The sequence below is a fragment of the Bos indicus genome, chromosome 19 (genome assembly GCF_029378745.1).
Source record: "Bos indicus isolate NIAB-ARS_2022 breed Sahiwal x Tharparkar chromosome 19, NIAB-ARS_B.indTharparkar_mat_pri_1.0, whole genome shotgun sequence".
NCBI classification, from domain to species: domain Eukaryota; kingdom Metazoa; phylum Chordata; class Mammalia; order Artiodactyla; family Bovidae; genus Bos; species Bos indicus.
Window position 1 is genome coordinate 16,694,620 of NC_091778.1, and position 142,449 is coordinate 16,837,068.

General features: G+C 52.3%; 1 protein-coding gene across 1 annotated transcript; it reads right to left on the reverse strand.

The window, feature by feature from the left end:
* Nucleotides 1–33,834: 33,834 nt before the first annotated feature.
* TMEM132E (transmembrane protein 132E) lies at nt 33,835–95,469 on the reverse strand. Its single transcript, XM_070772687.1, has 9 exons — nt 93,870–95,469; nt 47,512–48,442; nt 45,041–45,187; nt 44,593–44,785; nt 43,768–43,911; nt 40,115–40,320; nt 37,981–38,266; nt 36,927–37,118; nt 33,835–35,990 (listed from the first exon to the last, which is right to left on the reverse strand). The coding sequence occupies exons 1-9, from the start codon at nt 93,934–93,936 to the stop codon at nt 34,935–34,937; spliced, it is 3,222 nt and encodes a 1,073-aa protein (XP_070628788.1). The 5' UTR covers nt 93,937–95,469; the 3' UTR covers nt 33,835–34,934.
* Between the last annotated feature and the right edge of the window lie 46,980 nt (nt 95,470–142,449).

Sequence of the window (142,449 nt, forward strand, 5' to 3'; positions counted from 1 at the left end):
ATGGACACTTGACCTAATGCTGAGCCAATCAGAGCCCTGCTCTTGGGAATTTGAACCTAGAGACCTAATCAGATGGATGGTGGTGAGCAGGTGAACAGACAGGAAGCTCATCCCAGGAGCGGGAATTGGTGCCAGCTCAGGGAATGTGAGTAGGCAGAAGAAGCGGGAGTGCTTGAGGAGCAGAAGGGAGCAGAGAGAAGCCTGGGTCCCCCCATGAGCTGTCCTGTGTGTTTCCCTTGCTTGGTTTAGTCACTAAGTTGTGTCTGACTCTTTCGCAACCACATGGACTGTAGCCCGCCAGGCTCCTCTGTCCATGAGATTTTTCAGGCAAGAATACTGGAGTGGCTAGCCATTTCCTTCTCCAGGGGATCTTCCCAACCCAGGGATTGAAGCCACATCTCCTGTGTCTTCTGCATTAGCAGGTGGATTCTTTTTTTTTTTTTTTTTTTTTTTGTTTGTATATTTTTATTATTTTTTTTTTTTATTCTTCCAATTTTATTTTATTTTTAAACTTTACATAATTGTATTAGTTTTGCCAAATATCAAAATGAATCCGCCACAGGTATACATGTGTTCCCCATCCCGAACCCTCCTCCCTCCTCCCTCCCCATACCATCCCTCTGGGCCGTCCCAGTGCACCAGCCCCAAGCATCCAGCATCATGCATCGAACCTGGACTGGCAATTCGTTTCCTACATGATATTTTACATGTTTCACTGCCATTCTCCCACATCTTCCCACCCTCTCCCTCTCCCACAGAGTCCATAAGACTGTTCTATACATCAGTGTCTCTTTTGCTGTCTCGTACACCGGGTTATTGTTACCATCTTTCTAAATTCCATATATATGCGTTAGTATACTGTATTTATGTTTTTCCTTCTGGCTTACTTCACTCTGTATAATAGGCTCCAGTTTCATCCACCTCATTAGAACTGATTCAAATGTATTCTTTTTAATGGCTGAGTAATACTCCATTGTGTATATGTACCACAGCTTTCTTATCCATTCATCTGCTGATGGACATCTAGGTTGCTTCCACGTCTTGGCTATTACAAACAGTGCTGCGATGAACATTGGGGTACACGTGTCTCTTTCCCTTCTGGTTTCCTCAGTGTGTATGCCCAGCAGTGGGATTGCTGGATCATAAGGCAGTTCTATTTCCAGTTTTTTAAGGAATCTCCACACTGTTCTCCATAGTGGCTGTACTAGTTTGCATTCCCACCAACAGTGTAAGAGGGTTCCCTTTTCTCCACACCCTCTCCAGCATTTATTATTTGTAGACTTTTGGATCGCAGCCATTCTGACTGGTGTGAAATGGTACCTCATAGTGGTTTTGATTTGCATTTCTCTGATAATGAGTGATGTTGAGCATCTTTTCATGTGTATTCTTTACCATGTGTTCCCCTTAACCTCCCTTGAATGAGAATGGATGGCTTTATGTTCCTGGCCACCAATGATCCCTGTGTGGCTGTAGGATGGGGTGTGTGTGCTGGGAGGTGCTAGATGTTAGAAATGAAACTCAGGAGTTTGGGGCCCCATTGGGCAGGGCTTTGAATGCTTGGCTGAGAGACCACAGACTGTGTGTACGTGTGTATGTGACTGAGGTTTCTGAGCAGCCTTGGGAGCCCCAGTGTAGTAGAAGAGAAGTCCCCAAAGCTTAGACCCTGAGTGTCCCCAGAGAGAGAGCTTCAAGGGCCAGGGGACAGCTCAGAGAGGCTTGCTTGGGTGCTCCCTATAGGGCTTGGGCCAAGATCACGAGCATGAAGGGGTCTGATTCCCTAGTATCCCCTCCCTCCAGTATGGTCAGTCTCAGGTAGCTGGCCCCTCAACCTCACAGCCAGTGATCACCTACCACCCATGGGTCCATACCTGCCCTGTCCAGCCCGAGAAAATAAGACCCTTCTCCACCTCCAGCGTGGTGGCCTCAGAGGAGCCCAGGGTTTGGATTCCGACAGATCTGGGTTCCAGTTACAGCTCACGATTCCAGTGGTGTGACTTTGAGCAAATCCCTTAACCTCTCTGAGCCCCGGCTTCCTCACATGTAAATCATGTGCAGTGTTCTTCCTCCTAGAGTGATCATGAGGACTAAACCATACAGTGAATGTAAGAGGTCAGCATACGCCTGGCACCTGCACATATTCAGACAACTTCCTTTCCTCCTCCTTCTTCCTCGTTCAACGGGGTAAGTCTGGCAAGTGGACACAGCTCTTACTGGTGTGCTCTGAGTTCCGAGAAGGCAAAATGCTGGTTCTCATTCATTCTCCCGCCCCTGATGATGAGAGTGATCCTGGCACTTCAGAGACAGTTAAAACGTGCTCATTGAGTAAATGAACTCATGGAAAAATAGTTCCTAGAGACCCAGCACCTGGAAGCCAGAGGCTGCCGCTTCCTCCCCCACCCCTTCCCTCTCCCCACCATGAGCACCTAGTCTGCAGAGCGGGCCCTCTGCCCACGTCCTGTCGATCCTAACCTCACAGGGTCCCCTGGGGCTACACACACACAGCTTCCAGCTACTTCCCATCCTCTGCCCAGTGCCTCTCCCACTGGAGGCGGGGGACCACTTCCCCCGTCCCCACCCCAGGCCTCTGGCTAAAGCCTCCTGCCTTGCCGGTGCGGGGTCCTCCCCCGCTCCCCACTGAGTGTGTGGGTGTTTGCTTCCTATCTTATAACTTGACACCAGTCTTGCTGTCTGACACCCTATCCTTTCCTCTTTCACCCCCCTCAACCCTCTCTCCTCAATGATAACCACTATTCAGAGCATTGTTGTTGTTTAATTGCCTACTTGTGTCCAACTCTTTGTGACCCCATGGACTGTAGCCCGCCAGGCTCCTCTATTCATGGGATTTTCCAGGCAAAAGTGCTGGAGTGGGTTGCCATTTCCTACTCCAGGGGATCTTCCTGACCCAGGGATAGAACCCGGGTCTCCTGTGTTGGCAGGCATGTTCTTTACCACTGAGCCACAAGGGAAGCCCATTCAGAGTATACCGATATCTTTTCAGACATTTTCCTACACCGAGTTCAAAATCCTTCAGTAGCAACTCGTTAACATAGCATTCCAATGCCACACCATAGCTGCAAAGCCTTTTCTGATCTGGCCCCTGCTTTCCTCTCTGCCCAACACAGAGAGGAAAATTGCAATTGCTCCCAAAGGCTTTCTGTCTGTTCCAACACAGCAAGCTCATTCCCACCTCAGAGCCTTTGCCTAAGCTATTCTATTTTTGCCTGAAACAGTCTCACCCTGATTATCACACGACTAGCTCATCACTTAGGTTTCAACAAAAATGCCACCTTCTTGGAGAGGTCTTCCCTGGCCATGACATTTCTTGTTGCTCCCCATTTTATTCCCCAACATGTATTATTATTTGGAATTACCAGTTGCTGATTTATTCGTCTGTGACCCATGGCTCCTTCTGAAATGTAACTTCCAGGAGAGCAGGGTCTTATCTGTTTCCCCATCCTGTATCCCTAGTAACCAGATGAGATCAGGCACATATAACTCTCTGTAAACACCTGTTGAAAGAATGGATCTTTCTACGTGCATTTGTGTAGCGTTCACTCAACTGAAATGGGATCACGCTGTAGAGATTTTTCAACTTGCCTTTTTCACTGAGCCCTAGGGTGGTCGCTCAGTCGTGTCCGACTCTTTGCGACCTCATGAACCGCAGCACCCCAGGCCTCCCTGTCCATCACCAGCTCCCGGAGTCCACCCAAATCCAGGTCCATCGATGGCTACCTTCAGCGGTCACTATTGGCTCCCCTGCCTGTCAGTCACCATTCGGAGAGTTTCTAGCGGGCCCGCCCATGGAAAGGGGAGGGCCTACCTTTAGCTTCTCGCAGAGCTGGCTTTCCTTCCGCCCTCCGCATGCCCTGTGGCCCCACGCAGGTTCCCTGGGAGCCTCTGTTGTCTCAGCCATGATCTTAGGGCTCCCATCTTCCAGCTGCTGAGAGTGAGTGACGGTGTGTATTCAAGGCCAAGCCCAGCGGCTTGGATTCGTGCTCCACAGAAGGGGTTTAACCGGATCTGCAAGCCCGCCGCCCCCGACCCCGCACCAACACCTCCCACCACCTGCGAACGCTCAGGGTGGCCCCAACCTGCAGCTTAGAGCTGCACCCTCTGGCCTCCTTGCTCTGTCCCCTCTAGGATAACAGGCAGGAAGGGGACTTCAGAGGCCCGGTGGGAGAGGAGGACTGCCTCAGAGAAGGCCAGACGGGCCCTGAGCAGTCAGCCTGGCCCACTCTCCAGCACCTGCCCTGTCTTCTGGGAAATATAAGAACGAAAATAAGCCTTGCTGTCATCAAGCAATTAGGCAGAAATCAAATAATCCCAAGGACAGAAAAGCCAATTAATAAAGGAGCAACAAAAACTAACAGAACCACAGGGGCTGCAGGGAAATACTGAGAAAACACAAACAGGGCCAGGAGGCTGGAGGCTGTCAGGAGAGGGCTGGGCTCTAGAATGTGATGTCTAACCTCAGAGGAGGCCTTGCAGGGCCCTGAAGTAGCTCACACGTGGAGGATGCTCTCGTCTGATGGGGGAGATGCAGGCACCCCCAAGAGAGCTCCTGGATCCACCAGGAGACATGGCCTCTGCCCTGTTAGGGATTTCGGTTTATTAAGCTACTGCTGTGTTTCAGCCCTTGTGCTATGTATTCTTACAGACCATTAATTCCTGAAAGGTTATTATTCTCAACTTCACCATCTCAATTAATGTAAAACCCAAAGAGTCCTCCCCCATAGCCCACCAGGCCCCCACTGTGACCCCATTACCTCCCCACAAAAAAGTGAAAAATGAAAGTGTTAGTCACTCAGTCATGTCCAACTCTGTGCAACCCCATGGACTGTAGCCCACCAGGCTCCTCTGTCCATGGGATTTTCCAGGAAGAATACTGGAGTGGGTTGCCATTTCCTTCTCCGGGGATCTTCCCGACTGAGGGATGGAACCCAGGTCTCCTGCATCGCAGGCAGGTTCTTTACCCCTGAGCCACCAGGGAAGCCCTTTGTCTCTCCAAGGTCCTCACAACTGGCTTCCTTTCACCACCTTGGTCTCCTTGCCGCTCCTCAAACTCTCCGGGCACACTCCTGCCTTAGGGCCTTTGCCTCTGTTCACATGCCTGGAATGTCCTTCTTGATATTCATTCACAGGCCCTGATCCATCCACTCACTTTTTCCAGCTCAACTGTGACTTCTTCAGAGAGGCTTTTCTCGACTATGCTTCCTAAAATAGCTTCCCATCCTACCCTTCAGTCCTTATACCCTTACCCTGCTGGTCTACCTTTATAACAATTATTCCTACCACCTGACATTTAATATATTGATTTGGTTCTTTTCCATCTCCCTCTCACTAAGACATAGTTCCTTGAGAGGAAGTCCTTGCTCAGCATACCTAGGTATTCCACCATCCTTGTTGAGTGAATGAGACAGCTGAAGCACAGAGAGGTTAAGTCACTTATCTAAGGTCACACCAGCACTGCGGGGCAGAACACTTTGTGAGCTGAGACCTCTGTACTCTCCAGCCCACACTCTTTTGCCCTCAGTATGCTGCTTCCCTGGCTTCCATGGCTGTTGGCATAATGGTGTAGGCAGACAATGGCCTCTCAGAGACGTCCACATCCTTATCCCCAGGACCTGTGGATGTGTTAATTTACATAGCAAAGGAAATTAGGGTTGCAGATGGAATGAAGTTTGTTAATCAGCTGACCTTAAGGTAAGAAGAATGTTTTGCATTATCCTTGTGGACCCCAAATAATCACAAGGGTCCTTAAATATGGAGAAAGGAAGCTGAAGAGGCAAAGAGGATATGATGGTAAAAACGAGGTTGGAACGATGGATGGTGAAGACTCGCCCTCGAGATGGAGGGGTCACAAGCCAAGGAATGCGGGCAGCCTCTAGATACTGGAAAAGGCGAGGAAACAGATGTTCCTCTAGAGCCTCCAGAAGGAGCACAGCTCAGCTGACACCTTGGTCTTAGCCAAGTGATATGCTTCTGGCCTCTAGAACCGTAGAATAACAAATGTGTTTAAGCCACCAAGCTTGTGATGCTGTGTTATAGCAGCAATAGGGAAACAGTCATGGCAACTCCCTCCAGTATTCTTGCCTGGAGAATCCCACAGACAGGGGAGCCTGGTAGGTTGTGGCCCATAGATAGCCTCACAAAGAGTCGGATATGACTGAAGTGACTTAGCATGCAAGCGGGGAAGGAATACGTATGATGACCTCAGGCTGGGAGCCCAGCCACAGGACTGAGACAGAAGGGGTGGTTGAACCTGGGGACGGCCCAGTACACAGACCGTCAGTAAACCCGAGACCCTTTGGGGTTTGGGAAGGCAGCTGGGGGAAGGCATTGCCTGTGGACTGGGGAGGTGCCCAGCAGGAAGACATGGCCAGCCTACATTCCTGGTGATGCTCCCCCTGCCAGGACTAGGGCCTGTTGGCTATGAATGCAGGCTGGGTGGAGAGAGCTTTCCAGAGCCCTGGGAAGCCATGCCCCCGATCCACAGTCCTTGTGTCATGGCAGGGCTCTCAGCCCTCGTCCCATCCCCTCCATGCCTGCCTCTGGCTCACAAGTAAGCCCACACAGGCCCCCATGGGTGCTGAGCTGTAGTGGACCTTTGACCCTGGCCTGCGTGAGGCCTGGGGGAGGGACATTGTCTGGGAGATGGCCTGGGCTGGGAAGAGAAGCCAGGCAGGCAGGCAGGTGGGGGGCAGAAAGGACAAACCCCTGGAAAGGTTGCTGCAAAGGTCACGCCCGAGTCTTGGACTTAATGCCTTGTTCACAGACATTAAACCTTGCCAGTTTGCCACTCAGAGGTTGCCAGGATGGAAAAGAGGACTTGATAGGAAGGCGCTGGATGGGAGGCAGAAGACAGAATTATGTGCTGATCCCTCTAAAAGGTAAGGTGGCTGTGGAAGGCCTCAGGTCCCAGACGCAGTTGGACAGACCTCAGCCTGGGCTGAGGACATGGGCTGGGCATCCTGGGGCAACAAAGCCTGAGTCCTCTCTCTTGGCTTCTGTCACCGCATCTCTTAAATGGGGACAGTAATTCAGTGTACACGTGCTTAGTCACTCAGTTGTGTCTGACTCTTTGCAACCCCATGGACTGTAGCCATTAGGCCCCTCTGTCCATGAGATTTTTTTCAGGCGAGAATATTGGAGTGGGTTGCCATTTCCTATTCCGGGGTATCTTCCCAACCCAGGGATCGTACCTGCATCTCCTGTGTCTCCTGCATTGCCAGTGAATTTTTACCTGCTGAGCCAGGGAATCTGCAATTCAGGAAGCTAAGGATGCCGGAAACCCGAGCTTTGTTTCAAAACTCATTTTGTGGAGACTTTGACCAGAAATGGAGGGCTTCCCTGGTGGCTCGGATAATTTAAGAATCTGCCTGCAATGTGGGAGACCTGGGTTTGATCCCTGGGTTGGAAAGATCCCCTGGAGAAGGAAATGGCAACCCACTCCAGTATTCTTGCCTGGAGAATTCCATGAGCAGAGGAGCCTGGCGGGCTGCAGTCCATGGGGTCACAAAGAGTCAGACATGACTCAGTGACTAACGCTTTGACCAGAAATGAGGCTGTAACCATACTGTTTACTCATGTTGCTTCCTGTCAATAGTCACGTGATTCTCTGCAGATACATACATGAGTGTCTTTGACTGTGGCGTGCATCCTTGGGGCCAGCATGAAAGAAACAGAATAGGTGATGAAAGATTTTTTAAAAATCTGGTTCCAAGAGTTTTGGGAAGTAGATTTGTACCTGTTTGTGGGGCTGACTTGAAGCACCCCCCATGGCTCCTTGGCCTCACTAAATACCCAGGTGGCCCTTGTAAGGAGGCAGTAGTATTCTCATTTTACACATTGGAAAACAGAGGCTCAGAAAGGTTAAGTAACTGTCTCAGGGAGCCAAACGGCAGAGCTGCAGTCACACAAAATTTACAATCTTAGACACGACGTAAGGCACTAAATTGAGATGTCTGTTAACCCAGAATGAGTTCTAGCCAGTGACTTGTGCCCTGCCCACCCTCCTTGGCTGTGGCTGCTGCTGGACACAGGACTCAGGGAAAGGCTGGCTGGAGTCCTGGGCTATTCTTCTGTGTTCAGTTTGACACAGGTGGAATTTGGGAAAGCTACCACATCCCTGGGAGACCGGGGCCTTGTGCCGAGAGCTGTTAAGTACCAGCACGTGGAAATGATCTGCCATCCAGTAGCTCCTCCTCCCACAGCCGTTCTCATCAAGGCCTCTGGACATCAGAAAGGCAGGCTCTTGCTTCATCACAACTGGTGGGAGGGTTCCGGCTCCTGCTTTGCTGTTTGGAGCCTGTGTGACCTCTGATTTCCTCGAGCCAGGGAACTGTGGGGTCCGAGAGGGATGAATGAAGGTGACTCAGCATCAGTGGACCATATTGGGCCGTGTGGGGGCCTGCCCAGTGAAGCCAGGGTCCCCGCTCTCTGGCATAGCTAGGCCACTCTGTGTAGCATGAGTGGGCACTTGAAGGCGGTGGGCAGTTCAAAGAACCAAAGCATTACACACACAGATCACCACTGAGGAGCAAGGGGAGACACAGGAGCCTTGTGCTTAGCGACACCCAGAGTGTCCCCAGCAGTGCCCCTGAGTCCAGCCCAGAGGTTGAATGGAGCCCAGAAGGGACTGCAAATAAGCTGAGTGCTGCAATCAGGATCTAAGAGCATCTCGGTTGTTTGTAGCAAAGACTAGAATCTGACAAGATGAAGTTTTACAGGGACAAAGAGGACATCCTGCTTTGAGGCTATGCCAGCAGGATAACGAAGATCTGGGGGCTTTAGCAAATAAGTCAGCTGATACGTAGCAGCAATGGGTTGGTAGGGGAGGTATGGATACCCAAGCAGCTAACTTCTGGGATTTTGTCATACAAAACAGGAGCCAAAGTAAGTGGAAGGCGGTTCTTCTTTGGGCAAGTCTGGTTCCAAGTGAAGATTTAGGAGGGATATTGACAAAGTGGGCCAGTCCAGAGATGGGCACACAAGGGGCCTTGAAACTTATTTAAAAGGAGGGCCTGGGGCTGATACTAGACATTGAAATCCAGGGATAGGAAACTCCCTGAGAGGTCAGGGAGTTTTCAGACAGCTGGGAAGACTCAGATCTAAAGGCTGGAGGGCATGGAAAAGCCTGAGACACTCAGACTAGTGACAAAGAAGAACTTTCTAAACCCATCAGAATACAGTGCCAAGGTTCACCTCCCTCGGGCTTCTATTAAGAATAGGATACTCTCTTTCCTCCACCTCCTTGATACAACCACTATGGAGGACTGTATGGAGGCTCCTTTAAAAACTAAAACTAGAGTTACCAAGGGAAAAAAACTGAAGGTTGCTCAGTTGTCTGACTCTTTGCAATCCCATACACTGTAGCCTGCCGGGCTCCTCTGTCCATGGAATTCTCCAGGTAGGAATACTGGAGTGAGTAGCCATTCCCTTCTCCAGAAGATCTTCCCAACCCAGGGATCAAACCCAAGTCTTCCACATTGCAGGCAGATTCTTTACTGTCTGATCCACCAGGGAAGAGCTACCATGTAACTCAACAACTCCACTGCTAGGCATATACCTGGAGAAAAACAGAATTTGAAAGGATACATGCACCCTGATGTTCATTGCAGCACCATTTACAATAGCCAGGACATGGAAATAACCTAAGTGTCCAACAACAGATACATGGATAAAGATGTGGTACACATACATATGGTGGAATATTACTCAGCCATAAAAAGGAATAGCATTGTGCCATTTGCAGAGATGTGACTGGACCTAGAGACCATCATACAGACTGAAGTCAGTCAGAAAGAGAAAAATAAATATTGTATAATATGGCTTAGAGATGGAATCTAGAAAAATGGTACAGATGAATTTATTTGCAAAGCAGAAAGAGACTGACAGATGTAGGGAACAAACTTAGGGTTACCAAGGGGGGAAGGAGGGTAGAATAAACTGGGAGACTGGGATTGACATAAATACACAAATCTGTGTATAAAGTAGTAACTCATGAGAGCATAATGTATGGCACAGGGAACTCTACCCAGTCCTCTGGTGGCCTAAATGGGAGGGAAATCTAAGTATGACTGATTCACTTTGCCACACAGCAGAAACTAACACAACATTGTAAAGCAATTATATTCTAAAAAAAACTATTAATAAAATTATGAATACAGTTTAATAATAATAAAAAGAATCAGATGCCCTCTCTGTGCAGGTGGCTGACACAGTGCAGGGCAGAGATCGAGGTGTGGCCCTACAAGCCCCAGGGTGTGGCTATGGGGAGTTGGATGGAGGGCCAGGAACCCGGGCCAGACAGGCGGCCTCTGCTGGCTCCCAGGCCGGCAGGGGAGGAGGTGGGCAGGGGGCTAGCAGGCATACTCTCCCTTTTAATTACCCCTCTGCCTAATTGGTCTTTCAGCCTCCCCTCCCGCTGCTAGGAAAAGGTCTTTGTTGGCTGTCTGCATGTTTACCAAGCAAATGGTTTTTAAAAGCTTTCATAGACACAGAGAACCCATTTAGGAGGCTTGGTGGATAAAATTATTTATAGAGATTAGTGGTTATCGTTCTCATGCCTTTAGGAAATCAGGAGCCATGTGGGTGGTGGGGCTGGCGGGGCCAGGATGCTTCTGCGGCTGCCCTTTCTCCTGCTGGCCCCGCTCCCGGTCCTGACAGTCCTCCTGCTTCTCTCTGTCCGCTCTCTGCTGCTGTCTCTTCTGCATCTTGTCCGTTTTCCTTTTCCAGTTTCCCTTTCGCTCACTCTGTCTTTCCCCTCCTCCCTTCCCTTCTTCCTCTCTCTTGCTGTAGATGATAGGCTCCCTATTTTCTCACTGCCTGTCTTCCTCCAGGTCTATATTTGGATTTGTAGGTGTATCTCTGTGTGTGTGTTCTCTGTCTTGGTGAATCTCTTTAGCTCGCTCTCTCTTTCTTTCTCTGCTTCTTTGTAAGTCTCCATCTCTCTCTCTCTCCTCCATCTCTCTTTCTCTCTGTTATTTATCTCCCTCATCTCTCTGGTCTCTGTCTCTATCTTTCCCCCTCTTCTCTCCAGCTGGATCCTGTGAGCTTTGTCTGGATAACCACATCAGGCCCCAGGCGTTGGTGGGCAGCTCTTCTCTAAGGGCCTTTCATATGTGTCTCCTGCCCCAGTGCAAGGGCATCTCAGTGGGTGGTGGGGTGGGTGTTCCTGAGAGTCCTGGACCCTTTGCCTCCACTGGGGTGGGTTCCCTTAAGGGTCATTTCGTGTGGGGCCTTCAGGGTGGGACCCTCTGCTTCTCCTGCAGAGACAAAGCCTAGAGTGAAAGAACCTGCTGCCCAAGGTCACCTGGGAGTGGAGGGGAGCAGAGAGAGGCGAGACTGGGAGGCAGTGCCCCCCTCAGGCTGAGACCATGAGGCAGAGTGTAGATCCTAAGTGGGGGTGCAAGGGGGCTCCCAAGGGTCAAGGGTTCCAGAGGGAAGTAGGACTGTCATCTCCTGGGAAAATCTGACTCTACTCTCCTTTTCATCCCTCCATCCACCCACCCATCCATCCATCCATCACTCCCTCCCTCCATCTCCAGGCTTGCAGTCGATCCTCAGAAGCTCTTTACTGAGCCTCTGTGGGGGCTTTCAGATCACCTGCTTTCCAGGAAACCAGCTTTCGGATTCCAGCAGAGCGGTGCCCGCAGCGGCGGGTGGGGGCGGGGTGGGAGGTCATTCCGAGCAGCGGGTGGAGGGGTCTCTGCCCCTACGCTCCCTGGAGGGGGTGCCTGGAGCACTAAACCTTGGTGCCAGGAGCAGTTTGCTTGCCTACAGGGCCCCCTAACTACACTGAGGTGGGCATAGCAAACTGGGCCCTGGACTCCTGGGATTTTGATGGCCAGGCCTTTGCAGCAGCATAATCCTTCTGCCCCATCTGCTTATTAAATGACCCTGGCCTTTTTCTTTCCTGGGGAATTGGGGGGAATTCAAATTGGGGTGGGTGGGGGTCCTCGGTTCCTGTTTTCTGGCTCTGTACTTGAACTTACATTTGGAGACATTTTGAATCTCCTTATCATCCAGATTTCAATTTGCCAGTTTATAGGATGGAATGAACAATGCTGACCTCACTTGACCTTTCCTGGGGGGATTAATAATTAATAAAGACAATGCTAGCCGCCAGCATTTATTCAGAGCTTACTGTGCTCTGGGCCCTGGGCTGAGATTTCTCAGCATGGTTCTAGTTCATGCTCACGGCCTCACGGGGTGAGGTCCTGTCCTCTGTGTGGGAAAATGAACAGGTGAAGCCCCCGCACAAGGCCCTCAGAGACTAACAGGTGTGTGATGCGCTGCCCGCTTCTCTTTTCACTGACCCACACCGGGGGCCCCAAAGAGCCAGAGGTTTGCCAGGGGCTTTGGTGGGAAAAGGTGCTGATCTCCTCCCTGGAGAAGGAAGCGCCGATGTAAGGACGTCTTCCCTGGGGTTGGGGAGAGTGGCCGCTGAGGCAGGTCAGCTGCCCAGGAGTCCAGAAGCCCCCACATCCCCTCGAGGATCTGGGGGACCACGCTTGCTCGGGGTGGAAACAGAGGGCCTGTCTGGGCCCATCTGAAGGCGGGGCCGGTTGGGAGGTGAGTGGCAGCAGGGCTGAGGCCTAAGGAAGGTGAAAGAGACCAGATGGGGGCCCTCTTGGTGGTTTCCACTCTTAGAGCTCCTGGCACGCAGCAGGTGCTCATTTAATGCTGCCTGAGGAGCCCAGCGAAAGATCCCGAGTGCCCGTTTTCCAGAGCCCTCCTCTCTGAGACCCACGGACTGGGCAAGACTGGGAAGACGGCCCCTTTCTGCTCAGAATGTGGGACTGGGGCTTCCCTTTAGGAGGAAGCACTGACGTCTTTCCACGCTTCTGTTAGCAAAAACATACTGGACCAACTGTCCAGAAGAATCACTAGGACCCCTCTGGCCTCGCTCCCCACCTGTCATGCCTGATGACAAGGGAACAGCTAGCCAGGAGCAGCAGTCCTGGGGCCAGTGAGACCTCTGGGGTCACACTCTTGTCACTTGGGGGCACCCTGCCCCTAACCCCCACCATCCCAGGGTCCAGATGCCAAGCTGGCCGCTGGAGTATTAAAGGATCATTTATTTTGAAAAAGTACCATCATGACTCTCATACCAAAATAAAATGAACATGTGTCAAAGATTGTATTTAACTCATTAATTAGTGAGGGGCCCCATGAGATGATACAACCTGTTCGAAGGAGAATTCAAAGTACCTCACGTATAGAGTCAAAGAAGGCATCCTGAAATGAATTTACAAATAGATGCAAAACCTGGCAAATCTAGTCTGTAGCCACGGAACAACAAGCAATGGCATTTGGCTGAAAACAATTTGCATTTCTATGGGCAAGAATTATTTGCATTATTATCAGTTGGGATGTGAATGACAGCAGGGCAAGGGTCGAAGGAAAAAGCTCAGAAAAGGGGCCCTGCGTTTGCATGTTTGCATGGACAGCCTCCGGCTGGTCTGGCTTGTCCAGACAGGGCATCACCTGCAGGGGCTGTGCGCTGCACGCCTGTGCCCAATCCGGAAGTGGGCTGAATCAAGCTAAGGATCTGAGACCTGTGTTTACCTGCCGGTGAGCAGTTCGTGACCTGAGCACTGTACGTGGACTTGTAAATGAGCTCTGCATCATGGACAAAGCACACAAGAGCTGGCAGGGCAGTGAATGGAAGGCCAGATGCAGGAGGAGATGGAGAGAGGGGGAGCCCTGGGTGACAGGAGGTTAGGAGTTTCCATAGCTGGTGGGGTGGGACAGGGAGGGGAGGAAGGGGTTCGCAGGGACTGAGGGAGATGCGGAGGGAAAAGGAGAAAAGAGGGGAGAAACAGAGAGGTAGCTTGCCATGGGAGCAAAAGTCCTAGCCTGGAAACCTGGGGCTGGGGTCCCACACTCAGCTCCGGCTGCCTGGCCTTCGGGGTGGGGCCCACTGGGGACTCAGCTTCTCACTGGTTGGAGGTGGGGGTGACTCAAGAGAACCTGCATGGCCCCATTAATTCTGATTGCTCTTGGGTCTGGTATACTCAAGAGCTTGATGTTCCCCAGACCTGTCAACTCTTGAGAGTTCCTTGGACTGCAAGGAGATCCAACCAGTCTATCCTAAAGGAAATCAGTCCTGGGTGTTCATTGGAAGGACTGATGCTGAAGCTGAAACTCTGATACTGTGGCCACCTGATGTGAAGAACTGACTCATTGGAAATGACCCTGATGCTGGGAAAGATTGAAGGCAGGAGGAGAAGGGGATGACAGAGGATGAGATGGCTGGATGGCATCACTGAGTCAATGGACATGAGTTTGAGTAGGCTCTGGGATTTGGTGATGGACAGAGAGGCGTGGCGTGCTACAGTCCATGGGGTCCCAAAGAGTCGGACACGACTGAGCGACTGAACTGAACTGAGACCTGTCGTGCACCTCTGTGCCTTTGTGCATGCTGTTCCCTTGCTTGGAATGCCCTTCCTTCCTTGGCTGCCTGGCAAAGTCCTGTTCATCTATCAAGGCCAATCTTGTTGGAACATCATCTCTTTTTAGCGTTCAAGATGCTCCTAGGCATAAGGAATGGCTCCTCTTCATTCAGCTGCATTATAATGTAGTAGATGGAGAGCAAGGTACTTAAAGTCAGGCAGGCTGAGTCTAAACTCTGGTTCTGCCACCTCTTTGCAGAGCAAAGATAGTCTCTCTGAGCCTCAGTATTCAGATCTCTAAATTAGCAATAGGGGACTTCCCTGGGGGTCCAGTGGTTAGGACTCTGTGCTTCCAATGCAGGTGGCATGGGTTCGATCCCAGGTCAGCGAACTAACATCCCACATGCAGCATGCTGTGGCCAAAAAAAAATTTAATGGCAATGGGACCATTTCATTTAAGTAATGGCACCCACCTCACAGTGCTGTGATATTTCCAGGCGATAATGCTTGTAAATCCCTCAGCCCTTCCCTGGAACCTGGATATGCTCAATAAATGTTAGCTGTTACTGTGACCTATGAGATTACAGGTTATAATATAACAACTAGCTGAGGTGCCCTGGCCTGAGCCCCAAGAGTAAAGTCCCTGTCCATCCCATCATCAGGCTCCTTCTGGGCCTCAAACTCGACTTCCCTGGTGACTCAGATGAGGAAGAATCCGCCTGCAATGCAGGCGACCTGAGTTCTGTCCCTGGGTTGGGAAGATCCCCTGGAGGAGGAAATGGCAACCCACTCCAGTATTCTTGCCTGGAGAATCCCATGGACGGAGAAGCCTGGAGGGCTACAGTCCATGGGGTTGCAAAGAATCAGACACGACTGAGTGACTAACACACACACACACACATGCACACGCACATGAGACAGCATATCAGCTTCCATCACTGGGGTCAGTTTTGTCCAGAAGCCCCACTGAGAAGGGCCGCGTCTCACTTCCTTGTGTGTCGGCCTTGCTTGGTGCAGTGCCTGGACCTCAGCGGGCCGGCTGCGAATCCCCATTGGATGTAATGACTTTGGAAACAGGATGACAGCAGTGGAAGGACAGGGAAGGACTGACAGAAGCAGAGAGACATAGCCAGGCCAGGTGTGGCGGTCTGAGCTGCCAAGCAGAGCTGCCAGGGATGGCGATAATTGGCTTGGGAGGGAGGGAAGGACCGACCAGCTAAGGCTGGCTGCTGAGAGGAGGGGCGGGCATCTGCTTGGGAGCTTATCTCTCAGGACAAGGAGCCCCTGGCCTTCCTCCAGGACACAGGAACTTGCCCTGGAGATCTCTGAGGATGGCTGGAGATGGTGAGGGTATGTGAAATTCAAGCCTCAGCTTCCTCTAAGGGCAAAAATGGAAACTTTGCCTTCCTTCCAGGCAGCTGCTGCTAGGAGATGCTCTTCCCCTTTTAGGGAAGATGGAGATGTGGGCTGGGAGGGGAGGAAGTCCTACACTCATCTTGTCCAAGCGCTGCCTCATAGAGCTGAGGCACAGAGCAGGACCACCGCACAGCGGGTGGACCCACATGTGAGTGTATCCTCTCTCGCGGTCTCATTTCACAATCACAGAGCTGTGGGAGGCAGGGCGGCCAGAGCTTATTCTTCCCATTTTATACATGGGAAAGTGGACACAGAGAAGGGATGCTCAAGCCCAGGTCAAAGAATGGAATCAGTGTTGGGGCAGTGAGTTCAGGATCTGGACTCCCATCCAGCCTTCTCCATCTGGGGTGGGGGCTGTCCCTGGACATGGGCTGGGGCTGTGTTCCAGGTCAGTCTGTAGTCAAGCCTGAGAGCCCAGATGCAGCCTGGTGATGGGATGGACAGGGGCTCAGGCCTGGACACCTCAGCTCGTGGTGGCTGGCTTGGCAAGGCCCTGGGCTCCCAGGTTGCTCTGGAAACTGAGGGGCCAGAGGCTGCCAGGCTTGTTGGTGGCATGGCTGCCACACTTTGGGAATGGGGTCAAGCTGGGACTTGGGAAGTGGTGATGGGCGGTGCTCCAGCAGCCCTTGGATCCCTTGGATCCCAGCTGCTCTGGGTTGGTCCTGCCACCACACAGGGTCCACCCTGGCGGCCTGGATGCTCCCAAGAGGAGCCGCCTTTTCCCTACCCTTAGCCACACGCAGATGGGAACTGAGCCACTGAGTTCCTCTGTGGGCCAGGGAACTCAGGACTCCTGAGCCTCCAGCTCCTCTCTCTGCCCTTCACTCCCTGCTTTAGCTACCTGTCTGCTCTTTCTGGCTGGTTGCAGAGACTACAAGGCTAGGTGAGAGTGGTCAACTCCAGTTTTATGAGGATCCTGGACCTCTAAGCAAAGGTGGGAGGCACGGCGGGGGGTGGTGGTGTGTAGGGACTGACATTTACTCAATCTATCTGTGCCATAATTAATCATCACAGAACTCTACAAAGTAACTATCATTGTTCCCATTGTACTGACCAGGAAACTGAGGCTCAGACACAATCATCCATCCAGCTCATGTCTTAGAGCTTCTAAGAGGTGGAACCAGGTCTCAAACAAAGCTCTCAAGCACACCACTCTTTCTCCATCCCCCTACACCCCAGTGGTAGGAAGCACAGAGGCAGAGACAAATGACTCCCCAAAACATGATATATGCAATGACAGAAATTCAGGGAAGGTGCGCTGGGAACTCAAGGGAAGAGGCCGAAAATTCAGATGGGAGACACCAAGGAAGATTTCACAAAGGGGAGGCGTTGGAGCTGAGCTTTGGTGAATGAGTCCAGGCTTCTGTATTTGGAAGAAAGAGCCAGAAGAGCTTCTCTGGGGGAACGGGCGGCAGGAACAAAGGCTTGAGTGCCTGTCTAGAAAGTTTGGGCTGGATTCTGTAGGTTTTATCCCTTGCAGATGTGATTATTTGATTATCTTCTATCAATTACCAGTAAGTCCCTTGAGGGCAGAGGGGACATCTTTTATTCACATTTTCTCCATCATCCACCTGAACCTCAGCACACTGTGGGCATACAACAGGTACTCGAGAAGTATTTGTCAGTCAAATGAGCAGGGCTGGTTTTAGCTCACCGTCTCAGGACCCTTTGATTTGCCCGCTCTTCATGGGTCTCCTGCACACCTTGGACTTCTCACCTTTGCACTCGACTCCTGTGTAAGGGATTTCTCCACTGGCCTTCAGACAGCTGCAGCATCCTCTCCGAGGAAGCCCTGGAGGCTGAGTCCCACCAGCCAGACCAGGCTCCTGAACTACGGAAGGTGGACGCCCCACTCCCCAGCAGCTCTGACCTCTGCGTCCCCTCCCTCCTCAGCCAGCACATGCCTACCATCGGCAGAGCCCAGGGCGAGTGCAAATAATGCCCACATGCCACGTCTGAACACCGAAATGTCATTGATTCAGCAATCAGACAGGCAAATAAAGTGTATTTTCTCCCCCTCCCTTGGCAAACATACCCTCATAATGACAAAACTGAAAAGAATATACAGAACTATAGTGGCAAATCTTGAAGAGTTTTTTATTACCATGAATGTATGTCCCGGTGTCCTTTGAAGGGATGTCCTGATGTTGGGATGAGGAATACAATGAAGATATATAAAAGAAGCCAGACACCAAAGTGATAATGCATGATTCTGATGATGTGACATTCAAGAACAGGCCAAATGAATCTATGATGATAGAAATCAGAAAAATCAGTTTTCTTGAGGATTGAAAGGAGTATGAATGACCTGTGTGGGCTGATGAAGTTGTTTTATATCTAGATCAAAGGGTTGGGAATATGCGTGTTTACATGGATCCAAACTCATCCAACTGCATTCTTAAATGAGGGCATTTCACTGTATGTAAATTGCACCTCAAATGCTACCATAAAAGACTTGATAACATCAGAATCATGAGAAAGTTAGAATAGATTAGTGTCAAAATCATGTAAAAAACAAGATGTGAGTAATGCTTAAATGATCACATATTTACTCCGTAAAATTTATCTTTCTTGCCATTATGTCAGCAAAATCACTGATATTGTTGTTATAATCAGGATTTCATATAGTTTGTGTTCTCTTGACAGTAATGATCTCAAGCAGTCTTATTGGATAGAAATATGTGAGCCACAAATGTGAGTCACGTATAGAATTTTATAGTCTGCATTTTCAGTTTAGTTCAGTTGCTCATTTGTGTCTGACTCTTTGCGACCCCATGAACCGCAGCATGCCAGGCTTCCCTGTCCATCACCAGCTCCTAGAGTCCACCCAAACCCAAGTCCATCGAGTCGGTGATGGCATCCAACCATCTCATCCTCTGTTGTCCCCTTCTCCTCCTGCCCTCAATCTTTCCCAGCATCAGGGTCTTTTCCAAACGCAAAAAATAAGCAGGTGAAATTAATAATACATTTATTCAATCCAAGATGTCCAAACTGTTATTTAAACAGGTAATCAATATAAAATATTATTAATGATATATTTTATGTTTCTTTTTTTCATATAAATTCTCCTAGTGGTAAAGAACCTGCCTGCCAATGCAGGAAACATAAGAGACATGGGTTCAATCCCTGGATCAGGAAGATCCCTTGAGAAGGAAATGGCAGCCCACTCCAGTATTCTTGCTTGGAAAATCCCATGGACAGAGGAGCCTGGCGGGCTCAAGTCCATGGGGTCACAAAGAGTCAGACACAAATGAAGTGACTTAGCACTAGCGTATCCCAGTATTTAGTGTGTATTCTACACGTACAGCACATTTCAATTCAAACTGACCACATTTCAAGTACTCAATTGTAATCTGTAGAGATTAGCTACTCTTATTTGACAGATCAACTAAAGAATAAAAAGATAAAATGTAATTCTATTCAAAGTATACAAAATTTGAATACATTGGAGATCAGCCCTGGGATTTCTTTGGAAGGAATGATGCTAAAGCTGAAACTCCAGTACTTTGGCCACCTCATGCGAAGAGTTGACTCATTGGAAAAGACTCTGATGCTGGGAGGGATTGGGGGCAGGAGGAGAAGGGGATGACAGAGGATGAGATGGCTGGATGGCATCACTGACTCGATGGACGTGAATCTGAGTGAACTCCGGGAGTTGGTGATGGACAGGGAGACCTGGCGTGCTGCGATTCATGGGATCGCAAAGAGTCGGACACGACTGAGCGACTAATCTGATCTGATCTGATCATTAAACACTTAAGTTCAAATGATAACAAAAATTTAAAAGCTATATATGTTCCAACAAAGTATTAATAATGATCTATTAAAGTTAAAAGGTATAATCCACATTGTAATCAATGAATATAAAAAATTAAAATTATTTAAAGAAAGCTGAAATTTAAAAAATTTTTTGAAAAGGTATTGGAGTGTGTGCATACTCAGTCACTTCAGTCATATCCGACTATTTGCAACCCTATGAACTGTAGCCTGCCAAGCTCCTCTGTCCATGGGATTCTCCAGGCAAGAATACTGGAGTGGGTTGCCATGCCCTTCTCCAGGGGATCTTCCTGTCCCAGGGATCAAACCCAAGTCTCTTGCATCTCTTGGATTGCAGGTGGATTCTTTACCACTGAGCCACCTGGGAAGCCTTGAAAAGGTATTTAAGTATCATTAAATATTTTTATTAAAAAGATGTTCACAACCCTAGTGTTAAAAGTCCAATTTTTTTCCTTAATGTAATGAATTAGTACCATTCCTTTTACATCTAGACCTACATTTACACCGTATGATTAATAAGAATTGTTGAAGGTAGCAAAATGTTCCTTAGCTGCCCTGTCAACTAGAGCCAAGACTACAAATAATAACTTGATAATTGTGAGTACTTCCAGAACCATTAATTGGAACAGTCAGACAGCTAGAAAAGGACACTCGGCATTACTTAGAAATGATACTTTGTTTTTTTTTAAGGATCTTTGGCATTCATGCTATCTGAGAGCAAGGATTTGAAAAGCTAATTAACTCTTCTTCTTGCGGAAGGGCTTCTGCAGCTCTCATGAACCCTGTGTTCTCCATCCCACCCAGAGGAGCCTGAGGCCGGCGGCAGCAGACCCCAGAAATCTTCTTAGCATTCTGACTTGGTCATCTCCGATTCTGCAAACTCAGAGCAAAAGTTGTGAAGACCCCCATTTCCCTGGAGCCTGAACAGTGTTATGAGAGCAGGGGTTTAGGGTTAGGGGCTGTGCCACGCCAGCACTGAGCATAACAATCCTGAGTGACAAGAGGGGCCCGTGTGCTCTTTAAGGTGTGTGTTTGCACGTGCGTGTGTGATATTAGAGTTCCAGCAGACAGCCGCCTGGTTGTATAGCTGCACAGCCACGCCCACTTGTTCAGGCATTGTCTGTGGCTGTTCTTGGGCTAAAAGATTGGAGCTGTTTTAACAGAAATCAGACCCTATAGCCTGAAAGCCTGGAATATTCGCTCTCTGCTGCTTTAAGACATTTGCTGTCCAGGGTCTTGACTGGGTCTGAAAGGTTCCCCTCCTTGGGGCCTGTTGAGGCCCCCAAGTTCAATTCTTAGGGGTTCAGTTGTCCTGTAGTGAGTCCCCATGTCATTTGGGATAACGTTCTCTCACCAGTGAGACCAAAGTAACCAAGTGGTTGAGCAGACCAAGAGAATGGTCCTCTCCCCTTCCTTCCTTCTGCCAGCCCCTCCCCAGCCTTGGTAAGAATAGCCATGAGGGAATTTCCCACAATCCTCCACTCTCCTTTCCAGGAGCGCATCTGGCACTAAGCTCTGTCTTCTGGTCCCAGTGTCCTGGGCAGAGGTGGTGATGGCCAAGAGATCTTGCTGTGCTGGGCACCTTGTCTGCCTGGGGGGGCCTGAGTGTGTGCCAGTGTGGCCAGAGATGTAGGGTAAATAGATAAAGGGCATAGTGTGGGTGTGGGGGTGCCCATCTCTGTTGCCTCACTGGTCACAGCAGCATTTTGTTTGATCTTGCACCTGTCACTTCTGCTAGATACATTGTTCTTGGTCAGCCCCTTTGTGGCTACACAGTGCTGGGCACGAGTGGACCCACCATCAAGAGATGCAGTCTGCTGTCTTGGCACGCGTTCTATTCCAGGCATGGTTGGGGTTAAAAAGGAGAATGAAAAGGGTTTGGCGCCTCAAGTAACTCACCCCCCACCCCAGGAAGAGGCAGAGGGGCCAGTGGCTGGAGCCCTCACTCTGAGGACAGACGCCTCAAGCAAACGCTCCCTCTGATGGTTCCAAGCAGGGCACATAATTCAGCTTGGAGGGATGGGGAAGCTTCGGCAAAGGGGTGACAAATTGAGCTACTTGTTGAATGAAAGCGTGAACAGATGAGAATGAGAGCCTGATGCTGGGGCTGTGGACTTTAAAAATGTGGAAAGGGATTGCTTCTGAAGTTTTAAATGGAATTCATTTAAAATGTCCCTCGGCTGAAAGGAGGGCAGGAGGAGAGGGTTGGAGGGGCAGGGCTGCTGGGAGCAGGAGGACCAAGGCAAAGGAGACGGAGCCCCCTGTCCAGGCTCTCAGTGGGCAATCCCTGCCTCGAGCTGCTGGCCCAGGAATCCCTCGCTGTTGAGCGAGAAAGGGATGAGCCATTGTAGCTTGAGGACAGATGTCTTTTAATTTTGTTCTTCGTAGGAGGGGGTGGGCCAGCGTTGGAGTGAGAGATTGGCTTGGTGAGGAACGGCTCTGCTGGCTCCACAAACACCCTCGGTGCGAGAAGAGAGAGAAATGCCCCCTCCCTTCCCCTTTCCTGGCACTGGAGGCCTGGAGGGAGGAAAGGACTGCTCTCCTGGGCACACAGAAGTAGTGCGTCTCAGAGAGTGAAGCTGGGGTCCTTGGGAACCATCTTTCATGGGCTTCTGACATAATCTGCCTGGAGTTTTAAGGGGGAGTCTGTGGGAGGGTCCTTAGGGGTCCTCCGCCCTCCCTGAGTAGTGTGTGAAAATTTGTATAAGTAGAAAAGTGCGGGGAGTGGACCCAAGTTAAGATTTCATGGATCCTGCTCTCTTGCTTAACAAATGGAGAGGGGAGGGGCTCGTCTAATACCACGCGGCAGGTCTGTGGATCTGGGTGCACGGCTGGGTGGTACCTCCCCACCGTCCAATGCCTGCCTGGCTAAAGAAGGGCACTGAATGAGAGAACCAGGTCTCCTGGTGCCCCCCGCATGCTCTTTCTCCTGGTGATCCATGGGGCAGAAGGCCTGGGGGGGCAAGAAGTAGGGATAAGACTAGGGGGTTTAAGCAAAGTCTTGGTATGTGTAACTGTGTGGATGAGCTGCCCTCCCACTTCCCCAGGAGGTCCTAACAGTGGGGAGGGGGGCACTGATGATCAAGGACACACACCAGAAGCACCTACAAGGACCTCTCACCTGGGGCGGAGCCTTATCTCCCCTCTCCCCACTGCAAACAATGCCTACCTAGGGCAGGGAGAGGGGCGGAGGGCAGGTCAGATACAGATTCGAGGTGATTCTGAAACCCAAGTCTGCAGTGGGGAGAGGTGGGCGGAGAGGCCAGGGAGGAGGGTGCTGCGGTGGTCCCAGGGTAAAGAGGGGCTGGGAAATTAGATAGAAAGAGCACTGGAGTCAGCCTGGTCCCTGCTGGTGACAAAGGAGCCAGCAGGGGCCTCACGCTGGGGCTGGGAGCTTTAAAAATGCAGAAAGGAATCGCTTCTGCAGGTTCAGAATCAATCTAGCTCCAGTCCCTGCTCCGACTTTGTGTCACCCTGGGCCAGACTTGGTGTCGGTCTCAGTTTTCCCATCTATTAAACAAGATAAGACATTTGGACCCCATCTGTTAAATGAAATAATCATAGTTGCTGCTCTTCTTAGCAAGTGAGGTTCGGAGACAGAAGTGTGGACGTGAAGGCACTTTGCTGCTGAGAACAGACAAGGACTCAGCAAGAAGGTTGGTGTTGAAAGAAATGATGGGGCAGGGGTAGGGGAGGAGAGGAGCAGGGAAGGGGCGGGCCGGGAGAAGGCAGCGTCGACCCCGCTCAAAGTGTCCAGGTGTTTTCCTGGAAGCACAATGTACTTGACACTGAGCCTTTGACAGAACATGCCAGGGGGTGGCCTCTCATCTCGGAGGGAAATGGGGAACTTTGGTTTTCTGAGAGTTCCAGCTGAGACCTTGATTGCCCTAGAATGCAGGTAACTCACTACAGGGGAAGCTGGGAAGAACAAGGCTCAGAAAAGATATGCCTGTGAGGTGGAGGTGGACACAAGTTATTCAGCTACCTAGAAGCCTACTTTAGTGGAGAACCTCTGAGTTCTGGGAGATAAAGCTGGGAGGATCTGGGAAGGCCCCTTGAAGGAGGTGACATGCGTGCTGGTTTATGGGTAGGCTCCCCAGAGTGACATGGACTGGGGACCAGCCCAAGGCAGGAGACTGCTTGGGGGAGGGCAAGGCTTCAGGAACTTGGAGGGGGCCCAGCCACTGCCCCCTTGGATCCATCACAGAAGTGAGAACAATTATGAAGCAGAATTTATGGGCCATCTCACTTGGTAACTTTTGGTTTTTGAAGGTGCCGTGTGACTCCACAGAAGGTCCCACCCAGTAGGTCTGCACCCAGGAGTCCTCCCAGCCTTGGGCACCCAAGGAAACAAATCCCAGTGCTTCCTTCCAGCCTCCCAGCCCCTGTGGGAAGCCTGCTGAGCTGGGCTCAGCTCCAGGCTGCTCTCCGAGAGCGCGCCTGTTTACCGCTTCGCTGCAGAGCGATGGATGACACGGAGGCCGCATTTTTCTCCCCTCGCAGCAGGGAAATGAATCTCACCAAGTGCTGCCGACACCATCCTACCAGGTTCCACATCCATCGTGGGCCGGGGCTGCTGACAGGGCACAGGCCCATCCCTCAAGCCGGCTCCAAGCCCGGGGGGAGACCGTGGAGATGAGATGAACATTTCGCATCCCTCCTTCCTCAGCACTGCTCTTCCTCTCCCTTCCCTCCCCCGCTGCAGATCATCCACCCACTCGACCAGGTGGTGCACCCCCGGAGGCAGCACCCCCGGCCTCGGTTCTGACTGCACTTGGCAGCAGATGCTCCATGACACAGAAGATGGGTGGTGATCGGGAGAGAGGCGACAAGAAGGCATTGGGTTCAAACCTGATAACCCAACACAGTCTGAAAGCATGATGAGGGGCAGTCACGTCACTGAAACGCCTGGAGGTCAAGTCCGCCCCGGAGGGGGACAACTGAGAAGATGGGACAGGGGTCAGGAGACCCGGATCCCCATCCCAGTTCCTTTAATCGATGAAACTCTAGGAATCTGGGTGAATTGACCCATGGTTCTAGGTCCAGTTTTCTTCCAAAACTGGAATGGATTCCTTCCAATGCTGGTAGTGGGTCATGTGCTGGGGATTTAAAGACACGATACTAATACTCACCCATCTGTTGAGCACTTACTATGTGCCTTCCATGGTACGAAAAGAGCATCGACCCTCACATGAACCTTGTTAAGAAGCTAACTTCCGCCCCATTCTACAGATTAGGTAATTGAGACACTGACTTGAAGTCACTTGTAGGAAGCAAATGGCTGAACCAAGATTCAAACCCACCCTGTTAACTCCTAAGTCCTTTCTTCTTACTAGATGATGTGATGATCCCAGGGCACAGAGACTCTTGGGGGCATGGGCCCTTAGGGAATCTAATGAAAGTGAAAGTCGTTCAGTCTGACTCTTTGTGACCCCATGGACTATACAGTCTATGGAATTCTCCAGGCCAGAATACTGGAGTGGGTAGCCTTTCTATTCTCCAGCGGATCTTCCCAACCCAGGGATTGAACCCAGGGAATCTGGAGGAATAAATAATTGAAAGGAAGGATTTGAAACCTCAAGAGAGCCATTTGGGAAAGCATTTCCATTCTTGGCTTCAGTTAACACTTAGCATAGCTCCATCTCTCATCGGGCCCCAGTCCATCCTTATCTCTCTGCATCATAACCATCTTTCCAAACCCTCATCTTCTTTTCTTAAAAAAACTCCAAAACTATTTATTATTTATTTTTACTTATTTGGCTACACTGGGTCTTAGTTGCACTTCGAGGGAACTCTTAGGTGCTGCACATGGAAACTTTGGTTACTGCAAGTGGGATCTAGTTCCCCGACCAGGGATTGAACCTGGGCCCCCTGCACTGGGAGTGTGGAGTCTTAGCCACTGGACCTTCAGGGAAGTCCTGCAAAATCCAAAGCCCAGTCTTCTTGGACCACTCTGTACAAGTTTCCACTGAGGCACATCATGCCTGCCTTGCCAGTTTGCTCACGAGCTCATGGGGAGCAGTCTTGTGAGTTTCCAAAAATCCCCAGGACCCTCTGTTGCTTCTGAGTCTTTGCTCGATTCTGGGTTTCCTCCGTTGCCAGCACAGGTCCTCCTTGTGCTGCTTCTGGGGAAAGTTCTGACCTTCCTGGTACCTTTTCCGTTTGGCCAGTTGGACTTTGTTCTCGTCCTTCCATCCTCACCCCGGCTCCTCCCTCCCCGGGGGAAACCATCCAGGTGAGACCGTAGAGCCTCTTTTCACAGGAGGCTGAGTCACAGGCAGGGGTGAGCCTGAGCAGCCCAGGGTAGGGCTCTTCCAACGCAGTCTTTGAACACAGCTCCGGTCATGCCTGCCTAGTGGCTGTGCGTTCCATTTCCGCAGTGCAAGGGACATGCTCCTGGTAGTGGACACCAGCCTGAGACAGAATCTCATCAGACCACCTCATAGACAGGGAACTGGATCAGGAAAGAGTCAATTCGACTGCCTTCCAAGCTGGATCAGATTGTCCAAGGTGACCCCCAAGCTCACCTGGGGTGCCCTTTTCTCCCAGCCAGCCTCTGCAGGGGTCTCTCCATCCACAGGTGTTTTCATAACCTCTCCAGGATCTCCACCTGGTGCTTTCCTCCCAGAAGTCTTCTTGGCTTCTACGTCAATCAACCCAGGCTCCAGGGCACACCCTCTGTGTGAAGGTTTCTGGTTCTACCTCACCTGGCACGATCCCCAAATAAATCATTTTGTTAGGGTTAATAACATAGTCCCTTTAACTGCAAAGTGTTTCCAAATAGAAGGCCCTCCAGTCTGCTTTAATGAACAGATAAGAATCTTTGTAATTAACTCAGTGATGGCTTGTATGTAAGTATTCTTCTGAATGCTGTGAGACTATTTGGTTATTGTTTCAAGTATAGGGTAAACATGCCCCATCCCTCTCTCCAACAAGCTCTTATACAAACAACTGCCCTGTAGGTTATTTATAGGATGGGCAGCTGCGCCTGGCTTCAGACACCCCGTGGGTACACTGGAACCTAGAGGGCTGTCTGTCTTTATTCCAGCCTCTCTTTGTTGGGTCCACCCATCCATCCTTGACTCTCAGCTCTGGATCTGGCCCCCACTCCTGTGATCTCTGCCTTCCCTCCTGGCAGGGTAGAGGGGCTCTGAGGACTCCGCCCCTTCGTGTGATCAAGCACGCCTCCGGTGATCACTGCACTGGAGCTATGGGCTCCAGCTGCCAGTGTGCATGCGTAGTATGTGTGTGTGTGTGTGTGTGTGTGTGTGTGTGTGTGTGTGAGTGAGTGTGTAGGGGCATGCTCCCATCTGTGCGGTTGAAGGGCGTGTGAATGAGTAGGGGTGCTCAGAGAGTTTGCATTTGTGATGTGTGCTGTGTGTGCAGGTAGGGCGGGTGTGCACGCGTGCTCTGGGTGCCCCGCCCACAAGAGCCTGGTTCCTCCTCTTCTAACAAAGGCAGCACTTGAATCGCTGGATGCATCTGGTGCTTTGTCGTGTCTGTTCCTGGAGCAGGTTTGCTGAAGTGGAGGGTCGCCCCGTGGCTCTGGCATCTCTGGAGATTTCCTCGAGACACTGCAGCTGCTGGAATGTCCTTTCCTCCCCCTCCTTCCCTTCTCTTCCCTCCCTGGGAGATGTGGTCCCTGCCTGGTGCGCTAACCATGGTCCAGCTTCCCTCCCCTGGGCCCACCCTTTCCCTTGATAGAGAGCCATCTCATAGGGGATTGAAATCTGGAATGGAGCCCAGATGGGGTGGGGAACAGACTGCAGAAGGAGGACCCCGTGGGCGAGTGTGTGTGAGGGAGGAGACCCTGGAACAGCATCTCAGCTTCTGTCGATGCTGATGAATTGCATCTCATCAGGCGAGGGCTGGGCTCCACTCTGCCCTTTGGAGGGGTGGACTGTGTGTCGAGGTGGCGGTAAAAAATAAATCAGAAGGGGCAGAGATGGGGAGCCATGCCAGACCCTTCCCTTGCTCCCTCCCACTATCGGCATCCCCCCAGGCTCCTTTGTCCCTGATCTGTCTGGCCTGGGTCTGCAGATGGAGTCCATTTCAGGACCAGGGCTCAGCTGCTGGCTTCACTAAAGAATGGAAGCATGGGGGTCCACTCTCAGGACACTGCTCACTTTACCTTCGCTCCCAGTCAACTCTCCTAACTGGCAGGACCCCTCCTAATGGGAGAAGCCACAGGAAGCAACCCCAGAGACCCTGCCCCAGGACAAATCGTAGGAGGTCTGTTGGGAGCTGTTGCAATGAAGGAGAAGGAAAGTCACTCTAGAACTGTAGAAGGTTGAGAGGGAGAGGGTACCTCCGTGAAGCCCAAACCGAGCTGGGCGGGGGGCTGCCTTAGTGTGCACAGAAAGATGGCAGCAGACCTGGGGCTCAAGTCCTTTTGGCCTCAATCTTCTGGGGTCCCCACAGCAGCCTGCCCCATGGGACAGGGGCCTGAAGACCCCTCTGTGCCCCAGGGAGGGGCTGGCAGGCACCGTGAGTCCTGTGTTTGAATCCACTTGACAGATGGGTTCACAGTTGGGCTCCAGACAAGGGCACAGAGGGTCAGTCCAGGGACAGACCTCAGTCAGAATCTAGTCCAGACCCCTCATCTCACAGCAGAGGGCCAGAGACTCATGCAAAGTCACCCTGCAAGTGGTGGGGCACTCAGGAGACTGGGACCCAAGCAGCTCAGCAGCACAGGGCTTCTCCAGGGTCACCCGTGGGAGGGTCCCTTCCTCACCTCCCCTGCCCACGCCTCTCAGCCAGGCCCCTGCAGACCCCATCCCCCAGCTACCAAGGTAAATCCAGCCCACCTCCTTGTCCCCGAATGTCTGTTTCTGACTTCCCAGCCATCTGGTAGACCCCTCCTAATGTCTTCCCTCAATGCCGCCTACAGCCTTGTCCAGGCTGCATTTTGGGGAAATAAAATTTCCCAGCTTCCACGTGCACTTCACTTCTGCTCTGTGGGCTAAGTGTATGTGTAGGTTACTTTGTGCTTATTTGCACGTGTTCCTATATTTTGCCGAATGCTTGATGGCATTTCTTCAAGTGTCAGTCTCTCCTCTCAGACTAGGAGCTGTTACAGCACGTGCCCTGTTCCTTTTCCATCAGATGGGGATCTCCTGTGGAACAGACTCTGGGGCCCTTCCATCAGACTGAGAGCTCCCTGTGGGCAGGGGACTGACAACTGGAATGCTTAAGCTCTGTCTTAGCCCCAAGACTCGCTGCCTTTCTGGCATACACAGGGAGGCTCCATCCCAAGCTCCCCCCAAGCTCCATCCTTATGGACCCCTCACCCACAGTCCGGCAAATCCCAAACCTACAGAAGCAACTGCCAGCGGCAGCATCAAGCAGAGGATGGCAGAGACAGCAAAGCTCAGAGAGCCGCTGAGGACATCAAAGCTGTTACCCCCACTCCTGCCCGTAGCATCTCTCTAAGAGGGTGGAGGGAGAAGGTGCGATCTGGCAGGGCTGGTTGGTGCTCCAGGCTTCACACCTCCAGATCTGAGGACCATCACAACGGAAGGCACTGGAGGGACCATCTGGCTCTGGATTCTAGTTGAGGTCCTGGCTTGTCCCAGACATGGGCGGTGCCAGACTCATGGCCACATGACCAGTCAATAGCAGAGAGACAACTCCCACCAAACTACTGGAGTCCTGGCCTTGTGCTCTTGACACACTGCATCAGAATGATTCTCTGAGCTCCTGGTCCCCACGGAGGGGGGCAGCATGGGGCAGAGGAAAGATGGGAAGCTTGAACCAGTGTAACCTAGGTTTGAATCTTCCTGCTGCTATTTGTTTGCTGTGTGGCGTGAGACAAGTCATAGAACTTCTGGGCCTCAGTTTTGTCATCTATAAAATGGACATAATGATACCACCTACCTTACTTGGTTATTGTGTAGAGTCAATGGAATGATGACTATAAAGTGGTTAGCATGGAGCTCCAATAATTTGGCCGCCTGATTCAAAAAGCTGACATTAGAAAAGACCCTAATGCTGGGAAAGGCAGGAGGAGAAAGGGATGACAGAGGACGAGATGGCATCACAGACTCAATGGACATGGGTGTGAGCAAACTCCAGGCGACAGTGAAGGAGAGGGAAGTCTGGAGTCCTGCAGTCCGTGGGGTTGCCAAGAGTTGGATAAGAATGAGCAACTGAACAACAAAATCAACAACAACAAAGAATGGAGTAAGCTCTCAGGAAATGTTAGTGATCGCTATTTAATCCTTTTGCTTCCTCTGTGCTTGGCATGCCAATGGATCCATGACAAGGGCTTAATAAATATCCACTGTGCTACCATGCCCAGGGTGGGAACATAAGGGTTGGCCTCAACTTCCCAATGTCTCTTACTTACTCTCCGCAGGCTGAAGGGACCGCCAGTTCCCCAAGGGAAAGGGCAGTACAACTCACACCCACTTCCTTGTCTGTGGGACCCGCTCTCCTAACAAGCCCAGCTCACCACCTTGCTTGGGAAAGCCCCACTGGCTCTCTGCTCCTAGGGTGACCAAGAGAGGGTTGGATGGCGGTCTGTTGTGATGGTCAGCTGAGGGTGGAGCTCCTAGTAGAGGAGGGAGCGTGTCCCCTCTAACAATGGGAGAGGAACCATAGTGTTCAGCGTGTTCCATCTGCCCCCCAACAGTATCCACAGTCTATGCCTTAAATGGGAGTCCCACAGCCTTGCTCCCATCACATGCCGTCACTTCAGTCGTGTCTGACTCTTTGTGACCCCATGGACTGTAGCCCACCAGGCTCCTCTGTCAATGGGATTCTCCGGGCAAGAATACTGGAGTGGGTTGCCATTTCCTCTTCCCAACCCAGAAGGGGATCTTCCCAACCCAGGGAACTGCACCCCCATTTCTTACGTCTCCTGCATTGACTGGCAGATGCTTTACCACTGGCACCACCTGCTTCCATCACCGAGCACGTCAAATCCTTACAAGGCCCTCCACCCTCCACCTTTTGGAGGCCCTTTCCACCTCCAAAACTCTCCAGCGTCACCTCCCCTTCAATTGTTAATATCATCAGTTGCTTCAGGTTGTAGCAGAAAGACAGCAGGTTTGTAGCTGCCTGCCAACCTACTTCTAAGCTGGAGGTCTTGGGCAAGTTACTTGCCCTCTCTGTGTGCCTCTCTCCTCCCCTAGAAAATAGGAGTTAATAGTTCCTATCTCCCTGGACTTTTGCTTAATACAGGCGTTGAGCCCCTGCGGAAAGATCAGTGGATATTGTCTGGTATATAGTGGCAGCTTCCATGTTTGCACAGCTGGAGAAACGAGGGCCCAGAGCTGGTCACATTCTGGCTGAAGGTCACACAGCAAATGCACTGTCAGACCCCAGGGGTCCTTCTCACTTGTCTGAGGGTTTCATCCGTTTAAATGAGAATTTCCTTTTCTGGCCCCTATGTTGTATTTCCCATGCTCTCAGTTTGGCTCCAAGTCTCTCCCCCTTCTCTTAAGGGGGGGATAGTACCCGGCACACAGTAGGTGCTTGTTAATATTTAGTGAAGACAGGCTTGGAGGTGAGTCCCAGTGTGCAGGGTGTGACAGGGAGCACTGACGGGTGGGGGAGCGGGGAGAGCTCAGCATTTCTTTCTGCACCCTGGCTCTGCCCTCACGCGCCGCCGGCTGTTGGCTGCCTGAGAAATCTCATTTGGCCACTAAGCTGATTCATGGGCCGGGTTCCCCGCTGCTCCCTGAGCAGCTCTCTTGTCAATAACTGTTCTTTACAAGCTCCCTTGATTCGTTTTTGGGGTTGAAGACAAATTTTTAAAGCAGAGTTCAGCACCCAGGCCATTCCAGAGGGGCTGTTAACTTAATGTCCTGCCTCGTTCCCTCCAAGCTTCCTGCCTCTTGATTCCTATGTGGGTCAGGACTCGCCATTTCCAGCAATTGCTTCTCTGGGTCCTTGCCTTAGAACAGGGAGGTGAAGGATGAAGAGAAAGGAACCCAAATGACAAGCCAGGGTGGCAGGCAGGGCTCGGGCTCTGCTGCTAGGGTGGCTGTGTGACTGTTGGCCGAGTGCTCCCTGTCTCTGGGTCCCCGTTTCCCTGTTTGTGCAAGCATGGATTCTGATAAACACCATGACATCGCTCCTGCGGTCGTCCCTGGAGCAGCCGGAACTCTGAGGCTCCTTTGGGAAGGAGATCTCGGTGTCAGTAGCATCTCATGGCTCATCCCTGCATCCTCACGTGGGGTGATGCAGCTGGCAAATTCTGCAGTGAATGCCACGGTGTCCACTGGCTCTCTGCTGCCCCTGCCTTTCTGCTGTAGCCTCCTCCTAAATGGTCCCCTTGCCCCTCCAACCCTTCCTTCCTTCACCCAGTGAGAGGGAAATGACCTGAACCTCAAGCCTAAGCCTGATTCCCCAGTCCATTTTGAACCTGTTGGCCTCCGCTCCTTGGCATATATGTTTTGTGTGTTTCTCCATCACCAGAGACCCATGGTCCAGGCACAGGGAAAGCACGTACAGAGACAAGGCAGCAAAAAAAAAAAAAAAAAAACAATGCCCCTGGGGTGTCGAATATGCAGCCTCTGGGCCCCCACACCCACTGTTCTCCCTTCCAGGAATGCCCTTGGCCTTGTTCTCAACAAACTAAGTTTGAGTATGTCTGCCCCTCCCTTCTTTGCATCCCGCCAACCCAGGGCAAAGCTCTATCATCAATCATCCCAGGCGACTGTGGTCAGATGACATGTTCATCGCCCCTGTAGGGCTGAGGCTCCTTGGGGACAAGCCCATGCTTTTGCCTCCTCTCTCCCTGGCAGGGCCCAGCACACAGTAGGAGCTTGATGTGTTAAATAAACGAATTGGACCCTCATTCCAGATTCCACACCAGTACCTCCCATGCAGACACACCCCAGCTGAGATGTTCCTCCTTCCTTGACACACACCTATGTCCTTCTTGTTTCTCCCTGAAACTGTGCGTGGATAAGTGGTGAAGTGGCAGAGTGGATGGGGATTAATGGAAATAAAAATGGGAAGCCATTGAAATGGAAAGCCATTCATAGCTTGCATCTGGACTTTAGTTACCAAATATTTGTTGAGCACTTGCCAATCCTGGGCACCATGGGTGAAAGAAACTGACAGAGAGCCCCCTCCCTGCTCCTCTAGGACCCTCTAGGAGGCCACCGTCAAGGCATATTGGAACAGCAGGTACCTGGTGTCCTGGACATTCCAGGAGCGCCCTCATGCCAAGCCCACCTATGGCTCTGCCCTACATGGCTTTCTGGCAGCTCCCGGCTTCCCTGCCGCTGAGCCACACCTGTTCTTTGTTGCCAGCACATCTGGGGCAGAGCTAGCCTTCTTTCAGGCTCATATATTACCTGAACACGAAGACCTGAATGTTGCAATCTCCGTTTACTGAACATCTCTGCTTGCCAGGATCTGTGCCCGCAGCTTTGTCTGCTGCTGGGCACCGTGCACAGCACTTTACAGACATGATCTCATCCAATCCTCATCCCAACCCCAAGGCTGCCCCTGTCGGTTGAGCAGAGGATCCTGGCTGGCAGTCTTCCTTTGGTCGTGGGCAACAGCCGTTTGGGGCAGTTGCAAACACAGCGCTCGTCCTGCCCCTGATCCCTTCTGGGACAGATGCAACCAGCTGGAGCCACCTGTTCAGGGTGCTGAAGGCTGGCCAGGGCGCCTTGGCTGGGCTCTTGCTCCCCCCAGGCTTCTGGTGGTCCCCAGGGCTGCGGCCTGCACTGGAGAGAGGTCTCACAGGGCCAAGGGAGGCCGTGAGTAGCTGCGGAGGGGCTCACCCAACAGCTGTGGAGGGGCTCACCCAACAGACATTGCTCTCTCCCATGTGGTTTTCTGACCCAGAGACCCCCAGATTGTCCCCATCAATCCCTGGAGAAGAGAGGCTTCCCTGGGAGAAGTTGATGGTGACAAGGTTGGTCACCCTCTGAAAGGTGGACTGAAGGCAGAGGAGGAAGCTGGTGTGAGCTCTGCTGTGCACACAGCCCTCTCACCTCTCTCCTTATTTTTCTGTCCCCCCTACCCCTCTCCTAGAGGAGGCATCTCTTTATAAGGGCACACTTCTGGGTCTAAGAGTCCTCCATCCCCGTGTGGACATCCCTCCAGCATCAGAGGATTTAAAGGGACCCGGATGTTGGAGAAGGAGGCGCAGAACCCCAGGCGGCTCAACCTGTTTCCATCTCACGTCATTTAGTGTGATCTCCGTGTGTGTGTGTGTACACGTGCGCGTGTGCACGCACCTGCACGGCAAGGAAGGGACACAGAGCCAGCCACCGCGTGCTGTCTGTTCTCCGGGAGCTGTTGCCCCACCCCCAGTCTTGTTGCCTCCGTTTATTTAAGAAAAATCTGACACAGTGGTGGGTAGAACCCGAGAGAAGGGCGGCCATGGGATGGGGTCAGGGAGCCGCGGTTCCCTTTGCCTTGCTCATCCCACAGTCCTTCCCAGCAGATGCCTGGTGCCCTCGCCCCCTCTCACGGGACGCTGCCCGGTGGGGGAGGCGGTGGCCACCCCTACAGAGAGGAAGGAGGGGGTGGGCGGAGCGGGAGTGGGGGCTAAGGCGTGGTGTTGATCTTGCTGAGGGGTGGGCGGGAGGCACCCAGGGCTCCTGGGCGCCCAGACCACAGTGCTCTGGGGTGGACCCAGGACTCCTCCCCCTGAGGGCCTGCCCACAGCCCTTGGGGGCAGAGGATGGAGTCCTGAGATCTCAGAGAGGGGTCTGGCTTGACCCCAGACTTCTCTATAGAGTCAGCTCCCAGATCCTAGGAAGGGACTTGATGGGGAGTGGGGGCACCCGGAAGCCAGCAGATGCTACAAACATTCCCTGCCTCCCACCCTCCCCCCCCCAAATGTTTTGTCCACAGCAAGATCCTCGGCAGGGCAGGCAGCCGCTGCCTCCCAACCCTGCAGGACAGAAATCCCTGAATAGTGGTTTGAGAAAAGTCTTTGTGCAGCTTGTAACACAAGGCTCCCCCCAGAACCCCTCCCCCTGAATGGGGGAAGCAGGAGACATGGGGGGAGGCGGGGCCCTCTCGGCCCAAACTTGACTTCCGTGCCCCAACTTGGGGCAGGGGGGTTGTCTAAGATGGGAGGAGGGTTGGAAAGGGGAGAAGGAGGGCTGGGATCGCTTTCCTCTTAGCCAGCTCCAGGAGGAAGGCGCCTCCACCTTTGGGGGCAGAGGAGGGGTAGGGGGAAGCGGGGAAGAAGAACCACCGTGAGGCGGGGGCGGTCTTCCCCACCCCGGAGGAGCAAAGCTGCAGGGGCCGGACTATAAAATCCACTCGCTCGCTCCGGCCCACATCACATGTGAGCAGGGTCCCGGCTGTGAATCACAGAGCCCACCCTGCCCTAGTCGGGCTGGGGGAATCGGGGCGGCACCTCTACGCAATCTCTTTGATTCTGCGCATGTAATTGTGCAGGTCAGGGGGCGGGGCGGGCCGCGTGGTGCCGGTCACATCCGGGCAGCCCCATCCCAGGTCCTCTTCGTCTTCCTCGTCCTCTTCGCCGGCGGGCACCGAGTCATAGGCCAGCTCCTCCGAGGGCAGCGTGGTGAAGGTGGTGAACTTGACCCGCTTGCGCTTGGAGGTGGGCGAGCTGGCGGGGTCCTCGGCCTGGTCCCGGGCCGAGCCGCCGGAGGAGCCGTCGCCCCGCCCGTGCACCTGACTTTGGACGCTGGTCTGCGAGCTGCCGCTGCTGTGGTGGTCACCGTGGCAGCAGGCGGGCACGGTCTCCATCGGGTTGCTGGCGGGCGGCGACAGCTCCCCCTGCACCCGCAGCGGCTGCCCGTTGCCCAGAAACACCCAGTGGTGAGAGTGGTCCATGCTGGTCTGGCCCTCGGGCGGGATGCGCTTGTGCCGGTAGCGCAGCACGAAGACAATGCAGTTGATGAGGAAGACAAGGATGGCCAGGCAGAAGACGCCCAGCAGCGCGTACATGCCGATCTCCAGGTCCGTCAGCCCCCGGGGCATCTGCAGGAAGCCGGTGGGCAGCGGCAGGAAGTCTTCCGTGGGTGGCACAGCCGGGCTGGCAGTGCCAGGGCCCGCGGCCTCGGGTCGGGGTCCCGCCGTGCCCGGCGGGCCAGCTCCCCGGGCCTCGTCCTCGCCCCCGCCGGGCCCTGGCTGGCTGGGGCCCGGGTAGTCGTAGGTGGGGTCCTCCTCGTCCCGCCCAAAGTGCACCCGCAGGCCCACGCGGGTCGTGGCCAGCACACTCTTGCGCTTGGTCTTCTGGCAGCTCTCGGCGATGGTGAGCTCTGCGCGGAGCAGCTCCCCGGCTCCCTCGGCTTCGGCCACCACCAGCGGAAAGGCCCGGTCCTGGGTCACCGTGGCCACGCGCTCGTCCAGACTGCTCACCAGCAGCCCGTAGTCCCGGGGGCTGTAGAGGGAGAGTGGGGCCGTGGTGCCATCGCTGTAGGAGAGCCAGAGGCTCAGGAGGGCTTCCTGGAGGTGGAGGAGCAGGAGAGGACAGGAGTAAGAGAACTCTTAGGGCTGGCTTCCCTGCTGAATCTTGAGCTCCCTGCTATTCCCAATGCTGGAACAGAGCCTGGTGGGTGACCAGTGCTGGGAACCATTATTTGCATGGGAGTTCTCCTTTGGAGGTGGTGGAGAGGGCACACAGAATTGACTCGTACCTCCCCGAGAGTATCCTCGCCCATTTCACCCTTCTCCCCTGGATGAGTTGGTGGTAAATCCCACCTTGGGTCTAACTCGAATCCTCCTTCCTGCTCTAGGAGCCACACCCCACCCCCTGCCTGACTTTGGGATCACCCCCAGCAGACACATGGACATCGAGAACACGACATACTCAGCCTCAGCCTTGTCTTCTGTGTGTGACACCTCCTGAGAACTGACCTCCTGACCTCCTTGTGGATGGAGACGCAGGGCCCAGAGATAAGCCACTGGCCTGGGGTCACAAAGCAAGTTGAAGCCGAGAACTCCTGAGTCCTGACTTCTGGCTTGGTGCTCAATACCCACCTTTGCCCTCCCTGTGTCCCCACATGTAACTTTTCACCTTAGACCATGGCCAGTGTCCTGATATATCTGTGGGGAGGGGCAGCTGTAGTTGATTGGTGGGGGGCCATCCAGAGATGGGTGAGGGTAATTCCTGGGGGTGGAGGAAAAGTTAACGGGCCTTCTGAGAATCCAGGAGGGAACCCTCTGCTGGAATGCCTTGTGGTGGCAGATGCAGGAAGCGAGACCTTGGCCAGACTCCTATGCAGCTGGCAGGGTGATGGGGTGGGACAGGCTTGCTGGGCATGAAGAGTAAACGGATCTTCCATTATCAGAGCCCCAATCTGGGGGGACCTGCAGCCAGAGCCTGCAGGTTCTCCTTCCACACTCCAAGCCCCCAGGCTGGCCAGTTGGGCATCTGGTTACCTGCTTGAGGAAGCTGAGGGTCTGCTGGGCGGCAGCGGTGGCCAGGATGGTGTGGCTGCTCCCAGGGCTGGGTCTCAGGGAGAGGGCGAGGCTGGCCACCACCTGGGCCTGCAGCTGTGTGATGCTGACCTTCTCCTCCGTCACTGTCAGCAGCGTCTCCCCGAGCACGGACTCCGTCAGGGGGGACACCACCTGCAGCAGAGTGGGGTGAGAGTGGGTGAGAGCCAAGAAAGCAGGACGGCCCCCCCAGATCCCCAACCAGGGAGGAATCCACAACCAGGAGGGCCCAGAGGCAAAGTGAGGGTCAAGGGCTCACAGGAGCACAGATGAGAGGGGTAGGTTGAGTTTTAAAGAAAACAACAGTCCTCCCCCCAACCCCCACATTGGTAAATAGCAATTGGTGGTCAGCCTCGATGTCAGGGAGACAAAAGGGAGTGGTGGGGACTGGGGCAAAAGGGAGAATTCCTGCACATGTCAAAAAGGCATCAGTACTGACTCTGGCTGATGAATGCCAGGTCAGAATGCAGACCCAGTGTGGCCAGATTCATACTTTCTAAAATCAGAAATTTACATTAAAAAAAAAAAAAGGGAAACCTCCCAATTTTTAAATGGTGGATCCATTGGTTTTTAAACCAAATATGTCTACAAGCATATTTCAGCTCATGAGTCACTATTTATAATCCTTTAGGTGGATGATATCTGCCCAGGCACCCAGTTATCAAGGAGGAAGGTCAAAGTTGAGTTCCTAGATCTCCACAATTCCCTTTCCTGGCCTCTGGGTTGGCTGAGCCCTCCCCCCGCCCCCACCCCCTCCTCACCCCCATCTACTCTCAGGGACCACACCGAGCCATGCGAGGTTGATGAGCCTGGGAGAGAGAACCTTTGCCAAGGTGAAGTTGACCTTGACCTTCGATGATGGAATTTCCAGCAAAAGGGCAGGTGGGGAAGCAAGTGTGTTTCGGCGGCTGTCTGGAGTTACTCCCTGAAGCTGAAGCCCCAGAAATCCTGTCTTGGGGATGTCGGTATCATGGTGTACTCCCTACCACATGCATACCTTGAAGGGAGTGGTGCCCGGCTCCAGCCCAGCCAGCGTGCTGCTGTCTACCATGCGTGCCACTCGGGGGTCACCCACCCGCATGAAGTCGCTGACCAGGTCGGTGACCTCCACCAGCCAGTCCGGGCCCAGCATGGTGACCACCTGGTCGGTGCCCTCCGATGACGTCGTGTGGAACTGGGTGAAGACCTGCAGGGTGGCATGCTGGTACTGCAAGGTGCAGCCGCGACTCGCGCTCTGCGGCCGCTCCTCCTCCTCGTCCTCATCCTCGCTCTCCCGGGCTGACCTGGGTGGGAGAAGCCGGAGATCAGGGCTCCCCACCTTGGCTTGGACCTGCACAGGTCCCACTCTCTCCGTTGCCCTGCCGGCCCCTCCCCGGCTCCCGTGGGTAGAAGCCTGGGCTCATCCCTTCTGTCTCTGCCAAGCTTGAAGCCCAGAGTCTCAGGCTTTGCTCTCCCAGATGGGTAGCTTCTTGACCCTCCCCATCCACCCCAGGTCCCTCTCCACCCCTGCTTGGCTGAATCCACACCTGTGACTAGCTGGCATCAAATATCAGCAAATGCTGCCTCTTTCTCAGCACTAAGCACGTGCTGGGGCCTGGGCTCAGCTCTAAATTGGAGCAAAGGCGATCCTTGCTCGAGTGCCAGCGGGCTTAGCTGCCTCCTGTCCTACAGCTGTGTGGCAGGCAGAATTTGGATGTTTAGTTGATGAGATTTCCAAGTGGTGTGTGGGAGGTGTGTCCTGGCTTCCTGTGACTGCTCACAGCGAAATGCAAGAGGAGAGGGATAAATGGAGGGAGGAACTGGCAAGCAAAAGGGAACCCGGACTTGACAATTGGGGAAATTCTCAAACTCTCCAGATTGCCAAAAAATGTGAAAATCAGGAGGTTCACCCAGGAAAGCAGGCTTTGGAGAGAGAGGAGGGTGTGGCTAGTTCTTCACAAGGATCAAACCACTGGAAAATTCGTTCACATAGAGGGTTCTTTATGTTAACTAATTTAATCCTCACAGCAGTCCTCTGAGTTAAGTGTTAATGTGCCCATTTCAGAGATGAGGAAACTGAGGCACAGTAGCCTCAGGTTGCCCAGTTAGCAAATGGCAGAGTCAGGATTTCAATCCAGGCCATCTGGCTTCAGAATTCTGGTTAATTCTGACAACAAATGAGAGTCTGGCATGCTAACTACTTATGAGACCCAGGTGGCCAGTGTTCAAACTTTGTAGGGTTAGGGTCCTCACTACTCAAAGCAGCTTCAGCATCACCCAGGAGCTGGCCTGAAATGCAGGCTTACAAGCCCTGTCCCAGGTTCACAGAATCAGAATCTGCATTTTAACAGCATCCTCAGGTAATTCATGTGCAAGTTTGAGAGGCTCTGGTCTACACCGCCTTGCTTTTCCAAATCTCTGCAGAATTGAGCTGAGCCCAACTCTCACTGTGCCACCTGCTTCTCTCCCCAGCCCCACCCCTCACGCTCAGCTGCCTGCCATTCTGCCTCTCTTCTCTTCTCTGCTGGCTTGTCTCTCCAGCAGCAATGAGTGGGTGAGTGAGCATGCTGAGTACCCATGAGCCTGCCCCACAGATGGGCACACGTCCAGGTGTGTGAGCCTGGATCCCAGTGAGGGGGCCTAGTGTAAGTCACTGTGTACCTGGCTGACATACTCACAAGTGTGTCCCTATTGTGCCCAGGCTGGGGCACGCATGTACAGTTGTGGGTATGCCTGTGGTGGTGTTTCTACTCCATTCTGTCTTCTCCTTGACTGCTACTGGGCCAACTCCTTTTTCACTTATCCTTTAAAACATAGCTCCAGAGTCACCTCTTCCAGGAAGCCTGCTTTGATTTCTCCTGGAGGAAGAGGTGGCTTTCTCCTTTGTGCCATTTGATTCTCTGCACTCGGGGCTTCCCCCATCCACTGCTCAGCAGCATATATATGACGGCTTCCCTGATGGACCCAGAGCTTGGCTGGGTCAGGCTCTGGCCACACTGACCCCATCCCCGCCTCAGAGCCTGGTACACAGTAGCTGCTCCATAAAAGTTTGTTGATTGCATAACCGACCTGCAGACTGTGTACACCTAGGATCATAACACACACATGCAGATGAGTCTCCCCAACATCCGTGGTGTGTGGTGGGGCTGTACCTTCGGTCGGGAAGGATAGGAACCCTCCAGCCCTTAACTTGGCTGAGGCGGGCATCCGAGAGCTCGATGTGCAGGGGCAGCTTGGGCACCCAGACGGTCATTTCCAGGGGGGCGTTGAGGACGTCGTAGCGAAAGGTGACCCTGGCGTTCATGGATCCGCGGGATTCCTTTCCGCTAACAAACACATAGTCACAGCTACTGGATACCTGGGGGGTGGGGGGTGGGGAGAGAGCTTGGTTGGCCTATTTTGCCCTACAGGTCATCCTAGGGGCAGAGCAGGGGAAGGACTTCAGTCTAACCAGGAAAGTCAGCCAGAAGCCCATTGGATAGAGAAAGTGCCAGTCACAAGAGGCTGAAGGGGCGGGACCGGGAGGGAAAAGGCTCCTAATTTAGCTCCTCTGGGAAGAAGTGAAGTGAAGTCGATCAGTCTTGTCCAACTCTTTGCGACCCCATGGACTGTAGCCCACCAGGCTCCTCCATCCATGGAATTTTCCAGGCAAGAGTACTGGAGTGGGTTGCCATTTCCTTCTCCTCTGGGAGGAGGTGTCAGCTTTCCTTGTCTCCAGAGATCATCTCTTAGTGGCTCCTGTGGGAGGTTTTTTGCTCCCTGGCAAGAAGTCAATGTGCCATTCCTTTGAAAGGGGCTGCTTCTGATGTGCCAGGCCACACCGAGGGCAAGTCTGCAGGCTGAGGGTCCCCTGCACTGGCTCCCCTCCCCAGCATGACTGCCTGGGCTCTGGAGTAGGTGTCTGATGGCAGAGGAGTGGCCTGTCCTGAGCAGGACACTGGGGTGTGACTGGGTGGGGAGGAGGTCATGGAGGAGAGGGTGGCGGAGGGGCAGGCCAACGGCTCCTCCAAGGTGCCTCTGGCCCCAAGGCTCCGGGCAGATGGGCCAGCTGGTTAATTTCAGGAGGGGGCTGTTCCAGCCAGAGGTGGAGGTGAGGGAAAGAGAGAGGGAATTTCAGGACCAGAGAACCCTAAGCACAGACAGGTGGATGACTGCCACCAATGGGAGGAGCTTTTTTGCAAATGCATGCCCACCGGGACACCACCTTGCATTCTTAGAGGTTCCCCGGTGAGCATATGCTCACTGAACACATCTTGGCGGAGAGCTGTGCCCACTCACCGAGGTGTCCGTGCTAGTACTTCAGGGTAGATGCAATTGGTGTATGTGGAAGTGCCCATGTATACACCTGGCACGCCTGGAGAGAATCCTGCGTGCAATGCAATTAGGTGCTTCAACCTGTGCACACCCAGGGGTGTCCATCCCTGCATTTGGAGGAGGGTGTATTAGGCAGCCTGTAGGCTGATGACACCCCGAAGGCTCCGGTGGGGGGTGGTGAGGAGGGGGCTGGGATGGCGGCTCATCTGTAGAGAAGAGCCCCTGACGGTCCCAAGCTCCTCCAGGCCCTCTTAGTCATCTGGCAATGGGTGGTGGGTGAAGGGGCGTGGGATGGCGACCCCGCCAGAAATGCTCATTTCCCACTTTGGAAGGCAGAGAATCCCAGCTGAAGGCTGGCAGATCCCATTTAGAATATTGGCAAACTCCAGAAAGAACCTGAGCATATTTCGCTGAGAATGGAAACTAATTCCATTTAGAATCTTTGCTAATTCCCTTTGGTGTCTAAGCCACGGTGACTCTTCTGGTCCACTCTGAGGTGGGGCTGGGGGAGTCTGGGTGGCAAAGGAAGGTGCTGGGTGAGGGCTCTTGGGGGCAGGCCCACTTCTCCCCATCCTAGCCTTCCAGCAGTGGAGAGCCCCACGGGCCTGGGCAAGGCTTCTGGTCCTCAGGAGGCTGTGGGCGTGTGGTACCAAGCCATCTGCTCTGGCTCACTCTGGGGACATTATTCCTGAATGTGGGGGAAGGAGGAGGTGAGTCTCGGGCACCCCCATTCCTGGAGGGATCTAGTGTAGAGCGTGGAGAGAGACAGCACACATTCCCAGGGAGGGAGAAGGAAACTCATATCCCCGGTGCCCCTGCTGAAGGATTTGCAGGAACAGAGACAGATCCTGCTGTCTGATCATTCGATTTTGACACCAGCTGGCAGCTGCATAGCAAGCAGCTCGCCCACTTCCAGGTACCAGAGCTGGATGCCTCTCGCATCACTGCCTGCTCCGCTGCCTTCTCCCCACATCTCACCTCTGGCCACTGTCTAAAGCCAGGGGAAATCTGAAGGCCTTCCGGGGGGAGATGGCAAACTGGGTGGGATGGCCTTCACTGACCATCCATGGCCACCATCCATGGAGGATGTTCGGCCCAGATGGGGTCCCTGGGGAGGAGCTCAGGGAGAGCTCTTCGGGAGTTGGAGGGATTGCAGTGGGTGTTCCCAGAGTGGGTCCTTTCATAACAACCTTCACTCCTGGCCTAACTAATGAGCTGCTGCTTCTTCATTTTAAAAATATTTGTAATATTTATTTTTTAAATAATTTTTAATAATATTAAATATAGTATTTAATATTTACATTTAAATAATATTAAATTTTATTTATTTTTAAGTTTATTTTTATTTATTTTTTTTAATTTTATTTTATTTTTAAACTTTACATAATTGTATTAGTTTTGCCAAATATCAAAATGAATCCACCACAGGTATACATGTGTTCCCCATCCTGAACCCTCCGCCCTCCTCCCTCCCCATACCATCCCTCTGGGTCGTCCCAGTGCACCAGCCCCAAGCATCCAGTATCGTGCATCGAACCTGGACTGGCATCTCGTTTCATACATGATATTTTACATGTTTAAATGCCATTCTCCCAAATCTTCCCACCCTCTCCCTCTCCCACAGAATCCATAAGACTGTTCTATACATCAGTGTCTCTTTTGCTGTCTTGTACACAGGGTTATTGTTACCATCTTTCTAAATTCCATATATATGCGTTACTATACTGTATTGGTGTTTTTCCTTCTGGCTTACTTCACTCTGTATAATAGGCTCCAGTTTCATCCACCTCATTAGAACTGATTCAAATGTATTCTTTTTAATGGCTGAGAAATACTCCATTGTGTATATGTACCACAGCTTTCTTATCCATTAAATAAAATATTTTAAATAAATATTTAACAACATTATTAAATGTTTTAATATTTATTTGTCCGCATCGAGTCTTAGCTGCTGTGTGCAGGCTTCTCTAGTTGCTATTCGTGGGCATAGCTGCCCCACAGCATATGGGATCCTAGTTCCCCACCCAGGGATCAAACCCACGTCCCCTGCGTTGCAAAGCAGATTCTTAACCAATGGACTACCAGGGAAGTCTCCTAACTCATGTTCTTCTGGAGGCTTCCACCCTGGGCTGGATCTCCATCTGTTCACCAGCCCCCAGGTTTAGGGCCTGTCTCTGAGTACCCCCAGGACCCCCTCCCCTATTGCCTTACCCAATGTTTGCCAGACAGCAGGGGTCCATAGCGACTTGGGGATTGAATTCAAGTTGTCAACGCTGCCGTTTCCCATCAGCCTGCCAGAAGGGCTCTTCTAGGGCCTCCCCTTGCTCAGGCTGGACGTGGGATGCTCTTCCTCCCCCATCTTCTACCACTTCCCTCCTCTTGTCTACCAAGGGAGCCTGTCTCAGATGTGAATTGCCCTCTAGATTGGTGTCCTACTCCCCCTGAAGGTCTGAGGCCCTTCTCCCAGGGCCCCCACCTCCAGGAAGCCCACCTTGATGATGTCCTCATTGTCAGATTCGCATTCCACCAGGGCGGAGACGTCTAGGACAAGGCCGGTCACCTCGATGGCGATGACCTTGACGGGGATGGCCACTGTCCGGCCCGTCAGGATGGCGGTGTTGATGATCTCTGTGTCCTGCAGGGAGGAGAGGGTGGGCTCTGTGAGTTGCCTGAGGCCCCCTGCTCTCCCAGGACCACCAGCCAAGGCCCCCAGCTCCTGGCTGCCCCAACCCCACAGATGGATGTCCTTCTTGGAAGGACACCGGTACACATGCACAGACAGATGCATCTACCCAGCCTCATGTGTCTTCTCTGATGCTCTGCTCACGTGGACTCCCATGGGTGCCTTCAGGGTCTACCCCATTCTGCTTCCAGAAAACAACGCTTCCCTAATCCCGCACCATCTTTTCAACATCTTTGATGCTCGTCCAGGCTCAGAAGAACATCCAGCACATTTGCCTGGCTCTTCCACGTTCCCCTAGGCTGGCTCCACTTCCTCCTGGCCATTCCAGATGCCTCTGGGCTGGTCCCAGACAATCATTCCAGTGCACTCTCCCTAAAACCCATTGCTTCTTTGAATAAACTATTCCCTTTCCCATCACTGCACATTTGTGCACAAGATCCCCTGCCTAGAGCACCCTCATAATCTTCGCTGTGTGAGTTCTTCCTCCATGAGTCCTTCAAGGCTCCATTGTATGCTCACCTCCTCCAAGAAGCCCCCCATGGTGACATCTCTCACCTCCGTGCCCCTCAGCAGTCACTGTCCCATTCCAGCACCAGGCACAGAGTTTGCCTGCCTTCTGCGAGGGAAACTCACCATGGCCAGGGGCAGGATGGCCTGCACATCCCGCTGGATGACCGTCAGCTCAGTCACGGCCCTCTCCAGGTCCGGCAGGGCTCCATGGCCCCGGTAGTCAATGTGCCACATGATCCTGCGCTTGACTGACTGGCTGGTGAAATTCTCCATCTCAAAGTCCAGCTGCAGAATCTCCAGGGGCCCCTGGCCCTCCCTGCATGGTGGGGGAAGGGATGAGAGCCCAGGAAGAAGGGCTGGGAGCAGCTCAGGGGCTCCTAAACCTTTGCTGGGGACTCTATCCCTCCTCAACGGCCCGCCCCGGGGCTCTTTGAGCCCTCCCCAGCCTGGGGAGTCCCTAGAAACTAAGCCCCAGCCCTTCTGCCGGCTTGGCCTCCTCCATCAAGACTTCCCCTCACACTCCCCCGTGGTGTCCTGCAAAAAGGTGGACAGAGGAGCCACCCTGGCTCACCAGGGGGGCAGCGGTGTGCCCTGGGCCCAGGACACATCCACGGTGGCTGTTGAATGCTTGGCCCCGGTCAGCAGCTCCGAGGTCACGCGCCATTGGCCACTCCGTGACTTGGTTCCTAGAAGGGTCACACCCTTCTTGGCCTTCACCCTGGGACAAAGCAGGAAGAAGAGGGAGAGGGTCAGCCTGGGGTCCCAAGGCTGCCCACCTGGCTACCATGCTTAGGCTGCAGCTGGGAGAAGGGGGAGCGGCTGAGTAAGTTACCCCAAGTTCTAGACTCAAAGCTTGAAACTAATCTGGGGACTCTGGTATCACATAGCTGCAACCTCTGGCCTCAGTGGAAGCTGTAGTCCCTTCTATTATATCTCTACCAGGTCTTGCCATACGTCCATTTGCATACCTTAGTGACAGGGGACTCACTACTTCGGCACACATCACATTGCATTTTCAGAAAGTCCCTGAAAGGAGAAGCCTCTTCCCTATAATTAGCTGAAATAGAACAGTCATGGGCTCTGTCGGGGCAAGAGAGAGCAATTCTCCACCCGAATAGACACCTGGGGAGGTGAGCAGGTATTCTCCGAATCTTCTTTTCTTCAGGCCTAAAAGCTTCAGGGCCTCCAACTGTCAATTTTGGCCATAGTTTCAAGTCGCCCATAGCCTAGTCACCCTCCTCTGGACACTCGGAGATATATCTAAAGTGTAGTGTCTTCAGCGGTGCTCTAATTAACACTAACTAAAGCAAAACGATTATCACCTCCCTAATTCTACACCAGAGAAGGCAATGGCACCCCACTCCAGTACTCTTGCCTGGAAAATCCCATGGATGGAGGAGCCTGGTAGGCTGCAGTCCACGGGGTCGCGAAGAGTTGGACACGACTGAGCGACTTCACTCTCACTTTTCACTTTCATGCATTGGAGAAGGAAATGGCAACCCACTCCAGTGTTCTTGCCTGGAGAATCCCAGGGACGGTGGAGCCTGGTGGGCTTCCGTCTGTGGGGTCGCACAGAGTCGGGCATGACTGAAGCGACTTAGTAGTAATTCTACACTCTCTACTCCCGTTAATGTAGCCTGAGATCTCTGAGGACTGATTTAACTCACATTCACATTCAGGTATTAATCACTGAATTAGGTATCACCCTGGGCATGGCAACCCACTCCAGTACTCCTGCCTAGAGAATCCCATGGACAGAGGAGCCTGGCTGGCTGCAGTCCATAGGATCGCACAGTGTCGGATGCGACTAAAGTAGCTAAGCAGCAGCTCTCCAGGAATATCTGTACTTCAGGGTAGGACATTCAGGAGAGAAGGCAATACTTGAAGAAGCTGGAGGTTAATGGTGCTGTTTCAGGCCCCATGTATAGTGTGCTTGGGTTGGTGGGCAGCATTTTGGTGGGGCTTTTCTTATATCCTCAGAATCACTCAGTAAGGCTCAAACCATGGATTCTGCTTGTGAGACATCATTATATTTTGTGGGGATGTGATATGATTGAAGGCAATTCTGAATCTGTGAACTGTATCATTCTCAGGGTGTAGAAAAAGCTGGGACTCCCCCCAACTTTTCTCCTAACCCCAGGATTAACCAAATGTCCTGACACATGGACACTCTCCTGTTCCTATTTTGGCTTGCAGTCAAGGGGCTGCTCTCAGATGTCCATGTCTCCTCTTTGGCCTCAGTCTCATTATTTGTAAAATGGGGGAGCTGCACCCATTAACGTCTAAGGGCCCTTCCAGCCCCAGTTCTATCATTTTGGATGTCCTTGCTTGTGAAAATAGATATTTCCTCTCTACCATGACACTAAAGAAAGCTGAGCGCTGAAGAATTGATGCTTTTGAACCATGGTGTTGGGGAAGACTCTTGAGAGTCCCTTGGACTGCAAGGAGATCAAACCAGTCAATCATTCTAAAGGAAATCAGTCCTGAATATTCATTGAAAGGGCTGATGCTAAAGCTGAAGCTCCAATACTTTGGCCACCTGATGTGAAGAACTGACTCATTGGAAAAGATCTTGATGCTGGGGAAGATTGAAGGCAGGAGGAGAAGGGGACGACAGAGGATGAGATGGCTGGATGGCATCACCGACTCAATGGACATGAGTTTGAGCAAGCTCCAGGAGTTGGTGATGGACAGGGAGGCCTAGTGTGCTGAAGTCCATGGGGTCACAAAGAGTCAGACACGACTGAGTGACAGAACTGACCAACCATGACCCTATGTCTGTGAGATAGGGAGGTCAGAGCTGCTATTTTGTGGCCATGAGGCAGAAGAGAACACTGAGGCTCATCAGTGAGTTGTCTTTCTGAAGTTGCTAAGTGATAACAGGAAGAACTGAGACTAGGATATTGGAGGAGCAGGTCTGGGCGCGCCCCCTACAAGGTTTTCAGGTGTACATCAGATCTTGGGAGGAAGCCAGCCAGCTCCCGCCCAACCCTCCCCCCTCTACCACGCCCCACACCCCACCTCCCAGCCATAGCCCCCTACCTGAGAGTGAAGTGCTCCAGGCTGGGGCTGGAGGGAGAGGAGGAGTTGGGGGCCAGGTAGAGCACGATGCTGAGCACCTCCCCCGGCTTGAGGGGCCGGTCTGGCAGGCGGATCATCAGGTTGCTGTCCAGCCTGTGCTCCTGCAGGGTCCTCCTGGGGGGCGGGCGGAACAGGCTGATGCTTCCGATGCGTAGCAGCGGGTGCTGGGTGGGGCTCTCGGCCCGGGCCCCGACTCCGGGTCCGGCGCCCCGTCGGGTCCCCCCACACCCACCCGACGCATCGGGGGCATGAAGTGTGTAGTAGAGCTCGGCTTGCTGACTCTCCCCGGTCGCCTCGGGTTCCAGCCCATCCGGAGACTTGCGGCGGGCGCTGGGCGGCGCGGCCGGAGCCGGGGGCCCGAACCAGGCCAGGGGCAGCTCGGCCCGCACGAGACAAGTGGCCAGACCCCCGCTGAGGCGGCAGGAGCTCTTGACCTCCCGGGCGTCGCGGAAGGCGTGCAGGCGGACGCAGGGCAGTCGCTCCGTGACGCCGAAGTCATCCCAGTCGCGGCCGGCCACGTAGAACAGCACCTGGGCCACGGGCTGCGAGGCGGGCACGCGGGAGTGGACGATGAAGGCGCGCACCTTCCAGCTGACCGTCAGGCGCTCGGGGATGTCCAGAGTGCTGGACGGCTGCAGCAGCTCCCGGGCTACTACCTGGCTGGTGCTGAAGGGCCCCAGGGAGACGTTGAGGACGGGCAGCTCCTTGGTCTGGAACACCACGAAGGGCTCGGAGCGCTGCAGGGAGCCATTGGCCACCGTGGGCGGTGGGGGCCGCGCCTCGCGCAGGAAGAAGGCCAGTCGCGTGTGCGACAGGCGGTAGCTGATCGGCAGCACCGGGCTGGCCTGCGGCCCTGGCGGACTGGGGCTGGCCGGGTGGGAGCGGCCAGAGGCTGGGGACAGACAGAAGAAAGACCCCAGAGTGGTCAGGAGAGGGGGCTCTCGGACCCCAGGGCACCCCAGCCTCTCACCTTGACAGAGGGCTGGCCACTCCCTGCCAGACCATGCTCTCCATCCTTGTGGCTCCAAGCCTGGCCCCACCTTAACTGGTGTGTTAATTGCCCTCTTTGCTGATTCCTTCATCCCGGAGGTAAGGGTAAAGCTAATCCCTGTACAAAGCACTGGGAAGCTTCAAAGAGGCTTTTTCCTCCCGCATCCTCATTTGTAAAATGACTATAAAAATTGTTTCTGCCTCCAAGTGCTCTTGTGAGGACTTACCAAAGTCATGTGTGTAGAGTGCCCAGAGCAGAGTGTGGTGCTGAGGCAGTAAGTTTTCTCTTACTGTTATTAATGGTACAGTGCAATACATATTACCGGCTTTCCCAGTGGCTCAGCGGTAAAGAATCTGCCTGCAGTGCAGGAGCCTAAGGAAATGTGGGTTCGATTCCTGGGTCAGGAAGATCCCCTGGAGGAGGGCATGGCAACCCAATCCAGTATTCTTGCCTGGAGAATCCCATGGACAGAGGAGCCAGGTGGGCCACAGTCCACAGGGTCGAAAAAAGTCAGACATGACTGAAGTCACTTAGCACGCACACGCAGTACATATTTAATGGTTTAAAATTGTTTATTAAAATCAAATGATTATTTGTGTATTATTATGACAGGCAGTGACTTATTTGATCCTCCAATTAAGCCTTTGAACCAAGTATTATTATGATCTCCATTGATTCAACCAGTTTTCTATCAGCAAGTTCTCTTTGTTGAGGGCCTATACTTATCCAATACTTATCTCTTAAAAATGAAGGGGCTGGAAGCTTAAATAACTTACCCAAGTCCACATGAGTGAAAGGGGCCAGCAGTAGGATTCGAACCCGGGGCTACCTGGCTTTCAGACCCAAGCCTTTATGGCTCCAGCTGCCTCAGGTGGTGCAGGGTCTCCAGCGATTCCATATGCTCCCCCCCAACTCCCTTTATGCTTACATGAATGCTCAGTTGCTAAGTCGTGTCTGACTCTTTTGTGACCCCATGTACTATAGTCCACCAGGCTCCTCTGTCCATGGGATTTTTCTAGGCAAGAATCCATGAGTGGATTACCGTTTCTTTCTCCAGGGGATCTTCCCAACCCAGGGATCGAATCCACATCTCCTGCATTGCAGGTGGATTCTTCACCACTGAACCACCTGGGAAGCCCTACCAGCCCACAGATACACACAGGGAAGTGGATCGCCACTCCCCAAACCCACACGTGGGCCTTGGGGTTTTGGGCTTGACTTCCCCCTCCTCTTGGCCCCTCTCCCCATCCTCACAGGATTGCGCCAGGTTCTAGCAACTCCACCCCTTGGTGCTCCGTTTCTGGGTTTGAAAGCCAGGTGGGCACAGGTTCAAATCCTACTGCTGGCCCCCTCCCCAGGTTCCTGCTCCAGCTGTGGCTTCACTCTTGTTGTTATGACAACATAACAGAATCTAACTGGGTCTGTCCTCTCTCCAGCTCTTCTCTCATCCCCTCCCTGCATTGCAGCCAGAGGGATTTGTTTCCCCCAGACACCAATGCTTGGCTCCTCATTCCCAGCTCAGCACCTGTTTGACACTGTCAGGGGGCAAGAAGGACCAATGTGGGGAGGTCTGAGGTTTGAGAATCGGTTCTGGATCTTCCGACGGACCTCTGAGCTGTGTTCTTCACTTTTGATGTTGTGTTGTCATTTGTTTTTGAGAATCAAGAAATTCCCCTATAATTCATGCAACACAATGCAAACGTGTATACTGTTAAAGACTCTCTTCTTTCTTCTAACAGAATAAAATTCAAGCTCACCTTGCGCCTGAGCATGGCATTCAGGGTCCTCTAACAGGGGGCTCTAGGCTTCCCATTCCCCAGCATTCCTCTTCCTAAGCCCCTGCTGCTAGCATAACGAAACAACTTCTGGTTAGTGCTTGCTGATGCTGCCTTCCCTGGAGAAAGGCATGGCAACCCACGCCAGTAGTCTTGCCTGGAGCATCCCTTGGACAGGGGAGTCTGGCAGGCTACAGTCCATAGGGTTGCACAGAGCTGGACACGACTGAAGCGACTTGGCATGATGCTGCCTTATCGCACCTCCTATGCTCATGCTGTGCTCTCTGCATTGGATTCTCTCCTATCTGCCCACATCCAAATCCAAACCTTCCTCCAAGGCCCTGCTCGAATGGCGCCTCCTCCACGAAGCCCTCCAAGAAATGACTTCTACTCCTGGGAATTTCTTCAGAGTTCTGCCCTTCTCTGTGGGGACCTCTCATCCTGCCTGGCGGGACAGTTATCTATGAGGCCTTGCACTCAGCAAGCCTTTGACAAATCACGATTGATTGACACTGAGTGATTCACAGAGACCTCGAGCCCAAGGAGGAGACTCCCAATTGATTACACGGCGGTTACTGCCACATATGCATATTATTATTTTACTACCATCAATGAAACCTTGACAGTTCCACAGACATTCACACCCAATTCCTCATAAACCCAACGAACTAAAAATTCTCTGCTCTTGAAGTTCTGATGTCCGTGTCTGATTTTTTATTTAAACCTGTGGTTTAATTTTCTAATTTAACAAATGAGGCAATGAGCTAGGGGCATGACAAAGACCCTGGGTCAAATGTCCTAAGAGGAGTGGAACCTGGTGTCTGTGACCCTTTAGGGCCCCTCCCAAGCAGCCCTTCCCATTACCTGGGGAAACCTCTGGTCCCTGGTCCTCTGGACAGCCTGTACTTTAATCATCAGACTGCTCCCTCCGTTTCCAAGAGAACTCTGTTCTCAGGCCACCCTTCCCTACTAGACACTCTGCAGTGCTGCAAAGTAAGCCAGTTTTCAGTGATGGGGTGGAGGTGGGGGCCGGGTCCCAGATGAGGATGGGAAGGTGTCTGGAGAGACGACAGAGACTTCCTGGCTGGTGCCTGGAATCCCTGCCCCATGGTTACCACTGGAGTCTCTGAGAAGGTGTGTGTGTGGAGGGGCTGGTCCCAGGCACACAGGTGGGATCTAGGATGGTGACCTGGGTCAGGGCACACAGCCAACCAACTGCTTTGGAAGTAGCAGGAAGCAGGCAAACAGAAGCTTCGAGACTCAAATTCAAGGCTTATCCTTGCCACACTCAAACAGCAACTTGCTTCCCATTTTGAGCCTCAGTTTCCATCTCTAAAATCGAGGTGGTAACATCAGGCCCCTCATGGAGATGTTGAGGGGAGCTGAAAGACCAAAGGTGGGGGCACTGCTACACGTGATGGGATGTCCAGGGCCTGTGGGTACTGAGCCGAGATGGGGAGAGGCCACCGTGCCCGTCCTGCGGGGGTGGAGCAGGGCAGCGGCTGTCAGGACTGTGCTCAGGCTGGGTGGACAGGGCGGGGACATGGATGTCAGAACCACCGGCCCCACCTCGCTTATCATCCCCAGGAGACCCCAAAGGCTGCTAAGTGGCACTTAATCCCCTTTGAGCCGCTCACCGTCCCAACCTGAGGGCTGGCCATCTGGACCCCCCCAGAGGCACAGTTGGGGCGGGACCGTCAGACGGGCAGCAGACGCGGAGGGGCGTGGAGGAAGGGGTTGGAAAAACATGCCTGCCTGCCCTCCTCCACCCTCAACAGATTTTAGCTGGACGAATGCAGTTCTCTGAATGAACCTCTCAGCACCAACTGGGAAAGCACAGGCTAATGAGAGCACCCTCAATGGGGCTTCCAGGGGAGACCTGATGGCCAGTGGGCAGAGGGTTGCTGGCCCTAGGCTTGGGACTCCTGACCCTTCCCAGCAACCTTGCAGATAAGGAGACTGCTTCTGAAACGGGAAGCAACTTATCTTAAGAAACCAACTAGCATTTAGAAAAGGGAGCCAGGAAAGAAGATAGTGTGCGGGTACCACAGTTTTTGTACTGATGGCATCACGACACACAAACACTGCCCCCCCCATCACTACCATGAATCATTCTATCTTCTGGGGCCCTGAGGACCTTCTGTGGGCTGAGCGGGGATGGAGGTGTCCCCGAGACCCCCGCGCTAATCTCTGTTCTCCGGCTCACTAACTCTGGAGCCTAAAGGAAGTGGCTTGATCTCTCTGGGCCTCAGTTTCCCCAGGGAGGTGGAGAAGGCCCTGGAAGCAGTCTGGTGGGGCTGCGGGGAGGAAGGGGAGACTGGTGGAGCTGCCAACAGATCAAGGTTTCAGGGACACGGTGTGTGAATGTGTGTGCACGTGTGCATGTGCAGACGTGCACGCTGGCCTCCACCTCGAGCTAGGTCCTGAGGTGGGGAAGGGGTCCTGCAGGGGTGGATGTGCTGGCCTGGATTCACCCTGCCTTGGAAACAACTCAACTCCCTCCAGTCTAGTGGGAAGCATACACACACACACACACACACACACACATACACACACACACACTCGTGCTCACATAGAGCCGGGCACACACCTGTCTGTCAAGCCCCACAGCAGGCACCCCTTGACAGGTGGTTCTGAGCCCCTGCTGCCCCAGCTCTCATCGGCTCTGCTTGACTTGCCAAACCCCAAACTCCACCTGCTGACTTCTGATTCAGCTCGGCTTGCCCTGTGGACCAGACAGCATTGTCTTCCTGTAAGTGGCCTCCCCTCCCCGAGGAGCATCACTTGGATTGTCCCCTGCCCACCCCACCATCCACATACCCTTGGGCCTGCGGAATCATATGGGTCTGTTCCCGACCCCGTTGCTGTTTCCCTAGGAAGGCGGTTCTCCCTGTCTCATCATATCTCATGATCGGCATTATGGGCTGAGTTGTGCCCCCTCCAAGTCCCAACCCCCGGCACCTCGAAATGTGACGGTGTTTGGAGATGGTGATCTTTGAAAGAGGTGATTAAATTAAAATGAGGTCATACGGATGGGCCCTAATCCAGTAGAACCGGTGCCCTTAAAGGAGGAGATTAAGACACAGACACACATGAGATGAAGACCCACGGAGAAGGCGGACATCTACGGGCCACAGCGCGAGGCCTCAGAAGGAACCCACCCTGCCATCACCTTGATCCCAGACTTCCAGCCTCCCAAACTGCAAGGACATAAGTTCCTGATGCTTTGCCACCCTGTTCTGGCAGCCCAAGCAGGTTAATGATAGGAGGGATGGGCTATTTCCGCCCCTCACATTCTCAGTTTCCCCAGTGAGATGTGGACACACTGTAAGGGGGTGGAGGAGGAAGACAGGCTGGAACCATGCAACTTTTTTTCTTGGCCGCTCGGCGTGTGTTCCCCAACCAGGGATCAAACCTGCAGCCCTTGTGTTGGAACTGTGGAGTCTTAACCACCGGACCACCAGGGAAGTCCCTGGAATCATGCAGCTTTTGTCTTCGGTGATAATGAAGGTACATTCCCAGCCCCCTCCCCTGACTGTGCCTGGCCTGGGACTCTTCCCAGCTAAGCTGAAATCACTCCTTCCTCCCGCAGCCCTGGGAGGGTGCATCCAGGTCTTTACCATTTGGGGACTATGGATGGGGCTTCCCTGGTGGCTCAGACAGTAACTAGGATGGGGTGTCTGTGAATGTAAGAGGTCTGAACTCCCATCCCCAACCTCCATCAATCTCCCACCCCGTCCCCTGGGCTCTGAACCTGCTCAGGCTTGGGGATCCTTGGGAGCACCATCCTTGAGGCCGCTTCCGGACGATGCCCAGCTGGGAGGCAGCAGGCTTCATCCTTCCCCTCTTGTTCCAGAAAGAGACTAAGGCACCACTGGAGTGAGAAAGACACTGGACCCGCCAGCACTGAAGAGAAGATTTGCACAGGGTGTGGGGGGTGGGGTAGTGAGGACCCCCATTCTGCCATGCCTGGCCCAGGCATCACCTCCTCCCTGAAGCCTTCCTGTATATCTCCGCTGGCATCACCTGGGTGGTAAATTGTTCTGTGCAGCTCCAACTCTGGCTAATCTGGAGCTTAGCCCTGGTATGAGCGTGAGATGCAAAATCGATGTTGTGTCTCATTGGTCACCTCTGTGAATGTTCCCTGCGGGGTGGGGTGGGCAGGATGCTGGTCCACGTGCCTCTTCGTCTCTCAAGTCATCTCCAGGACCAGAGGGCAGATACTTATTTATTCTTTCGCCTTTCCAGCTGGCTTGGGATCTGGGCAGACACTGGACTTAACCACTTTCACATAGTGTGCAGAGTGGTACGCACGTAGGTGTGTGTATGTGCTTAACGAATGTCAATTCTATCCTCTTCTAAGGCTTGGGGCACATGCTTAGGGCCACTGGCTGGGACATAGGCCCTTCGTTTTCGCCTCAGCCTGGCCCCAGGTGTCTAGGAGGGCAGCAGGGGCCTTTGCTACCCCCAGATATGAGTCATACCTTCTCCCCAGACACAAAGGCCATCCTTCCAAATCTATAAATGAATCTGCGTGGAGGCTAGGGCCAGGGGAGGGGGCACCTCTGGCCATCTCCCTGCCTCTAATCAAGATCAGATGCCTCCTGCTTCTATCTCTAATTGTCCCCAAATTAAAACTAATCACTTGCAAATCAGAAAGAAAAAAAAAAAGATTGTTATTAGCTTTATGAATTTGAGGCTGTGGGGTCACAGCAGGGCATGTCAGCAAGGCCAGAGGGTGCAGGTTTGTGCTGGGAGAGCGCCTGCTCACATGTGTGTGTGTGTGTGTGTGTGTGTGTGTAAACACCACACCCAATGTCTGGTGCTTAGGGATCCTTCAGCACTTACTCTTGAACTTGCCTGAATGTAAGACACAGCCACAGAAAATAAAACAGCCACAGCAAACAGATTCTAGAAAGGCTGGACTCAGGCTGACACAGTCACAGTGTTCAGGGAGAGACCTGGCCCCTTGTATGCTTATTAAGCCTCCCAGGTGTTGCCATTATCATCGGAGTTTGGACCACACAGCACTAAGCAGGCGGGATTGGGAGATGCTGAAGGGCTGTGGCCTGCATGCCATCAGGTGGCCATGCTGACGGTGCAGGATGAAGCGTCCGGAGCCTAGAACAGTGCCAGGCACACACTGGTGCCAACTCTAGAAACAGATGGGTGACACAAGAGAGGAAGCAAGAGGCGGGGTTGACGCAGGTGGTGAGGATGCTAGTGAAGCTGAGCAGGACCCTGCAGCACCTTCTGGGTACTAAAGCCTTTCCCTGCCCCCTCGTTTCTTGTCTGTAGGAAAAAGGCTTCAGTCTCCTAGTTGGAACTTGGGGAAATCTTCCCTGGGTTCTAAAGAGCAGGCACAAGCAGTTAACGATTCGGAGAATAGAGTCACAGAGCTCCTGGGTCCTCCTGCAAGGATGAAAACAACAGTCTGATGCATGTCTTTGAGTTGTTCTGCAGAAACTAAGACTCCCCTCCTGACCCAGGTGGAGGATGGTGACTATATGCTGACCACAAGCACGCAAACCCCAGAGTGGCTGGGACTAGAAGGTTGAGATTCCCAAAACATCACCCTATGACCTCACCACCAGCCAATCAGAAGAAGGTCCATGAGCTGATCACCCATCCTCCAAACCTCCCTCTTAACATCATCTTTAAAGACCCTCACCTGAAAGCCATTCAGGAATGTGGGTCTGTTGAGCACAAGCCACCCATTCTCCTTGCTTGGCCCTTGCAGTAAAACTTTCTCTGCTCCAAATGCCAACCTTTTAGTTTGTTTGGCCTCACTGGGTATTGGGCACATGTACTAGGGTTTGACAGCACTGGAGGCCATGTGGTCCAGAATCAAGAGCCCATGGATGGGCTATATCCAGTGACCCCTCCTAACCCTGACCTCCAGGCCCACAGGAGGGGTATGACTTACAGAATACACTCCCCTGGCCCAGGAGTTGGCAGTGGAGGAAACTCTCCACTGAGGCCCTGAACTAGAAGAGAGAGGAGGGATGTCTGGCTGATGGGTGGATCTGATCCAGTGCAAGCGCATCATTTCTGCATTCTGAGGCCCTACTTCCCCATCAGCAAAATGATGATTTAGCAACCAATGTACTAGTTACTGGGCTTGCCTGGTGGCTCAGACAGTAAAGAATCTGCCTGCAATGCAGGAGACGCAGGTTCGATCCCTGGGTCAGGAAGATCCCCTGGTGAAGGGAGAGGCTACCCACCCCAGTGTTCTTGCCTGGAGAATTCCATGGACAGAGGAGCCTGGTGGGCTACAGTCCATGGGGCTGCCAAGAGTTGGACATGACTGAGCGACTAACACACACACACACACACAAGTTACTCCAAAGTGAGTGTTGGAGTAGGAAAAACCTACATCTTGAGAAAGACCTTGTTTTTTAAATTAGTGATATGTGGTGTCAGTAAGGGTTTTAAGATATAAGATGTTCACATGACCTACTATTGGGGGCTGAACTGGGCAAACTTTCTAGAATGCAATTTCAAAATATGTTTTAAAGGCTTTGAAATCATTCATGCTCCTTGCCCCAGTAACTCTGCCTTTGGGAATCTATTAAGCAGAAACTGGTTCAAAGATTTTTGCTGAAAGATATTCACCGCAATGCTATGCCTATTAGTAAAAAATTAGAGACAACCTAAATGTCCAAAAGCAGGGTATTGTTCAATAAAAGCAAATGCCTAAGCATGGATGTTTTCAAAAAATATTTACTCAGGTGGGAAAATGCTCCCCAAATAGTTTGAACTGAACAAAGGAGGATGCAAAACTGGCAATATGGCAGCATATCAATTTTTTATAAAAATATGTAGACACTGGGAGGAAATGCATCAAAATGCTAATGGTGGTTATCTCTGGGGGTGAGGATTATGCATGATTGTTATTTTTTACTTTATGCTTTTATGTATTTCTAGTTGTCTGCAAAGAACATGTATTGCTTGTAAAATTAGAAAGAAAACAATAAATGTCATTAAAAATGAAGGAAAGTGTTTGAAGCTGTTTCAAGAATTAAAAAAAAAATAAATAAGGACATTAAAAAATAAAAGGAAGAAGAATCTATGTGGTTTGGGAGCCACACAAATTCACATACAAATCCCAGATCTGACACTTCTTAGCTGTGTGAACTTGAGTCAGTTATATAACCTCTCTGAGCCTCTATTGCCACATTTGTAAAATGAGGACGTGTTGTGTTGTGCTTAGTCATGTCCGACTCTTTTCGACCCCATGGAATATAGCCCTCCAGGCTTCTCTGTCCATGGGAATTGTCCAGGCAAGAATACTGGAGTGGGTTAATTACCACGCCCTCCTCCAGGGGATCTTCCCAACCCAGGGATTGAACCCAGGTTTCCTGCATTACAGGTGAATTCTCTACAGTCTGAGCCACCAGGGAAGCCCCAGAATACTGGAGCGGGTCGCCATTCCCTTTTCCAGGGGATCTTCCCGACCCAGGAATCAAACCGGGGTCTCCTGCATTGCAGGTGGATACTTTACCAGCTGAGCTATCAGGGAAGCCCAAAATGAGTGTAACAGAATCTATTTCATAGAGTTGTCATGACTAAATAAGCAAATTACTTGGCATAGTTTCTGAAACAGAGTCAGTGATCAGTGCTCATTCATTCATTCATTCATCACTTATTGGTTCTTTGGTTCTGAGAGGAGGGAAGTGCTGACCTGCTTTTCCCCAGAACTTGGTGCATTGTTTAGCTCCTGGCAGGTTCCCTGTCAACATCTGTTAAGTTAAACAGGACAAGTGCTGAGGTGACAGGCACATGGAGCAGAATGTCCCGAGGACCTGAAAAGTGGCATTGAGGCTGGAATGAGGGCTCGCTGTTGGGGTCCCTGGAACCCAGCCCAGGAACCTGACCTCTGCAGTTTCCTCCTCCCTCTGGGCATCAGTGTCCTCACCTGGGAGAAGAGGCTAGTCCCTGCCCTGCCTGCCACATGGGTGACCTTGGGCTGGGCAGGGGCCATGTGTGCAGGGAATCCTGGTGGGTTCTCATCCAGGCAGGGATGGCCGGATAAAGGGGAGGTGACAGCTGGGCCCAGCAGGCCCCAAACACCCCCCGCCCCCACCCCTCCGCTAGGGTAGGGCTTCTATGTACTCTAGAGCAGTCTGGGTCTTATACATAGATGCTGAAACCCAGCCCCACCTCTGCTCATCAAACCCAGCCCCACCTCTGCTCATCAAACCCAGCCCCACCTCTGCTCATCAAACCCAGCCCCACCTCTGCTCATCAAACCCAGCGCCTAGTGCGAGGCTGTTTCTGTCTCTTTTCAAACTGACAAAGATGCTTTATAGGCTGGTCCATACAGGCAAGACCGTACCCGAGGTGGGACGGTGATAATCCACCCCTTGGAGAAGGAGTCCAGCAGAGGAGACGGATGCTCCCTGAGGTCTGGGGCCTGAGACAGATGTCCACCTCCGCTCCGAGCACTCCTGCACCTCCCTCCTCCACTTAGCTCTACCCCTTCCCAAAGCAGCGCCCTTGGGGCAGGGCTGTGTGTCCCCCCACCAACCTGGAGGCTCCCTGTCCTCTAGCCCCTGTGTCCCCAGCACTGAGGGCCCCTGTGTGCCAGCAGCCTGGGCTGGGCTGGGAGCAGCAGGAGCTGGTGGGGAGGACTTCCATTCAGTGAGTATGTTAATAACTCACTGCAGGGACGGGGGCAGGGTCAGGGTGGCCCCTGAAGTCTCCAGTGGCCCCTGTAGCCCCCAGGGGCTCCTGCTGCCTCCTTGGAGGCTGCAAATCCTGGGGCAGCAGCTTCCCAGTACTGTCCCATCCCCAGTGGGGCTGGAGCACAACACCAGAATAGTGAGCTGGGGGAGGGGCAAGTAGGAGGGGCCCCCTTCCCCCACGTTGCCCTAAATTCCGTTGGCCTGCTTAGTCCCAGTAGCACTGGGTGATTGGCCAGGTCATTTCCGGCCATCTGCCTGGGAACTCCCGGAGTCTTAACTGAAGGATGGCAGGGCCCCTTCCCCCATATTTTACAGATAAAGCAACTGAGGGTCAGACAGGCTCTGTCATTTATAAGTTGTGTGACCTTAGGCAAGAGGCCTAACATCCTTCTATTGGATTTCCTGGCTTCCCTGGTGGCTCAGCTAGTAAAGAATCCGCCTGCAATGCAGGAGACCTGGGTTTGATCCCTGGGTTGCGAAGATCCCCTGGAGAAGAGAAGGGAAAGGCTACCCACTCCAGGATTCTGGCCTGGAGAAGTCCATGAACTATACAGTTCATGGGTTTGCAAAGAGGTGGACACGACTGAGCGACTTCTACTTTCATTTTCACTTTCACATTGAAAAACTGCAAAACGAGGTGATAGCAGTCTCCTTTTTAACTATTAAAAATATTTATTAATTTTAGCTGTGCCGGGTCTTTGTTGCTACCCACGGGCTTCCTCAATTTGCGGAGAGCGGGGCTACTCTCTAGCTGCGGTCCTTGGGCTTCTTGTTGAGCTGGTTTCTCTTGTCACAGAGTTTGGGCTCTAGGGTGCATGGGCTTTGTAGTTGTAACCCATGGGCCTAGTTACCCCGTGGCATGTGTAATCTTCCCCGACCAGGGATTGAACCTGGGTCCCCTGCATAGGCAGGTGGATTCTTAACCCCTGGACTACGAGGAAAGTCAGAGATGCCTCTCTGAGAGGCTTACTTTGATAATTAAATGCTACTGTTATAAGAAGCAAAGCATTTCAACGGTGCCTGACACCCAGCTATTGTTTAGTTGCTAAATCGTGTCTGACTCTTTCGCAACTCCGTGGACTGTAGCCTGCCAGCTCCGCTATCCATGGGATTTCCCAGGCAAGAAATACTGGAGTGGGTTGCCATTTCCTTCTCCAGGGGATCTTCCCAACCCAGGGATCGAACCCACATCTTCTGCATTGCAGGAGGTCTCTTTACCACTGCACCACTTGGGAAGCCTAACACCAGTTAGCCCTCCTGAAATGTTAGCTATTGTTTGGGTGTTACTACCTTCGTCATTAAATGGATCCCCACACAGCCTCCTGAGTCCAGGCCCGGAGATCCTTGGAAACCCAGTGACGGGCTCCCCTTCCCCATACGTGAACCCTACCCTAATCGTCTCGTGCTTTGACAGGTGGCTGACTTGGTGCCACTGAGGGTGGGTGCCTGTTGCTTTCTTTCTCCCTGGCACCCTGCACAGAGCCATGAATGAATGAAACAACGGCTGGGGTGGCCGTATCCCAGGCCATCTCTCCTGACCTGGCCATCTCTCCTCTCCTGACCTTCTGCTTTCACGGCCTAAAATCCATCCTTCCGCTGGACCAGATACTGCAGGAAATCAGAAAGACACAGGTGAAAAAGAGCGGAGGGAAGGAATAGATGCTGGTGGATGAAAGAAGGAACCAAACTCAGCTAAGGTGGGAGGTAGGGATGCTTCTTGAGGGTCAAAAGAGGACTAGGACACCAGAAGATCAGGCAGCCATGGGCCCCCAAGGAGGTGCTCCTGGGACAGCCCCTGTGTGCTAGGACCATCTAGTCCTGCTTCTGGGCCCAAGGGAGGGCGCCTGAGGCTCCAGGATGGAAGGAAGACCTGCTGGGTACACAGAAAAGTAGGCCACAGGCCCAAGGGAACAGGGTTCTTATTGCCCTGCTTCTCCCAGGAGCATCTTCTTACCGGCCCCAGAGCCTCGATGCTAGACAGAAGCAATCCCAACGGGAGACTGAGGAAATGTCTCCTGGTCCCAAGAGACTGGTTGGGCTGAGATCACTCCTTCCCCTCCAGCTTCTGCTCTCAAGGAATCCTGTGAGCTGCTTCCCTGATAGCTCAGTTGGTAAAGAATCTGCCTGCAGTGCAGGAGACCCCGGTTTGATCGATCCCTGGGTCGGGAGGATCCCCTGGAGAAGGGAATGGTTACCCACTCCAGTGTTCTGGAGAATTTCATGGACTGCATAGTCCATGGGGTCACAAAGAGTCTGACACGACTGAGTGACTTTTTCACTTTCATACATGACACCAAGGTGCAGAGCCTTGGGACCCACGACATAGAGGGAGGGTGAGAAAGGGTAGCCCGGGAGGTGAGGATGTGGACCTGCTGGGGGGCGAGGACCTTGAGAAATGGACCACTCAGACGGTGAACCTGGGCTGCAGGTGGCCACCTCCCTAGGGCCTGCTCCGTGAGCCTGCCCTTGTGAGCTGTGAGCAGGTGTCTGTCTCTTTGTCTGCATCTGTGACCTCACGATCAGAACCAGAGGCTCAAAACAGGCTCCTGAAGACAAGGAGGCCTGTATTTTCAGGCAAGCATCGCTCACCGCCCCCCTCCCCACCCGGAACAGCTCTTTCATTTACTTCTGAAAATCTGGAGGGGCCCCATCCTCACCGCTGGCCCCGGTGACCACCGGCAAGGCCAGGGCACGACCTCAGCCCCAGACCTCAGTCTGCCCCGCCTAGTGGGCCGGATGTGACGTCTTTTCAGTGACGCAAAGGCTGTGTGGGGACCCAGCCCTCGGGGAGCCCCCGCCTTCACCCCAAACACACTCGCCTCTCCTGCAGCCCGGCTTCCCCCGCTTCAGGAAGCCCCTCCCTGAGTGAGTGAGGGACGGAGCCTCACTGATGTGGGAAGAGCCTTTTCAAGACAAAGGGCTGCCTTTGCCAGTCCAGTCCTTGAGCAAGCATCAGGAGCCTTGGGCAGGGAAGAAGGGCGGACAGCCGCGGGGCGGGGATGGGGTACACTCAAAAGGAGCAAGCCTGAAGGAGGTCACACCACCCAGGAGGACCGACCCCACCCCAAGGGCATGGAAACCCGGCCTTGACCCGCTCACTGACCGACCTAACCAGACCACTGGTCAGGCTGCCAAGGAGGGCTCGGGGAGGGAGAAAGAAAGAGCAGAAATAAGGCAAGGATGGCAGGAGGTGGGGGGGAAGAGCGGTGCGGGGAGAGTGGTGGGGGACAGAGAGGAGGTAACTCCATCTGAGTGGGCGGCCAGTGGGTGGAGGAGGTGAGCAGAGGGCAGGGGATGAGGCGTGGGCATAGGACGGAGGCTGGGGGCTGGGGGCCCAGGCCCAAGACCAGCCCCCCAACCCCGCCTGACCCAGGAACCTGGGCAAACCTGTACAGCCCAGTCCGGGGCTGCAGCAGGAGCGGTGGGGGAGGGGAGCCCAGGGGAGGGGGCTGCTCTCCGAGTTACACTAAATGACTAATGTGCATTATCCTAATTATAGCGGAGCAAGCTGAGCCTTCCCACTGGCGCAGTCGCCTGCATCTCCTAATAAACAATTAGCCGCAAACAACAGAAAAAGAAAGTGTGTGTGTGTGTGTGTGTGTGTGAGAGAGAGAGAGAGAGAGCGTGTTCCTGAGTGTGCCTGCGGTGAGTGGGGGTGGGTTTGGAGCTGGGCCTCCCTCGCCACACACACACACACACACACTCTCCTCCCCGTGCTGCTCCCGCGGGGAAGGCTCTGGGGGAAGCTGGAGAACCACATCACTGTTCTAGCTCATTCCATCAGGTCGGGGGTCAGGGCTGCAGCCAACAGCAGCCCCTGCCCCTCCGGAGGTGGAGGGTGGGCCCGAGGCTCACATTTAGAGGCTGCTTATGGAGAGCAGGCACTTGGACTGGGTCCCAGATTCCTCACTGATAACCCTGGGGACTAGCATCCTTGTTTTTGCCTATGAAAGAACCCAAAGCTCCCAGAGGCTAAGGGGCTTGCCCAGGGACACACAGCTGGGGTGAGGCCCCACCTGCCCCTCTGAGTTCCCTGAGCTCATTGAGAAGGAGCATTGGAGCCTGGAAGTTGGAGACCAGGCGATCAAATAAACTGTGTTCCCAGACTGGCACTGCAGGTGGGCATGACTTTTGCTCAGTTGCTAAGTCGTGTCTGACTCTTTGTGACCTCATGAACCACCGCATGCCAGGCTTCCCTGTCCTTCACTCTCTCCCAGTTTGCTCAAACCCATGTCAACTGAGTCAGTGATGCCATCCAACCATCTCATCCTCTGTCACCCCCTTCTCCTCCTGCCCTCAATCTTTCCCAGCATCAGGGTCTTTTCTAATGAGTTGGCTCTTCTCATCAGGTGGCCAAAGTATTGGAGCTTCAGGCATGATTATGAAGGTAAGATTTTGTTGCTGGGCCACAGAACCATCCCTAATGTCTTGACAGCAGTCCTGAGATGGGAGCCTTTTTCCTCGCACTTACGCGGTTGGGAAGGAGGAAAGTGTGTGTGTGTGTTGGAGATGGAAGAAACTCAAGGACCAGGGAACCGCCACCTGCAAGGAGAGATCTGGGCTCCCACTCACCTTCTGCAGAATGCAGGGGGTACCAGTCCGTCTTGGTTTGCTCAAGACTGTCATGGTATAATGGGCTTCCCTGATGGCTCAGTGGTAAAGAATCCGCCTGCCTACATCGTGCTGCACCTTCCTTCCCCTCTGTACTGTTCGTTTACAGATTTTGCTTTCTCTTATTTTTTCCTAAATAATTTATTTAGGCTGCACTGGGTCTCGGTTGCTGTGTGTGGGCTTTCCCTAGTTGCAGTGAGCAGGGGCTACTCTCGAGTTGCGGTGCATAGGATTCTCACTGAGGTGGTTTCTCTTGTTGAGCAGCATGGGCTCTAGGCACGTGGGCTTCAGTAGCTGTGGCGCGGGGCTCAGTTGCTCCGCAGTGCTAACTCCTGGACCACCAGGCAAGTCCTCTGCTTTCTCTTAGACTGAAGCCTTGCTGAGGGCAGGGAGCGGGACCTTCACTCTGCAGCCTGTCTGCCTAGTACCGTATCATAACCAACACTCAATATAGTCAACAAATAAATATTTATTCAGCCCTTTCTCCGCTCACAACCCTGCTGGGAACTGCCTAGGGAGACAGAGATAAAGAAGCTGGTTTCTGCCCTTAAGGAATTTGCTGGCTACCAGCGAGACCAGACAAGTACATAAATAACCATGCTACAAGGTAGGAAGTACTGTAAGGCTTCCCAGAAGAGCAGAGCTCCCTGGGCATGGGAAGAAGGGTCAGATGTCTACACAAGCAACGCGGGAAGAAGGAGGAGGAGGAGAAGGGATGAGAGCATAGTGTCTTGAAGAATAAGTGGGAATTCAACAGCTGCCTGGATGTGTTGGGGACCTTTCAGGTGGAGAGAAGAGTGTGGCAAAAGGGCCGGGGGTGTTAAAGGCCGCTTTGGATTGAGTGCCATGTCCCAGGGAGAGCTGAGACTGGGTGGGCATCAGGGAGCAGAGGGTTTCGAATGCCAGGCAGAGGCATCTGAGGATTTCATCCTAGGGATTTTCAAACTGAGTTCTGTGGAGCTCTGAGGCTCCGTGGAAGCATCCAGGCCCAGCGCAGGGAGGATTCACAGCCATCGCCATCAGCTTTGGTAGTCATGAATTTCCGCCTAGGAAATAATGGCTCCTGCACCTTTGAACGTCTGCCCACCATGCCATGGGCGAGGGGGAGCCGCCAGGGTTCTTGAGCAGTGGGGAGTGACACCAGGAGGTGGTGCCTGGCCCTGTCTCCCTGTCCCCTCCCCCCCATATACCCCCAAGACAGCGGGGTAAAAGCAGGGGAGATGGATAAAGCTGCTGCTGCGAGGGGCTGATACACAGCGTGAGAAGCGAGCACTATGATTAATTTCCTGAGCTTCTAAACAACCTGGCAGGTTGGCCTGGGCTCCCTGCCCCGGGCTCAGCTCCTGACATCCTTAGGTGAAGGGGCAGAGACTCCCGGCAGGCACCTTCCCCAGCTCACCCTCTTCTCACCTGATGATCATTTCTGCTCACAGTCGCTTTCCCCTTCTTCCTTCTCCCATCCCCATTTCACCCTGCTTTAATCCATCCCCTCCTCTGTCCTTGCCCAGCACCTGTTATGAGAGTGCTGAGACAGCAGAGTAGCCGAGAGGCTTGTCCTCCAGCCCATGTGCAGAACCGAGCACAGGACGCTCCCTAGACATCCCCCCAAACTCCACACCTAGATCACGCTTTCCCCACTTCCGCTCACTGTGATTCACCCACCATTTTAAAAGATGCTGAAATCCCACCTCTTCCAGGAAGCCTGTCTGGGCTGCTATAATGGAATCTGAGCTGAGAGTGGTTCAGAATCTGAGCCCTCACTCAGGGAAAAAGAGCGATAATCAATGAATGATGTCTGCTCTGAGTGCCGGATGGGAACAGCGGTTTCAATGTCACATCTTCACGGTCTTCACCCTCCTGACTCCTGGCATCAGATGGTTGTACCCAACTAGACATTTTTGACGTCCCTACAGCCCTGAGATTCCAGAAGAGGCTGTACAAGGACAGAGGATATCCTCTTCAATGCTGAGTCCATTTGTTCCTTTGTTGTCCCCCTCTCCTCCTGCCCTCAGTTTTTCCTGAGAGGCAGAACCAAACCAGAACCCTGGGTACCCAGCTCTGCCTAGCGTCTGCTGTGTGACATGGGCACATCCCCTGCCCTCCCCGGGCCTCAGCTTCTGTACCTGTGACCTCTCGGGCCCTTTCCACTTCGGACTCTGGACCACTCTCTCCCTGCATGGTAGACAGAATTATTGTCTCTATTCTTCTGGGCTGTGCAATAATATGACACAGCCGTGTCCCTGCCCCAGCCTGTGGGGAGTGGATCTACTTCCCCAAGTCCTGATTCGGGGCTTTGCCATGGGATTTGTCTAAGCCAATGAGATTTTAGCAAATGACACACACAAAGAGGCTTGAAATGTGCTTGCACAATCGGGCCTTTTCATCAGAATAATAAGCCTCAAGTCGCACATGGTCCAAAGACGCAAGAAACATGGACAAAAGGAGTAACCATCAGCTTGGAGTCCTGCCAGCCAATCCCAGTCCAGAACACCCAAACCCCAGACAGCAGAAGTCTTGCAAGAAATAAATGTGTAGTATTTTATGCCACTGAATTTGGGGGGCAGTCTGTTACGTGGCGTTACCATGGTCATAGCTGACTAATACATCTTTCCTAGGTGCATGGAATCCTGGTGCTGAGGAGGGGCTTTGAGGGGCTGGCTCAGCCCTTCTGCCTGTAGACAAGGCCACAGCCTGTTGGTGGCACAGGCGGTTCCATGCAGCCCAAGAGGGGCAGCAGGACAGGGCCAGGCTTCTCTCGGGATGGAGTGTCTCTGGGGAGCCTGGCCCAACGGAGCCTGTTCTGGATAATGCAGAAGGAGCCGCTAACCCCACCACTGAGGCCCCTCTCATTCCAAAAGGAGGCATCTTTGCTGAGCTGAGCTTTGAAGAGCCACGTGGTTCTGGAGCCGTGTGGTCTCATCACACCATGCTCCGAGGGCCTCAATTGCCCGTGTGACAGTCAGGGACGAGGGACCTGAGTCTGCTCACTTAGGGCTTCGCGGCTGATTACATAAGGAAATGCAAGCAGCTCTTTAGACAGCCGGGGACAGGCACAGCTCTCTCAGTGCTGCCTAAGCATTTGCCGGCCCTCCGCCTTGGTATTCTGGGCAGTGGAGTTGCAGGCAGTAGAAGTCTGCAGCTTAGCTGCCAGACTCAGATAAACCTGGCTTTGAATACCAGTCCTGCTTCTTTGCAGCTGTGTGACCCTGAGCAGACAGCTCACCCTCGCTAAGCCTCTGCCATCTCTCCTCTTAGGGCTCATGACAGTAGCAGACACTCCATGGGGTGGCCTTGAGGACGAATGCAGGTCCTGTGCGTGAAGCCGGGCACAGAAGTGCTCGGTGACACATGTGAGCAAGGACTATTAATAATAAGCCAGGAACTTCCCTGGTGGTCCAGTGGTTAAGAATCCGCCTTGCAACGCAGGGGTCACAGGTTCGATCCCTTGTTGAGTAACTAAGATCCCATGTGCCATGGAGCAACTAAGCTCATACCGCAATTATACAGTCCAAGTGCCACAATGAAAGAACTTGAATCACGCAATGACAATCCCCTGTGCTGCAATAAAGTCCTGATGCTGCCAAATAAATAAATAAACATTAAAAGTAGTAAATCATCATTATTAAATAATTTTATAATAATTCAGTTCAGTTCAGTCACTGAGTTGTGTCCAACTCTTTGTGACTCCATGGACTGCAACACGCCAGGCTACCCTGTCCATCACCAACTCCTGAGGCTTGCTCAAACTCGTGTCCATCAAGTCAGTGATGTCATCCAACCATCCCATCCTCTGTCGTCCCCTTCTCCTCCTGCCTTCAATCTTTCCCAGCATCAGGGTCTTTTCAATGAGTCAGTTCTTTGCATCAGGTGGCCAAAGTATTGGAGTTTCAGCTTCAGCATCTATCCTTCCAGTGAATATTCAGGGCTGATTTCCTTTAGGATGGACTGGTTGGATCTCCTTGCAGTCTTATTTATAATAATTAAAAAATAATAAGTCATTGTCATTAGACTCGGGAATTTATCTTCCCCAAGAAGCAGTCATTCCTTTACTTGGTCCTTTAAAGGCTTCCCATGGGCCGGATGGGACACAGAGAGGTCACGGTTAGTCTCTGAGGGGGACGGATCCACAGGCAGCTAAGACGCTGAAGGTGTGCAGAGCAAGGAATGATGGAGTTGGCCTGGAGAGTCAGCAGAGCCCTTAGCTGGGAAGGTGAGCAGGACTCTGCCAGGAGGAGCAGGGGATGAGCGGGGCGGGGTGACAGCTCAGAACTTGGTAAGTTCAGGCACTAGTGTGGGGGTGCACTTTGAGTGTGTGTGTCTGGAGGGGAGAAGGCAGGGATGGGTGACGACACAGGAGAATAGGCAAGGCCAGATCACGGGGCGTCGGGTATCACTATGGCGAGCTCGGAGGAGCCATCCTACACACGCAACGGGAGATGGGAGCTATTAAAGGTGGAAGGGAAGTGGTGACCTAGTCAGCTTTTCAATTTGAAAAGAAGCGCTCTTGAGTTCCCTGATGGCCTAGTGGTTAACATTCTCAGCTTTCACTGCCACATCCTGGATTTCAGTCCCTAAGATCCTGCAAGCTGCATGGCAAGGCAAAAAGAAGAAAAAAAAAAAAAAAAAAGACATTCTCCTGGAGGGTGATCCCAGGAGAGAGCTTGGGACCAGGCAGAGCACTATGGATGTGACTGCAGTGGTCCAGGGGAGAGATGCGGGGGCCTTAGTGGCATGGTGACAGTGAGGAAGGAGAGGACCCTTCCCGTAAAGCCATTCATTCTGAAGACTCCAGGGCCTGTCTGCCTGAGCCGGGTCTTGGCTCCACACTTTACTGCTACTGTGTGACCTTTGGCAGGTTACCATCCTCTCTGGGCCTGCTTCCTTGCCTGCCAAGTGGAGACAGCACTGGGACCCACCTTGGAGGGTTGCTGTGAGGATTAAATGAGCTAATGTGCAAAGCCCTTAAAAAGATGCTTGGAAGTAGGTAAGCACATGAAAGTGACGACTACTTTTACTGTTACTTTAAAACAGCACAGGGCTTTCCTCATAGCTCAGTTGGTAAAGAATCCACCTGCAATGCAGGAGACCTGGTTTGATTCCTGGGTCGGGAAGATCTGCTGGAGAATGGATAGGCTACTCGCTCCAGTATTCTTGGGCTTCCCTTGTGGCTCAGCTGGTAAAGAATCCGCCTGCAATGTGGGAGACCTGGATTTGATCCCTGGGTTGGGAAGGTCCCCTGGAGAAGGGAAAGGCTACCCCACTCTAATATTCTGGCCTGGAGAATTCCATGGACTGTATAGTCCATGGGGTTGCAAAGAGTTGGACATGACTGAGCGACTTTCACTTTCACTAAAGCAGCACAATTGACCAGACCCAAGGCCAGGCGCGGGGAGGGAGGGAGAGGGAGAGGGAGAGAGCGGGGGTGACAGGCGAGTGTCCCACTTTGACCTCTGGATGGAAGGAGGGCAGCTCCACTGGGTGAGACGGGGGAACAGCAGGGGGACCAGGCCTGGGGAAGCCATGGGGACCCAAAGGAGATGGTGGATGGGGCCAGGCCTGGCACTCGGGGCTCTGAGCATGGCTGAGATGCCACAGGGCAGGGCTGCCCACAGAGGCCCATGGCTGAGAGTGGTGGGCATTGAAGAGGAGCCGCACTGGGGCTGAGAAGGCAGGGTCAGAGGGCACCGAGACACTCAGAGGGAAGAGCTGGCCAGAGGAGGAGCATGCTACAGACCACACCAGGGAAGGACTGGCCCCTGAGGGCTCCCTCCAGGGTCCTGGCCAAGGTCCGCTCAGCATCACCACCTGTGTCGTCCACTGCGTGTCCTGTCCACTCTATACCCACGCAGGGGCAGGCGGGGCTGGACGCATCCCCATTTCCCATGGTACCCGGCATGACATGGTTGTTCAGTTGCTCAGTCGTGTCTGACTCTGCGACCCCGTGGACTGCAGCACACCAGGCTTCCCTGTCCTTCATCATCTCCCAGAGCTTGCTCAAATTCATGTCTTGAGTTGGTGATGCCATCCAACCATCTCATCCTCTGTTGTCCCCTTCTCTTCCTGGAGGAAGGAAAACAGCCTCAGGGTGTTTTCTAATGAGTCAGCTCTTCGCATCGGGTGGCCAAAGTATTGGAGCTTCAGCTTCAGCATCAGTCCTTCCAGTGAATATTCAGGACTGATTTCCTTTAGGATTGACTGGTTTGATCTTCTTGCAGTCCAAGGGACTCTCGAGAGTCTTCTCTAACACCACAGTTCAAAAGCATCAGTTCTTCAGCACTCAGCTTTCTTTATAGTCCAACTCTCACATCCAGACATGACTACTGGAAAAACCATAGCCTTGACTAGATGGACCTTTGTTGACAAAGTAATGTTTCTGTTTTTTAATCTGCTGTCTATGTTGGTCATAGCTTTTCTTCCAAGGAGCAAGTGTTTTTTAACTTCATGATTACAGTCACCATATGCAGTGATTTTGGAGCCCCCCAAAATAAAGTCTGTCACTGTTTTCATTGTTTCTCCATCTATTTGCCATGAAGTGATGGGACCAGATGCCATGATCTTAGTTTTCTGAATGTTGAGTTTTAAGCCAGCTTTTTCACTCTCCTCTTTCACTTTTATTAAGAGGCTCTTTAGTTCCTCTTCACTTTCTGCCATAAGGGTGGGGTCATCTGCATGTCTGAGATTATCGATATTTCTCCCGACAATCTGGATTCCAGTTTGTGTTTCATCCAGCCCAACGTTTCACATGATGTACTTACTCTGCATTTAAGTTAAATAAGCAGGGTGACAATATACAGCCTTGACATACTCCTTTCTCAATTTGAAACCAGTCCATTGTGGCATGGCGTGGAGGCTTATGAAATATGATCAAGAGAGCAACACTTGGCTGAGCCTTGGGGTCATCAGCTGGCCTCCAGGGAGCACCTCTGTATGGTGTGACCTCAGACAGGCTGTGTACCACTGGGCCTCAGTCTCCCCACCAGTAATAATAGGAGGGGGTTCCCTGAAAACCCATCCAGCCCTGATGACCTCTGCCCTCAGGCTCTGAGTGGTCTGTCACCCTGCAGCCTCTTTCCGTGGTGGCCCCTGTACCCATCGGCTGGGGACTCTGAGTTCACACACGTTTGAGATGCAGCACTGGCTTATCCTCAAAGGGAATAAACCAGGAGACAATAAACAGGAGGGAACGGTCTCCTCCATTCGTCACCATCCTGCACCCTGACCCTCCCCCATCCCACTATCAGCCAAGATGCAGCCACAGAGATGAACTAATCTAAGAAATTAACCCTCGGAAACTATTTCTGGGCCCTGCACAGACCATCCGGTCCATCTCCATCACATGCAAGCCAGGCCTCGGCCAGGGGGACATATCTTGCAGAAGGACCCCCCTCCCTGGGAGACAGTTCTCCCACTCTGCCTCCTGTAGCTGCTGCTGGTGTTTTGCACCAGCATTTCCAGGAACATCTCCTGAGAGGTGGTTCTTTTCTCTCTGCGGACAGTCGGATTACTTCCATCCTGCTTAGACCTGCTTCCCCACCTTCTGCCCTTGATGTACATGATTCTGGTCGCAAGATGGGTTAAAGGCAGCCAACTGGCAGGGTCTGAAAGGGCAGCTTAGCTAATTCCATAGTGGACGCTGGCCCTGCTGGTGCATGGTTCCCAGACTCTCTTCCCCAGATGACCTCCTCAGGAACCACTTCCTGGGTCACGCTGTCCCTCTGCAATGAGAGTTAGGTTCTAACTGGTTCCATGGGGCTGAAACTTGAACTCAGCCTCCTGAAGAGGACACTGGAAAGCTCTGGATCTTCTTCATCCCTGCCGGTCTCCCGAGGTGACACGTGTCCCCCCTGCTCACACCTGTTGGGAATGGACATAGAGAGGGAACACTTCACTTCCCAGCCAGTGGTTCCCAAACTGCGTTCCTGGGAACCCCTCTGGGGGCCCACAGACAGAGCACCTGGAGGTGATCACGGGGCCCAAATGACGCAGGGAGAGGAGGACTGGCCCAGGGCACAGAGTGCTGGGTTCAGATCCTTTCTCGTCCCCTAACCTAGAGACACTTCCTCCCCGGAGGACCCTCAATTGCTCATCTGCCTGAGGAGGATTAACCCTGCCTGACCTGCCTTATAGGGCGGTTGCAGGGAGGAGAGCTGTGGAGTCTCCTGGGCAGTGTCATGGGAGGGGTCACAGGTTCAGAAATGTCCCTGAACCTAGGGCTTTGGGACAGGAAGGGGGAGAGAGGCAGCCCTGTAGCCAGGGCACTGCCCCCTCGTTCCCTCCTTTCCTCCTCGGAGGCCCCAGAGGGGACAGAGCCATTACAGAGGAGGGACTTCAAGTCGACAAAGACAAATTGGCTTAATTGACCCAAATTAGCAGCAGGGACGCCCCCGATGGCCCAGCTGCCGGTACATTTAATCACTGTCACCCTGTGTGGTCAGGGCCGGCCCCCTCCCCCAAGGCCATTAGGGTCATCTCCCCTAATGAAAGCCGCCTCTCTGGAGTGTCCTCTGTCAGCAGGAAGTAGGGCTGCGACTTTGAGGACAAAGACAGCCTTAGTGGCCAGGGGTCGGCGCGCCCTGCAGTGCGGAGCCTGGCTTCAGGAGAGACAGCCTGATCTGAGACGGGGCAGCCCCGGGAGCTGGGGCTTCTTCCGAAGCCCCTCATTCTGAGCTCCACGGCCACCCCTTGGAGCAACAGGGCTCCACTGGGGCTGGCTGACCAGCACGCCTTCTCTGAGATGCTGCCCAATGCATGCTCCCTACGGAGGCTCACTGACAGGCAGGTGGCCCAGGCCTCTTGACCGGCTTTGCTTCTCTCTTTCCACTTTCCACCATGACGGCTGGGGTGATGCTGGGGCGATGATCAAACCGGAGTCTCCTGCAAACCCTTAGAAGGTTTCTAGCTGGAGCCCTCCTTGGCCTCTGGTGACACTGTCACCAGAATCACTTTTGGCTGTTACTGCCGAAGTCCCACACCAAGACAAGGCTGGCAGGACACTCTTCCCCCCTCCCCCAACCCTCTCCTGGTGTCTACCTGCTGCTTGGTGGGGACTGTCCCTCCTCCCTTCCCTTCCCTTCCCGCAGCACCCACTGGGAACTGGGCCTGGGCTCAGCTGGTCCTGTGACCGGGTCACTGGTCTTGAGACCTCAGGGCCTCCAGCTCATAGCCGCCCCTCTCCAGCTGCACCTGTCTTTCTCTTGCTGGGAATCTCTGATCTGCCAGGACTGTCCTTGCATCGCTGACAGAGGCTGTGTGGCAAGTACCCCGACACTCTGTGCACTCCACAGATCCTTCCTGGGCCCCTACTCTAGCCCCTGCCCCTCCCTTCCACAGGTCTGCCTTCCCTTAAGGACCAACCCTTCCCTGGCTCTTCCCTCATGCTTCTCTCCCCAGCCATCATTCAGGCCCACCTCCCTCCGACCATATTCCTCTCTTCATCTCCATAAACACTGTTGGGTTCCATCTGGGTGCCGGTATTACAAAGCACAGACCCCCAAGGGTGGAGTCCATGCTTGGCTCAATGAGGCCAGAACATTCTCTTTCTCCCCCTCTCTCCAACTTGTCCATGGGCCACTTGAAAATTGGCTGTTAGAACTTGGAAACACAATTCCACCCTTTTCTCTATAGAGATAATATTATCAATAGCAGCTACCTCCCAGGGCAGCCCACCAAAAAGCTGTTACTTATCATCCATCCCATAAATATTTATGGAGCATCTACTATGGGTTATCATGAGACTGAACAGTGGTTCTACGTTGGGACAGAGGACTAAGTGAGGGAGAGAAAGAGAAGGAGAGAGAAAGAAGCTTCCCTGCAAATCATTTAAAAATAGGACAAGTCCAATCATCAACACCTTTTCCACATGCCTCCTCCTTCCCAGGGCCCCTCTCCTCTGGGGCTTCCTAGTCTCCCCTCCCCAATGGAACCCCCAGCACTGGGATGGCCCCTCTAGGATCATCCCAGTTTCAGGGAGCTTTATGAAATGCAGGTTCCCAAGCTCCTCCCCAGCCAAATTAATCCAGAATTTCTGGTGGGTCCTGAGAGGGGACTCCTACTATTTCCACCCCTCTACCACATTTAGAGAGTCTTGCTCTCGTTGTTGCTGTTGTTCAGTCACCAAGTCATGCCTGGCAATTTGCGACCCCATGAACTGCAGCATGCCAGGCTTCCCTGTTCTTTACCAGCTCCCGGAGTTTGCCCAAGTTCATGTCCTTTGGAACAGTTCTCAAAGTCTCATATTTAGGGAGAAAAAAAACCCTGAATAACTTGCTAATACAGAGCTTTTTTTTGAAACAGACTTTAGGATTTTTTTAAAATTAATTAATTAGGCTATGCTGGGTCTTAGTTTTGGCACTCAGGTTCTTTGATCTTCGTTGCGGCATGGGATCTTTAGTTGAGACATGTGGGATCTAGTTCCCTGACTAGGGAACAAACCCGGGCCCCCTGCATTGGGAGTGCAGAGTCTTAGCCACTGGACCACCTGGGAAGTCCCTAGGCTTTAGTTTTTAGACCAGTTTTAAGTTCACAGCAAAACCAAGTGGAAGGGAAGTCCGTATACCCTCTGCCCCTACACTTGTTCAGCTCTAGTAGTGAGCCTCAATCATGGCTTCCCTTTAGAATCACCTGGGAGACCAGACTGCACCCCAGACTAGTGAATCCAGAATCTCTGGGGCTGGGATCCAAGGCACATGCATTTATTAGAAAGAGAAAACCAAATATTGTATATTGACACATGTGTGTGGAATCTAGAACAGCAGTATACGGAGGAACCTAGTTCCAGGGCAGGACCAGAGTGTGGACACGTTGGGGGAAGGAGAGTGGGGGATAAACTGGGAGATTAGGCTTGACATATATACGCTACCGTGTGTAAAATGGATAGCTAGTGGGAAGCCACTGTGGAGCACAGGGAGCTCAGCTCAGTGCTCTGTGATGACACAGAGTGGGGACGGGGGTGTGTGAGGGAGGCCCAGAGGGAGGGGAATGTGTATACACGTAGCTGATTCACTTTGTTGTACAGCGGAAACTAACACAACTTTATAAAGCAACTATGAAAAAGTGAAAGTGTTAGTTGCTTAGTTGTGTCTGACTCTTTGCGACGCTTTTTGACTGTAGCCCGCCAGGCTCCTTGGCTCCTCCGTCCATGGAATTCTCCAAGCAAGAATATTGGAGTGGGTTGCCATTCCCTTCTCCAGGAGGTCTTCCTGACCCAGGGATCAAATCCGGTCTCCTGCATTGCAGGAGGATTCTTTGCCCTCTGAGCCACCAGAGTAAGCCCAAAGCAACTATACTCCAGTAAAAAGCAACACCTGACTGTGTAGGCAACCCTGAGAATCACTGCTTGGGTTGTTCTATTTTTCACAGAAGCTTTCCCTTCCCTACCCCTGCATCCACAGATGACCAAAACTCATCCCTGCCCTCTCTCCCTACTCCCCTCCACCTCTCTGTTTCTCCTTGGGACTCAGGTCCGTGCCTCCACGATGACACTATTTCCATCTGCTGGGACCTGGGATGGCAGGTCCACACTTCGGTCAATGCCGTGTGTTTCAGTGTGGTTACCAGAGGCTGGGGGCCCAAGGCTGTGCTCCAGCAGCAGGGGCTGGACTGGATTGCTCTGAAGCTCTTCCACAGGGTGGGGTGGTCAGGAGTTCTGTAGGTCACCCCGTGGAAACCCTCAATTGCTGGGCCAGGGCCGGGTCCCAGCCTGGGTCCCACAGGCTCACGCTGAGCATGGGCTTCCATCCTCAGGTGGCTGGAAGGTGATTTCACATTTGTAACAATTACTCACTTAATTGGGTTCCAATTAAATCAGAGAGGGAGTGGAGGGCTGTGTCTGTTCCCCCACCTTCCTCCTTCTGCACATCAAAGAGAGTGCAGGGAGGATGACAATGGGGCTTCGTGAATCTGGAACAGTCCTGCCTTCTTTTGGGGTGGGCAGGGCTGTCCTGGGCTGGGGCCCCCTGCCCCTTGCTGAGCGACTCTCACGCCTGCATTTCTAACTGGTTGCTGGACTCATTCAATGGTCCTAGTGGGTGCTGGGTGCCCAGGCAAGAGCGGATTCTTCTTACAGGCTCCCTGCCCCTCAAACTGAGTAGGGTCCTAAAGAATCGGCGGCCAAAGTGAAGGGACCTCCCCCCATCAAGCAGCACCATCCAGATTTCTTCAATGGCAGAGCATCAGGGCCCCAGGGACAGGTTACAGATAGGCTCACCGCGGGTCTCCAGGGCTGCCACCGGGTGACAGCGTGGGACAGATAACAGGGAGACACTGCTGCTCTCCATCCAACCAGCGGCTCTGCTCTGATCTACATTATATACCACCTGTACTCTACATAATAGGTGCATGCTGTGCTAAGTCGCTTCAGTCGTGTCCAACGACCCTTTGTGATCCTGTGGACTGCAGCCCTCCAGGCTTCTCTGTCCATGGGATTTTCCAGGCAAGAATACTGAAGTGGGTTGCTATGCCCTCCTCCAGGGGATCTTCCCGATCCAGGGATCGAACCTGAGTCTCCTGCGTTGCAGGTGGATTCTTTACTGCTGAGCCACCTGGGAAGCCCAATATGTTGTATAGTATAATGTATTATATGTTGTATGTACTATGCATTTTTCTGGTTAAAAAAAAAAGAAAATCAATGATTGAGTGCCATCCTATCACATCTCAGAAAAGGAAACAGACCCAGAAAGTGGAAAGGACTTGCTCATGTCCACACACCACCACCATTTTAGAGGTTAGGCTGCTTGGATCAAGGCCTGCTGGCCCTGATCTCACTCTCTAGTGGCCAGGAGATGGTGGCACTCCAGGGGCAGGAAGTGAGATGGGGATCGGATGGAAGGGTGAGCCAGGCTGGGGTCTTGTAGGAAGCACCTACCTCCCACCTCTGGCCTCTGCCCTCTGCCCTCTGCCCTCCAAGAGGGACCCCTCTCTGGTCCACCCTGGAAAGAGGCCAGGAGGTCATGGGTGGTGACCAGGGGCTGAGGCTGGACTCATGTCCACGGGGCCCTTTGGCTGGATGCCCTACTCCATGGAGAACCAGGTCATGTCTGGGGGCTTTGGTCACAGGAGCACCTCAAAGGGGCCACATCTACAGAAGGACATATGTCTGATCAGCATTTGGAACACAGCAAGTATTAAAGAAAGCTTTGTAGAATGAAGGAAGGAAGGAAGGAATAAACAAAGCAGATCTCAGTCTAGGAAGCAAGACCTAGATTTCTAATCCAGAATGAAAGAAATGAGGCCCTGTTAGGGAGCAGGTTGCAGAACCAGGAAAGTTAGACTCAGAGGAGCTGCTGAATGCCCCCCGCAGCCCTGTCCAGAGAGAATCCCCTGGCACGCACAGTCTCTCCTGGGGAAGCCCCTAGTCTGATGAGAGAGGCACAGCATTCTCTGGAGGTGCCCCAGAGTGATGATGGAACCCAGCTGTCTCCTGGGAGAGTCTGCAGTCTGGTGGGGGTGAGGGAAAGGAAGAGAAAGATGCTGCTGCCTGGGGGGAGCTCCCCGTCTAATGAGAGACACACGTGGGCAGCCTCCTGCCTGAGGGAGGAGGCGAGGCTGGGGCTCAGAGGCCATGCACCCCTTCCTGGGTTTGGAGCGGAGGAGCATGCATCTGGGTGCCTGGCAGCAAGGTGCTGGGAGCTGCGGCCAGGCAGGAGGGGAGCCATCAACATTCCGGTCAGGCAGCCAGTGGCTGAGTTATTATTATTTCTTTTTTTTTTTTTTGAGCTACTTAGAGCAATTTACAGAAATCATTTAGGGGCCGTTTAGGGAGAAGAGAAAAGATGAAGACTTTTAAAGGCAGGGCCTGGGGATGGCTTTATGCAGATGGGCTTTGCAGGGATATGGAGAAGGAAGGAGAGTCTGGATTCTTAAAGGTGTGGGAAGGAGGGGAGGACTCCGGTCTGATAAATTTGGCTGGGAGCACCCCCCTGCCCCCGCCCCAGGCAGCAGCCAGGGACTGAGAAAAAGGGATGGGTGGGGAGGGTGCCCTGAGCAGAAATGGCTGAAATGCAGGAGGAGGTGGGAAGGAGGGTCATGGGTGGGTGAGCCAGCCGCTCTGCCTCAGCTTCCTCTTCTGTAATCAGGACACCTGCAGGTGTGAACGAACCACACGGGGACCAAGCTGAATGGGTGTGTCACTTCTAGGATATTGGGGCCCAGAGGAGGGGCCCTGGGACCTAGAGCTGCAGACTCAGGAGATTAGGGCCCTGGGGGAGTGGGAGTCACAGTCTCTCCACCTCCTCTCTTCTGAGACCCGAGCCCATCACTTCACCTCTCGAAGCCTCAGTTTCCTCATCCATCCACATGACTGGCATGTCAACCTCACAGGTGAGGCTTACCTGTGATAAGGTCGTAAAGTGTAGCCATTTTTTCAACTGCCAGTGGCTCCAGGAGCCTTGGTCATGGTGGAAAACAGGGGGAAACTTCAGAGTTGAGGACCTGACTTTCAAATACCCGCTCCTTGAGCCCACTCCCAAGATGGAGAACTCACACTTCTAGGGCTAGACTAGGACAAAATTGGCCTTTCCCGAGCCGGGATCAGAGGCCTGATGGGGATGCCTGGGGAATTCAGGGGTGTGGGTACGTGTGTGTGTCCACACGCACGTGATGTGGAAGACGAGTGGGGATCCTAGGGAGGGAAACAGAGGGAAAATGAGAAAACCGGCCATACATTTATCAAAGTCTTCCCCGCAGTTTATATTCAGGCTGTTTGTGACGTGATCATTGGAGACGGAATCTGGTTACGCCATGTAAACAGCATGCCGGCTGGCTCATCCCTTGGAAATGCTCCTGGGGAAGCTGAAGGTAGGGGGAGTGGTGGGGCGCTCTGATCTGTGACCAATCAGTTTCCTCTAACTGTGGCTGGCCGTGCTGACTCCCCCTCAACCTCAAACACCCTCATGTAAAACCTCTGAAGACACAACAGCAAGCCCACTGGCCTGGGAAAAGAGACCTGGGCCTCAGGTCTGGCTCTGCCACTCCTGACTGCTGTGTGTGCTGGGCTAAGATCGGTCCCCTCTCTGGACCTTAGTCTCCCCACCTTCCAAATAGGAGTGTTTCCAGGACAAGAGATGCCGGGAGCGCCCATCTATCTCCCCTGACTTTTAGTATCTCCCCCTCACTGAGCGGCCCCTCTGTGCCACAGTCTAGAGAGGATTTCAGGGTGCAAACCAGCTTCCAGTGCATACAACAGGCGCTGATGAAGGGCCAGCTGCACTCAGGCACTGCCCACGGAGTTTCACACGCTCTCTTCCCTTTGGCCAGTACTTCAGCAGGGAGGGGACTGATAGCAACTCCTGTCTATCCAGCCTCTAGGCAGTGCTGGGCACTCTACACACATCGGCTCACTGAATCCCCATGATCTGAGATGCAGGTGGTATTTGCTATTCTCCCACTTTACAGATAAGAAACCTGAGGCTTAGGGAACAGAAGTAACTCCCTCCGGGTTGGTGGCAGAGTAGGGGTTCCTGGCTGCCATGCTGCGGACTTTTCACTGCTGTAGCAGGTGGGCAAAGGTCACCCCATGTGGCTGCTGGAACTCATCACACCAGATCACAGAGATTTTGGCACTGGTTGCATTCTCTGAAGTCCAGGTTAGCCAGTCTCTGGTTGCCTTCACCTCTGCCCCCCCGCACTGAAGTTATGTGCATCCTCTACCCACATCAGCCGGTAACCATATCTTCCTGCCACATGACTGGTATTTGTCACAGTGTTTGGCCTGGAGCAGATATTCAAAAACCCACACTGAAGCAACCTGTACCTACTTTTTATTGAGCATGTACTACAAGCCAGGCTCCGCTCCAAGCACACTCCATGAATTAATTATTTGTTCATTACTACAACCCTATGAGGAAGGAACTCTTATTATCCCACTTTATAGGTGTGGAAACTAAGCCACGGCATTGTGAAGTCATTTTCCCAAGACCTCAAAGCCAGGACATGGCAGCTGAATGTTTGAATGAAGGCAGGCAGGTTGGGGGGCTTCCCAGGTGGCGCTAGTGATAAAGAATTTGTCTGCAATGCAGGAGACACAAGAGATGTGGGTTTGATCCCTGGGTCCGGAAGATATCCTGTAGTAGGGAATGGCAACCCACTCCAGTATTCTTGCCTGGAAAATTTCATGGATAGAGAGGAGCCTGGCGGGCTTCAGTCCGTGGGATCCCAAAGCGTTGGACATGACTGAGTGACTGAGCACAAGAAGGCGGGAAGAAATAAACATCACCCCTCTGGTCCCTGTCATCCACTCGGTACCCAGATGTTTCTTCCTGGTGGTGCCCTGGGAAGAAACACTGAGAGGAGGGGAAGGAGCAACCTTTCTGTTCATTCATTCCACACAATAGATGCTGAGTATCTCCTCTGGGTGAGGCACCAGTCCAGGTGTTGGGAGTACAGCTGTGAACAGATGTTGCCCTGTTCTTGGGGGCTTCCATTCCAAGGGGAGTGGGTGTCAGTTATGAACAAACAGAGACATAACTGTATAGTTTGTCAGAAGGAGGAAGATAGAGCAGGGTCAGGGCAGAGGAAGGGGTGGGCAGGGCTGTTTTAAGTAGAGGGTGGCCGGGGAGAGCCATTCTGGTAAGATGCACTCGAGCACACACGTGAAAGAGGGAGGGGGTGGTGAGTCATGCTTCTGTGGGGCAAAAGGTCAGGCGGAGGGGTAGCAAGGACCTGAGGCTTGGTGCCTGGCATGGGTATGGACTGCAGAAGGGACAGTGCAGCTGGAGCTGAGTGGGGGAGAGGAAGATACGGTCAGAGAGGCATTGTTGGGAAAAGGGACAATCAAGTGGCCTTGTCCGCCCCGAAAGACTCAAGCTCTCACTCTCAGTGAGCTCAAGGGTTCTGAGCAGGAGGTGACTTGATCAGACCTATACAGGTCTACAGAGTCTCCCAGTAGAAGGGGAAGGAGCTGAGAGCTGCTGCCTGCCTGAATCGGAGCCCCCAAGGCCAGCAGGCACCATGCCAGGGCTGGGGAGGAGCTGAGTGAGCTCCAGGCTGGACAGGGAATCTCTGAGAAGGACCGCAGAGAGTCCCCAGGGCTCACAGGTCCCCAGAGCACTGAATCCTCGCCCCAGAAATTACTTCTCAAGGGAGAGAAGGTGGTAGGGCCCTTGGGGATCACCCAGGCCTGCACCTTCCAGGATGGCGGCCACTTGCCATGTGTGGCTACTGAGCAGCTGAAACAGGGCCAGTTTGGAATTGCGATGAGCTGCTGATAGTGTAAAAGGCATGGGGCATTTCAAAGATGTAACACAAAGGGAAAAAAAAAATGAATGTAAAAATCTTTGCATATTGAAATGATCGCCTTTTGAATATTTTGGTTGGAATATACTGTTAAAATTCATTTCACCTGTTTCTTTTTACTTTTTTATGTGATAACTAGAAAAACTGAAATTATATATGAGGCTCATGGTACATTTCTGTTGAACAGCACCGGCCCAGCATGGCAACCCTGGTCTCATGGGTAGGGAAGCTGAACTGTGAAAGGAGGAAAGGATTTGTCCAAAGGTAAGTAACTGGCTGAGAGAACACCCGAGGAAAGGGAGAACCTGGCAGGGCGCTGGGGAGACGAGGGCCCGCTGGGTGGATTGGGACATTTGAGGACTCCTAAGGGTTCCAAACAGGAAAAGGAGTACATCAAGGCTGTATATTGTCACCCTACTTATTTAACTTCTATGCAGAGTACATCATGAGAAACGCTGGGCTGGAAGAAACACAAGCTGGAATCAAGATTGCTGGGAGAAATATCAATAACCTCAGATATGCAGATGACACCACCCTTATGGCAGGAAGAGTAGAGGAACTAAAAAGCCTCTTGATGAAAGAGAAAGAGGAAAGTGAAAAAGTTGGCTTAAAGCTCAACATTCAGAAAACGAAGATCATGGCATCTGGTCCCATCACTTCATGGGAAACAGATGGGGAAACAGTGGAAACAGTGTCAGACTTTTTTTTTTTGGGCTCCAAAATCACTGCAGATAATGACTGCAGCCATGAAATTAAAAGACACTTACTCCTTGGAAGAAAAGTTATGACCAGCCTAGATAGCATATTGAAAAGCAGAGACATTACTTTGCCAACAAAGGTCCGTCTAGTCAAGGCTATGGTTTTTCCAGTGGTCATGTACGGATGTGAAAGTTGGACTGTGAAGAAAGCTGAGCGCCAAAGAATTGATGCTTTTGAACTGTGGTGCTGGAGAAGACCCTCAAGAGTCCCTTGGACTGCAAGGAGATCCAACCAGTCCATTCTAAAGGAGATCAGCCCTGGGAGTTCTTTGGAAGGAATGATGCTAAAGCTGAAACTCCAGTACTTTGGCCACCTCATGCTAAGAGTTGACTCATTGGAAAAGACTCTGATGCTGGGAGGGACTGGGGGCAAGAGAAAAAGAGGACGACAGAGGATGAGATGGCTGGATGGCATCACCGACTTGATGCATGTGAGTTTGAGTGAACTCCAGGAGTTGGTGATGGACAGGGAGGCCTGGCGTGCTGCGATTCATGGGGTCGCAGAGAGTTGGACACAACTGAGTGACTGAACTGAACTTAACTGAAGGGTTCATGATGAATTATAAATGGTTATAGAGACTGAGTTCTGACTATTTTCCATTGTTATTGAATAATCAAGTTGTGTCCAACTCTTTGCAACCCCATGGACTGCAGCTTGCCAGGCTTCTCTGTCCTTCACTGTCTCCCAGAATTCTCTCAAATCCATGTCCATTGAGTCAGTGTTGCTATCTAACTGTCTCAGCCTTGGTCACTCGCTTCTCCTTTCGCCTTCAATCTTCCCCAGCATCAGGGTCTTTTCCAATGAGCTGGCTCTTCGCATCAGCTGTCCAAAGTACTGGAGCTTCAGGTTCAGCATTAATCCTTCTAATGAATATTCAGAGTTGATTTCCTTTAAGATTGACTGGTTGGCTCTCCTTGCAGTCCAAGGGACTCTCAAGAATCTGCTCTAGCACCACAATTTGAACGCATCAATTCTTTGGTGCTCAGCTTTCTTTATGTTCCTACACTCACATCTGTACATGACTACTGGAAAACCATAGCTTTGACTATACGGAGCTTTGTCGGCAAGGTGACGTCTCTGCTTCCAGGCCCCAACAACCATACAGGATGCTTTTGCTTTTCTTCCCGTTTGCAGATGAGGAATCCGAGACTGAAAAGCAGGAGGAGTCAGCTCTGGGATCGGGGTCTCCACAAGCTTTCAGGCTGCAGGAGGCACCAGAGGAAGAAGTTCAGGGGCCCCTGGGCTCTGTCAGAAACTTCTTACACCCCTAGATCTTATTTCTGGCAATGGCACCGGCTGCCTGCTGTGATGGTATACAGGCAGCTTTTACGCCCAGCTTGGGGCTGCTGTGGAGGAGATGCAAATATTGAGATGCCATAGCCTTGATGGCCAGGTACCACCTTGGCATTGCATGGGCTGGGGCTAGCTGCGTTCCCAGGAAGGCCTCCTCCACTCAGGGAGGCAGAGGTCCCGAGAAGGCGGGGCGAGGCTTGAGACTGCTTTCCTAGGAAGGGAAGCCCTTCTGCTCTCTGGACTTCAGCTGCTAAAATAATAATAATAAACAAAAAAGCTCCAACTACTAAGCCACATGCTATGGACTCCCCATTTGCCATCTAATGTTGTGCTAAGTCACTTCAGTTGTGTCTGACTCTTTGTGATCCCATGGATTGTAGCCTACCAGGCTCTTCTGTCCGTGGGATTCTCCAGGCAAGGATACTGGAGTGGGTTGCCGTTTCCTTCTCCAGGGGATTGTCCCAATCCAGAGATCAGTATCTCTTACTTTTCCTGCATTGGCAGGTGGATTCTTTACCACTCACAGTACCTGGGAAGCCCGCCATCTGGTCTTACAGAGGCAGAAACCAAGGAGTAGAAAAGAGAGGTCAAAGCTAAGAGGTAGAGCCAGCTCTCAGATCCACCTCCCTGCTTCTCAGAGTGGGCCTTCTGCCATGCGGTGGCACCTCTGATGACTTCCAGTGGTCATCCCCCATCCCAAGAGCCCTTACTCTCAGCCCCCGAGATCGGCTCCTCGAATACCTTTCTTAGCATTGCTACCATCTGCAAACTGCCCCCAGTCAAGTCACTGTTGTTTGATTTCTGCTTTGATCAAGCCACTCCCTCGCTCCACAGTGCTCCACAGCTCCCTCGTGCTCCATGGAACACAGGGTCAAAGTTCTGAGAAATCTTAAGAGATCATCCAGGTTACCCTACACTTAGCCCCCTGGCCTGCTATTCCCTCACAGGCAGCTGTGGCTCTTTCCATGCTGGGCTCAGAGCTGGTAAGCCGGGGACCACTTTTGTCCTGTGTTTCTGTCTCCCTCAGGGTCTTGAACACACAATGGATGCTGATCGATTAGTCTTGAGAGGCAGGATTCCTGAACTTGTTAAAGCCATCTGCAGTGGCATCTCCTCCCCGAAGCCTCCTCCGATTTCTCCAGCAGATTCACGATTTCTCCCTTCACGGACTCTGTATCCCTTCCAGCACATCCGAGGCAGAATTTCATCCCAGTCTGTGCAGAAGCGGCTCATCTCCTCGGGACACCACCTTAGAAGTTCCTCGTGGGACAGGACTTGTATTGTCTTCATTTTCACATTTTTAACACGGTGTCTGGCAGGCGCTGATAATATCAGTAACAATAATACTGAGAACTATCATTTTCGGACACTCTGTGCCAGGCGCTATTCTAAATATTTGACTTGGAATAATGACTCAGTCATCACAACAGCCCTCTAAGCTGGATGTTTTTATAATCATTTTCAGATGAGGAAACAGGCATAGTGGTTAAGCAACTGGCCCAGAAATCACAAGGGGATGGACAAAGCCAGGCAGTTTGGTGTTAGAGCTCAGTACAGGGAGAGGGTGGGGGTGGAAAAAGAGAATTTTGAGCTTCAGGAGAAACTGGACAGCCAACTGCTGGCTCCAAGGGTGTCCAGCACAGGCCATGACACATATCAGGTGCTCTGTTAGTAGTAAGTGACTGTGAAGGTAACTAGATAGTCCAATTGCTGCTCAGACCCATGTGCATGGTCAGCGGGGCTGGGTGGGGAAGGGCTTCCCAGACAGGAAGGCTGCAGCGAAGTGGTGAGCCCAGTCCTTTGTGCCAAGCCAGCCTGGCCCCCACCCCTGCTTCTCATCTGACCACCCCCTCCAGTTCCAGCCCCCTTTGCCCAGCATCAGGCTTCATGGAAGGGCCTGGTGGCTGGCAGTTTTTCTCCCGCAGAGAATAGCCACAGAAAATTTGAGATCATTTCTCTGCTGTGTTGGCAGCTGAGAAAATGGCAAAATTTCCTATTCCCTATCCAAGAGTTCCTTCCTATTGGACAAAGGCCCCACATGTCTCTCTGTTCCCAGGGGAGGCAGGGCAGGGGAGAGTGTGGGTCAGCCTGGGGGCAGTTCACCGTGTTGGCTAAGAGGCGTGGGCTCCTGCAATCTCGTGACAGCAGGGGGCTGGATGTGGGAGGAGGAGGTGACCAACCGAACCCCAGCAGACATGCCATGGACAAGCAGAGGGGGTCAAAGCAACAGGTGATCTGGAGTTGCCCCTGGGACTTCTCAGAGATCTGGACAGACTGGGTTTGGTTGCAGCCGCATTTTATAGACAGGAGGCCTGAGCCCACAGAATAGGCCTATGGCCGTTGCCAATTTGGCCGGATGTGTCTGGAAGCCAGCCTTGCCAATCGTTGGGTGGTCTCTGCAGCAGCCTGCCCCCTGCACACCGTGGTCCTGCCTCTGACAGGATGGCCGCAGGATGGCAGGAAAGACAGTCACAGCCAGGATGGTGAGGGGCAAGGGGTTATAAAGAGAGCAGAGGAAGGTCCCTCTCTGTGGCGCCAGGGGTGGGTTCTCCACCCCCACAGGTCTGGAGCTCTGCAAGCTTGCAGCTCCCAGCAGCTCAGGTCACTCCCACTCCAAAGCCTGCTACGGCTCCCCATTTCACTCACCAGTTCATTTTCTCCCAAGGGCCTCCCTACTCCCCTAACCTCCCTGCACCCTCCCCAGCCCACAATACCTCCCCCGTGCTCAGCCCCTCTGGCTCCTTGCTGTCTGGAATGGTACTCAGCCCTGCCCTAGGACTGGTCCAAGTGTGATATTCATGCATTCGCTTAGTTTGTTCTCTTGACTCATTCATGTCTGCTTAATGACACTTAATCAAGTAACCATTCATTTATAAATACTGCACAACCCCTTCCCACAGACTCACACACACTGGAAGCCCCAATTCCCATGCCCTACCTTTTTTCTTATTTTCCTTGGTTCTCGTTGCCTTCTAACACATCATATAATTTATTTATCATATGTATTTATTACTTGGGTTTCCCTTGTGGCTCAGCTGGTAAAGAATCGGCCTGCAATGCGGGAGACCTGGGTTCAACTCCTGGGTTGGGAAGATCCCCTGGAGAAGGGAAAGGCTACCCACTACTCCAGTATTTTGGCCTGGAGAGTGCCATGGACTGTACAGTCCATGGGGTCACAAGGAGTTGGACACGACTGAGCGACTTGCACTTTCACATTTATTTCTTACTATCTGCCTCCCTTCCACCTGCACAGGAATAAGGCTCCAGGAGTATAGGACTTTTTGCTACATTGCTATATTCATGGATTAAGACCAAGTAACTAGAACAGTAGCCACTAGCTGAATACTTGCTGAGAGACAAGGAAGAGGTCTCTGCCACATGTATTTGAGTGACTGTATGTCCATTGACTCATCTGACAAACCATTAAATGCCTACTTTATTCCTAACATCTTGATAGGCCCCAGGGGATACAGCAGCAGGCAAGTGATCCATACCTTCAAGGTCCATCCAAGTTTACAGCCAGCAGGGAGGCCGGGCAGTGCAGTTTACAAAAAAGGCAAAACGAAAGGGTGGCAGGGGATGGTGGGTCTGTGTTCAACTCAGAATCTGGCGGGCTTCCGGGAGGAAGTGTGGATACACTCGGGCCTGGAGGCTGAGTAGGAGATGGGGTGGGAGAGTGTTCTGGTCAGAGGGAACAGGATGTACAGAGGCTCTGACATAAAAAAGAATGTGACTCATTTAAAGGACTGGCAAGCTGAGTGGGGTGGGATAGGTGGGCCTCACTCAGGTACGTGGGCATGTGGCCGTTGGTGCCTGTTTGGGCTGATTCCCTATATGCATGAAACAGAGGGGTAGGGCAAGAAGACCTCCATATTCAGGGTCAGAAAACCTGACAGCAAGAGCTGGTGTGGCCAGGACTCTGTTGGGACTCAGCTTTGCCCTCTGTAAAATGGGATCATAGTTGCTGCCTTTACCTGGCAGCTGCTGGGAGAATCAAATATCGCGAAGCTAAACTCCAAAGAACTGTTGGGAGCCTCAAGCATCCAGGTGAGTGCCCGTGACCGTGTGGGCGTGCGTTTGAGCGCACTGCACTGCCAGCTCCCACCGACACCGTTCTCCTGCCGTGACAAGTCTGCAGCATCATCTGTCCCAAGATGCCAAAAATACACTTGCTTCTGGCCCCGAGCCAGGCTCCTCAACAGCCTTGGAGGCTGGGGGGAAGGAGAAGGGAGGCCTGAAAAGTGGGGTCCTACAACTGCTGGGCCAACAAGGTCATCTTGTTTCTCACCATCGGACCCTCAACGTGCAGGAGGACAAAGGCCACCCTTGAGGGCTGGGGCAGTGCCCCTCCCGTCAGATGGGGGCCTCTCTTGTCAGATTGGGGCCTCCCTCATCAGACTGGGGTCTCTCTGAAGATGAGAGTGTCTCCCTTGCCATAGGAGGCACTCCCTGTGGGCAGGAATCATTTCCCCTCTTCCCCCAGAATAGCAGTGAGGCTGTCACTCAATGTGACTCTGGCTGATTCTGTTTAAGGGCTGACCACCTCCAGGGTGGTGTCCCTGGGAAGGGGGTCAGGCTTAAGGGTGCCCTGGCTGCCTGTTCCCTCCCAGAGTGAGGGGCCCGTCCTATAGGGTCTGATGATGTTCAGACCTGGATCCTTGGATGAGATGCCTCTGAGAACCTGGACCATTTTGAGCATCATCCTCTATCCAGGTGACTCTCCTAGCCCCAAGGATCCTAAATGGTGGGCTCAGGAAACAGACACAAACTGAGAAATTCCTCCAGCAAGCACACAGCCTACCCACTGCCCTACAGCTTGAACGGACCAGGAAATCACACAAGAGAAGACAGTAACCAGTTGTCCACCCTCATGGGCCAAAAAAAGTGTGGGCGAGAATGAAGCAGAAAGGACTCAAGTTTGAGTAAAAGCAGAACTTTGCAAAAGCAGATAATTATCTAGATAATTTGGACAAAAAATTTTTTCTTCAATTACCTTTTTTTTTTTTTTGCACTGAATTATTCATTCTTACATTCATTCATTTGTGTAACAAGCATTGAATAATCCAGGTAATTGCTTCCATTTTCCACTTCATCCTGCTGGGTTGTCTGCCAGCCAGCAGGGCCTGGGGTGGAGGTGTGGGAAGGCGGAGCTGGGGAGGTGGTGGTGGATCAGAAAAGGGTGAACACAGCAGAGGAAAGGAGATAATGACTTCTGGACACTCGGCCTGTCTCCCACGAGGCCACACCTATCTTAGGGCATCCTTTCCCACCCTGGCAGCCCTGTGATCCTCCGGAGATGGATGCGGTAGCTGACAGAGCGTTGGTGCTCCCTGATACACTGCCCCATCCTTGGGGACTGCTGGAGTATGGCATCGCCAGGTGAATTGATGATAAGGAGGCCCACTTTTCATTTAAAAAGACAGAGCAGGAAAATAGAAAAAAATTTTCCAAAAAACAAAAACACAACAAATCCACAACTGGTTCATTAATCTCTTATTAAAATTCTGTGCTGAGCACTGGCAAAGAAGAAGTAAAGACCTGGGGAAGGGCCAGAGAGGAAGAATCGTATCCAGTCGTTAGCATCCGTGGCTGGTCTCCAAGGATGGGAAGACCAGGGAGGTGACCAGAGGCTTCTCCGTGGCACAGCCAGTGAACTGGAAGGGGGGCAGGCTGGGCATCACCCGCTCTCACTCGGCAGAGGAGAAAAACAAGACTTGGAGGGAGAATGACTGTCCTGTGGCTACACAGCAGGTGAGGACCAAGTCCGGATTCGAAGCCCTATCTGTTGGATGCTGGGGACTCTGATTCCAGACTGCCTCGAATGTCAGAATCAGAGTCTTTTTTCTCCTCTCCCCAACTGGACTTCAAGCTCATGAAAAGGAGTTGACGACTAGGTTTTGAGCCCATTCACGTGCCCTCTGGAGTACTTGGCAAGGTTTGTTAACACTACTGGTGATTGATTATCTTGACTGTGTGGGACCTGAGGCTAGCTTGAGGCCAGAAGTGTATCTTTGCATGAAGCCGAAGCCGCAGACAGAGGGTATGACAGAGGAGGTGGAACCTCTGCCACGGGGCCAGGAGCAGACTGCCAGTCTCGAAAGCTGGACTCCGGCACTAGTTCTGCTTCCAGAATGAACTGGCAGGATGACCTTGGCTGGTCCTTGCCCGAGTGTCCATTTCCACCTCTACACGAGGGCTGGATTGAAGCTTCTGCAATCTCTTTTAGTTTCAGGGTTGTGAATGGACATCACTGTGGGCAGGGCAACAAAGAGAGACCCCCTCCACCGGCCACTCCATCCCTCTGCCCTGGTGCCTCTCTGGGTCTCAGTCTGCAGCATCACAAGTACTTACGGCTGATCTCAGGCTTGAGGGGTCTATCGGTTTCAGACAGGCCCCCACTGAGGACCTAGGAGATACCCAGGTCCCTCCCTGGTACTCCAAAGTGGCCTTACCTCCCGCAGCCAAGCATTGAGCTATCTTCAGAATGGATTCCAATAAAGCTCATTTTCTGCCACCAAGTTTATAACACATCCCCACCTACTGGTCTTAAATGTTAACAAGGCTGTGTTGTGTAGGGCTCCATGTGGCCTGGAAGATGGGTGTGTGTGTTGGGGGGCGCAGGGGAGCATCATTTCTCACTTCCAGCAGCGAGGGGGCCTCCCAAGACCAGCAGTGACCCTGTCCTCCTGCCATGTCCTTCCTGCATCTCCAAAGGAGCCCAGAGCCTGGGTGATCAGTGGGGTGGCGAGAGCACAGATACAGCCTGGAAGAGAAGCCAGGCTGGTGACCACAAAGGTGAGGACAGAGGCACTTGGGATCACCTACTCGGAGCATCACGAAACATTACCTTCACATCTGTGTTATATAACATGTCACCCCAGACATGTGTATCCTGTATATGCCACTTAAGGGGTGTGGTACAGCCCTGCCCCACCCCCTTGCTCTCTTCCTGGTGTCTCTGTCTCTTCCCTCTGCCCTCTTATGCTCCACACCCCAGAGCTCCCTTTGCATATTGTGAGAACCCCACAATAGAGTTGTCTTCCCACATCATTCATCTCTTCTGAGTGCCTACTATGTGTCAAGAACTGGAGAGTTGGGCAAAAACAAGACATGGCTCCTGCCCTAAATGCAAGTATGTGGGGATCAGGAGGGGTACACATATAAATATTACCACAAATATGCCCACACATACCCTTCACACACACACACACACACACACACACTGCTGTTCCTGAGGAGTGCTGGGAAGGCAGCATGAGGGGCCAAAGCAGCACCAGAAAGAGACCAATTATTTCTGTTGGGGGTTTGATGCTGCTGATGAGAAGCCAAGGAGTAATCTAGGCAAACTCCCTGGAGGAGGTGACATTTCAGTTGGGCTTTGAAGGCAAGGTAAGGATTTCTGGAGGCAAGGTATTCCAGATAGAGAGGGGCTGGTGGGTGCAAAAGCAGAAAGGCAGAAAGGTGAGAAGAATGATATCTCAAAAGAGGCACAGAGGATGAAGAGAGGACAGTACCAGAGAAGTGACGATGTAAATTGAGACATGAACAGAAAAGGCTTTGTATGTTAAGAAGGCAAAGGGTATATCCTTGATCGTACAGGCAGTGGGGAACCAGTGAGGGCTACTGAGTGGGAAGCTGACATAATCAGTCCTTGAATAGGTTAAACCACCACCATGCCTCACTAAACTCCTATCCAAACTAAAAATGGAGCAGAAGGCCTCCCCAGAGAAGTGGCCTTCTCAGATACCTTCTGGCAGAAGCCTTGACGGTGACAGCAGCGTAGGGACTGCCACCCCCGGGGCTGAGCTGGGCCCTGAAAGGTAGCAGGATGCTGTTCCCAGACGCCATTGGCCCGGAGTCTTGACAGACAGTGAGGATGGGAGGGATGGGCCAGAGGCCACACTGCTTGGGAAAGATGGGGAACATGAGGGAGGCAGCCCAAGGTCACCCCACTCGATGGCGCCAGAGTCAGAAACCCAGGCTATTTGGCTCCCAGTCTGGCTGTGTGGTCAGAGCCCTGCGGCCTCAGGAGCCTGCCAGGCATGAAAAGCTGCAATTACACCCCCACCTCCACCCCAGCATCTTCGAAGAGCCCAGAACCCAACCAGCTTGAAATGAGACTAAATCCATGTATCCTTTTCCTGACAGAGGCATGCTTCCGGTGGGCGGGTTTTAGGTATTCCTGAAGGAGGAAGGCCCAGGGGAGATGATATTTTGGGGGGAGGAACTTCTTTGGCCTTATCCATCTGGGGGTGGTTCCCAAGCTTTGAGCATCTGCTGGTACCCTCCCCTAAGGAAGCGGAGACTGAGGCATGGGATGGGGATTCAGGGAAGAAACTTGGAAAGGGAGACAGAAAACCAGGAGGGGGAACTGCCTGCTCCGTGGGGGGACCCTGCTCCATCTCCTCAAATTGCTTCCTTCTGACCACCTGTCTAGGGTTTCCCCGTGGCAGTGGGAAAGAACCCGCCTGCCAAGGCAGGACGCTAGGGTTTGATCCTCGGGTTGGGAAGATGCCCTGGAGAAGGAAGTGGCAACCCACTGCAGTATTCTTTTCTTTTTTCAGCAAAATGTGTCCACGTTACATTTTTCTCTTTTTTAAAATCTATTTTTAATTGAAGGATAATTATAATATTGTGATAGTTTCTGCCATACATCAACATGGATCAGCCACAGGTATACATATATCCCCTGCCTCTTGAGCCTCGTGCCCCATCTCCCACTCCCTCCCACCCCTCTAGGTTGTCACGGAACCCCGGTTTGAGTTCCCTGAGTCGCACAGCAAGTTTCCCCTGGCTATCTATTTTACATATGTTAGTGTGCATGTTTCCACTCCAGTATTCTTGCCTGGAGAATCCCAAGGGCAGAGGAGCCTGGCAGGCTACAGTCCATGGGGTTGCGAAGAGTCGGACATAACTTAGCGACTGGACAACAACAAATCACCTGTCCACCCAGGGCCCTGAGTGTCCTGGGCACTGTGCTAAGCCCTGGCGGTGTGGGGGACAGAGCAGAAAAAGCCCACCGCCTGCCTGCACTACTCCAGAACTAACTGAGCACAGAGAAGACACCGATATCTAAGGAGAAGGCAAGGTAGATAGATTTACTCCAAGAGAAGCAAAGCCAGGACACGGAGGCCCTACTGGAGCTGGGGTTTAGTAAGCAGGTGAGATTCTAGCAGGTGAGGGAGGCCAAAGGATCCTTAATAGGAGGCTCAGGGGTGAGGAGGGTGCACCGTGGGAACTATTGAGAGTGTCTGAGCTGCCTGGAGGTGGGACCCTCACTGGGCTTTTGGAAGGGAATTCTGGTAGCAAGACACAGGGGGTGGGGGCAGAACCGTGCCTAGACCCAGCCTTGAGCTGTGTTTCCTTCCTACTGCACCCCCAAATGCCCTGGGAACAGGCCACAAGCACAGCCCCTGCGGTTCCAGTGCTCAGACATCCAGAGGCCCCCCTCCCCATCTGCGCCCCCCCCCCCACCCGCAGTCTTGCACGCAGAGCCCCAGATTTCTTGTTCCCAGCTGCGTTCCCCCAGCCCATTCTTCTGATAAAGCACTGAGATTGGCTGTTCTTGGTGAAATGAACGCAAAACAGCCCCCCTACCCTGAGCCACCCCCTTCCCCTGAAGCCGGGGAGAATCAATCTACTAGTAGAGGGAAGTCAGACCGTTCCCCACCCACTCTTAGCCTCAGGACCCTAGATTCCCAGAGCCTGTTCCTGTTATTCTTTCAGGGTAAGAGAGGCCGCTGGTTAGAGACCTTGGCCGCGCTCACGGCCCGCTTGGTCATGTTCCTAGGAACCGGGTCGACGTGGGCAAAAGCTGAGCGCGGCACATGGATGGTCCTCCGCCCATGCGGAGAGCCCTCCGCCCCCTCTATCCTAGCCCCTCTCCAGGCTGGCCAGGCTCACCCCTCGGCGTGGGGCAACCAGGTCCCCCACCCCCTTGCGGGTTGGCTAAGGGTGTCCCAGCTCCGCTCGTCTCCCGTTGGGAGGGGTCGGAGCATCTCTTTCTTCATTCTTCCTCCCCACCTCCAGCTCTCTCCCTCCCTGCTTGGTCAGCGCCCCTGACCTCCTGGAGCGCCTCCAGCTTGCGTAAGGCCCGCTGCAGCCTCCTTCCGTCGGATCTGAGTTCCCACTCCGGGGTGGAGGGGTGGGTGCTGTTCCGTGACCCTCGGGCCCCCATCCGTATCCCTGCCGTCCCACTGCCAAAGCGCGCCAACCCCGGCTCCTCCCTCTCCCACCCCCTTTACCGCGGAGCCCGAGGCGAGCCTGGGGAGCAGACGCAACAGATTGCAGAACCCGAGCGAGAGAGAGAGCACGGAGCCCGCTCCCTCCGCCCGCCGCCCCGGCCTGCACCCGCGGCCCAGACCCCCGCCCTCCGGCTGGGCTCAGCCGGCCATTTAGATGCAGCTCACAGGACGGCGGGCGGGCGAGTCGCGCGGCTCCCCGGGCCCCTGTCAGTCCACTCCCCTTCTCCAACACCGCCGCAGGGAGCGAGGCAGTGGGCGGCGCGGCCCCGCACCCGGCTGCGCGCCAGTGGCTGGGTAGACACAATCCCCGCGGACCCGAGCAACTCCCCGGGGCCCCGCCGGTTGCCAGGTTGGGAGCGACCGGAGGGGTGGCCCGGACGCGATCCGCCGGATCCCTCGGGTCCCTTTAGATTTCCGTGGGTGGACACGCCCCCAAGACTCCCGGGTTTGGACCTTTCTTTCTAATCCGGAGAGGGTTGAAGGGATACCCCTGCACCCTCCCGTCCTTTTCCAGGGCCGGATTCGGCCCCCAGGGCGGGGCTCGCAGCCTCCGCTCCCGCCAAAGGGTTTGCGGGGGCTAGAGGTAACTCGATCTGCAGCCCGAGATGCTAAGCTGGGAGCGGCGGCTGCGAGTCCAGGGGGTGGGGGTTCGTCTTCTCCGGGCTCCTGTCTGCCGGCTCCAGCGGTACCCGCCGCATCTTCACTCCCGAGTCCGCGCCGCGACACTTACCGTGGGCGAGCAGCGCCGAGAGGCAGAGCAGGGCGGCGCCGCCGCGGCCCGGCATCCCTGGGGCCATGGCCGGCCGAGGAAGGGGCGGCAGGGGGCAGCGGTCGACGACGACTTGGTCCTAGGCTGGGCTTGGTCACATCCAACTTCAGGTGGCCGTGGGCGCCCGGCTGTCTCTGCTGAGGCTCCGGGGGCCAGGGAGTGCAATTGGGGGTACTTTGAGGGGAGGGGGCGTCCCAGGCGCCGCCGGCTACACCCTCAGAACTGGTGGGGGCGCCGCTCGGGGCGGGAGGAGCCTCTAACTCCCCCCGTCTGGTGCCCCCTGCAGGATCAGTGCGGCTAGTAGCGGGGGAGTCGCACGTGCGGGCCCCGGGCCGGGTGGCCACTAGCGTCTCGCAGCCTTGCCTAAAGCCCAGTGTCCGTTTCCCCAGCCCCGCGGCCCAGCTCGAATCCGAACTCGCTGGAGGGTGCAGATTTCCAAAGCAAGCCCCAGTTTCTTCGGCTTCGGTAGTAACCCCACATGGATAGCGCGGCTTTCTTCCTCCCCAACAGCCTGCAACAGCAGCAGCAGCTCCAGCATAAAAATCCCAGGTTAGGCGCAAATGAATAATTTCTTTCGCAAATGAAAGGGAAAATCCAAGCAACTTTAATCCATCTAGAGAAGGAAAAGTTTCCGTGCAGTGCTGAGACCGGCGGCGCGGGTCGCCACGACCCTAGACAACGCCCGCACTGAGGGCCCCGGGGTGGGCGGCCAGCGGCTGGTCCCTTCGCCGAGCTCCCTTGCTTGGCTCTCTCTCCAGTCTCGACCAGGGCCCGGGCTCCACACGGGCAGGCTCAGCGCCGCCTGCCCGGGCAGCGGCACCGCGGCTGGGGCGAGGGTGGGGCGGCCGGAACGAGCTGCCCCATGAAGATGGGGTTTGGAGAAGCTACGGAGCGGGAAGGCGGGCTACATCGCCCGAGCCCAGCCTTTCCTGCCCCGAGCGCCGACTCCAGCCTCCTGGCCGCGAGCGTAGTGGGATGGAGAGGGGTTCGGCCAGCTCGCGGCAACCCCTGGTCGCCTCCCTGTCCTCCCGGGTCTCGCTGTCTCAGCCGAGGGGCGCGCTGCTCCGCCGCGCTCCTCGCCTTCCCCGGGGGAGCCTGCACAAACCTTGAACTTTTCCGGGGTTCAGAGTCTCCGACGCCTCCTTCTCCCCGCCGCCCCCGCCCTGCCCCCGGACGCCCGAGGTCTCGGTGCAGCCGGGCATCCGCTTGTGCTCTCTCTTCCTCTCGCGGAGTCAGTTTGGGTGAGCGGAGCGCCGCGCCAGCCTGGGCTGCGGGCGGCGAGACCCGGGCTCCACGCCAGGGGCCGGGGCACCGGGCGCCGGCGCAGCCCGCGGCCGGGGAGGCGGCAGCTGGTGCCTACCGGGCCAAGCGGAGAGGAGGTGCCGGCAGGAGGGCCGGCTCCCCATGGACGAATGTGGGGAAGGGGGTGGGGGGAGAGAAGAAAAATCAAGGAGCAAAAAGGAAGAGGAGGTGGGGGGGGGGGGGCACAGTTGCACGAAGCAGCCGCCGCCGCCGCCGCCGCCGCCTCCTCGGCGATCGCGCCGGCTGCTCCGCCGTAAATGACTCGAGAGACACACACACACTAGCGCTCGCCCGCCCTCCTCCCCCGTCCGGGATCGAGCGCCCACCCCGGCGGCGGCAGCGGGCGCCGAGCCGGGCGTGCTAGCTCCTCTGCCCTCCCCTCTCAGATTCCCCGTGGTCACGTGGCCTCGGAGCGCGCGGCCCACGACTCGCGCGCCACGGAGACCCCCCCACCCCCGCTCGAACTCCCCCTCCCCGGTCCACGTGTCCATTCCGCATTCCCAGCCTGGGGGCGCGCGCGGTTCCTTAATGAGACTTGGGCGAGGGCCGACCTCGCGATTCCGCGGTTTTATTTTTTTCCTCCCCAGTGTAGGCTAGCGCTGGGGCCCGAGTGGGGCCCGCCGGCCGGCTGCGGCGGTCGCGTTTCGCCCCGGGTAGACGCCAACCGCAGCCTCCCGCTGTCCCTTTTCAAAGGATGCTCGCTCTTCGCTGGGCGTCAGAGCCGTTTTGCAGCCTCTCGGCCAGATGCGCGGGGCGAGGGTACCCTATCCACACCCCCAGAGTCTGGGCGTGGGGTCTCTCCAGAGCTCCGGGTAGCAATCAGCCTGGGCGCCGCGCCCAGCTTCGTTTGGGGATGGGGTCCGGGGCGCCGGTCCCCGGAAAACCTCTGCGTTGCTGGGGATGGAGGGGGCGCGGAGAGGAGGAAACGTGCCTTCCCACAAGTTGTTTTGCAAATCTTTAAAGGGACGTGGCGTGGGGGTGGGGAGCTGCCCTCCTGCACACTCACCCAGGCACCTGCTAATGGCGGGTGGGGAGCGGGGCTGGGGTGGCGTTGTCTCCCACCGTCAGGCCCGTTCCATTAGAGCGCAACCCAGATCAGACCAGACAAGTCAACCGTCAGCTGTCAGCCAGGCATCAGATCAATAGAAATGATTTTACAGCCTCGTTGGGTATCAAGCCCCAACACTCCAAGGGCTGGGTCTCAATCCCACTCTACTTTGGAGGAAGTGGGTCTTCAGTCCTATGGACATAGCTCTTTGGGGGGTGGGGGCGGTGGTGTATGGACCTTTAGGGTCACCCTCCCACCAAAGTTCTTCACCCATCCTGACTGAGAATGTGGGTAGAGGCAGGTCAGAGCAAGGCCCCCTGGGGCGCTTCCTCTCTGTCTCTCAATCTGCTTGACTGGTCCTAGATCTCCGACACAGTGAGTTTCCTTTTCATCTAGAAAAGTGACATCTCCTGTTTGGAAAATGGGCTTGGACGGGTCTCAGAAGCCTTCCTCCTCCCGGCCTGCTGGCTGTGGCTCCTCAGCTTGGTACTGGGGCCTGTGGAGAGCGGCTCCCCAACCCCACATCTGTGTGGAGCTCTGAGGTGCAGCCTGGGGCCAGCTGGCCTGGCCCTCGGAGGCCCTGGGGATGGAAGGTGCTGGAGTCGTCAAGGCAGGCGATTCTCATTAGGCCCCTAATGCCTGCTGGCAATTAATGTCACCCAAGGGCTTATTAACCATCCCACTGAGAGGCGAGCCAGCAATCAGGCTCTGTACGGGAGAAAGGGGGAAACAAACTGCCTCCTGAGACCCTGCTGGGGTAGAGGGATGGGGGGGGGGTGCAGGGAGGTCTCCCACTTCTGCCCACCTCCCCCCAAGGAAGGGGCCCAGTCCAGAGGACAGACATGTTTGCTTTTCTGAGCCGAGGACCCACTTTCCCCAGGATGTGGATCAGCAATCTCAGCCCACTCTCCTGGCCTCCTCTGGAGACTGGGCACTGAGCTCGGTATTCTGGTTCTTCTCTCCACTCCCTGCCACCTACAGCCCTTAGGTAACAAGAAGCTAGTCTCTCTTGGCCCACTCAGTTTCCCCTGCTCCCTCCTTCCCTCCCTCTGTCCCTACAAGAGATGGTGCATATTTCTGATGTCAAGCCCCTGCTCAAAACAGTGAGCAAGACAGACCTAGCCTGTCCTTATGGAACTTCCATTCTGGGGGTGGGGGGAAGGCAGACACTAAGCATGGAATTGATTACAACTGTGATAAGATATGCTGCATAAAAACATATGCATTTTTTGCTCATCTTACAGAGAAGACTGAGGCCCAGAGTCAGGGAGGGTTGTGGGGAGGCAACTCGCTGTCATCAGAGAATGTAACTTCAGCCTCAGATTCTTCCAGTTACCTTCTATGTGGGTCCACCTTCATGGGCCCTGGAATAGTCCTAGCCTCCTGCCAGGCAGCTGGGCTGAGGTTGGGCCCAGTGCCCTGCATGGATGCCCACCAGGGACCCACACAGAATCTGGCCCCCACTTCCTCTTCTGCCTGACTTGCCACCATGGTGGACCTAGTGACATCTGCCCCTGTTTTTCAGGACCCCTGCTCATAGAAGAGGACTTCTCAGGTGGCACTAGTGGTAAAGAACCCGGCTACCAATGCAGGTAGACGTAACAGACGTGGGTCCCATCCCTGGGTTGGCATGATCCCCTGGAGGAGGGCACAACAACCCACTCCAGTATTCTTGCCTGGAGAATCCCATGGACAGAGGAGCCAGGCGGGCTAAGGTCCATAGAGTCACAAAGAGTCAGAAGCGACTTAGCATGCATGCACGCCCATAGAGGAAGATAGGACAGGCCAATGTGGGCCTGAGGGAGCTCACCATTTGCGCGGGGCTCCTGGGATCCTCCTGGAATCCTAGTCTGGCTCAGCTGGGGAGGACCTCAGGGATTTTCTAAGCTAGCTCTCTCATTTTACAGCTGCAAATACCTTCATTTTCTTAAATACCTTGACTTTTTTTTTTATTGAGCTCTAAATTGTGTGTGCAGCATTGTGCTAGGTAGCAGAATACATAAGTTGAATAGACAGACAAGACCCCCGTGGGGAAGTTCAAGGGCTTAGTTCCACAAACCCATATTGAGCGCTGAGTCCTATTAATAGCTAACATTTACTGAGTGCTTTTTACGTGTCTGGTGGCTCAGATAGTAAAGAATCTGCTTGCAATGCAGGAGACCTGGGTTCAGTCCCTGGGTTGGGAAGATCCCCTGGAGAAGGAAATGGCAACCCACTCCAGTATTCTTGCCTGAAGAATTCTATGGACAGAGGAGCTTGGTGGGCTACAGTCCATAGGGTCCCAAAGAGTTGGACATGAAAAAGGACTAACACTTTCACTTTCACTTTCACTTTTTACTTGCCAGGCACTGTGCTGGGCATTTTGCATGCGTTATCTGGACCCTGTTAAGTAGATACTACTATTATTACTATTCTTACTGCTGTTTTTCAGATGAGAAAGGTGAGGTTCAGAACAGGTAAGTTTCTTGCCTAAGGTCACACATCTGGAAAGTAGCTGAGCCACAGCTCAAGTATGTAACCCACTGAATCACTTTACTATGAGGTGTAAGATCCCAGGATTACATAGATGACAAAGCTACCACTCCCGGCTGGAGGGGGTACAGTGAGTAGCCCTCCTTTGTGACTTCAGCATCCACAGGTCGTTCAGTGTGGGGAGGGGGCAGTGCTGTGGAGGCCAGCACGGGGATCTGGGGGTACAGGAGCCTGCGATGAAAGGGTTGCGCTCTCTCCACAGCCTCTCTGTCCTCAGCACCCACACTCAAACCTTCATGCTCTTAGATATGTACCCAGTTGGGACTTCCCTGGAGTCCAGTGGTTAAACTCCACACTTCCAATGCAGGAGGTTCGGGTTTGATCCCTGGTCAGAAAGCTAAGATCCCACATGCCACACGGTGTGGCTAACAATTAATTTTAAAAAAGATATACACCCGGTTAATACACAGTCTTGCATGTGTGTAGCTATTACAATAATCTCTTGCCTCAACCCTGCAGGCTGATCTCCCAGCTCAGATTCCAGGACCAGTACCAATCCTCAAGGGCTTCCCAGGTGGCGCTAGGGGTAAAGAACCGCCTGCCAGTGCAAGAGATGAGACATGGGTTCAGTCCTTGCGTCGGGAAGATCCCCTGGAGGAGGGCATGGCAACCCACTCCAGTACTCTTGCCTGGAGAATCCCATGGACGGAGGAGCCTGGCGGGCTACAGTCCATGGGGTCGCAGAGAGTTGGACATGACTGAAGCAACTTTGCACACACGCGTGCACGCACTGATGTGTGCATCAAGCCGGGAGACTGGGAACCTGTCAGCAGCTAAGAGCAAATGCTCAGGGCCTCACATCTCCAAGCCTTAGTTTGTTTCTTCATTGGTTAAATGTGGATAATCATAGCAAGCCCTCATCACTTACCAGCTAATGCATACTGATTGCCCAGTAGTACTGGGCAAAACGCATGCTCTGCAACGTTGGCTGGTACTGTTATTGAAATCACACAACTCGCTATGGTCTACGAAGCCCTAGATAATTTGACCCCTAGCTGCTTTCCCAAACTCATTTTACCACTCTCCTTCTGTTTTATTACACTGGAGCCGCAAAGGCCTCCCTGCAGTAATAGGAAACATATCCCAGCCTCAGGGCCTTTCCGCTTCCCGTTACCTCCACCTGGCACGCCCTTCCCCTGGAACTTGTGTCTTGCTCTTTTACTTCGTTCGGGTACTGCTCAACTATCACCTCCTCTGAGACACCTCCCCGGGCCACTTGATTTAAAATAACATGACTCTCACCCTGCCCCATCGCGCTATCTTCATGCCCTGCTCTATTTTGTGGGAATCCAAGGATCGAACCCACATCATCTGCGTTGGAATCGCAGAGTCTTGACCACTGGACCGCCCGGGAAGTCCCACCCTGTTATAGTTTGATCCACAGCAGTTGACATTTAATTTTAGAATTTGTTTAATCTGTCTCCTGTAATAGAATGTAAGCTCTTATGAACTGTTCACCAGTGTACCCCAGTGCCCAGAATGCCTGGCATATGCATTCAAAAAAAATAAGTGGGATTATTTATCCATATTCATTGATTTCTGTACTCAGATCATTGATCATACCCAGTCTTTATAGTCAGGTTTGGGGCTGAGTTCACTTAAGGGCTCTGCCTGAAACCTCATTCCCCAGACTTTCCAGAGCCTAGGAGGCCACTGACCCGGTCACCTTTGTCCCTGATGCTCCTTGTGGTTGTGCCAGCTCCTACTGTGTCCCAGCTCCAGTCTCTGCTGAGGCTGGAGTCCCTTCAGCTGTCATGCCAACCTCACCCTGACTAGTCAGGGCTTGGGCTATGACGCAAGAACTATCTGCGTCTCCTACTATTCCCCAGCCTGAATCCTCTGTCCCAGCCAGGCCAGGCCGGCCACCAGCACCACCAGGCATGTCCCTCTTCCTGCCAGACCCATTCCTGCCTCCACGCTTCTGCTGTGCTATACTCCCTGCTGCAGCGATGTTCTTCTCCGCCAAATGAAATCCCACCCATCTTAACTTTCTATCTCAAGAGTCTTCCCAGACTCAGTGTGATAGTGTTACATGGCTTCTTGGAGAAAAAGAAGTGAACAGAGTCTGGGGAATCAGTCAGGGTTCAAGTCTCTATCTCGTTGCCCTCTGCTCCAGTTTTCTCTGCATCTTGAGCACCCAGTCATCAGTTCAATTCAGTTCAGTTGCTCAGTCGTGTCTGACTCTGTGACCCCATGGACTGCAGCACGCCAGGCCTCCCTGTCCATCACCAACTCCCCGAGCTTGCTCAAATGCATGTCCATCGAGTCGGTGATGCCATCCAACCATCTCATCCTCTGTCGTCCCCTTCTCCTTTTACCTTCAGTCTTTCCCAGCATTAGGGTCTTTTCAAATGGGTCAGTTCTTCGCATCAGATAGCCAAATATTGAAGCTTTGGCTTCAGCATCAGTCCTTCGAATGAATATTCAGGACTGATTTCCTTTAGGATTGACCCAGTCATCACTACCCAGTAAATCTCCTCTGGGATGAGGTCATGTTCTCCATTTGGTCTGTAGGTCAGAATTTACCCTCCTCCTATTTGATACATTGAAAAAACACAGGGCCCAGAGAGAGCTAGTGACTGGCCCAAGGACACAGACAAGAGTATACCCCAGGCAAGGACGGGCCTGGCTCCCTCCCCACAGTGTTCCCATCCCCAAAGTTTCAATACCTGGCTCAGTTCCACCATGGACTTGGGAACCAATCTTCCATTTGATGGAGGGGGTGAGGCTCCCCAGGTCATTATTTTGAGAGTTCAATCCTGATTCAGTGTGGCTGCTGCTTTAGCTCAAATCTTGGACTCCAGTTTTAGGAATTGCCTTTACATCCTCATTCACTCATTCCATTTCACTTCGGACATGTCTTCTTCTCTGGAGCCTTCCTCGACACTGCCCACATCCCATCCCTGTTCTGTGCACCTCTCAGGCCCCGATTCCTGCATCTAAGCACGCATCAGAGTGTGTTGCTTTGTCTGTCTCCTCTTTTAAAGAGTGTCCCTGTGGTGTGCCCCTCACCTGACCTCCGTTTGTTGTTGTTCAGTCGCTAAGTCATGTCCGACTCTTTGCAACCCCGTGGATGCAGCACGCCAGGGTCCTCTGTCCTTCACTATTTCCCAGAGTTTGCTCAGATTCATGTCCATTGAGTCGGTGATGCTATCTAACCATCTCATCCTCTTTTGCCTTCAAGCTTTCCCAGGATCAGTCTTTTCCAGTGAGTTGGCTCTTCGCATTGGCCGTCCAAAGTACTGGCACTTCAGCTTTAGCATCAGTCCTTCCAATGAATATCAGGGTTGATTTCCTTTAGGGTGGACTAGTTTGATCTCCAAAGGACTCTCAAGACATCAGTTAATGGTTATTGAATAAATAAATTATTAACCAGCTACTATGTATCTGGAGCTATGGTAGCTAAATAAAATGGTCTCTGTCTTCAAGGAGCTCACCACTGTGTAAAAGAGGTAAGTGGGCAGACACATGGGATTATGACACAAAGGTGGCTGTGAGGGATGCCGTAGAGGGAAGCATAGGCGCTGCGGGGCCCGGAAAGAGGCCATCTGGCCTAGGTCATGGGTGTTGCAGGAAAAGGAAGGACTTCCTGGAGGAGGTGAGCTTTGAGCTGCATTAAAGGAAGGACAAGTCGGTGTGGGCCAGGGAGATGGGGAGGAGAGGGAAGGGAAGAGGCTGTTGAAGGAAGAAGGAGCAGATTATTTATAAAGGCTAAAGTGGAGGGGGGAATACAGTGTGATCAGGAAACAGAAGTCCGGAGCATGGAGAGCTGGGGGTCAGGTGCTGGGGAGGGAGCTGGCGAGATGAGCAGGAGCACAGCCTCTGCACACAAAGCTCTGTGCCTGTGATGACACTTGCCCCTGGGTTATGATGCTCAGTTGCACCAAACTTCACATGTACACTGGTCAAAGACTCAGAGATGCTTGTAAAGCATCTTAGCGCCTACGTGTGCAGACACACACACACACACTCACACACACACACCCCAACTCTTTACAAAATGCGTTGCCCCCTGAACTGTCTGTTTACAGCTTTTCTACTCTCATTTCCCTGGAGCACCCCACCTTGAGTTCTTCAGCAGGCAGCGCACTCTGTGCCACCCCACCCCCTACCAAACCCTGATCTAGCCATCCATCCCCCATCCCTCCTCCCTCTGGCACATGGAGACAGTGAGCTAGCACCACCCCCCAGGCACCCAGCCAAGGGAGGATTTGGACTCAGGCCATGCGGGCTGGGCTGTGCTCTCCCGTCTTTTCCTCCCCGCCCCCACGCAGCTCTGCTTAATTCCAGGGCAGAGCTCTGATCAAATGTGAAGCGGAGAAGTACAGAGCCAGAGCCAGAGGGAGAGAGAGAGAAAGATACAGATTGAGCAAGCACGCTGTCTTTGCCACAGCCCAGCAGCTAAATGGCAGTCAACTTGTGATGTTCCTACAACTTACTCAGCTTCTCTTTCATTCACCAACTTGGCTGCCAGACGCAGGGGGAAGAGGAAGGACCCAGGGACCCAACTTCTCCCCAGAGCCTCCCCAGCCGTCGTCTGCACCCCCACAGAATTGTCGAACCAGCTCTGCCGGGCTCCTGGGGTTGGCAGTGCCCAGGAGTCTTGCTTTGGGTAGAGATCGCCGGGCTGGGCTGCTGGGGAAGATGAGAGGGGAGCCACGACTGGAGAGAAAGTCCTTGCACTGTTGATGTGTGTGATTGTTAGAGGCCATCCAGGAAATCAATGAGTGTTATAGGAGGGAAGGAGAGCAAAGCAGTGAGTGATCCCTCTGGGGGACAGAGGGAACTCATTTCAGGGTTTGGATCAAAATCCAGGTTCTGCTTCCTGTTCCCTTAAGATGGGAATCTTCGCTTTAGCTTCCCACCCCACCTCTCAAATCTGATTCTCAGTTTCCTCCTGTCTCACTCTTGTTACCAAAACATTTATGGCGACCTCCCTGATGGTCCAGTGGTTAAGCATCTGTCTGCCAATGCAGGGAGGCACCGGTTTGATCCCTGGTCTGGGAAGACCCCACATGCCTCGGAGCAACTTAGCTCATCTATTGAGCCCGAGGAACGAGAGCCTGTGCTCCACAACGAGAGAAGTCACTGTAATGAGAAGCTCTCGCACCGCAATGAAGAGGAGCCCTTGCTTGCCACAATTAGAGAAAGCCTGTGCACAACACCGAAGACCCAGGGCAGCCAAATATAAAGAAACATTAAATTACAAATTATCTATGGCACCCCACTGCTTAGAGGATTAATTCCCAATTCTTCAGATTTGCATTCAGTGCTTGATTCATACCTTCTCCCTCTTTGAGCATACTCATGCTATATTGCTCAGTCGTGTCTGACTCTTTGTGACCCCATGGGCTGTAGCCCTCCAGGCTTCTCTGTGCATGGAATTCTCCAGGCAAAAATACTGCAGTGGGTTGCTGTGGCCTTCTCCAGGGGGATCTTCCCGACCCAGGGACTGAACCCTTGTCTCCCACATCTCCTGTACTGCAGGTGGATTCTTTACAGCTCAGCCATTGGAGAAGCTCCCCACTCCCTGCCCGCCTTTGACCACTTTTCCCTAAACAGGCTGTATGCTTCTTTGCCTTGGTGCCTTTCGCCTGCCATAATCTCTGCTCGGAATACCTGTTCCTCCTTTCCAACCTCCTTGTGGAGCCTTTTCTGCAAAGCCTTATTCATCACTCCAGACGGAATCAATCATTGTCTGCCTTGTAGTTGGAATTCACCTGCTCTCTGAGCTTCTGCGTATAAAATCCTTAAGGACAAAGCTTATATCTTATTCATCCTTCAATCTCCCACAACACTGAATGCAGTCCCATACAAGCCTGTAAGTGTTTAATAAATCTCTTCTGAATGAACGAATGAATGAAGGGCAAAAAAGGCCATAGTCTGGACACCAGTGTCCTTCAGTATCTCGGGTACCTCCTGTCTCTTACCTTTTTGAATCTTCAGTATAATTCTGACCAGGATATGAATATTATCTCCCTTGAGGGATGAGGAAGCTGAGGATCAGAGAGACAAAGCAACTTGCTCAGAGTCACACAGCTTGAAAGTGAGAGAGCTGGGATTCGATTCTGTCTGCCCCAAAGCCTGTGTTCTTTACACTTGTTCAGAGCACATAGGATTATATATATACCCTCTCAAATGGTCTCCCCAGGACTCCTCAAGCCCACCTCAGAATCAGGCAGCAGGGGAATCCCAGAAAGACTCTGAAGTGACTATAACGTTTTCCTCGGAGATTGGCCCCATCCTCAGGCTAATTGGAAGGCGTCTTGGTTTCCACCTCACCGCCTGTCTCTCAGAAACTCATGGGCAGTTACCAGGGGCTGTCTAGTGGGGAAAGTGAAAGTGTTAGTCGTTCAGTCATGTCCAACTGTTTGCAGTTCCTGGCTCCTCTGTCCATGGAATTCTCCAGGGAAGAACACTGGAGTGTGGAGCCATCCCCTTCTCCAAGGGGATCTTCCCGACCCGGGGATCGAACCCGGGTCTCCTGCATTGCAAGCGGATCATTGACTGTCTGAGCAAGTCTAGAGGGTGATTTGGGTCTAGTTCCTGGAGTCAGATTGCCTGGGGTCAAATCCCGAGCTCTGATGTCCACTATCTGTGTGACCTTGATTTAACCTCTGTGTGTCCAGTTCCCCACCTGTAAAATGAGAACAGGGATAGTATGCTCCTGGTAGCATGGCCAAGCACCTGGGAGCAGTAACTGGTAAACTCTGTGTGTTTTATATCATTGGTATCAGTTTCATGTTCCTCCCTGAGAGGCAAACCCTCTGGGGTTTCTGTGAAGAGTGGTCTTCGTTTTTTAATTTTTATTCCCCTGTGTGTTCTTAATGGACCCCCAAACTCCCTAGTGTCCTGTGTAAGATAAGCAAGCAAAATTGGGCAGGGAGGGCAGCTCCAAAGAAAACCAAATCAAAGTGACTTTTGTGGTGACAAACGCTTAATAATAACTTTACAAATCCAGTTGAATTACTATGAATAAAAAAATCCCTCTCTCTTTTTTTTTGTATGGATACTGCTCTTGTCTCCCGGAAAGCACGCAGCCACAACCCTGAAATCCACCCGAAAGGATCATTACTGGGAAAACAAGCTAAAAATAACCCCAAAGGAAGCAGTGCCAGCCCCAAAGCTGTTCCTTGGAGGTGGGGGCGTCCAAGAAGCCTCTGCTGTTGCTTCTGGGGTGATAGATTCTAATTTACAATCTGGAGTTGCTTTGGGTGGTGGGTCCTGGCTCCCTGCCCCCAGACTCTAAGCTGCTGGGTCATCTTCAGTATGCTTGTGGGCCTCTGGCCTTATGACATCTTCTGATGCCCAAGGAGGGCTGTTGGGGCTCCGTTGCTTATCTCACTGCTGGCTCAGTTACTACCTTGTGGGACATGGGCTCCTTTCCCCTCTCTTGAGGGCCGGGTTTCCTGAGCTAGCCAGGCTGCCTCTCTGCCCAGTCCTGTGAGTTGACCTGTCCTGGAGGCCACAGCCCTCCACTGAGGGTCCCTCTGTGCCAGACACTCCATTGGGTGCTTCACATACACAGCCTTCCCACCTCCTCCTCAAGGCAGGTTCCCTGTTCTGGGTTAAAGATCGGAGGCTCAGAGAGGCTGAGTCACCGGTTAAAGGACACACAGGAAGGAAGGCAGATAGTTGGCATTTAAATTCAGGTCAAGCCTGCCTGATGCCAAGGATCTTTCGGGAAGCCCTGCATTACGGGCTCTCCATCCCCAGGGCCCACGAGGTGGGCGTGCAGGACACGTGTTCATGAGCAGAGACCAGGTTTAGCCATTAAATATGTTTCCCAAGGCGGGTGTTGTGTCTGCCTTTTTACGCCTGGGGTGGCAGGTCCCCTGGGCAGGGACTGTCTCTCAGATTGGGTTTTCTACAAGGCAGGGTTATGTCTCCCCCTTCAGAAAGGGGTGTCCCCAGGGCAAACCTTCCTCCTAATCTGGGACTCCCCTAAAACAAGGCTGTCATCAGTCTGGAAGAGGCTCTGGGGTAGTATCACACCCTCAGATTGGGGGCTCCCTTATGGAAAGACTGAAGCTGCCTCATTAGGGAAGAGCACCCCACCCAGGAGCCCTGCCCTCCCCCAAAGAGGTCCCATCAGACCCTGTCCTAGGTCTCCCTTCCCCCTGCTGGCCCCTTCCTGGGATTTCAGAGTTCACGGCTGGCCCGGCTGGCTGGTGACAGCCCGACTAATGGGAAGGGCAGAGGCATAAACTCGGGGCTCCCCTTGGCAGGGACCAAGGCTGTTTTTCTCCCCCTGTGGAGATGAATGCTTGTCCCTGGGAAGGCTGACGGCTTTTCTTCCTGAAAGTGCTGCCATTCCCCCTGATTGAAATGTGTCCCTGTCGCACTGAGGCCAGCTCTGGTGGGGAGAGGGTGGGAGACTTCTGGTCCCCCGTGCCTGGCCTGTAGGCTCCTTCCGTCTGCGGAAGATAGATGACGTTATTCCAAGCCGAGATGATGCAACCAAGGTCAGAGTGAAGTGTTTAATTGGAATGTCAGGGGCCGGGGCCTGGCTCTGCTGGGGTGATTGATTTCCCAGTGGTTCTTGTCAAAGGTGCAGCCATGGCGGGGTGGAGGGAGGAGTCTGTGAGTGACCCTGGGGAGGCCAGGGTGGTGGGAGGCTGCCAGTCCCTGACTGCTTCTTCAGGGAGGGTACCCAATGGGCTTCTGTCTCCTGCAGAGGGTAAACTGAGGCACAAGAAGAGAGGGTGACATAAGGGAAGATGTTATTGGGATGCGGATGCCAGAGCTTCAAACCTCTGCCTTCATTTCTTTTCTTAAAAACGTTTTATTTATTTATTTATGGCTGTGCTGGGTCTTCATTGCTGCCCAGGGTTTTCTCTAGTTGAGGCGAGCGGGGGCTCCTCTCTAGTTGCGGTGCGCGGGTCTCTCATTGCAGTGGCTTCTCTTGCTGATGAGCAAGGGCTCTGGGGTGCACGGCCTTCAGAAGTTGTGACTCCTGGGCTCTAGAGCACAGGCTCAGTAGTTGTGGCACACAGGCTAAGTTGCTCCAAGGCATGCGGGAATCTTCCCAGATCAGGGATCGAACCTGTGTCTCCTGCAATGGCAGAAAGATTCTTTTCCACTGAGCCTCCAGAGAAACCCTCTGCTTTCGTTTCTGGCCAATAGCTCTGTTTCCCTCCTTCTCTCCATCCCCTCTGGTCCCTGGCCAGTCCCGACTCTTTCCTGTGCTGAGAGGAGGGCCGTAGAAGAGGGCATGGATATCCCAGGACACAGATAAGACCCAACCCATCCTTCAGCCTCCTGTCACTCTGCTGGCTCCAGTCTGCTGAGGACTGGCCAGGGTGATAACAGAGTTTGGAAGCCACTGACCCTCACCTGTGCCGGGCAGGAAACTCTTCTCACTGTCTCTGGAGACTAAGAGGTCACTTCTTTGTGGGGAAACTGAGGCAGGGGGCTGGACCTGGTGGTGTCACCACGTGAGCATCCCTCTTCACCCAGCAGTGGTCCCAGGGGGTGAAGGAAGAGCAGGGTGGTGGGGGGCAGGTGGGAGGCAGCAGGCAGGGCCCTGTCCACCTTACCTCCCATCTTAGAAAGCTGGCTGCAGGCCGGTGGGGAATGGAGGAGGCCAAGGCAGGAGAAATATGAGGTGTTCCTGGGTATAAATAGCTACGGTGAGCGTGCTCCTTCTCCTTGCCTGGGCGTAGGAGTGAGTCGAGGGAAAGAACAGGCTGGGAAGGTGGCTGGGGAAGGGGAAGCTGAGGCTGCGGAGAGAGAGGTGACACACAGGCTCGGGCTAGTGTGGCATCTGCAGGGGAGGAGCTGGAGGAGACGGGAAAGCTGGAGACCTGGATCTACAGCTTGGGGTGATTTAAAGGGGAAGTGGGAATTGGAGGGGGTGCTCTCGCGCCAAAGAATACATCTCAGCCCCAGAAGGCTGAATCCAAGATGATCACCGTCAACACCCCTGTGACCACCAGAGTCACTCTCATCACAGCCCTCATCATCGTCACCACCGTCACCATCGTTACTACCATCAGCATCATCTCCAGCGTCATTCTCATGACGTCACCACTCTCATTATCACCAGCATCACAGCTGTCGTCGGCGCCATCACCATCATCCCAGTGCTCGGCACCATCTCCATCACCACCACCACCATCTCGCTCTTTACCATCATCACGGTCACCACTCTCAGCACCACCAATACCAGCACCACCATCATCATCACCGCCACCATTGAGGTCATCACCACCATCATCATCGTCACCATCCACGTCAAGGGTTGTCATTATCACCATCATCAGTCCTTTCCCTTGTCCCGCCCTCCAGGCCTGCCTGAGGCTTTACAGTTTGTTTCAAAGCACTTCTGTATCCTTTGTCTAATAAAAAATTAACCAGAGGCTGGTGAAACAGGCAGCCTTGCTCTGATCATCTCCATTGCACAGCAGAGAAAACTGAGGCTTGATGATGGTGTGCTGAACCATGACCAAGGTTCAACAGCAATCTCACCGACAAGCTATTACTAGAACTGAGCTCTGGCCACTGGCTCAAAACTCTTCCTGCGACCACCTCGCTGCTGGAGAACCACCATTTTCCTCTCTCCTGTGCTTCCTCTTCCTGCTTGGCATCAGCATGAACTGGTGAGGAAGGTTCTAGCTTTGATACAACAAGACAGCTTTGGCTGTCATAGTACAAGCCCAGGTGTCTGCCCAGGGGCACTTGCCTTCCCCTTGGTGGGCTCCAGTTTTCTCATCTCCACAAGTACCTTTGGGACCTGATGAAGTCTGAGGGCTCTTTCTACCCTTCTAGACTGTGATGGTGCTGCATAAAAAAGTCATCAGAACAGAGGAAGCGATAGAAAAAGACAGTGAAATGGAGATGTAGACACGCATAGACCAAGACAGAGATCCAGACAGACCAGAGAAGACATAGCTGAAAGCCTCATTAAGATCCAGGAAGATACAGAAATAGAGACAGAGACAGAAAGCAAGAGAGCGACCAAGAACATGTCAGAGGAGATTTCAGAGGCCGAAGCCCAGGAGGAAAAGCAGGACGGGTCGCCTGCCGCTCTGTGTGGTGGTCTCTTCACGTGGCCCCTGTCCTGTTTCAGGGTGAAGACTACCTGGAGCAGGGACAGCTGGCCTCCCAGGCGGCTCAGTGATAAATAATCTGCCTGCCAAGCGGGAGGTACGGGTTCGATCCCTCAGTCAGAAAGATCCCCTGGAGAAGGAAATGGCAACCCACTCCAGTATTCTTGTCTGAGGAATCCCATGGACAGAGGAGCCTGACTTGTGCTACAGTCCGTGGACTTGCAAAAGTGTCAGACACGACTTAGCAATGAAATAACAAACAACGAAGAGGGGACAGCCTGTGCTGCCTTGAGGTGCTTCTGAAGGGCTATGACTGTGAGCCCGGCTTCAGGGTGTTTTGTGTTCATGCATGTGCGTCCCCATGTGTTGAGTTACAGGTTGTGGGAATCTTCTGTTTGGACAACAGGAAGGATGCTGGGACTCCCACCCTGGCTTTCTAACTCTCCCTAGCGCTGCCCTCTCGGCAGCCAGCGAATGGTGCTGATCTGGCTCCCTTTGCCTTTGTCATGTTAAATCCAGGAAAATGGGGAAGTGGAAGCAATCGGGTGGCAGGTTCAGGCTGTGTTCATAAGGGAGCTGGGGTGGGGCCTGTGGGGCTCCCTGTGCTCTTGCAGGGGGTCACGAATGGCTTCTTCTCTCCCTTGAGGCCCCCGGGTCAGTTCTCAGCCACAGAGGCTCCGCTACCCTGGCCTGGAGACTGGGCGCCTGCTTAGTTCACGTACCAGCTCATACAGTGACCTTGAGCTTCTGATGGACGTGAAGAGGTGGGAATGAGTGAGCCTTGCCTCCTGCAGAGAAGGAAACTGACTTCTTTCAAGTCTGGCTCTCATCAGTGCACTCTGTGCCTTGTGGGCAGACGGGTCAGGGCTGCCCCCCTACTGAGCGGCCCAGCAGGCTCTTCTCGCCCAAGTACTCCGTGGGGCCATCACTTACATCTTCCCATCATCTGTTTAATTCACAGATCCATCACTGTCGCATCCCTCTCTAGAACCTCTCTATGGCTTTGCATCACCCTCGAATTGGGGTCCAAGTTCTTCCTTGGATTTTCCCCAGCACTAGACCTGGAGGTGGCTGGGCTGCTCACTCCCACCCCCACCCATATGGGGCAGCCACAGGCCCCCTCCCTAGATCTCAGCCAGCTGGACCTGGGGTGGACTGAACTCACGGACAGGGAACCCAAGGCAGTAGGGGACTAGAAAAAGGTAGAGGCCACATGCATGCTCAGTCATGTCCGACTCTTTGGGATCCCACAGACTGTAGCCCACCAGGCTCCTCTGTCTGTGGGATTCTCCAGGCAAGAATACTGGAGTGGGTTGCCATACCCTCCTCCAGGGGATCTTCCCTACCCAGGGATCAAACTTACATCTTTTGGGTCTCCTGCATCAGGTGGGTTATTTACCACCATATTACCCGGGAAGCCAGAGGATTAGAGAGTGTGAAAGAGGCCAGGAAAATGAGGCAGAATCAGAGTCTGAAGAGGTCACGCGAGCACAGGCAAGGAGGAAGTGGGGTGCAGGTCGGAGGCTCCGGTGGCCCCAGGGCTCTGCTAGGGGATCCCCAGAGAGCTCCAACTCCCTGGCGAGACCACCTGTCTCCTGAGTTTCTTACCAACGACGCCCCCATCGGTGGAGGGAGAGACCCAACAAGGCAACACCGAATATGTGACCCCACTTATTTGCACCCCTTTCCCCCACTCACTGCTTTCGTGCAGGCGTGCATCTGAAGTCGCTTCAGTTGTGTCCGACTCTCTGTGACCCTATGAACTGTAGCCCGCCGGGTTCCTGTGTTCATGGGATTTTCTGGTCAAGAATACTGGAGTGGGTTGCCATGCCCTCCTCCAGGGGATCTTCCTGACCCAGGGATGGAGCTGCGTCTCTTTAGTCTCCCTCATGGGCAGGCAGGTTCTATACCACTAGTGCCACCCGGGAAGCCATCCTTTCATCCAGTTTGGCCCTAATGCTTTCGCCATGGAGGACTGTGTTCTTTGAACACACCATGCTGTTTAGCATTGTGCTATTCCCTTTGCCTGGAACGCCCCCTCCCAGCTGTTCCCGGGACACGCATCCCTCAGATGGCTTCTGCTGGGAGTTTCCTGACCACCCCCTGCCTCATCTGCAAAGTCGGTCCCTCCTTTGCCTGCCCCACGAGCCCCTGCAATTGCCCTGGAGTTCTTGCTCCCGGTCTGTCTTCCCCTTTAGACAGAGACCTTGCTGGGGGCCGAGACCATGTCTTTCATCTCAGCATCCCCAGCTCCTGGCAGGCAGACAGTATTACAACCATGTTGAACAAATGAATAGCTTCAAAAGTTCCTGCACAGACATAGGGATTGTGAGGGGAAGACCAGGTTTGGGGCAGGCTGGGGACAGACAATGAGTGGGGTTGGCAGGTTGAATTGGGGTTGTCTGTGGACTCAGACACAGGGGTGCCCAGGACAAAAAGGGCCTCTGGGCCTGGAGCTTGGGAGAAGGAATAAAGAGAGAAGATAAGGAAGCTGGGCAGGGATGGACTTGTAGAGGACAAACTCCCCCTTCACCGGGCACCTGAGCTGGGAGTTTCCCACTGGCCCTTCTGTGGAGGTTAGGATGCTCAAGATCAGGGTATCTGTGCTGTTTGGAACAGCTTTCTCCGTCTCCAGTCCCTAGGTTTCAGAGATGACTGTTTTCCTCATTAATGAGCATGCACACCAGCCACTGAGGTTTCCTTCGGATCAGCCTCTGCCAGGTAGCCAGCATCCCTGTCTCTCCTTCCATGGGGGTGGGTACCACCAGCAGATGGGTCAGCCTCACTGCAAAGCATGATGGAGCTGTGGAAACCCATGCCAGCAGGGGGCTCATAGGGTAGGGGAGACCCAGGGGGCAAGGCTGGAGCCGGGTTAGAGGATGGGTCTCTTTGGTACCTGAGCCCTTGGGAGGAGAAGCCACTGTCAATCCAGCGCCTTCTATGGACCAAGTGCAGCAGGCACGAGACAGGCGCAATCTTTGTGACATGTTTCTGGCAGGGAGTTTACTCTGTTTTAAAGAAGGAAACGTGCTCAGAGAGTACAGAACTTCCTGTGATAGCATAGCATGGAGTCACAGAGCCAGCGTTCGAACCCAGGCCTCTGGGTCGCCACAGTCCATGGCCTGCTGGAAAGTCACTGGGAGGGGATGATTCACAGGACTGGGCGTGCTTGCCACGCAGGTTGGGTCTCCCTGGGAGCTGCGGCTGCGGGGTGCCGGGCACCCTGTGTCGTCACAGCTGCTCCGCCTTCCTCCTGTGGTCACCATCGGGACTGCGATCCAGTTATTTCCAGCTGTCTCCACCTACACGGTAGGATCGCATTGCCCAGTCTCCTCGCATGGGGCTCTACATTCATTCTGACTCCCGACTTGTGAGCGGAATTGACATCTGTCACTTCCAGGCCAAGCACTTAATTGCCAAAGTGAAACCCAGAGGTCTCTTGTCCTTTAAGTAGTGAGTGGCGACAGGAGAGATGGTAGCTACTCCATTAGCCTGGATCCAGTGATGACCAGCAGCAGAGCTCCCTGCTACCTACTGATGGATATTAGTGTGAGCAAGAAATACTCTGGTTTCAACCGCTGAGATTTTGGGCTATTTGTTGCTCCAGTGTAAGTGACCCATCCTGCCTGAGACATATCTTTCCCTCATTGCTGTAAAAAAGCATGTAGGCCAGTTTGCTTCTAAGGCACCTGTTGGACCCAGGACATTGGTCCATAAACACTTCTTAAGAAGGACCCCAGTGTATGTGGACATTCCCACCACAGTTAACTTGAGACCCTGAACCTGAAAGCCAAGGTTTCTGGGAGCTAGCTAGCTCCCTGATGCTGCCATCAATATCTATAGATGGTTCTACGGTTTACAAAGGCCATTTGTGCTCATGAATGTGCTCGTTCTATCCGAGGGAGACACAGTCATTCGCATTTCACAGATGGCCAACTGGGTGCCAGAGAGGTGTGGGAACTTGGCCAGGCCTTGGGTTTTTTGAGTCACAGACCTGGGAGTGGAATCTAGGCTCTTGGTTCCAGTCCTGTTGGGTTTCTCATGTCTTGGACCAGGGCAAGGCTGAGACTCCTAGAAAAGAATGCAAACCAGAAAAGAGGTCTTAACAGCCAGTGAGCAAGGCCTCTGCAGATGGAGAGAGTAGGAGTCACAGAGAGAAAGCACAGGGCCACTTAAGGGGCCTGCAGTGCATGTGGAGGGTGGCTGGGGAGCAAGTGGACCAAGACGGCAGGCAGGGTCTACTCAGCTCTGCAATGACTCTGAAGCGGCCTCCTGCTTAACCCTTACTGTGTAGCTTGGGGCAAGTTACTCAACAATTTTATGCCTCAGCTTCCACAACTGCAAAGTGGAGATAATAACAGGGCCTCTCTCCTATGCTTGTTATGAGGATTGAATGCGATAGTATATAATGAAAGTACTTAGAATAATACCTGGCTTTCATAAACGCAGAATAAGTATCTACTGTTATATTACCATCAGCAGCAACATCCCTACCACTGTCTTTGTCATCATTCTTATGACTTGAGACAAGTCATTTCCACTCTCTGGGCCTTAACTTCCTTATTTATGACGTAGGGGCAGTAATTATATATGCAGACTCTGTGATAATTATAGATAGAGTTTTCTGAGTGCTCACCACGTGTTGGGTACCATTCTAGGTTCATGAATTTGTTGAATTATTACATGCCCCCACCTCCCCAAGACCAGCTCATAAATGGCACAGGTGGGATTCTAACCCTTGCTGACTGATTCCAGAGTGAGTCTTTTAACCATTATCCTATAAACATTATGGGACTTCCCTGGTGGCTCAGATGGTAAAGAAACCACCTCCAATGCAGGAGATACAGGTTCAATCCCTGGGTTGGGAATATCCCCTGGAGAAGGGAATGACTACCCAGTCCAGTATTCTTGCCTGGGGAATTTCATGTTCAGAGGAGCCTGGCAGGCTACAGTCCATGGGATCACAAAAAGTGAAAGCTAACACTTTCACTCTCACCAAATAAACACTCTTGCAGTATAAAGCCTTCCAGAGAGTGGTGAGTCACCTGGCAAGACAGCATGTGATGCTGCAGGACATATCTAGGGCCTTTGATAAACAAACTGTGCTTGTGGTTATGTCAAAGGTATGTGAGCCCTTAAGTGTTCAATGCCTCTGTGTGTGTGCTTGCACTTATATGTATAAGTGACATGCTATGTAAAGTCTACTTTGATCCCTGGGAGGGATCATGTATACGTTCTGTGTACATGGTTGTCCTCCTGTGATATTGTTTCATCTATGATGACTAAGGGGCTTCCCAGCTGGCGCTAGTGGTAAAGAACCTCCCTGCCAATGCAAGAGATGTAAGAGACCTGGGTTTGATTGCTGGCTTTGGAAGATCCCCTGGAGAAGGGGATGGTAACCCACTCCAGTATTTTGCCTGGAGAATCCTATGGACAGAGGGGCCTGGAGGTCTACAGTCCATGGGGTTGCAAAGAGCAGAACATGATTGAAGTAACTTATCATGCACGCATGATGACTGATCTCTGTGTGTTTAAGTCACAGGTACATTTGTGGGCATGATGCCTCATGAACTGAGTGTGTGTATGTATTATTGTATGAACTGTGTGGGCCACCATGGGTGTGTTTGTAATGATATGGAAACTATGCAGTTTGGTTGTGTGTGATATAGTGGGGCTGGTGTGTGTGTGTGTGTGTGTGTATAATCACATCCCCGTGTGCAGGGTGCTGGTGAGTGCAGGTATGTGTGTCAGTGGGCTGAGTGCCCTGTGTGTGTCTCTGAGAGCCAGAAGGCCGGTGCAGCGTGGGCTGGGGGAGCTGTGTGTTCCAGGGTTTAAACAGGCTTCCCGGCTGGCCTAGATCCAGCTCTCCCCTCCCAGCCTCTGCAAACATAGCCTAGCAGACGGGCTGAGTTTTTATACTCATGGAAACAGCCCTCTAAATATTTACCCACCAGCCTGGTGGAATGGCCTGCTTCCCTTTGCTGCCTCCCCTCCACAAGCAGAACCCAGTGTGTGAGCTCAGCTCTCCCGCCTCTCGCCCCTGCCTGGGGCTGAGCCCTGTGAGTGGCCCCCACTACCCCCCAGGAGGTAAGGAGGAGGGAATAGAAAGACTGAGAGCAACCCAGTTCGAAGTCTGAGTTGACTCTAACCCATCTGTGCATCCCTCATATCTGCCTTCACTTCCACTCAAATAAATAGACATGCTCTTGCACACACTCACAGGTGTACACAGTTCTGCTCGCCTGACTCTTGCTCCAGGACCCCTAACTCATAGCCTCTATACTCACTGTATAGAGTGAGGCTCTCCACCCTCACTCTACTTTTATCCTCACTATGTCCCCAACCCACCCTATTCCCATCGCTTCAGGCCCCTCCTATTCTGCCTTCATCAGTTCCAGGAGCTACTTCGCATCATCTTTCCCAGCCTCTCTATACCCAACACACCCTGACCCAGAACCTCTTCCTCTGGGCCTGTGTGGACAACATGAAACTCTGTCCATGGTCCTGAACCACCCCCCCCCCCACCCCGCCCCCAACAGAAGGCAATTCTCCTTTATCAATCTTGGGTCATTGGTGGGAACTCTTATCCAGAAGTTTCCAGAAATTCTGAACTTAGTGAAGAGTCAGTCGTAGGAGAAATAAGACTAAGTATACATTCATGTGTACACACAGACATTCTCAGAGATAAAGGAGAGACAAAATAGAGACACATAGAGAAAGAGAGACAGAAAAGAACACAGAGAAGACACACATACACACACATAGAAAGAGAAAGAGAGAGAGGTAGATGGGAGAGGCCACTGGAAATTCAGAAATGCTGAGATTTCCAGAGAGGGGAAAAAAAATGGCATTTGTTTTGACATCACTTTCAAATAATCCTACTTACTAAGAAGGCATATTATTTTCCTTTGGGAAGTTGGGGGAGTACATGCCCCTTGATTCTATCTGCTGAAACAATAACTAATTAAGGGTAACCCTTAGATGTTGCCACATCCTGCCGGGGCTGATTCATTTCAAAGGAGAGGCTGGTGAAATCTCCTGCCTGCATTTAGATCGGTGATGGGACCCCCAGTGCCCTCCTTAATCCAGGGCTGGCATTCTGGCTGGTCATTGTCTTCCCATGCCATCCAGGTCGGCTAATACCCCACCTGCCCTGGCCGGGTCAGGTCTTTAAGGTCAGGCATCATCTGGAAGAAACAGCCGGGGAAACAGGCAGACGTCCTGCTGGCTGCCTGACCGGGTTGACATCAAGGGATGTCACTTGGCTCCTGTTCCCTTCCCCTTTCCAACTGTGCTGGCTTTCCCAGCCTTGCAGGTGGTTTCTGGGGTCACTTTCCTCCTTCCTTAATTATCAGGCAGCTGTTTTGTTTGGGCACTCTGCCAGGCATAGGGATCATACTCAAGTCTCCCAATCACCTTGGGAGATCATGGTTATCCCCATTTTACAGATGAGGCAACTGAGGTACAGAAAAGTAATTTGTTCAAAGTCTTAGAGCTGGTAAATGGCTCAGCCAAGACTCAGACAGCCTCTTTGAAAATGCGCCCCCTTGAGGTCTGGTGTGTAACATCTTCCCCTGGCAACTCCCCAACGGTGGCACTGCTGGTTGTGAATTCCAAAGTCAGCAATCTTAGAGGTGGCCCTCGGGGTTCCCACGTGTTCTGGGGTTCCCGCATGTTCTGGCACCACCCAGCTGGGGCCTCCTCAGTCTGGCAGCTCCTTCTTGGGTCCTGAGCAGGGGTCTCCAGGGGGATTCAAGTCAGGAGAGGGAGATGGCAGCAGCAACGCAAGCTGGGCAGGCTGAGTGGGTTCAACCAACCTCAAAATGCCATGGCCGCCGGCTGCAGGCGCGGGTGCCCCTGCCCACCGCAGCAGAGCCCGCTTGGCAGGGCGGAAGCCCGGCTAATGGCCATGTTTATAGCTCAAAGCATTATTAGCTCTTAGGAGCACGCGGCCCTCGCTTGTTGTCAACAGCTGAGCTTATTGATTGAGTGACTTGATGTTTTTGCTTATTAAGTGCCCAGAGTGTCGGCAGATTGGGGCCAGCCTTGGCTGGGGGGAGGAGTATGTGAGTGGAGGGAGGCTATTTGTGCACACACTTCTGCCCTGCTCATTTGTGCAGACACATGTCTTGGGGTGATGGGTGCATGCGTGTGTGCCTGCAAGCTCATGTTTCTGAGGATGGTTTATAGGTGAAGGAGCCTTGGTTTCTGCACCCAGCAGTCACAATGCTGCCCTGGGGGTGCTGGCATTTGGATTTGGGAGGCCTGAAACTTTGAATCCAGGCCTTATCTTTCCAATAGCTGTGAGCCTGGGCAAATCCCTTACCGGCTCTGAGCCTTGGCTTCCTTATCTGGAAAATGGGGATTAAAATAATACCAGCTCTGCCTACCTTTGAGACAGAGAGTTAATGAGATAGAGTGGTTTGTAAACTGTAAAGTGCTGCACGCAGGCCTGCGAGTGTAGCTATTATAACTATTGGGAGCTGAGCTGTGATGCCATAATCAGATTTAGGTTTGAGAGACAGGTTGGTGCAGTAGAAAATGAACTAGAAGGGGGACCCTAGGGAACTGTTAGGAACCCCAGTTCTGAGGGAGCTGGACCAGTCTTTGTAGCTGATATTTTAGGAGGTCAGAGCAGCTGGACACTGGAAGACCTGGCTTCCAGATCTGGTTCTGGCATCAAGGTGCTGTGCAGCCTCAAGAAAGTTATTTTCCTTCTCTGGGCGTTTCCCTTTATTTATCACAAGGCTGTAAGCTCAGTTGTCCCTAAGGCCCTTTTCAGCTCTGCCTTTTTATATAAATAGGAGTCACTAAGTCTTTTCCACACATGCGCGCAGACATTTGTGAAATTCACAACTCTTTGTGTTCAACATACCCTGTGTAAGTTTCACTGTGCATATCCACAGGGGGCAAATGCGCCTGAGCTAGTGTGTGTATTGCCAAGTAAACAGCTCCCCCTGACCCTGGGTGCTGGACACACAGGTGCCAGCCCATTTGCTCTTTGTTGAGGCAGAGGTGCTGGAAAACCAGCTGCCTCCCTGGACTCCAATTGCTAATGGGGAAAACCCATTTTAATAGCTGATAACAAGATGGGTCCATTAAAAGAACAAATTAACTGCAAATCCAAAGATTACTTTTGTTCTGCTGGTGAAGGGCTGTGGAATGCCAGCTCCATTTGTTAAATGAGCACTCTAGCCCCTGGTTTCCCCAGGCGTGGCTGCTGTCAGGACAAGCGTGCCTGGCTGTCCTCAACCCCCCTTTCTCTTCCTAGGAAAGGGTTTCCTGTCCCCATCCAAAGCCCTGTGCAAAGCTTCTCCTCCATGAACACCTTCCTCATCCTCCGCCCCTGGCTGGAGGAAGTCCAGAAACCCTCTTTCCTTGCTCGGAGTGTTCCAGGGCTTGACTGAACAGAGGAAGGTGAGGCTGGCTTTCTCTGACACATATTTCAGCTCTGTTTGGTTTTCCCTTTTGATTCTGGTCTCCATTAGGGCAGCACCTTTTTGTGGATCACTTGGTTGTCACAAGTGGTCAGTGTGTTCTGAAGAACCTACTGAGTGCCAGGGACTTTCCAGGTGGTTCACTGGGTAAAGAATACACCTGCAATGCAGAAGATGAAGGAGACATGGGTTAAATATCTGGGTTGGGAAGATCCCCTGGAGGAGGACATGGTAACCCACTCCAGTATTCTTGCCTGGAGAATCACATGGACAGAGGAGCCTGGTGGGGCTACAGTCCATGGGGTCGCAAAGAGTCGGACATGACTGAAGCAACTGAGCGTGTATGCATGCATGCCAGATGGTGTGTGGGGCCCAGTCTCTGCCCTAAAAGAAGGGGAAGCAGAAGTGAACCCCTTCGTGCTGTGCAGAGGGCCCTGTGAAGTAGTAGGAAAGCTGAGTAGAAGTGACAGGTCCTGCTTGGGGAGGCCACAGACAAAATGGTATCTGAGCAGCATCTTCAAGTATCGAGGTGTTTTTTAGGTGGTAAAGGCCTCTATGCAGAGGGACCAGAATGAGCATGAGAGGTACAGAGTTTACTTAGAAGTAGAAGCTGCCAGAGCGCCTGTACACAATAGATGCTCAGTTAATGTTTATGGGAAAATAAAGTGTTTATTATGTGTCTATTATGGACTAGGCATTTGGGGCTTCAGCAGCAAAGAATCAGCCTGCAATGCAGGAGACCCAAGAAACACGAATTCAATCCCTGGGTGGGGAAGATTCCCTGCAGGAGGAAATGGCAACCCACTCCACTGTTCTTGCCAGGGAAAATCCTATGGACAGAGGAGCAGGGTGGGCTACAGTCCATGGGGTCGCAAAGAGTTGGACACGACTGAGTGATACACACATACACCCATGGACCAGGCATGGGCAGGTGCTGAGATAGTAGCCTCAGTTTTCTCATCTGTGAAATGGGAATCATAATGTTATTCACCTCCCAAGAAGAGAAGGTAACACCTGTGCCCTTGTGTCTGCTGTTTCTCCTGACTGGAATGCCCTTTCCACGACCTCATTACAGAAAATGCTCACTCATCCCTCGCTCTGCTAAATGTGCTCTGCCTGGGGAAGTTTCCAGCAAGTCTCCCTGGGGAGGAGGAGTCCCTGCCTCTCTGGGTTCCTGTGCATTTCCTCAACTGGAAGAGGCCATTGATTGTGAGATGCACCATCGATTTCATAATAGCTTTGTAGGGGTAGGGGGAAGAAACCCTGCTTTAAGTACGCATATATACATTTCAGAATTGGGCAGATGTTTTTAAGACTTGCCTTTTAGAAACAGGGCCATGCGGTAGGTGCTTGTCTCATGGCCTGAGGACCACAAGGATTGACTTTATTCATTTACTCATTCAATCCATCCATCAAGATTTATGGAATCTGTTCTAGCCACTGAGATGAAGCAATGAACAAAAACAAAATCTCATGTGGCTTGTATTCCATTGGGAGAAACAAAATGTAAACAAACAACCTAATAAAAACCTAATCTAAGTCACTGGAGATGAAGGTCGTAGTCAGAGTTTTGATGACATGTAAGGCAGGGTGGGGCTTCCTCAACAACAACAAAAATTGTGAAGTCGCTCCATCGTGTCCAACTCTTTGCAACCCCATGAACTGTAGACTGCCAGGTTCCTCTGTCCATGGGATTTTCTAGGCAAGAATCCTCACTAGCTCAGTGGTAAAGAATCTGTCTGAGATTCAGGAGACGCATGAGACTTGGGTTCGATCCCTGAGTTGGGAAGATCCCCTGGCAGAGGAAATGGCAATCTGCTCCAGTGTTCTTGCCTGGGAAATCCCACGGACAGAGGAGTCTGGCGGGCTACAGTCCAGAGTGTCTCAAAGAGTCGGACACGGCTGAGCACACACGTATACACAAGGCAGGATGGAGTGGACACGACTGAGCACACACGCACACACAAGGCAGGATGGGGGAGGGAAAGGGATAGGGGGTGGCTTTTAGCTAGGGTGATCAGGGAAGCCCTGTCGAGGTAGGGGACATTTATGTAAGGACTTGAATGGAGGGAGGGAGGGAACCGTGTGGGTATTTGTGGGGGAGCACTTCAGACAGAGGGTATAGCGAATGCTAAGGCCTTGTGGTTTTACTGTTCTTGGGCTGTTTGAAGGAAAGTGTGTGTGGGGGGGGCGGGGTACATGTGGCAGGAGTGACCGGAAGGAGAGACAGTCCTGGCTCACGAGGTCAGTGTGGTAGACCACCCCCAACCCCTGAGACCCCCGGGAAGGCTTCGGCTTTTGATGTGTTTCCAAGTAAGACCGCTCTGCACCTCAGGGCAATCAGATTGTCTGTTCTCTGGGGGCAGAGAGCTCAGCATACAATAAAGGGCTGTTGAATGAATACTGGATGGCTTGCCAATAGTCCCCTCCCTGGGCTGATGGGTCTGGGTGGGGTCTCGGGGGCTGGAGGGAGGTCAGAGGCAGCGAGGGGGACCCTGGCAGGAAGGAACCACCTGCTGAAATGCACCAGTCTCCAGGGTGCAGAGCCAGGGGAGGAGGGGCCGTTCCCACTGGCAGCCCCAGAGCCAGTCACCTCTGCACCCTCCATGGCGTTCAGAGGCACCTCTGGACTGGACGAGGCCAAGTCTTTGTTTCAAAAATAACGATGGAAGCAGAAAGCCGATACCTAACTGTGGTGCTTTCAATCTCCAAAGGCCTTTCAGGTCCATCTTCTTATTCAACTCTTATCTCCAGCCCATCTGGTTCTCTTTTCACAGCTGAGGAAACTGAGGCTCAGAGAGTGCCAGCCAGATGCTCAGCACCCGGAACGATCTCTGTAGCCCATCTCTGCCTGGAGTCAGGACGCCTGGACTCTGTTCTCAGCCCTGCCACCAACTCCCTGGGTGACCTCAGGCAAATCCCTGCCCTCCCAGGCTTGGTTTCCGAGGCTGTCAAATGAAAGGGTTGATGGAGATGTTTCTCAGAGGCCCGCTCCAGCTTAGACACTGTAGCATTCACAGCCTGAACTTCCAGGGGAGGCCCTGGGCCTGTCACTGCAGCAAACTGGATTGAAGGCAGATTATGGAAGGACAGACATCTCCTTTAGAAATGGCAGGCTCGGTGGCAAGTGGCCCCTAGGGTTCTGGACTTGGCCTCTGTTTCAGTCACGAAGGTCAGTGTAAGTCTTTCCCGCCCGGGTGGTGGCCTTGGGTGGCGGGCTTTCTCGGTCTGGGTGGCTCTGGAATGTTCTGCCCATCTTCCCTGTAGAGTTGTGGACGCTGGGGCGAGTGGCTATTTTCTCCCCACAAGGTGTTTGCAACAGACCCAGTGCCTCTGCTAGGCATGTCCTGCTTCCATCCCCAGCAGTGTGTCCATCCGCCTAGCCACCCAAGACGCATGTCCCCCTGCATGTCCTGCATGTCCCCCTGCCTCCACGCCTTCCTCCCACATTCAGTTGCTGTGGCTCTTCGGCCCCTGTCTTTGACCCTTCCCAGTGTACATGTCCCGGTCCCTCCATCTCCTCACGGCTGTCTGGTCCAGGCCATTGCGTTCCCTGCCAGGATCTCAGTGCTGCAGCCTCCTCTAACTGCTCTGCCTGGCCCCAGGCTCCCTCACCTCGAATCCATTTTCCATGCTGCAGCCAGAGTGAGCTTTCCAAACTGCAATTCTGGTCATGTCCTTGCCGGGCTTAAAACCCTTCAATAACTTCCCTTTGCCCTCAGGATAAAGTCCAAACTCTTTAGCATGCTCATGTATCGCCTTGCTATCTGGCCCCTGCCCACGTCCACCCACCTGCCTCCCTCCCTGCTCATGTTTCAGCCCTAATTCTGTTCTCCAGCTCACAGAACTTTCCTCAGTTCTCTAAACTTGACATCCTCTCTCGCTCCCCTGCCCCTGCACACGCTTGTTTCTTTTGTCTGGAATCCCAGGCTCAGGTCAGTGTCACCTTCCAACCCTGCCCTCTCCCCCTCAAACTTAGCACTGATTTGCTCTCAGGACTCAGCTTTCTCCTGGTGCGTGGTGTGCACACGCTCAGTCGCTCAGTCGTGTCCGGTTCTTTGTGACCCCATGGACTGTATCCCACCAGGCTCCTCTGTCAGTGGGATTTTCTAGGCAAGAGTACTGGAGAAGGTTGTCATTTCCTCCTCCAGGGGATCTTCCAGACCCCAGGATCAAACCCACACCTCTTGCGACTCCTGCATTGGCAGGCAGATTCTTTACCACCAGTGCCACCTGGGAAGCCCCTTCCTCCTGGAAGCCCTTTTTGATCCTGCCCTTTATCCTTTTGGGCGCTCTCTCTAGTGCACATCAAACAGACAAAAATAATCTATCAGTTTTCCATTCCCCTTGGCAGTGAGCTCCTAGACAGCAGAGATCTTGCTTCTCTGCATCCCAATGGTGCTGTAGACGAAATAGATATTTGCAGGGGGAAAACCCAAGGCAATTAATAAAAGGATGGGAAGCTTTCGCTCGCCTTCACCCATCCATTTGTTTATTCTGCAAATATTTGCTGATTGCCTGTTAGAAGCCAGGGGCCTGGGGAAGCAGAACTGTGTATGACAAGCAAGGTCCTGCCGTAGGGAGCTGGTGTGCCTGCAGGCAGGGAGATGAATATTGTCTCTTTTACAGCTCTGAGGTTTGGGAACTTAGCTATTATCTCTGCCTGGACCATTGAAGAAATGCTTTCGGGTAAGCAAGCCACACACAGGTTAGGTCTGGGGTTGATGCTGCAGCCAGACCTGGATCTGCCGCTTTTCTTGCTGTACCTTCCTTTCCCCGCTGAGAGCATCCTGTCCATGAGGGGAGGCTGCACCCCTTCTCCTGGCCCCACCCTTCTTTTTCCAACCCCTCTTCTCCCTCCTTCTTCCAACCAGGCAGCTTAACTTAGGCCTCCCAGTTGGGCTTTTAATTTGGATTTATTGCTGGCCGAGACTGTATGTTAAACAAACTGCAGGCAATTATTAAAAACATGATTATCATGGTTTATTGTCTCGCTAGGTCCGAGGTGGGTGTTCGGGGCTGAGAGCCGGCCAAGACTCTCTGATAGGAATGAAGACCCCCAGAGAGGGTCTGCTCTGATTTCTGGGCTTGTCACACCTCCTAGGGGAGGAGGGGGCCGTGGGGACGGAGGAGTACTTCTGAAGGAGGACAGAGACCTGGGGAGGGGCGGTGATGTGGTGGAAAGAGCACTAACCTGGCGCCTGGGAGGCCTTGGGCCAGTTTGACCCGCGGCTTCTTTGGGCTTCAGCATCTTCTGTAAACTGGAGAATTGAACCAGGTGACCCAGTGCTCCGAGGGCTGAAGTCCAAGTATCCACTGCGGCTGGAGGAACTTCACTTTGTTCCGCAGAAAGACTCAAACCAGGGCACTGACAAGGCACACCCAATCCAGAATATTCCATCATGGGAAATGGATGAAGATCCACCCAACCTAGTTAGGCAGACCCAGGAAATGGTCCTCCCATGTCAGGCAGGCTGTCTGCTCGCTGCAAGGTCACCTCTGGTTTGGGAGGGGCACAGCCTTGTGAAAGTGTCATCAAGGTGAGGCCAGTGGAGAAGGAGAAGGCTCCCAGCCTGAGCCAGGACCCTGGGCTCATCTAGTCTCAACTCTGCCCCTGACTGGTCAGCGGCCTTGGGCAACTCATTTGTCCACTTAGTCTCAGTTCCATCATCTGTAAAATGAAGGGATAGATTGTTTAAGGATTTGCGACATTTGCAATGATTTGCAAGCTTTAAAATACTAAAGGTGGTCTTGTTTTCTAAAGAGAATCTTCTGTAGCAACTAAAGATTGAAGGGAGAGGAAAGAGGGAGCTTGGAAACCAGTGGTAGAGAGCCTGACTCACGGCTTCTCTCTTACCCGGACATCTGCTCTTTGCCAATGACTCTCAAATGCCTTTCTTTATAGTCCACTAGGAGGGCTTCCCTGGTGGCTCAGACAGTAAAAATTCTGCCTGCCAATGCAGGAGAAAGGGGTTCGATCCCTGTGTTGGGAAGATCCCCTGGAGAGGAAAAATGGCAACCCACTCCAGTATTCTTGCCTGGAGAATCCCGTGGACAGAGGAGCCTGGCCGGCTACAGTCCCTGGGGTTGCAAAGAGTTGAACACGACTGAGCGACTAAACACATACATGCAGAGTCAACTGGGACGCTACCCACTTGTCATCTGCAGAGTTGGTCTTGCTCCTGGCCTGTGGATCCTCACCACCTGCTGTAAACCAGAGGGCAGACACAGGGGCTTCCACTCTAAGGACAGGAGTGTCCACATGCTGGAGGGAGGGCGCCCAGAGCCCGGGTGGAATACCCTTGGGGGGCCAGGGCGCCTCCCCTGTCTCAGTCCCGCTCCACCGAGTCAGTGAGCCAGGGCCGGCCGAGCCCCAGAGCAGCTCCGAGGACCCAGGCGCCCGCCCAGCCTGCCGGCCCCTGCCCTCCTTTCACATTTCACCTCGACTTGGCTCCGCAGGCAAATGCTTGGGCCAATCCCAAGCCTGATGAATCTTTGATGAATTCTGAGTAAAGGCATTTTTAAAAATTTAGAAAGGTAGGGAGGTGTTGGGACGCGGGAAGGCGAGATGAATCTGCTCCCCTCCTGTCCTTCTCCCCTTGTTGATCGGCTAACGAGCCCCAAGCCTGGGAGTGTGTGGCCCGGGGGAGGGCAGGACACAGCCAAGCCACCCAGACCAAGAGAGCCGGCAAAACAAGGCCAGCACCCTGGAGAAGGCTTCCCTCAGCCTTTCTGGTTGAAGCAGAGGTAAATTTTAGAACCAAAGGATGTTAGAGATGAGAAAAAGCTCACAAATAACCAACTGAGTCCAGCTGCCTGCACTGAATGGAGGTAGGAAATGGAGTCTCAGAGAAGAGTGGTACAAGCCTAAAGTGGTCAAGGCAGGCCTGGAACTCAGAACCCTGTCTCCCAGTGCTGAGCCCACGGGACACCTCTGGACCCAAGTGCCTGAGACAGGCTTTCGTGATCCCCATTCAGAGTTTTGCATTTCAATCCTTCCTGTCCCAGCACAGCCATCTTCAGGATGTGTGAGATCCAGGAGACAGCTTGGTCATTCATCAGTGAGAGCTGGAAGGCAGAGACTTAGAGAAGAGGGAATATCACCCCTGCTGCTGATAACCGATCAAACCAACTCTTGTCCCTTCAGTCCTTAAGGCTTGGAGGAACTGAGTCTCTGTCCCCCTGCTCTGTTCATCCCTGAATCCTTCAGGTCACCTTTCTGTGGCATAATTTCCTCTTTGCATCTCTTTCTGGTGGCTCAGTGGCCCGTTCTTGCCTAGATGGATCCACATCCAGACAGGTTCAGTCTTTCCAGTTAGCAGCTAGATAGGTGCTGGCATGGAGTCACTGCTCTGGGTTCCAGTTCTGGCTCTACCACTCCCTAGCTGTGTGACTGTAGATAGGTTACTGAAACTCTCTGAGCAATTCCCCCTGAGGATTAAATGAGACAAAACAGCTGAAATCCTAGCATGGTAGAGGCACCCCCTGGGTTCTACACATATTGGTGATCTTCCTTTCACCTTCTAAAATCTGATCTCCAAGCCCTAAGGAAGTCAGGACATTTCCCACATCTTTCTTCCCCATCCTCCTTGGATGCCCACCCTGCTTGATGTCCTTAGGAATCTCCCTAACCTGAAGGCAGAGAAGGTTGCCATGCTGCACAGCTTTGGGGAGAGGGGTTGCCATTTGTATTATTGAACATGAAAATGGCACCCCCTGGAGGTGTGCACAATCTCTGTGACTCTGTGAGACGGTGCCCTTGGCAGTGAGGCAAGGATGGAAAATCTATATCCTTGAGTTCTCAGATGGAGAACTCTATGGGTTTATTTTTCTCCTGCTGAAGTCCCATTCCCTTCTCTTGGCAGTGATACCTGTTATCTTGTCTGGCTCGCTGTGAATTTTGAACTTTACTCCCAGAACTGAGATTTCAACTTGATTCCCATAATTTAGACTTCAGCTTTCAGAACAGCTTCTCCCTTCACCGATGTGTCCTGATTTGATTTCCAAGCACGTAAGATTCTAGAGACACATTTTTGGGGGGTCTATTTCAATTGCACATTCGCAGGACTTGTAAATATAAAGAGGCCTGTAATCCGAGAGATGCTGGGTATTGGCTTCAAAAACAATATGTTTTGTATCAGAACCTGAAGAATAAACCCCTAAATTGAGCACCTGGGTTTGCATCCTGCAAGTCTTCAAACCCAAAACAAGATTCTACATGTGCATCAAGGGGGCAGCAGGGGGATCACAGTGCATGAAACCCAGATGCATGCATGCATGCTAAGTTGCTTCCGTCATGTCCGACTCTTTGCAACCCTATGGACCATAGCCCGCCAGGCTCCTCTGTCCATGGGACTCTCCAGGCAAGAATAATGGAGTGGGCTGCCATTTTCTCCTCCAGGGGATCGTCCCGACCCAGGGATTGAACCTGTCTCTCTTGTGTCTCCTGCACTGGCAGGCTGGTTATTTACCTCTAGTACCACCTGGGAAGCCCCATGAAACACAGAGCCTGGTTTTATACTCTTATTTATATTTGGAAGCCTACCTCTTCTACCCCAGCTGTGTGACCGTAGACGTGTCACAAACCTCTCTGAGTCTCAACTTCCTCTTCAGCAGAGCGAGGTTAATAATACCCATCCATCTCACAGTGCTGGGGAACAGCGACTTGAGATGATGTGTGTGGAATGACTGCTGTTTTCAGCACCCTGAGATGTTAATTCCTGTTCTGGCCTCCATTCCTGCCTGTATCACAGAAGAGAAAGTAGACGCTCAGAGAGGTCAAGACGTATTTGCCCAAAATCACTCAGACAGTTGGGCTTCATGCTCACACTTCCCTGACTCTGAAGTTCATGGTTCATCTTGCAGCCTAGCTTTATCGTAAGCACTCTGTGTGCACAAAACTGTACATAACATAAAATTTACCATTTTAACTATTTTAAGTGGTGTCAAGTATATTCACATTGCTGTGCAACCGTCACCATCAGACTGAAAATTCACACCCATCAAACAATCACTTTCTGCTCCCATCTTCGTTCAGCCCCTGGCAACCACCGTTCTTACCTTCTGTCTCTATGAATTTGACTACTCGCAGAATCTCAACTAAATGGAAACACACAGTATGTATCCTTTTGGGGCTGGCTTGTTGCACTTAGTATAGTGTCCTCAGGGTTTATCCATGTTGTATCCAACTACTGAGGCTGAATACTATTCCACGGCCTGCATATGCCATATTTTGTTTATATAAGGGTGCATTTTTACCGTGTGTAATGCACCTAGTACATGTGAGGTACAAGACCTGGGATATTGCCACTGTCATTATTCTGAGTGCTGCTGCTGCTGCTGCTAATTCGCTTCAGTCGTGTCCGACTCTGTGCAACCCCAGAGACAGCAGCCCACCAGGCTCCTCCGTCCCTGGGATTCTCCAGGCAAGAACACTGGATTGGGTTGCCATTTCCTTCTCCAATGCATGAAAGTGAAAAGCGAAAGTGAAGTCGCTCAGTCATGTCCGACTCCTAGCAATCCCATGGACTGCAGCCCACCAGGCTCCTCCATCCATGGGATTTTCCAGGCAAGAGTACCGGAGTGGGGTGCCATTGCCTTCTCCGTTCTGAATGCTAAGTTGCTTCAATCATGTCTGACTCTTGTGTCCCCACGGACTGTAGCCCGCCAGGCTCCTCTGTCCATAGGATTCTCTAGGCAAGAATACTGGAGTGGGTTTCCATGCCTTCCTCCAGGGGCTCTTCCCGACCCAGGGATCAAATTTGTGTCTCTTATGTCTCCTGCATTGGCAGGTGAATTCTTTACCACTAAAGTCACCTGGGACGCCATTGTCATTATTCTACTTGACTGTGATAAACACTTGCTATAAAATTCAGTTCTTCAGTGATTTAGTAATAGTCATGACAATAAGAAATACTCACCAAATAGAGAAGACTTTTTAAAAAATTCATGCCAGGATTTCTCTGGTTCATTGGGCTCAAATTCTGGTGTGCCTCAAAGCCGCCAGCGCAGCTTGGTAACCATCTCAGTGTCTGTATTCTCAACAAGCTAACAAGCTCCCCAAGTTCTGATGTGCACTAAATCCTGAGTGCTATTATTCTGATCTTTGAATCTTTCCCTAGTGATATCTGGAAAGATGCCATAAAACCAAGGTCAAGAGGATGCGAGGGCAGAGGAATGCGAGCCCTAGAGTTTCTGAGCAGCTTCACTGAGACCACAGGCTCTGGCTTTGTGACTGACCCTGTCCTGACCTTCCTGTGTTGGACAAGCATTCCAGTCCTTTCTGGGGAAATGCCTGAAATGACCTATTTGGACCTGTGATTGGAACTCAGGCAGACAGCTGTGTCCCTCTCACCTCTGCTTTCCCGGTGGGTCAGGATGGGGTTTTTGGCTCAAGGCTGGAATAATAAAGAGCTCTGATGAGCAGGCTGGATGGGGCTCTTTGTTTATAACCTGCTGCTATAGGCTGAATGTTTGTGTCCCCATCAACCCCACATTCACACATTGAAGCCCTAATCCCCAATGTAATGATATTAGGAGGTGGGGCCTTGGAGAGATAATCAGGTCATGGGAGTGGGGCCCTAAAGATGGGGTTAGTGCCCTTAAAAAAGAGACACATGGCAGATGACCTCTCTCTTTCTCTCCCTTTCTCTCTCTGTCGGCCATATAAGGATTCCACATAAGTTCAGGCAGAAGGTCAATCCTAGCTGACGTGGGTAACACATTGGCATCTTCAGCATCCCCTTAGCTAAACTCAGTCCAGCCAGGGGACCCAGAGCAGAGCAAAAAGAGTATTTCTAAGGGGCAAATAGAAGGCATCTGGTGCACTGGGTTCTGTCTTTCCATCTGCCTGGAAGTCCTGTCACTCTCTCTCCCTTGGTGGGCTTCCAATCTCCTATTGACCCTTCGGGACTCAGTCCAAAGTCACCTCCTCTGGGAAGGCTTCCCTGATCTCTGCAGGCAGAGCTGGATACTCCTGCCCTGGGAAGCTGGCTGTTTTATTATTGTATCAACCACAAGGCTGTGATTGAGACCTTTGCTTTTCATTCCATCACCCAGGGTCTTTTTTGAGGGGGGAGGAGGCTGGAAACCTCAGATAGATTTATTCATATTATAAAAATATAGCTAAACAGTACACTGCGGCATTTTTATAAAATGATTGCATTTTTTCAATCTAAGAATCATGTTCTGATTAAGAATCTTGTGATTTATTGCAAGGCACATCCAAGATTTATGCTGTAGTTTGTCGCACTGGTCTAGAGATCCCCTAGAAATTTCAAATGGAATAAGATCTTGAGTGACTAAGATAAGGCAGATGTCACAAAATGCAGAATTCAGCATAATGCCTTCCATAATTTCCTTCCCACTGTCTTGTTTTCCTTGTAGCCTTAAGGTCAGATGTCCTGAATAATGTTCTGGCCATGAGCAGCTATATTCTTACTGAAAAAAATTTACTGTGTCACTTTCAAGTTAATAGTTGTGAAAAAGAAAAAAGAGAAGTCAAAGTCCACTTGCTTATTCAAAATGGTGATTCTCCTAAATCTTGTGATGTTCTGTAAATCCCACTCCAAATTCTCTTCTATGACTTTGTCACTGCCCAGGGACATGACATTGGCGGAAACTAGTAGAGACAAAAAAAAAAAAATCAAAAGATTGATTCCTGTTGATGTTGCTTAAAATGCCGCTAAAGAATGTAAACTGATACAGCCGCAGAGGAAAACAGGATGGAGGTTCCTCAAAAACCTAGAAACAGAGCTTCCCTATGATCTAGCAATCCCACTCCTGGGCATATATCAGAACAAAACAATCATTCAAAAAGTCACACACACCCCTATGTTCATAACAGCACTCTGCGATAGCCAAGACACGGAAGTAACCTAAATGTCCACTGACAGATGAATGGATAAAGAAGATGTGGTACATGTATACAGTGGAATATTATCCAGCCATAAAGAAGAATGAAATAATGCCATTTTCAGCAACTTGGATGAGCCTAGAGATTATCACACTAAGTGAAGTCAGAGAAAGACAAATGCCATATGATATCATTTATATGTAGAACTGAAAATAGGACTCAGATGAACTTACTCACAAACCACAAAAAGACTCACAGACAGACAGAACAGACCTGTGGTTGCCATGGGGGAGGGGCGGGGAGGGAGAGAGAGAGTGGGAGTTTCCAAAGAGCAGATGCAAACTATTATATACAGAATGGATACATCACAAGGTCCTCCTGTATAGGACAGGAAGCTATGTTCAATATCCTGTGATAAACCATAATGGAAAAGAATATGAAAAAGAATACATATATGTAAATTAACTATACTTCAATATGATACATTAACAACCCCCTCCAGCTTCCCACCAAAATACCCCTAAAGCACTTGGGGCTTCAGAGTCCATATCCTTTCTATATTATGTACAGTCACTTCTAAATGTCCCTTGAATGTCCATTTTGACCACTCAAGAATTATTTCAGCAGTATTTATTAAAAAGCCTATTCAGTAGGATCTTGTGGGTTACCCCTTTTAAACACAGCAGCCTGGGAATTCTTCTCGATATTATGTGGTAAAGGGTGGGCGGGAAGTTTGGGGGACCATGGATACATGTATATGTATGGCTGAGTCCCTTCATTGCCCTCCTGAAACCATCACAACATTGTTAATCAAGTTTAAAAACAAAGAGAACCACAAAACACCTGATAGGTGTCAGGGACTCTGTGGATGTGACTGGCGCCCCTTGAGGTTGCAAGTAGGAATGCAGCCAACTTGTGTCTCTCATGCAACGTGGAGGCAATTCTTGGAGCAAGGGTGGGGCTCTACCTGTGGATGACTTTTTTTTTTTTTTTTTTATAAATAAACCTTTGATTATAAACCTTTGGTTTTGGAATACTTTTAGATTTATAGGAAGCTTTCAAATATAACCCAGAGAGTTCCCCAAAACTAGGTAGTTCCTTACCTAGTTTTAAGGTCTCTTCTTGAGAACCACTAGGAGAGGCATTTCTCTCAGGTCCTGGCACTGGGATTGCTGATGCATCTCTGGAGTTAGTCCCCTCCTTTATTCTAAGGAACACTGTGAACTGTACAAATTTGAGGGTTTCCGCCTTTGCATTGACTACTAGGAAGCTCACGGGCAAATTCATGCCTCGATTCTAGCCAGAGTGTAGACCTCTTGGCAGATAGTTTGGATGTTAACTTTACCCTTGTTTTCACCTCCATCTTCCTACATGATTTTTCTTTCCTCGTTTACTTCATTTTCACTTGGTTTTCTGCACTGAGCTTTGCTGGCCTCTTCAAGTCATTTTTGGAATGAGGTGGAGGCATATATAACTCCATAAACAGAGAGACCGTTTCCTCTGTGTTCCCAAGATGCTTGACGCAGGCTTCTATTCTCACATTTATCACTTTTTTATTATAATTGTTTGTTTATGTGTTTGACTCCCCTACTGGGCTGCGACTGCCACCGGGTTTCCCTGCAGCTGGAGTCCTGTGCATGACGGAGCACCCCAGGATGGGCTGTAGCCTGAATTCCATTTTTCAGATCCTGAGCTGACCTCTGCCATCCCATCCCTTGCACATACACAGATATCCCACCCTTGCACATGCTCAGAAGCGGTGTTAGTGTTTCTGGTGTCTGTCCTGCCTTGGTGGATATCCTGTATGTGCCAATGAGAGGTGCGGGCAGACACAGCTGGTCAATATCCAGAGCAGGAGAGAATCAAGAACCAGCATGAACCCACAGTTAGAAGACGGTGGCCTCAGAAGATGGAAGGGAAAGCAGGGTGCAGACTGTTTCCTCCTGCTCTACCACCCCTGGGAGGCACCTCTCCTGTCCCTGCCAACCATCCCCAGAGATGGGATGGAGAGGCCATGCATGACCAATAGCCTCACAGGATCACAGGTTGTTGGCTCAGAACTGCTCATGTCTCACCCAGAAACCCAAATGAGATTGTTCTCTAACCTAACTTCACTCCCACAAACCCCCTCATTGTATGGAAGGTACACCTGCAGCTCAGAAAAGGAGAATGATTCCTTCAAGGGCACACAGTGAACTCAAGGCAGACCTGTTCTCTACTTGGGAGAGGGGCTGGTGGGAGCTCTGTTCTTTTTCAGCATCAGGTAGAAGCTGAGCCGGCTGGGAGCATTTTAAGAGGCAGGGGAGCTTTCCCAGTGCCCTGGAGGCAGCCACCCACGAAGCCAGAGGGCTGGTCAGTCTTTCTGGGTAAACCCCTCCTCTCTGCCCCACCCCCAATTTCAGGAGGAATCCTGTAGACTCTAATGGAGGAAAAATAATGATAAAGGGGCAGTTTGGGATTGAGTGGAGGAAAAAGTGGGCTGGAGATGGCCCAGGAACTTCCTGTGTGCGATGAGAGAGAGAGACTAGAAAACGCAGAGTAGGCACGGAAAACTCTAATGCCTGCAGGGACCCTGGGGGGTGTGGGGTGGGGGTGGGCAAGGAATGCAAGTCCTCACCCCTGTGTGCTGCCTGCTCTGTGCTGCTGCCGTCACAAGGATGAAGCTGCCAAGTTGCAAATATTTCAACTTTTCTTCTCCCAGGAAAAGTTGAAAATTTGATGTTTATGTGAAATCCACATTTTCACATGTTGACAACCAAATCAAAAATTTTAAAGCTCTGTGTGAATACAATGAGTAGAACTTATTTGGATCTGAACAAAACACCTGTATAAAGACATTTTCAAGATAATTAGGGAAATTGAAATATGTAAGAGGTACTGAATGCTAATAAGGAAATTATTCTTCATTTTGTTAAGATGGCAACGGTTGTGTTTTTTTTTTTTAAGAACTTATCTTGCTAGAAAGAGGTACTGAAGTATTTATGGTGAAATAATGTGATGTCTGGATTTGCTTTAAAATATATCCCCTCAAAAAACATATCAGGGGAGGGGGGCAGAAACAGATGACATGGATTGGTAAAGGGTGATAGTTGCTGAAACTGGATGATGGGTTCATGTGAGTTCATTGTACTAGTTGCTGCTTCTGGGTGTGTTTTGCTGCTACTGCTGCTAAGTCACTTCAGTCATGTTCGACTCTGTTCGACCGCATAGATGGCAGCCCACCAGGCTCCCCCGTCCTTGGGATTCTCCAGGCAAGAACACTGGAGTGGGTTGCCATTTCCTTCTCCAATGCATGAAAGTGAAAAGTGAAAGTGAAGTCACTCAGTCGTGTCGGACTCTTAGCAACCCCATGGACTGCAGCCCACCAGGCTCCTCAGTCCGTGAGATTTTCCAGGCAAGAGTACTGGAGTGGGGTGCCATTGCTTTGGGTTACATGTGCTTTAAATGTCCTTAAAATAGAAACACTCTGTTTGGGTTGGGCACAACCTGTGTTGGGGTGGGCTGTATGTGGCTTAGACCACCACGTTCAACTTCTCATCTAGGACTTTCTCTTCTTTGTAAGCCACAGAATACTAGGGTGTGAAGAAACACTAGAGATTGCATAGGTTAGGAGTTAGCAAACTGTATCCTAGGGCCAAATCTGGCTTGCCACCTGAGTTTTTTATCAGTAAAGTTTTATTGGAATGTAGTCACATCCATTTGTTTTCATATTGTTTATGGGTGTCCCGGTGCCGTGAGAGCAGAGTTGAGGAAATGCGAAGGAAACTATATCTCAAAGAGCCTAAGCTATTGAATATCTTTTCCTTTTACGGAAGAAATCTGCTGACCATCAATGCAGGTCAATAGCCACCCATCATTAGTGCTAAGGCCCTTGTGAGGTGTGCGGTCCCTTCCACGCCCGAGGCTAACCTGGGCTTGGAGGGAAAGTGGGCCTGTTGATGGAGGGAAGCAGGAGACGTGGGCAAACAAGGTCTCAGAGATTGAATGAGGGCAGTTGGCTAGAACGAAAATGTTGAGTTGAAAGCCTGTGCTGTATTTGGCTGACATTCCAGGGTGATCCAAGGACTACACTGACCAAGAGGCTGGATGGAGCAGGCAAAGAACTTGAGCTTTGGAGCCAGGCAGGTCTCATGTCTGAATCTAAACCCATCCCTTAGTGCCATGGCCCAGTCTATCCTTCATTTCTTCCTCTGAAAGTTGGGAATAAGCTTATGTGGCCAATTAGAGGTACTGACATAAAGCTTGTTTATCACACAGAGTTGGTGTTTAATAAATGGCAGAGATAGTGTTATTATACTCTTGTGCTGCAATCACTGAGCTTTTGGACAAAAAAGACTCAGTGTCACTAAGTTTTAATGTTAATCTTAGGTGTATCCTTTTAATGGAAGGAAATAATGCAGATTTTGAGAATTCACACAAGTTTGTTGAAGGCAAAACAAAATGTGTATTGATCTTTCAAGTGAAAACCAAGGAGGAAACTGAATTCTTTGCATGTATAAAAATGTAGTGCCTCCTGTTGGTGGGAATGTACATTGATACAGCTACTGTGGAAGACGGTATGGAGATTCCTTAAAAAACTAGGAATAAAATCGTCATATGACCCAGCAATCCCACTGCTAGGCCTATACCCTGAGGAAACCAAAATTGAAAAAGATACATGTACCCTAATGTTCATTGCAGCACTATTTACAATAGCTAGAACTTGGAAGCAATCTAGATGTCCACTGACAGATGAACGGATAAAGAAGTTGTGGTACATATACACAATGGAGTATTACTCAGCCATAAAAAGGAACACATTTGAGTCGGTTCTAATGAGGTGCATGAACCTAGAGCCTATTATACAGAGTGAAGTAAGTCAGAAAGAGAAAGGTAAATATCGTATACTAACGCATATATATGGAATCTAGAAAGGTGGTACTGAAGAATTTATTTGTAGGGCAGCAATGGAGAAACAGATATAGAGAACAGACTTATGGACATGGGGAGAGGGAAGGAGAGGGTGAGATGTATGGAGAGAGTAACATGGAAACTTACAATATGTAAAATAGATAGCCAATGGGAACTGTAGTATTGGAGAAGACTCTTGAGAGTTCCTTGAACTGCAAGGAGATCAAACCAGTCAATCCTAAAGGAAATCAGTCCTGAATATTCATTGGAAGGACTGATGCTGAAGCTGAAACTCCAATACTTTGGCCACCTGCTGTGATGAACTGACTCCTTAGAAAAGACCCTGATGCTTAGAAAGATTGAAGGCAGGAGGAGAAGGGGACACCAGAGGATGAGATGGTTGGATGGCATCACTGACTCAATGGACGTGAGTTTGAGCAAGCTCCAGGATTTGGTGATGGACAGGGAAGCCTGGTGTGCTGCAATCCATGGGATCACAAAGAGTCAGACACAACTGAACGACTGAACTGAATGGGAACTTGCTGTGTATCTCAGGGAACTCAAACAGGGGCTCTGTATCAACCTAGAAAGGTGGGCTAGAGAAGGAGATGGGAGAGAGGTTCAAGAGGGAGGGGACATATGTATACCTATGGCTGATTCATCTTAAGGTTTGACAGAAAACAACAAAATTCTGTAAAGCGATTATCCTTCAGTTAAGAAATAAATAAAATTTAAAAGTGGCGTGCCTCTATTTGAGTAAGAAACTAGAAATTAACATTTAGATGTTGACTGTAAATAAGATTTTATATGTAAGTATATGTGTGAAACCATATTCTTTATATAATTCAGTTTTGATGGCAGTAGGAAGATGTTGAAAAACTTCAAGATATGTGATATGGAGGCCATGGTATGGTGTGGTCTCTCCAGGCTTTGCCCATAGAGGCATCGGTAACCTACCACATTGTTTGGGAGATAAATGACATAACCCATGTAAAGTATCTAATGTGAAGCTTGGAGAATGTTAGGTGCTCAGCAAATCTTAATTCCACCAATCTATCCATCCTTCCATCAACCACTGTTTGTCTTCTGTTCTCCCCAACCCCAAATGCCCTAAATTTGGTCTATATGGTTAGTAGTTTGGTTTTGTTGTTCAGTCACTCAGTCATGTCTGACTCTCTGTGACCCCATGGACTGCAGCATGCCAGGCCTCCCTGTCCTTCACCATCTCCTGGAGCTTGCTCAAACGCATGCCCACTGACATGGAAACTCATGTCTAGTTTCTCACTCAAGTAGTTTGATTTGCTGGCTATATATTCTCTCTGCATGATTTTTTTAGACCGTGTACTCCAAACTTTAATATGTAGACAGATTTTTATTCAGTAGGCCTGAGAAACAAGCTCCCAGGTGATCTTAGTCACACTCTTAATTATCAAGGGTATAGATATTGAGCAGGGTTGCAACCTTGGTACTACTGACATTTTGAGCCAGCTCATTCTGTTATGGCCTGTCCTGTGCATTGTAAGATGTTTAACAGCATCCCTCACCTTTTACTCACTCTTTGTGACAAGTCAAGGTATCTCTAGACCTTGTAAAATGGTGCTGGGTAGGGGGAGCCAGTCCAGTTGAGAACCACTGAGGTAGAGACTGATCCACGGGCAACTGCAGAGTCCACATAATAATCTAGAAACAGTTCCATCAATTGCCATATGCAACCAGGCATCTAGTATCAATGCTCTGATGATGGTGATGATGGTGACAGTAATGGTGATGAAGATGGTGGTGATGGTGATGAAAGCACCTACAGATTCTTATGGCCAGAGCCTGGTTTATTGCCTTTCCACCTCCTTAGGGGCCCAAAGCTCCTGCTTACCTTCCTCATGCTCCTACTCTCCTGATATTCCTACCAAGGCATCTTTGTGAAGGCTAACCATCACTCAGAGTACACACGATGCTGTCAGTACTGCTGCTGCTAAGTCGCTTCAGTTGTGTCCAACTCTGTGAGACCCCACAGACGGCAGCCCACCAGGCTCCCCCGTCCCTGGGATTCTCCAGGCAAGAACACTGGAGTGGGTTGCCATTTCCTTCTCCAATGCATGAAAGTGAAAAGTGAAGTGAAGTTGCTCAGTCTTGTCTGACTCTCCATGACCCCAAGGACTGCAGCCTACCAGGCTCCTCCATCTATGGGATTTTCCAGGCAAGAGTACTGGAGTGGGGTGCCATTGCCTTCTCTGATATAGAAGGGCAGGTGTTGCTAACTTTGCTCTGCAGATAAGAAAGCTGAAGCTCTGTGCAGTGAAGAGAACTGTCCAGGGTCATAGGACATCATGGATCCAGAGCTGGGAGGCTAGCTGAGATGTCATAGCTGCCCCAGGGAGGGCATAGATCTAGTCATTCTCCCCTGGAGGTTGAGTTTGCCATCTCTTCCCTTTCCTCCTGTTCCCTGGGTCAGGAGTCAATGGAGTAGTAGTGTCTGGCATTGAAGAGAACCATTCAAAGCATTTTACAAATATTATTCTACTATTTCCTCATGATGACACCTTGAGGATAACATAGATGAAGAAACTGAGGCACAGAGAGTAAAATAGCATCATCTAGAGCTCATAAATGGTAGAGTTAGTGTTCAACCTGGGGCTTCCCTTGTGGCTGAGCTGGTAAAGAATCTGCCTGCAGTGCAGGAGACCTGGGTTCAATCCCTGGGCCGAGAAGATCCCCTGGAAAAGGGAATGGCGACCCACTCCAGTATTCTTGCCTGGAGAATTCCACGGACAGAGGAGCCTGATGGGCTATAGACCATGGGGTCACACAGTCGGACAGGACTGAGTGACTACCACTATAGGGTTCAAACCAGGCAGTCTGGCTCCAAACCCCATACGCTTTATTGCCTGTTATGACTTGGAAATAGAACCTGAGGTCCCTGCCTCCCAGGTTATCATGGGTCCGCATGGAGTCTGAGGAGACCATCACCAGTCGCCAGAGACACCCGTGATGAGGCCCCTCTGCCGATGTGGCTGCAGCTATGCCCAACAAGGCTTAACCCCATTGGCGCACCTCCTGCCACGCCAGCCTGGTGGGAGACAGCCCCTCTGTGCCAGTCTGCAAGGCTTACCCAGGTACTGTGACTGCATGACAGGTGTACAAGCTTGTTAGCCTTATAATGAATGTCCCAGCCTCCTCTGGTGGGAGCCAGCCTGCGCAAGGGTGATGCACAATGGAGAGAGGCAAGGGAGCCTCCTTTAAAAGCCTTCAGTCGTTGTCAGAAAGCAAGCAGAGCACACCTGTGCCAGCCGAGAGAGCACGGATGCCAGCTGGCTGCAGGGCTTCTGCTAGGGAGAGGGGACAGGCGAAAGAGGGCTTGATTTTCATGTAGGGCTTGAATCCCAGCTCAGCCACTGTCTAGCTGTAAGCCTTTGGGCAACTGACTTGACCTCTCTGAGCCCTGGGTTCTTTATCTGTAAAATAGGGGATCCTAACACCCAACTGAAACACTGTTGTGATGATTAGAGAAAACCCATGGGAAGTGCTGGAGAGGTCCTGGGCATTGAATAAGAGGAACCTGTTATTATAAGGGAACAGAGACTATAGAGGTCCCATGAGCTGGGCACTGGGAGGTTTGCGGTCTTCTTGAGAAGGTTGAAAAGTCATGTCATGGAGCCCTCTTGTGTTTGTCCATTCGCGATCCCTTCTTGGGGAAAGAGCACCCCAGCTTTCCTTCAGGGGATCTCCCTTCTCCCATTCCACGTAATGTTGGTGGGACTGCCAATTCCAGCGTGTGCTTGGCTACAGACAGTGGCCAAGAGGTGGGCATAGGCCCAAGCCAGGCCTATCAGTGTCCACACCTGGGATTTTACACACAGACCTCAGGGGAGGAGACTCTGTCCCCGACTGTGTGGGATCTTAATTATGGCACGTGGGATCTTCCGTTGTGGCAAGAGGGCTTCTCTGGATGTGGCACAGGGGCTCCAGAGGTCACGGGCTCAGTAGCTGGTGGCACACGAGCTTAGTTGCTCCGTAGGGCATGTGGGATCTTAGTTTACAGACCGGGAATTGAGCTCTCATCCCCTGCATTGCGAGGCAGATTCTTAACCACTGGGCCACCATGGAAGTCCTCCTTCTGAGATTATTAAACTGGATTTATTGAAACCTAGGAATATTTGAAGCATGGCACCTCCTTCTCTGTCCCACTGACCCAGCCCCAAGAAGAAACCCATCCCCAGCAGGAAAACGTCACACAGAGCTGCACAGATTTATGTGAGAGAGAGAATGCTGACCAGATGGCCTCATTTTCCTTGCTTCTCATCACCTGGTCCAGACTTCTTTCAGTGAGCCTGTAGAAGTGTCCTTTTGGCTTCAGGTCTCAGGAGTTGAGTCTTTATAACTTTTAGCCCTAAGAAGCCCGGCCACTATACATGAGGTACTCTCAGGGACTTGGGATGACCTGAAGTGGACGTCCAGCGAAAGCTGTGGGAGTCCAAAGTCAGAAAATGTGGGGGATAAATTTCCCATTCTATGGTTCCTTTGCTTGCATTGATTTCTTGCATCCTGCATGTCTCCTTATCTTACAGCATGTTGCAGCCTCCTACCATGTTTGAGATAGCTGTAGGTAAGTCAGGGCTGGCACGCTGCCCTGAGACGGGCCTTGTTTAGTGGCCTTATCTACAGATCCTGGGTGTCCAGCAGGATACACACGGTCTGAGTTGTAACTGCGGTGCTGAGAAATCAGAGGAGTTGTGATTTGGATGTGGGTTTCCGAGCACTCCTGGGCAGTGTGCCTGCACTAGATGATGGAGTGTAAGCCAAAAATGGTCTCGAAGTGTGGTAAAGCCAGGAGCTGCCCCCAGTCATGTCTCAAGGATGAGCAAAGTGCTATGTGGGACTCCTAGAAAACCCCATGGCTGCCTGGGGTGACCTTGGGTGGAGAAACCACGATTATGTAAATGAGGTGTAAATTGAAGCAGGGACCCTGGCTTTGAATTCAGGTTGAGATCCATAGTGGGGATTGAGGCGAAGTGTTAGGAGAAGTTAGAGGTGTTCAGGACCCTGACATATTACTAAAAGGGAGAAGAGAGCTACCAGACACCACACTAGATACTTTATAAACATCATCTCAGTTCAACCTGCGAGGACAACCCTGGGCCTCATGCAGTGCGGGTGAGATCATAAAACCTTGCCACGCTTTGGAGAGCTGTCTCTGACTCCACAAATGGTTAAAAAGAGAGTTACCATAGGACCCAGCAATCCTGCTCCTAAGTATACACCCAAGGGAAATGAAAACATATGTCCACGCGAAGACGTGTATACCAGTGTTCATACTGCATTATTCATGATAGCCCAGAAGTGGAGACAGCCCAAATGTTCACCAGCCCTGATGAATGGATAAGGAAAATGTATTGTGTACAATAGTGTATACACATATGTGTGTGTGTTCTCACTTACTTAGTTGTGTTCAACTCTGTGACCCCATGGACTATAACCTGCTAGGCACCCCTGTCCATGAAAATTTCCAGGCAAGAATACTAGAGTGGGTTGCCATTTTTTCTCCAGGGGATCTTCCCCCACCCAGGGATCGAGCCCATGTCTCTTGCATCTCCTGCCTTGACAGGTGAATTCTTTACCAGCTGTATCACCTTGGAAGCCCCATATATACATACAGTGAATATTATCAGGCAAAAAATGAAATGAAGTATTGACAGATGCTACGACATGGATGAACCTTGAAAACATCTGCTACATGAAAGAGGACAGTCACAAAAGACCATATATTGTATGATTACATTTATATGAACTGTCTAGAACAGGCAAATCAATAGAGACAGAAAGTAAATTAGCGGTTGCCTAGGATTATGGGTGGCTTCCTCGGTAGCTCAGCAGTAAAGAATCTGCCTGCAATGCAGGAGACTCGGGTTCAATCCCTGGGTCGGGAACATACCCTGGAGAAGGAAATGGCAATCCCCTCCAGTATTCTTGCCTGGGAAATCCCATGGACAGAGGAGCCTGGCAAGCCACAGTCCATGGGGTTGCAAAAGAGCTGGACACGACTTAATGACAACAGCAGCAATGAAAACTGGGGATGGGGAGACAGAGTTGATGACTAAGGGATGTGGAGGTTGGGGAGAGAGGTGGTGATCAGAATGTTCTACAATCTGTGATAGGTGAGCACTTCCCTAGTGGTCCAGGTGTTAAGAATCTGCCTTTTGATGCAGGGAACGTGGGTTCAATCCTTGGTCAAGGAACTAAGAACTCACAGGCCAGGGGGAAGCTCAGCCTGCATGCCTCTAGAAAGAAGCCAGCATACTGAAATGAAAGATCTTGCACGTCTCAATTAAGACCTGATGCAACCAAAAATAAATGAAAATAAAATCAAATCAGTGGTGGGGACAGCTGTACAACTCTGTGAATGTACTAAAAGCTATTCATTGTACACTTTAAA

Coding starts and splice junctions, on each gene's coding strand:
- TMEM132E (XM_070772687.1), bottom strand. CDS start 93,936: ATGGCCCCAGGGATGCCGGGCCGCGGCGGCGCCGCCCTGCTCTGCCTC. Junction 44,786..45,040: donor GGCACACCGCTGCCCCCCTG/GTGAGCCAGGGT, acceptor CCCACCATGCAG/GGAGGGCCAGGGGCCCCTGG. Junction 38,267..40,114: donor CCTATCCTTCCCGACCGAAG/GTACAGCCCCAC, acceptor TCTCCCACCCAG/GTCAGCCCGGGAGAGCGAGG.